The sequence below is a fragment of the Diceros bicornis genome, chromosome 25 (genome assembly GCF_020826845.1).
Source record: "Diceros bicornis minor isolate mBicDic1 chromosome 25, mDicBic1.mat.cur, whole genome shotgun sequence".
NCBI lineage: Eukaryota > Metazoa > Chordata > Mammalia > Perissodactyla > Rhinocerotidae > Diceros > Diceros bicornis.
The window spans coordinates 26,448,175-26,571,246 of record NC_080764.1 but is presented as its reverse complement, the minus strand read 5'-3'; the positions used below and the strand labels follow the sequence as shown (position 1 = coordinate 26,571,246).

The following is a 123,072-nucleotide window of genomic DNA, read 5'->3' as shown; positions in this document are numbered from 1 at the left end:
ATCACAGTTTAACCCATGGACCTCATGGGTTTAACCACTACCTGCCTTGCTTACTCCCAAATCTCACTCGTGAGCTTCAGGGCTTCCCATTGTCAATGGACAGCTCTACTTAGATACCTCAAGTTCAACACATTCAAAACTAAACTCATCCTCTACTGGATCAACACAAAAACTTCTGCAGAACACTCATGTTCAGTGAGATATACTAAGTGTTCTAAGGAAAAAGAGTTCTGTAGTCAAATAATTTTAACACTAGGTTAAACAAACTTAAATGAGATTTCTCAGAATCTTTAATATGCTAAGTTCATTTCAAATCTCCAAGAAATGGATATAATATTACATTAGGATTGCATTCAGTTGCATGAACCCAACTCAGTAGCTTAACCAGATTGAGATTTTCTTCACATGACAAGAGGTCGGGAGGTATACAGTCCAGTAGAAGTGTAGCTGCTCAAGGAAGTCATCAGGACTTCTGCGGTTTTCTTCCTTATGGTCAAAAGATGGCTGCTCCACCTCCAGGACTTGTGTCTCCATTCTAGGCAAGAGTAAGGGAAAAAGAGAGAAGGAAAAAAGATATGCCAGCTAAGTCTTAACAAGCTTTCCCAGCAGCCTTGCCCGCCTGCTTATATCTAGTTGTCCAGAACTGGGTTATGTGGCCTCTCCAGACCCTGAGGAAGTCTGGGGAGGTGACTATTTTAATTGGGCACCTTGCCACCCTTAACAAAATCAGGCTCCTATTAGAAAGAAAAGGAGGTTGAATATCGAGTGGACAACTAGCTGTGTGTGTCATCAAAAGCTAGCAATTTCACGAATGTATTTGGCTCAAGCATCTATTAACGTATTCCCTGGCTCCCCATCGTTGACAGATGGAATTCATGCTGCTTGACTTGGCACCCAGACCTTCTGCGATGTACCGTTCCTGCCACAGGCTCTCTAGCTGCACTCCCAATGAACTGCCTGCAGTCTCGTTTTTCTACTTTCTTCTCTCCTTCAGGAATGTTTGAATGAATGCAAGTTTTATTGCAAGCAGAGAAGGAATCTTCTTTAAAAATGATTAATTATCGTTAGAATACATGATATTCCTATTTTGGACAGAACTCTGTTTTTGATAATGAAAACATATAAAACCATATTAACTTTTTTAAACAATATTAAAATTTATATTAAAAAGAATCCTGAAGCAGCAGGAGATTTCTCCGTCTACGAATGACCCTATGGGAAGTTTGCTCTGTGGAAATATCATATTCTCTGGCCTCCCACCACCCAGCCGGAGAAAAGAAGGAGGTACAGATTACTATCTCTTACCCTGAAAAAAAAAAAGTCAAAACCTGCAGACCTGAGGTAATAAATAGCTAAAGCCAGTAGTTTCAAATTCTTTTCTCAATCTCACTGGTGCGGTCCTGGGTATAGTACTTTTAAATACACCAAGAGAGTCAAATATCCTTATGGTTTCCTAGTGTATACTTTTTTTTTTAGTGTACAAAAGGATATTCGATATTGAGTCCTTTATGGACTCAAAATACCCTGCAATTAGTAAATAAATGTCTTGAATATGCATATCATCCAAAAGGATAAGTAACTAGAGTCCTATATAGGAATAAAAACTCCCCTATGCAAATCTGGACGAGCTGTTCTAATCTGCTTACTCTTGATACGACATTTTTCCCTATTATAACCAATAACAATAGCTAGCATTTATTGGGGACTTAATATGTGGCAGGCCCTGTGCTAAACACTCTACATACGTTTTCACCCTCAATCCTCAGTCACCTAGGGAGAGACCTTCAATCATCATCTTCACTTTACAAATGAGAACTGAGACTCATACGGCAGAGTTGAGACCATAACCTACGCCACAGGCCTCCAAAGCCCGTGAGCAAAACCGTCATGTCCATAATAAGTCTTTGGGAAATACAGAAAAGCAGCAAGAAGGGCAAACCTGTCATCCCAAGAAACAAGTTTTCATTTTGGTATATTTCTTTCTGATTCTTATTTCTATTCATACAACTTTTGTTCCATACTTTTTTCACTTATTATTATTAAGTTATTAGAAATTCTCCCAAAATATCCATTTTCATGGCCATATACTGTTCCAGCAAATGCATACGCTTTGTTCTACTTAATGCCACACTTATTTGGACACTTGAGCTATTTTCAGATTTTTACTATTATACTTTATACTTTTATAAATATTTCTGTGAACTAAATATTTTCTTAATCTAGGATTATTTCTTTATAATCGTTAAGATGGAAATACCAAGTCAAAGGGAAGGTACATTTAAGGCCACATTGCCAAATTTCTTTTCCAAAAGGGTTGTATAAATTTGTACAACTACCACTAATATATAGTGTGTGTTTCACCTCACCCATACCACCACTGGATATTATACTTTAGAAATATAAATGTCCTCATTCAGTATGTGAAAAGTGCTATTTTTTATTTGCATTTATTTGATTGGATTATATGTAAAATTAAACATTTTTTTCTATGCTTGCTAATCAGTTTTATTTCATCCTTCTTACTAGTTTCCTAAGGTGGAAACTTAGGTTTTGATTTGAGACCTTTCTTCTTTTCTAACATATGTTTAATGCTATAAATTTCCCTCTAAGCAAATTTATTTTGCTGTGTCCCACAAATTTTGATAAGTTGTACTTTTATTTTTTTTATTTTTTTTTTTTTGTGAGGAGATCAGCCCTGAGCTAACATCCGCCAATCCTCCTCTTTTTTTTTTTTTTTTTTTGCTGAGGAAGACGGCCCTGGGCTAACATCAGTGCCCATCTTCCTCCACTTTATATGGGACGCCGCCACAGCATGGCTTACCAAGCAGTGCGTTGGTGCGCGCCCGGGATCCGAACCAGCGAACCCTGGGCTGCCGCAGCGGAGCGCGCGCACTTAACCGCTTGCGCCACCGGGCTGGCCCCGATAAGTTGTACTTTTATTTTTATTTAATATTTTTAAATTTCTCTTGCGATTTCTTCTTTGGCTTATGGGTTATTTAGAGGTATGTTGTTTAACTTCCAGATATTTGGGGATTTTCTAGCTATCTTTCTGTTATTTATTTCTAGCTTAATTCCACTGTGGTCTGAGAATGTACTTTGTATGATTTCTATTCTTTTAAGTTTAAGATGTGTTTTATGGCCCAGAATATAGTCTATCTTGGTGTATATTTCATGTGAGTTTGATAATAACATGTATTCTGCTATTGTTGGGTGGAGTACTCTATAAATGTCAACTCAGTCATATTGATTGATCTGTTCAGGTCGTTCATATCCTTATTGTTTTCATCCTTTTCAAATTATACTCACTTTTAGCAACTAGTAAACAAGACAATAGAAAAGAAAAGTAAATAAAAACCTAAATTACACTTAAAGCTTATATTGTAGAAAACAGATTTCCATGCATGCTTTCCACGCAGTTTTTAGTTTTTGTCTATTACCTCTCTCTAACAATGAAGAGGATGTATGAGAGGAAAAGCTGGGTGAGAGGGTGAACCAGAAACACAGAAGAAAATGTTGAAAGGAAACACCAATCACATCACTAGTCTGAGATTTTTCCATATTCTAAATGATAATTTCTTGCCTATTGGGAACAAAAAAGCTTATTGACCAAGGATTTTATCTTTTAGCTCTCTTCTTGAGAATTTATAATTTTTAAGGAAAAAGTAATAATATAACTCTTAAAGAGATCATCTATCATCTTGTGTTTTGAATTGACCCTATTTTCACTTGAAAATACCACAAACTCATGGTTATAGAGTTGGAAAGGTAACTATAGTACAGAAAGTTTGGCTGATTACATAGTGTTATAGTTTTAACAGCTGCTTCAAAAGCAATCAGACTATTTGGAAAAACTTTTTCATAACAAACGTGCTCTTCCTTTAAAATGTAAGCACTGAGCCAACCTAAGAAGCAAACATTGACTGCATACTTATATCGTCAGTTGTTGTAAGTATTTTAGTTATAACAATGCAAAAACGTGAAGCATAGGTTTACTTTTTAACTCCAATCCTGTTCAAAGATCACTTATTGGCCTCTGAAGGAACAGGTGGCATGTCTGTTATAGTTTAACAAGTGGCCTTTGGGTGAGGTATAGCATTCAGATGCCTCTGGATGCTTTGGATGCTCTCATGTGTGGCAGGGTGCACTTGCTAAAACATTCTCCTCTCTAGATCTGGAAACCTAGAGTCTATATCTTAGGCACTGGGCAAGTATTCCAGACTTCCCTTCTGAGTCATACATGAAAAATGCCATCTTGCAACTGAGACAGCAATTCTTTTGCAAGAAATCACATTCTTAATTTCCTAATGCTGACATAAATATTCCAGTTCTTGGTAAACAAGATAGCTTTCTGTTTGCATTATACATCTGAGAAGTCATCCTTTTGATAACAGAATTTACAGGGAATTTTTTTCTATCAGAGGAACCGTTAATTATACTAGGTTCCTCAAAGAATTCCAGATTCACTTCAGATACTAGCAACTCAATTCTATTCCACTACTCACATCTGTTGGGTTGTGATTAATTGAAATTGTATTACACTTATAGTTAATTTTAGGAATATTTACATCTTTAGGGAATTGAGTTTACAATTTTATGAACATGGTATAACTCTCCATGCATTTAGGTCCTCTTTAAGATATTTCAATAAAGTTTTACAATTTTTTTCATAAAAATCTTGCCAGTGTTTTGTTAGATTTATTCCTACACACTATTTTTGGTTATTTTTATAAATGATATCTTTTTTAAAATAATATTTTCTAAGTCTTTGTTGGTGGTGTAAGGGAATGTAATTGATTTTTTTGTATATTGATCTTATATCTAGCAACCTTACTAAATTCTTAGTTCTAATAATTTGTAGTCTTTTGGATTTTTCTGTATAAACAATTGTATCATAAGCATGTAAGTAAAGTTTCTTCTTTTCCAATCCTTATAACTTTTTTCTGTTTTTCTTTTCTAATTACACTGGCTAGAACATTTAGTACATTTTGAATAGTCACAATATTGGAGGACTGGTGATTTCCCTTATTATCTTGTGAGGTAAGCTATGTGTTTAAAAGATTTTCTTTTCTTTTTTTCTTTTTTACTCAGCACTAGGTGTTTGGTACTAAGAGAATTCAAGCTATCTAATCTGCACTATTGCTAGAGTCATATCCTAGCTTTAATCATTTCCTATATCTTTACTTCTTCTACTAGTTGAATTGCTCTTTATACATTTTCTAAGTCCATGTTTTAAGTTCACTTTTCTTATTTCCAATGGTGTATTTTTGTGAAATTGAGTGTTGATTGTGAATCAATTCTCTACCGAGAACTTGTCTTTATCTTTTCATTCAAATTTCTTCTTAATACTTGTTGATTCCAGGAAAAATTAATTAAAAAAATAAAATTATTTTTAAACACAATGAGATGACTATGAGTCTAACACTTTAGTGAAGTATTCTTTATTTCTTCCTACAATGTGTCCAATACTTCCAAACATGCAGGTTGCTTTCTTGCACAACATCAGAGGGACCATTCACATCATTGTCTCTGTGAATGGCATGTCCTGGAATTGTGCAGTGTACAACCTGCAAGGCTGATGTGGTAGCCTTGCCTGCGTATTTCACTTTTCTGTCTAATTAGGATTGTGGGATGTCTCTCAAGCAAGTAGTTATAATTTGCTACTGTCTAACTCCAAAAATTACCCTAAATGTGTTTCAAAAAGACTCTTCGGCTGCAAGCAGAAAAATATTTTGTCTGAGAGACATGTTACTATAATATAGCTTTAGCGGGCCGGCTCCGTGGCTTAGCGGTTAAGTGCATGCGCTCTGATGCTGGCGGCCCGGGTTCGGATCCCGGGCGCGCCCCAGGGCACCACCTCTCCGACCAACCCGAGGCCGAGTCCCACGTACAGCAACTGGAAGGATGTGAACCTATGACATACAACTATCTACTGGGGTAGCTTTGGGGGGAAAAAAAATGAATAAATAAATAAAATCTTTAATATAGCTTTAGTAGGGCAATCTCCTTCTTCTACCCCATATCAGTATTGATTCAGTGTTCTTTACTTTAGTATTATGTGATTAAGTAAATTGTGACTTCTGTTTATATAAACGCAATTAAGATGAGGTAAAAAAAAATGGCAAAAGTGGGGAAGAATTCCTTGAGGGAAAGATTCAACATAAAAATAATACAATTACAAATCTCATTAATAGTAATAATAATATTTGTGATGAGATAATGATAATGGTAAGGTGGTAATGATAATAATAATGATACACAGTCAGCCCTCCATATCTGCGGGTTCTGCATCCATGGATTCAACCAACTGCAGATTGAAAGGCCTACAATGGTTGTGTCTGTACTGAACATGTACAGGCTTTTTTTTCTTGTCATTATTCCCTAAAAAATACAGTATAACAACCATTTACATAGCATTTACGTTGTATTAGGTATTATAGGTAATCTAGAATGATGCAAAGTATATGGGAGGATGTGTGTAGGTTATATGCAAGTACTACGCCATTTTATATAAGGAACTTGAGCATCCATGGATTTTGGTATCTGCAGGGGGTCCTGGAACCAATTTCCCACAGATACCAAGGGACAATTGTACCCAGGAATCCTAGTTGTTTGGCTTAGTTCCAAGTTTAAGCTACACCGTGGCTTAGTTTCTGCCACAAAAAATTCTGCAAAAGAGACAGAGAGGATTACATAGCATAGCTGCTGCTTTCTCACTAAGAAACATCAGTGTTAATGACGTATGCCAACATACAGTAACACCAGATTTTCAATTGTAACTTTTGAACTCTCATCCCATGCCCGGGCAAGGTCAAAATTAATTTTATCTAATTGAAACTATAAAGTTCTCTTTAGAAAGGCAGGTCTTTGGTTATAGAATAAAAAGGGCAAAGACTCTAACAAATTCATCTTTATAGCTGCACATCTGGAGCTGTAAGTTATGTATCTATATGTATATCTATACAGATATAGGTCTATAACTTATATGTATATCTTTCCATGTATATATAGATATGTATCTACCTATTTATATATGTATCAATCTATGTATATACGTAAATACAGATTGATACATATATATGTGTGTGTATATATATATGTAGAAATGTTTCACTCACTCATTCATTTAGTATTGGATAGCACTTCACAGAGGGTAATATCACAAAGGGAATAATGTGTGCTATGTGCAAAGTAAGCACATGTAACTAGCTTGAAAATTACTGGATGGAGCCAAAAGAGGAGCATAAGTCAATCATGACCTTGATAGAAAAGGATAAAGTTTGGATGCTCTGATGTATTTGCAAATAATGATGCTAACATAAGAGCTAAACAGAGGCAAAAATAGAGACCATGGGTTATAAGAAAAAGTTATGAATAGTCAAGAGTTGGAAAGCAACTTAAATTAAAAAATAAAAGCAGTCTGCCCTGGCAAAGTATAAGGCATAGTATATTGTTATATATATATAGTTGCTACTATGAGACAGTCAGGGACAGCACTGTGATTAATTCACCTTTATATCACTGGTGCTGGCCACAGAATAAGTTCTCAATAAATATTTGTTGAAAATGGAGGAAGAATGATCAACTAGATAGCTATGTGACCTCGTTAAAAATATCCCAATTCACTAGTGTCACATGTGGTTAAAGAAAATCTGTTTCTGAGTTGTTTTTGTGGGTGTGGTCACAGCCAGCATTAGTGACACAACAGGGAAGATGGCAAACAGACTGAGAACAAGTGCTGTAAAAAGTGATCTCACTACACAGCATGGGTGGGCCTGGTGGGTCAGTTCTCACACAAGCATATTCACTCTGCACTCATATGACTTCTTAGTCGCAGATGACTGAGAGGAGGCTGACAGAAATCGAGCTGATTTCATCGTTAAACAAACAGAAAATATCAAGTAGATAATGGAAAATGTTGAATGAGGACAGGAGGAAACATTTTTAGATACTTTTATAACCTCCTGCCTCTTTCATTCCCTTTTCAGTGTCTCCGTTTTCTCCTCCCATCCCCCACCTCCTCCCACTCCTACCCTGCAGTAAGGCAGGGCTGTTTCCCTGTAGCCCATTCAAGAACACTGTCTTTGGAGGTTCAGTAGCTTGCCCAAGATCACCTAAGAAGAGACAGCCAGGATTTGAAAAATTGGAGCTCCTGGCCATTACCATTCTACTAAACTAGATTATGCAGTAGTTACATGGCCGGTAAAAAGTAAAATGCCTAAAAGTTGTTTTTTTTCCCCCTATTCTGTTATTAAGCAGCAATTATCCTTCAACTCAATCAAAGATTCCAACTTTCCTTACCAGAAAAAGCCGTCTGAAAGTTTCTAAATCATCCACCAATATAAAACAAGAAAACACCAAACATCCAGAAATCTCTAGGAATAAAGAATAAAAGTGAGAGAGGATGGGGAGCAGGTTACATCCCACTTACCCTCATTCATAAAATGGGAATAATAATAAGGATCTTATAAGGTTGCAGTAGAGTTAAATAAGGTAATTAAAACACTTAGAATAATGCTTGGCAGATAGGAAGCATTTAACAAAAGTTAATTATTATTTATCTTTTTCCTATCAGGTGCAGTGAAATTGTTTTGGTGGTTTTTTTTTTTTGCTAATTAGCATAAAGAAAATTTTTATATCAGTATGTGTCTTCAGTTCCCAGGGCCCAAGAGTGTGATTTCTAGCAAAGTACTCGTATTTTTAAAAATTCTATAGAACTTATTTGGATATTCCATGTTGTGATGGAATGCAACATACCATAAATTACTATTTTAACCAGACATTTGTATTGCTTTAACAAAAGTGATAAAAGATTATTGATCAGGCTGCAAAAGCAGAATGGAGAAATGGTTAAGATCCCAGACTCTGCCATTCTAACTGTAGGTTAGAATCTCAGATCTTCCACTCATTAGCAAAGTGACTTTGAGCAAATTATCTACCCTCTGTATGCCTCAGTCTCATCATCTGTAAATTGAGATAGTAACAGTATCTACTTCATAGATTTGTTATGATGAATAAATGTCATTACATGTAAAGTTCTAGAAACAGTGCTTTGCATATAGTATGCATTTATGTGAGTTATTTCTTTTATATTTTTTCCATATAGTTGAAAAAATATATTTTGCCAATTGATTTTTAAAAATTTATCAGTAAAATGTTCATATGGAAACATTCAAATTTCTGTAATCTAAATGCCTAAAATATATTTAATATATGGTAGGAATTCAAGCCTTTCTATCTGTCTAATTTTAATATATTGTAATTACTGCTTTAATTCTATTTTAATCCTCAGATACTTAGTTGGAAGTAGTTGCCTCTTATTGTCCCAGTCTGTTACTTTTCCCAAAACTCATGCATAGGTTTAAAGTACAATATTTATATAATTTTATAGCAAATTCCCTGACTAACAAAGCAAACTGTTAGAATATAGTAAATGTTATAAATACTTAGAATATTTTATCTTTTTATACAGACACTGCTAAACATCATAAGTCATAGGGTTTAAAGATTAAACAAAATACATGCATATATTTTTAATCTGTATGCTCAACTACTGTTTACGAAATATTGAAATTAACAACAGGCTCAAGTCAAGCAGAGAAATATGCTCGTGACTCATCACATTTTAATGCTGCTTAATTTTTAGGCTTCCTGTGTGAATTAGCTAAGAGATATAATTTAAAAAATTAATTTAAAAAATAATGACTAAAACCTTTTCTATTTCCTGCTTAATTTTCTTTTAAAGGAAATTATTAGTTTTTTAATATAACGGGCATTCTCTGTATAAAGAAAACCAGAGAATTAGAGTTCTCTTAACAAGCATATATTCTAGAACTAAGAATTTCAGATGAAGGAGCAAGTGAATAGAATAAAAGTATTTTTATAAGTTTAGAAAGGATAGGGGCCGGCCCCGTGGCTTAGCGGTTAAGTGCGCACGCTCCGCTGCTGGCGGCCTGGGTTCGGATCCCGGGCGCGCACCGACGCACCGCTTCTCTGGCCATGCTGAGGCTGCGTCCCACATACAGCAGCTAGAAGGATGTGCAGCTATGACATACAACTATCTACTGGGGCTTCTGGGGGAAAATAAATAAATAAATAAAATCTTTAAAAAAAAAAAAGAAAGGATGGGTCTATGTAGATCTAGATAGAAACAAGAAATTTCAATCAAATATTGTCTGTGTCATGTTGATAGAATACTACGTCATGTAGACAGAATTTTCTGAATCTTCCAGTCTTGTCTCAGTGTCTGGCATCATTCACGTACCTGCACACTAGGTGTAGGGTGGCATTAGGGCAGCACAACAGTGGTAACCTCCCCTTGGAATATAAGGTGAATAAAGAATATTTGCCATTTGGGTCACTCCTTGGAAAATGTCAGAGGCATAATAGAAAAAAGAACCAAAACTATAAAGACATTAAAAAATTAACTTATAAAGAAGTCAAAGTGATCGCTGTCTTATTTATAATTATGGAAAACATTACACTCATGTTACTAAGGATGTAGATAAGACTTTAAAGAAAGTCTTAAATTACAGATGTCCTCTTAGCGACCTGAATATTTTTTAACGTTATATACAAAATTTTAAAACTATACTTATTTAAAATCAATTGACAAAAATCCCCAAATTTTTGTCTTCCCTTGCTTCCATTTCATGATTTATAAGGAATTAGCTTTAGCACTCTTTTTAGAGCATGGGTTGAAAAGGCATTTTAATTTGCACCTCAGAGTAATTTTAAAACCACATCAATTATTTTTCATGTGCAGCTGTTTTTTTATCCAGAAATTATTGCTCTAGGCATTTTTACTTTACCACACATTTCAGAAGAGAAGGAATGAAGGGGAACCAGCTAATCTACAAATGTTTCACCAACATTAGATCAGACCAAAAAAAAAGTGAGGGGGAGTTATGAACCAAAAGTTCTTTAGAAATAAGAGCTGCTCATTAATAGTTTAAACACTGAATATCTAATCCACTTTATTTGCATTTAATTATCGCTAAAGAGTTGATTCTCAATTTACTTTTCCCCTTACCATTTATTCACTCAAAAAATATTTACTTATGTGCTGGGAAACATAAGTGAAGCATAAGGCTATTCTCAAGAGGCTTGCAGTCTGATTGGGAGTACAATGGTTGCACATAAAACAACGAGAGAATAATATAAAGCAATAAAATGCACTAGAGACTGGGATGCCCAAAAGAGGAGGAAAAAAAACTGGAAAGAGATGATGACAAGATTTGGATAAGCTAAAGGGGGGTGGGGGTGGGGCAGGGAAGACATTCTCCAAAGGTGTGAGTGAAGGTTTAAAGTGAATAAGAAATGTCTGGGATACACTGGGCAGGCATGTCTTATAAGAGCAGGGTACACAGAGATGAGTAGAATAATAGAATTTAGCACTGGAAGGGAGCTTAGAGGTCATTTTACTGAACATGGAAAAATCTCTTTTATGACATCTCTGGATGATAACCATTTAACATCCACTATTATGTGTTTCTTGCTTGTTTGTTTAGCAAAACACTTATTATGCTCCAGGTACTGTTCTAAAGACTATACGAACATTAACTCAGGTGTTCTCATAACAACCCTATGACAGAGGTATGATCGTCACCCCCACTTTACAGACGAGGAAATGAGGCAAGGAGAGGATGAGTAACTTGCCTCAGGTCACAGAGCTGGTGAGTGGCTGAGCAGAATCCTCAGGCAGAAGGTCTGGCGGCAGGGTTCACCCTCTGACCGGGTGTTCACCCTTCCCCAGGGTAGATGGACCTTGAAATGATAAGACATGAGGCTGAAAAACTTCTAAAATTTTTCCTACATTTCAGCATTGCTTGTGTTGTAGATTTGCCTCACGAAAATTCAGATTTCAAGCAAAAAACACCCGGAACACTAAGGATTTGAGTATAAGTGAGTTAAAATGGTCACCAAGTATAGTTACCTAGTACTTGTTTAATATTAAAACCAGCAATGTCGATGATTTTTTAAAAATTCTCTTAAAATATACAGTGACTCTAATTTGACAAATTTTGTGATTCGGTATGTAAAAATAAATGTAGTTGATCTATTCACTTGTTAAAGTCTTTAAACAACCTAGTGGCTCAGGATACTATAAAATACATAAAGACCGTGGGATCACTTCAAAGGTAGAATTTTCTCTGTGAATTTGAAGAATGTTTATAATTAAGAATTATTCTTGGCAATCTTTAAAAATCATGACACTACTTGGGGAGTGGAGACTGCAAGGACTGAGATAGGCTTCATATCCCAAAGCCAGATTCACATAATCCTAAATGTAGGATTTGCTTGCTCATTCATTCAGTCAATACTGACTGAGTTCCCTCTATGTGCCAGGCATTGTTTCAGGCACTGGGGATTCCTTGGGGAATAAAACGAACCAGATTCCTGCTCTTGTGATACTTAACATTCTTTGGGAATGAGGGGTGCAGGTGAGATTTAATCAGAAGGAGTGTAACATATTTTCTGTTTTGCCAAAATTATGCTATACTGGATTCCCATCTGCCCCCAATTACTACGATTGTGTTATCTAAGAAGGAGAAAAGACTGCAAGACCTTGAGATATGCTGCAACTCAATAAAAAGAAGATATAACGTTAGCTAGAAAGAAAGTCTGTTTTTCCAAGGAAAGCCTAAGTCAGTGGAGCCAGCTTTCAGGAGCACCCAGGTCTAATGCCATTATCTCCCAGCAGGCCTCACTGAACTTCTCCCCAAGCTGAGAAATTCTAAACTTTAAAAAGTGCTAATAATTTTTAAAGTGTCAAGAATGATGGTAAAATACTTAAATTCAGCATATGGTATTAGCATATAAAAACAAAATATTTTATCATAGAACCAGAAATTGACAGAACGATCATATGTTATTATAAGATCTTGGCTATAGAACTGGAAATACGAGTCTATTGATTAAGCTTACCATGACTCATGTAGAATGATTTCTTCCAAGGAAAATGTTAGTCATTCAATTAAGCACTTATGATAATAGCTTTTAGGAAAAGAAGTCAGAGGTTTCTAAGTTCTCAGACCCGAAAGAAGTAGTTAAATCAATAACTGAAAATTTACAGATTTTATTGGATAAATGGTTAAATATTTAGCTGTGAAAATATAAGTTTTTCTCCATAGAGTTAAAATGTGTATACTGATCATTTCCTTACGAAAACATCCTAGGGACATTGTCAATTACAAAGAAGGATCAATACTCAGGCTCTTTGCTTTAAGGAAACAGAACTCTGAATTTTTCTTTAATTGCCCAAATAAAACAGCTTCGTGGAGCCTTGTATACATCTGCTGAAGCCCATATGTTTTTCTATATCTATTAGAAAGGGTTGTGTTGGGGCCGGGCCCGTGGCTTAGCGGTTAAGTGCTCGAGCTCCGCTACTGGTGGCCCCGGTTGGGATCCCTGGCGCGCACCAACGCACCACTTGTCCGGCCATGCTGAGGCGGCCTCCCACATACAGCAACTAGAAGGATGTGCAACTATGACATACAACTATCTACGGGGGCCTTGGAGAGAAAAAGGAAAAAATAAAGGAGAAGAATTGGCAATAGATGTTAGCTCAGGGCTGGTCTTCCTCAGCAAAAAGAGGAGGATTGGCATGGATGTTAGCTCAGGGCTGATCTTCCTCACACACACACACAAAAGAAAAGGTTGTGGAATTTTTTGGTGGCCAAGTAATTAAAACCCAAGATAGATTCTGTTCTCTTAAAGCAGGTTCCGTTTTCCACATGTAATTTCACAATGGACACTATGACCGGCTAGGCCTATACACGGTCATTGCACCAAATCAGGACTCTAATATACTCTTGGTTTACTTTACCATGGCCTAGCACGTATAGTAGAGTTGCATAGTAGGAGAAAAATCAACTCTAGTACCATTTGGTACCGTTCTCATGACAAACATAATCTCGATTGAGTAAAACCATAATTTTAAAAAATTGGCCCAATTTATCTATCGTAACTATGACCTAAGTAGTTTAAATAAAAAGATTGTCATAATAAAGAAGAATCTCATTTGTCATTCAACACCTGATATTGGTAGATTGATAATGTGACTGACAGAACTGAGAGTCCCTGGAAAGAAGAGGCCTTTGGAATAAGGAAAGAATCTGGAATAAAGAAGATACAGAAATTTCAAGCTTATTTGGTTTTGAGTATCTTTACACTATATAGTAAAATTTCATTAACTTGTATTCATAAAATCAACCCATATCACCTAGTTTGGCCTAAAGATTACTTTTGAAGTATTTTTGATGCAAGAAAATCAATAATAAAATTTTAAAATAGTTCTTTCCTTTTAGGACATATAACATGAAAACAGTTGGATAAATAGGCACGAGGAGCTATTTTTAATTTGATGGAGCAATTCCTGGGATTTAGTTTGTTCCTCAGGGAAGAACAAGCTTCCAAATAAATATTTTAGCAAATAAATATATTACATTTTTTTCTTTTCTTAAATATTCTGATAAAAAATATATAAATAATTTGATTGGTATCTATAAGCCAAATATTTCCAAAGTCGATATTGCTGACATTTGGTTAATGCTTAAATTTACAGGGCTAGTTTCCATACCATTCATTCACACGATTGTTCAGCCCCCATCATGTGTGCAGCCCTCAGCTGAACATTCTGGTTATTGCCAGAGCGAAAGCAAAATTTAAGAAGCTTAAGAAAAGCACCTGGGCCGGTGCCTTTGCCTATCTCCGGCAGGATGCCAATCTGGAGCACGTGCATGAGCTTTAAGGAGGTCTGCAAATCTGCAGAAACTACAGGAAACCATTTTTGCGTGTTTATATGAAAAATTTCAGATAGTCTATGGTTTTCACGATTACCAAAAGTCCTTATCCCCCTAAAAGAATAACAATTATTCTTTTATTGATTTGAGTCCTTGTTCACTGAAGATCCAGTGAGCCAATAAACTGTGATACAACTTTGGGTTAAAAGAAATGATGTCTCCTCCCTGTTGACCACAAATTGACCTTTGAGATTAGAGTCACAACCTTTCCTGTGCAAGTCCTTCAAATACCTAGCTGCCATTTGAAAGAAAAACTGTTCCAAATGTAATTTTATACATTTTGGTGATGATAAACATTTCTTCTGTTAAAGTCTCTTGTATCCTTTGTCTGTTCAGTTGACAATATTTTTGCAACCCTATTATGTGCAGTAGATGTTGAAGAAAAAACAATGAACCAAAATAGACATGTTCCTCGCCTTCCAGAATGGATTTGTAGCAGAGAGCACTCTCATTTTTCCTCATTCTCTATATCTACTGGAGGAAGAAAATTATAAAACATACTCAAGTTCATCTGATTTCAACTAAAAAGTGCTCATATTAAGCAAAATGCATGAAGTAAAGTGACATCTAGTGTTAGTTAAGTGGCAGTGAAATATGTGTCAGGACACTGAGTAGCTTTAGTTTATTCTTTGGAAATAATGTTAAACTTGGCCTGACCAACTCTTAAAAGGATAATTTTGTTTCTTTTTTTTTTTTTTCAATTTTAGAGTAATTTTGAAATAATCTCAATTTAAATGTTAATAACATTGTTTTTATTTTCTTTAAAAAAGATTAAAATACTTAAAGCATATAGAGAAGAATAAATAACGCAATAACATTCATGTATTTATCCAACTTTGGAAAAATCTCAACATTTTGCATATGTGCTTCAGATAGTTTAAAAATAAAACATAATAGACACATTAGATGCCCTGTGAATGCTTTCCTGATTTCATTTTCATCTTTTTCTCCTCAGAAGTAACCATGATCTGGTTTATTATCTCTGTGACTATTTTAATATTTTTATTACATATTTGTGTACCTATAAAATTCATAATATTGCATTTTTTACACTTGATATAAATGATACCATACTGTATAAATCCTTCTACAACTTGCTTTTTCAGGTTCAATATTATATTTTTGAGAATTATTCATATTGGTCGTGTAGCTCTAGTCATTTATTCTAACTCCTGTGTGGTAGTAATCCACTGACTGAATTATACAACAATTCATTTATCTTACAGTTGATGGACATTTAGGTTGTTTCCAATCTCTTGCTCTTATAAACCATGCTACAGCGAACACACTTGTACATGACCCCTTGTGAACACGTTCGAGAGTTTCTCTATGCAGCATGCCTAGGAAGTATTGCTCAGGTATATACATTCAAAACACCTATAGATATTGAGAATTTGCTCTCCAAGTGGCTGTACCCATTTACACCCTCGCCAGCAGTGCAAAAGAATTTCTGTTGCTTCACAGTCTCACCAACACTTGGTATTGTCAGGCTTTTTAATTTCTGACAATCTGCTTGGTGTAAAATATTATCTCATTGTTACTCAATTTGCGTTTCTCTGATTAGTAGTAAAACTGAGCTGCCTTTTTTTTTTTGGTGAGGAAGATTGGCCCTGAGCTAACATCGGCTGCCAATCTTCCTCTATTTTGTATGTGGTACACCGCCACAGCATAGCTTGATGAGCGGTGTGTATGTCCGTGCCTGGGATTGGAACCTGTGAACCCCGGGCCGCCGAAGCAGAGTGCATGAATTTAACTACTATGCCACTGGGCGGGCCCCCAAAACTGAGCTTTTTAAAAAACATGTTTTTACCACTCAAGTTTCTTCTGTGAATTGCCTATTCCTCACTTGTGTCTATTGGACTGCTGCAATTTTCCTTACTGAATTTTTTTTTTTTTACATACTCTTTACACACTCTTGATACAAGTACTTTGTAGGTTTAATTTATTGAAATATTGTTCTCCAGCTTGGCTCTATACTATGTTCACGGGATCTTTTCATTTTAATTTATTCAGCTTTATCAAACTTTCCCTTTTTATAGCTTATTTAAGAAAGCCTTCGTTGAGTTTTTCTCTTCTTTCTTCTAAAATGTTTAAAGTTTTGACTTCCATATTTAGGCTTCTACATTGCTGCTTTTATGCATCGGGTGAGGTAAGGATTTGTTTTCTTTTTTCCTATGGATAATAATTGTTCTGGCATTATTCATTGAAGAGACCACCCTTTCCTCAATGTCCACTTTTGTCTTATCACCACAGTCACTCAAGAAATCAGTTGTGTAAAATTTCTCTTAGATATCACTACTTGTATAGCATCTTGAGTTTCCCTCCATTACATCAAGTGTGCCTTCTGACCTCCACCTGTGGGCTTATCCCTACTCACACTCTGAGCCTGGTTGCCATCCGCCTGAGAAATATCGGTCAATCTCAGGACCATTCTTCCTGATGTTCCCAGACTCTGTGTCTTTCTGGTGACTAGTTTTTTGTTGGTGTCCATATATGTGTTATTTGCACTTCTATTCTGGGTTCTGAGCTAGGGTGACCAAACATCCCAGTTTTCCTAGGACTGAAGAGTTTCACTAGTGCAGGACTTAAAAGTGGTAAAATTGGGACAGTCCTTGGCAAACCAGGACGGGATGGCTGGTCACGGTTAGTTCTTACCTCCAGTTTCAGCTTCCTCTTATGTTGACCTCTTGACTCTTCACCAGTCATATTTACATTAAATTTTTATTTGTTGAGTGCCTACTACACGTCAGATGCTGTGTGAAGCATTTTTACACACAGTATCTCATTGAACGGTTACAACAGCTCTGTATGTCTTCCTTTTTACACATGAGGAGAATTGTATTTAATTGGCAAGGATCACAAAATTAGTGACACAAAAGAATGAAACTCAAGTCTCTTGACTAAAAATATTTTATTTCTATTAATCTTGCTATCTTCCTAGCCTGAGGAAAACATAGCAGTAATTGCATACATGGGGTCTACACCTGTGCTAACTGAACTTCCGGGTGGAACCACATTATGCCTCGCCTCTTGCTGTCCAAATATTTTTGGTCTAATATGATTCCTGGTACATTTGACAGTACATGAAGTCAACTTCCTATGTTCTAAAGCACAAGTCGCAATCCCATTTGTTATGCAACAGTATGAACATCTCAAATGTCTCATTAGGATAAAAACTAAGAAGAAAGATAAACATGAATATTATCGCATGGCATGTCACACTACCACCTCAGATTGTATCCTTCCAGTCAAAATGTCACTGCATGGCATGTGGGATCTTTTCATTTTAATGCATCTACTTTATCAATCCTTCCCTTTTTATAGCTTATTTAAGAAATCCTTCATTAAATTCTTCTCCTTTACATTTTCCAAATCTCAAACGTTATTTGTAGATTATTAATACAAAATATTATTTGTGTACAGGCTGGCCTGGTGGCATAGTGGTTAAGTTCACGTGCTCCTCTTCATCGGCCCTGGCTTCATGGGTTCGGATCCCGAGTACCGACCTACACACTGTTTATCAAGCCATGCTGTGGCAGGCATCCCACATGTAAAGTGGAGGAAGATGGGCACGTATATTAGCCCAGGGCCAATGTTCCTCAGCAAAAGGAGGAGGATTGGCAACAGATGTTAGCTCAGGGCTCATCTTCCTCACACACAAAGAAATTATTTGTGTAATATTTATTCCCCAAATATTAACAGGAATTAGGTGGAGGAGAAAATGGTCCAGGGCCGGCCCCATGGCTTAGCAGTTAAGCGCGCGCTATGATGCTGGTGGCCTGGGTTCAGATCCCGGGCGCGCACCGACGCACTGCTTCTCTGGCCATGCTGAGGCCACGTCCCACGTACAGCAACTAGAAGGATGTGCAGCTATCACGTACAACTATCTACTGGGGCTTTGGGGGAAAAAAATAAATAAATAAAATGAAAAAAAAAAAAAAAGAAAATGGTCCAATTAGTTGGGAAACAGATTTCTTTATTATAGAACTTAGTTCTTTATTATAGAACTTAGTCTCTATTTTGCTAATTTGCATTGTGACTTCCCTACACAGAGATAGTGTAGTATTTTCAAAATGATTTGACCATGAAACATTTTTGTTTTGTTTCACTTTGTTTTGTTTTGTAACTTCTCACGTGCTGTGGAATACAGGGAAATGCTCTTTTCATCTGTAACAGCACAATACCCTCCAGAGGGCAGCAGATTCCCTTGGCATATGGCCAATCACCTGTTCATTGAACAGACTGATAAGGGTCCTAGAGCATGTTCTATTAGTAGTCCAGTCATAGATGTACAATTTCCAGTTTCTGTAGCAGAGATAGGCATTGAAATTCAGCTTAAGGCTGATAATAAGATGAATGTGTCGCACTGAGATATAATGCCCCAAAATAAACTGAGTCTCTGATTGATCACAGTTACATCATTGGATTATAAAGTTCAGATCCCAGATCATGTCTTTTCCTTCTTATCTTCAATCAAACAACACATATTAATCAAATGTTCCATAAGGAATAAAATGAAATAATATTAGAATTAATTCCTTTCCCAAGGAACTTACTAAGAGACTGGGGAAATATTTAGATGAGGCAGCACATTAGCTCATTGACTTTCATGCCTGGCTGCAAATCAGAATCACCTGGGGGGGCACTTTTAAACAAGAATAATGGCCAGGTCCCACCTCAGAACAATTAAATTTGAATCTCTGTGTTTGGTTTCAGGCCTGACATTAAAAAAAAAATGTTATGGGGCCAGCCCGGTGGCATAGTGGTTAAGTTCACGTGCTCTGCTTCAGTGGCCTGGGGTTCACCAGTTCAGATCCCGGGTGCAGACCTACACACCGCTCCTCAAGCCACGCTGTGGCAGAGTCCCACATACAAAACAGAGGAAGACTGGCACAAATGTTAGCTCAGGGACAATCTTCCTCAAGCAAAAAGAGGAAGATTGGTAACAGATGTTAGCACAGGGCCAATCCTTCTCACCAGAAAAAAAAAAAAAATGTTCTCAGGTGATTTAATGAGCAGCCAGGGTTGAAAACCACTGTATTAAGACGATAAAATAATGTTTTAGGTAAGTGGTTTCTGACCTTTTCAAAGAGAAGGAAAAATTTAGATGTCTTTTCCCAGGGGAAATGTTTTAAATCTAGAAGAATACAAAAAAGAAAATAGTCATTCTTACATCCTCTGTCAAAAGTTAATCTTTGTTAACCTCTTTATTTTTTCTTAGTCATCAGTTTAGCATACAACAAAATCAAACAAAAAAAAACTCCACATCTTATGGTTCCTAAACTTCAAAAAACATTTCCTAGTCTTAGGGCAAAAGACATCATTTTTTTCTGCCTCCAAAAATTCATAGTTAATGAATAGCCTTAGTTAATGAATAGCCTAGCACATTCCAAATAGATCCACTCAGCCCATGAATCTCATCTGACAAAAACGAATTCTGTTCGTTTGCTACCTGAATAGAGCTAAGAGGTTTATTTGCACAAGACTAATTGGCAAGGTGGAGGAGGAGAGAGAGAGAGATCAAGAACATATTAATGAATATATATCTTCCAATTGCAAAGAGATATGGAGCAAGCACCTGCCTAGCTGGTTGGAATGAGGAGTATAGGGTATAGTTATGGATTGGAGATTTTCTTTATGCAAAATTAACTGGTTGATGGTGGGAAGTAAATGCATGGAAATGTGTTTCATTAATGTCATGTTCTTACTGTGAGCTCAGCTGGTGTCAGTGACCTGATAGGATGGCTGTTTTTAGGGCCTCACAGGACTGGAGACCGCCTGAAGACAATCTAAAGTCTTTGAACTAAAAGATAGTCTTTGAAAATAAAGCACAGGCAGAAATATGGGCTCAGTTCCTCTGACAGCTGATAGATATTTTAAGCAAAAAATGTGATCAACCTTTTCCAAAAGGCTTTAGAAATCAAACTAAAAATGCCTAGCTAGATCTAATGAACTATGCTTGAGTGACCCAGAGGAAAATATCATTATCCCCATTTTATAGATGAAATATCTAAAATCAGAGAAGTTAAGTAATTTTCCCAGAGCTATAAGCAAATAAGAAGCAGATTGAGATTTGAAACCAGGCAGACTTCCAAGTCTGCATGCTTAACCACTACATTGTGTTGCCTCAGAACTTAGAGGAAAAAAACTCACATTGCAATACAGAAAACACATGTATGCACACATTTATATATATTACCTTTTCTAAAGCATGTATTTTAATGTTTCTAAAATTAGGATATTACCAACAATCAATGGTGTCTACAATTATGACACACACATTGATACATAAATGATATCTATAAGTATAATTTACACATAATTGATACATAAAGCAATGGTGCATCTTGACCTTGAATAAGTTACCTAATCTCTCTAAATGTAAAATGGAGATGTTAACAGTATCTCATAGAGTTATTGTGAGGATTAAACGTAATAATTCATTTAAGGGATAGCACAATGTTCAGCATATTGATAAATATCATCTACTATTATCATTATTAATTTAAAAATCGGTTAAACATCTCCATTGTGTCACACAGTGTCCCAAGATTTGGTAACAACCTTATTACCATGAAATAAGGAAAAGATTTTGCTCTCATAAAGCTTATATCCTAGTAGGAAAGGACATTATTATTGTTGTATTTACTATGTGGTCAGCACCAGGCAAGTCACCTGGCATTTAAAGATGAATGAGGTGCTTTGTCCACGCCTGAGTGGTTTACAGTGTAGTAAACTAGCTATCTAATAGTCAAAATCTAACTGTGGGAAGTCTCTTTAAAAGTAGCTTATGTCCTTAAAAGGTAATTAAAGCATTTCTACTTGGGGCCCTAGTAAAAGATTCAACGTAGGTAATCCAAAAATACTCTTTGAGTCAAATTGAACTGCATATCTCTTCTTTCTAATTTGCTGTGAGTTGGGAAACCACAAGGAGCCTTCTTCCAGAGAGTTTAAAAAAAAAAATCCAACCATAGAATCACAGGAAATTTTAAAACATCAAATGTGTAGCATCTACCTTCTAATTACACATTCAAATGTTTCACTCATCACCATATGTATTGTCCTCACATATTAACTAAGTCGTCCTTTATCACTAGAGTAATTATCTTTTATTCTCAACCGTATGCTGAGTCACCAAAAAATTCAATTTACCGCATAAGGTGAGTTAGGCCCCAATGATTAATTCTTAGTGATCTTTTACCAAACTCTAATAATCTTCGCTTTCATATAAAAAGAGAACAAGAGGAAATGAGATGGTTTAGTGGCTCGGTTTTTTAATTTCAGATGAGAACTAGAGGAATCATGGCAGCTTCATGGCTCTGACCTCGTAGCAGAAATTGGCTGAGCCAGTACAAGTTCCCTGAGTCTAACCTAGGGCCATGATCCACCTATGTAACGTTCCTGGTCTCAGTTTCTCTATTTAAAAATATTGAAGAAAGAGATTTTTTTCTTTAAGTATCTTTTGTGAATACATAAGTAATATACACATTGATTTCTGAACACTTGGAAAATATAGAAAAATATAAAAATAACCCATAATCTTATTACCCAGAGAGAGCCACTATTAACATTTTGACATATTTCTCTCTAGAGAGAGGAAAAGAGAAAGATAGGAGAGCACATATGTATACAAAGTAGGAGTGGGATGTAACCAGATGTATAGATGAAATAAAAAAAATAAGAGAATACTAGAGGGGAGGAGGGGAGGGAGGAGGGCGAAAAGGATGGTTACGAACATGTGTGTGGTGATGGATTGTAATTAGTATTTGGGTGGTGAACATGATGTAATCAATGCAGAAATAGAAGTATAATGATGTACGCCTGAAATTTATACAATGTTACAAATCAATGTTACTGCAATAAAAAAATTAAAAATAAAGAGAATACTTATTATTACTTTATGAAAATAAATTAAAACAAGATATGAATGATTCTTAGGAAAACATAAATGACATTAATTGACTCAAGAACAAACAGCAGAAAACCTGAGTAGATCTATAACTATGAAAAAAACTAAAAACATTTGCAGAAGCTTATTTCCATGAGGTAGGTATCATTACAATCCCCAGTTTACAGAATGGGAGAGCTTGACAGGCTACGTGAAGGAATTAGCAGAGCTGGGACTTGTCAATACTTGCCATGATTGCAATCATCATACTCTAAGCAGGCCAAGACCTCAACAAGAAAAAACTCATACTATGGTAGGGAAGTCATTTAACAACCAGTAACTCAGCACCTACTCTGTGCTTGGCACTGTTCTGGGTGCAGGGGATGCGAAGATGAATAAACTGTGGTCCCTGTGTTCAAGAAGCTTCTAGATGAGTCAAGACAGACAAATAATTACACAGGCTATACTGCAACATGTTAATTGCTATAACAGAGGTAGAAAAAAAGTGTTGTCAGTGCCCAGAGGAAGAAGTGATGCCATAAGAGACAGGGAAGGGCTCGTGTTGAATGTACCATTAGGGCTGGCTCTGGAAAGGTAGGCAGAGAAGGGAAAGAAAGGCACACCATGCAGAGGGAACAGCATGTGCAAAGGCAAAAATGCCACAGATAATCTACACATTGACTTCATTAAATCTCTCTTTAAAAACAATGCAAAGAGACATTATGCTGCTTTTGACAAAAGGCTATAGTTCTCAGCAGCATCCTTTCCTTCTTCCATCATGACAAAAACTGCTGTTAGTTCACATTAAAATGACAGTAATATTTGGCAGAAATCTGCTGTATTCTTCCTTAATGAGTTGTCAGAGATTCTGCTGTGCCATTTGTCTTCTAAGCAAGTTATTATGAAGGCTGTCAGTAAAGAGTAAGGATGAGGATAAGCAATATATTCACCAGTCAGCAGGGGGCTGAGAATCTGTTCATTTAGAATCAGCAGGGGGCCGTGGGAAAATGTCTATTCTTTAAGCAAGCCTATGAAGGACTACCATTCAAGAGAGGGAGTAGGTTTGTAAGAAGCTAAAAAAGTCTTCCTCTAGTTTAAACTCCGAGGAGCTTTCTGTGGGCCCTCTGCTTACAGACAGAGAATGAAAGAAAGCAGGGCAGACATTCTGATATAAGAGTGATCTTCATTTTGACTACTCACCAAAACCTAATTGAGAGACTGACAGATGAATCTGATACTATACAGAAAGTCATGTATATGGGTAATTAAGTCGATAGTCACATATGTCAAAATAATTCACACTCAGTCTGCAGTATAGGAATTTTACTCTTACTGAGGCTATTAACTATGCGTGAAATTAAGAATTAAGATTGTCTGTTTTCCCTGAGGATCTTACAGTTTGGATTAGAATAGCTAAGGAGCAAAGTTTGGAGAAAGATAGATTCTGCCTCTGTGGCTTACTCTTTATGGGACTTTGAAGAAGTTACTTAGCAACTCTAGTTAATAATACCTACTTTACAGCATTGCTGTAAGGATTAAATGAGATAATATATGTAAAGTGTTAGCACATAAATGCTCAGTAAATGGCAGTCATAACGATGCTGCTCCTGCTCGCTTAAATATGATTATTATATAGATCCAAAAACAGTCTAGACTTTTCTCCAAACATAATATGTTCCTATAGAGAGAAGAAAACTTTTAACTATAAATAATTACGGATAAATGAATTATATTATGAATAAAAATATTTTCTGCTGATAAATTTTATCTTTTGTACTGTCAACACTGCAATCTAACCTGTTGTCTATAATTGGACAGAAATAGAACCAGTTTTAGTTCCCCTTCTTAATTTATCACATTTCTAATTGCTCTACTATACTTCGAGATTCAAGATACTAGCGTTAACAGCATCACTGCAAAATCTCATTTTACAGTGTATGTTTTTTTTTTTTCCAAGAATGTGGTTTTATTTTATTTATTCATTTTTTTGTGAGGAAGATCAGCCCTGAGCTAACATCCAATGCCAATCCTTCTCTTCTTGCTGAGGAAGACTGGCCCTGGGCTAACATCTGTGCCCATATTTCTCCCCTTTATATGGGACCCCGCCACAGCATGGCCTGACAAGCGGTGTGTCCGTGTGCGCCAGGGATCGGAACCAGGACCACCAGCAGCGGAGCGCGCGCACTTAACCGCTACACCACGGGGCTGGCCCCTACAGTGTATGGTTTTAAAATAATTATATATTACTGCCTAACATTCTTAACATACATGGAAAACTGAACGATTTAATCTATAAGAAATTTAAACTGAAAAGCTATTCTGTCCTTTATTTGGGAGAATAAAGGGTCAATCTCCTGTAATTGAAACCATAGTTACGACTCAAGGGATATTTGTTATTTTAATCTTCATTTTTCCCAGTTATTAATTTAAACTATCAGAGAATAATAGTCTATTAAAGCTGAAAATGTCCTTAAGATGATCTATTTCAATGTCTTAATTTGACTAACGCAAAACTAAGACCTGGAGAGGTCAAGGGACTTAACTAAATATCAACGGTACCAAGTGTAATATTTAAAAAAATTTTTTTTTCAGAATTGCAACAACTATAAATAACAAAACCTGATAATGGCTAGAAATAAGTAATAGAACTAATTTGGTATGGAATAAACTTGACTTTTTCTATCTTAACTGGTTCTCACAGCTAAGGACAAATATCAGCAATTTGGAACATTGTGAATAACACTAAATGCCTCATTTCCACAGTCCCTTAAATAACAGCCCACATTATTTCTAAAACACATGGAAACATTCTTCAGTGCCTTAAAAGTTAAAGTGCTACTCAAAATTTCTCCTTTTAGGCACAGGATAGAAATGGATGTAGAATGATATTTGGCTTTGGGAAATTTCACACGTGTTCTGGCATACAATAAACATGTCTCTCAAATATTTGTTTATATTGTCTTGTTCGCTGTAACTACAGTATATATTAGTCAACAAGATCAAATAAAATAATATATATATTTTTTAACAGAGGATACTCTTTCTGTCTGAGAGTAACACAGAATAGCTATTTTCCAGGAAGCCAGTTGATGTCACTCTATAAAATATGTAGTAATTATGATAAAAAACTAAAATAGACTTCTTAACCTTATACTGCAACAATTTTTCACCCATACACATTCAGTCATGCATGTAAAGCTGTCATTTCCAATCTAGACCATTTCTGATTAGTCTTAGCTATTCTGTAGCAATGCCAATCAGAGTGATTATGTTATCACTGTTGTGGCAATTAAATGCTCTATTTGTTTACTCTTGAAAGGACAACTGATCTGATACGTAGTCAAGTTACAAATAGTTCTGTGTCTGATATTAATGAATGCCCATAATGCATTTTTCCAAAGTTGTTTCTTCACAGTTAAAATGACGCAACTTACAATGAAAATTCTTCCCCTTTAAGTCAGTGGATCTCAACTAGTGGCAACTTTGTCTCCCAGCGGACGTTTGGCAACGTCTAGAGACATTTTTGATTATCACACAACTCAGGGCAGGGAGGAGGGATGCTACTGGCATCTAATGGGTGGAGGCCAGGAATGCTGCCAAACATCCTACAATGTACAGGACAGACCTCCCCACCCCCAACAAGGAATTATCTGATCCAAAACATCAGTAGTTAAAAAGTTCTGGAGATGGATGACGATGATGGTTGTACAACAATGTAAGTGTACTTAATGCCAATAAACTGTACACTTAAAAATAGTTATCATGGTAAATTTTATGTTACATATATTTTATCACAATTTAAAAAAATCAATAGTGCTGAGACTGAATGCTTTAAATCATTGAGAATCCTTCTTTAGGGAAAGTACTTCAGTACTTCTAGGAAGGCCAAAAGACACTGTGCACCTGATAAAATGACATTAATAAAGCAAACAACTTTACTTTCCTCTTGTAAACCATATTTTGTTCTCTCTTGACTTGCTTCCAAATTTCTTTCATCAATTAATGAATGATTCCAAACAATAGTTTCCTCACCTACATGCATACTGCTGCAACAAAAATGAAAACAAAAACTGTAATTGGGTTTTTTTTGGCTTAGCTAGTTTGACTTAGGTTTCAGTTACATGCCACCAAAAGTCTTGACAAATATAAGAGGCAGCAAAGAAATTTGGACAAACACAGAAAGTAAGAAAACTTAGTCACATGGGCTACATGGAGAAGAACGGAAACCAAAAAAGAAAGAAGTGGCACGCTCAAAAAACACTAAAGACAGCAGTAAAAACTTATTTTCTTTTTCTAGTATTAGTCACAAAGGAAGGTAAATGCAGGTCTCCACTCAATAGTGTTCCGTTAAGCAAGTCTATCAAATACGGACTCCAGCTTCAACATATGCTTTTTCAAATCCACCTTCTCACTATTTTATATTTATGTGCCTCACCTATGTTCAAGTTGGAGCCAGTAGTAGTCACTTCACTTGTACTATTTCAGCTTCCAAAGTATTTTTATCAATAGTCCCTCTTCCCCAATGTAGTCAATGCTAATTAAAACATTTCTATGGGAAAAGCATATACCATTAATATCTCTTGCTGAAGCTGGATTAGAGAATATCAGCAAAGCCATAGCCTTTCAAAAGTTTTAATATTAATACAAATGAAAATGAAGCTCTAAAATTGGAACACAATGATTAGAATCAAAAGTTCTTTCTCACCCATAATACAGCCACATCATAAAAATAAATATCTTACACAATTTTTACTAAAATTACTCTATCTTAGTTCTGGAACAACAAATTGGAAAAAAGATACTGATAATCTGTCAAAATAAGAGTTTTAGTCATATACGTAGAGAAATCCTTGTTACAACATTGTAAGAATTTTAATTTGTAGAAGAGATGGGGAGAAGAAAATATAGGAAGATGTTTTAATGAGATTGGGTAAAGCGAAAATGTAAACAAAACAAGAAGTAGAAACTATAAAGAAAAAGATTAATGAATTGAAAACATTGAAATTAAAATTTTCTATACGGCAGAAGATACTATAAGCAAAATCGAAGGTCGGGCCACAGTCTGGGACAGCGTTTCTTGGAAGCACACAGTCAGCACTTGGGAAGCTTTAAAAAGTACTGATTCTCAGGGGCACACCCCGTGGCGTAGTAGTTAAGTTTGGCACACTCTGCTTGGGCGGCCCAGGTTCATGGGTTTGGATCCTGGGCGTGGATGTGGACCTACACCACTTGTTGGCCATGCTGTGGCAGCGACCCACATACAAAACAGAGGACGATTGGCACAGATGTTAGCTCAGGGTTAATCTTCCTCAAGAAGAAAAAAAAAGAGGAAGATTGGCAACAGATGTTAGCACTGATTCGTAGGTCTCATTCCCAGAGATTCTGATTTTAAGTGGATGAAGGTGCAGCTGGGGTGTCTAGAGTTTTTTTTTTTTAAATAAAATTTATTGAGCTGAAATTCACATAACATGAAATTCACCAAATTAAAGTGAACCATTCAGTGTCATTTAGTACATTCACGATGTTGTGCCATCACCACCTCATTTACCTTTAACCACAGTCACCTCCTGAGTGACTACAGCTTGTCATCCATTCATTCAAAACAATGCTGTCTTCTTGACCCTGTCTTTCTCTTGTTCTTTCCGATTAACACCAGCTATACCTGTCCACATCCCTGTGTCTGGCTTTGTATCCATTCACTGCATAATACACTATACGTATTTTTACATAGAAATGGGCAAGTGCCTAGAGTTTTTTTTTAAAAGCTCCCAGAGTGCTTCTAATGTATCCAAGGTTGAGAACCATTGGTCTATAAGAAGAAAGTTGCAATGTATATAACCCACACAGTGTTTTTATCCAGAATTATAAAGGATTCTTGTAAGTCAATGCGAAAAAGTCAAAGGACCAATATAAAATTGGATAAAGGATTTAAACAGGCAATTAACTAAAGAGAAAACTCAGACCAATAAACATACAAAAAGACGCTCAATTTTCTAATAGGGAAATCCAAATTAAAATGAGATGCTAATTCACACTAAGCAGACTGGCAAAATGACAAGAGTTTGGTAATGCTGTGAAGCAACGGGGACTCTCAAACAGTGCTGGTGGGAGTGTAAATTGGTACAGCCCTGTGATGGTTAATTTGATGTGTCATCTTGACTAGGTTATGGTGTCCAGTTGCTTGGCCAAACACAAGTCTAGATGTTGCTGTAAAGGTATTTTTTAAGATGTGATTAACATTTAAATCAATAGACTTTAAGTAAAGCAGATTACTCTGTGTAATGTGGGTAGGCTTCACACCCAATGAGTTCAAGGCCTTAAGAGCACAGACTGAGGTTTCTCAAAGAAGCAATTCTGCCTTAAGATTGCCCTGCCAATATTTTCAGTTTGCTGGCCTGCCCTGCAGATTTCATGCTCAAGACTGCAACATCAACTCTTACCTGAATCTCTAGCTTGCCAGATTGCCCCAGATTTTGGACTTTCCAGCCCCAACAACCTTGTGAGCCAGTTCCATAAAATCTCTCTCTGTCTCTCTCTATCTCTGTCTCTCTCTGTCTCTCTCTCCATATATGTATGATACGGTTTGCATGTGTGTGTGTGTGTGTGTGTGTGTGTGTGTGTATACAGAACCTCTTGGTTCTATTTCTCTGAAGGACCCTAACTAATACAAATCCATTTTGAAGACGGACAAGGTCTAGAAAAGTTGATGATGGGCATAGCCAATTTCAGTTCTAGGTACGTAGCCTGCAGTCCTTCTCAAAGGGGGAGTACTTGAATTTTGGTCAGGAGGTGTAAAATGGGATGGAGGAGTGGAACGTCTCCTATGTGTTAAAGAGTATGGGGTGGGTGGGGGAAGTAAAAATGTTAAAATGTGTTAAATCAGAGATAGAGTGTATTTCATGCTGCCATATGATTTTCTGCACTTGTCTGGATGTTTGAAATATTCCATAACTTATATAAAAACAATTTTAAAGCAACTTCTATTAAATATGGTGGTGATAGAAATGGCCCTGACCAGTCTGACAAACTCACTTAAACTCAAAGTGGAAAAGGCAGCGTGCTCAGCAGAGAGCAGCAATGAATGAGGAGTGGGTTTAAGGGGAAAGCAAATAACACTCAAGAGAAGCCCAAGACTTTCAGAAGTCCCTTCGTGCACAAAACTTCCTTTGATTTCAAAGATGGCGCGTTCATCATTAACTGGCAAAGGAGAGAATACACATCTGGCGGATTAACATGAGGTCCCCAGGACATCACTGGTCATGTTAACCTTCATCACTTGGTTAAGGCAGTGTTTGCCAGGTTTCTCCACTGGAAAGTTACTATTTTCTCTTTTCCTGGAAGTTATTGAGGATCACCTTGAAAGATATTATAAAATAAATGGTTAACTTGCTATAATATCAGTAGAAACCTTTGATGATTATTGCAATGGGTTTTACGAGAAGCTGAAAGAAGATAGTGTACAGCAGGGAAAAACTACACAAGGACTTACGTGGGACGGAGGCAGGAAAAAGTCAACAAGAGGTGTTGCTTAGTCCCTCTTTGTTCCCTGTTTTTTCTGCTTTGCCTTCTTGTCTTTGTCTTGAAAGTGTTTTTCTTCCTCTGCTGTTAACTGGCTCCTGCTAGGTCCAAGTGGGCAGCAACCATGCCTCTATTTGTTAATCATTGTATCCCCAGGGCCTACAACAGAGTCAGTGATAGATAGATATTCAATGAAGAAGGGAAATGAAAGGGGGAGAAGTGAGAGAAAAACAAAGGGCGAGAAGAAAAGGGAAGAGAGAAGATGAGACAAAAGAAGGAAATGACTGACCATAACAGATATCAATGTATTCTTTAATATTTATTTTGTTTCGTAATCCTAAAAGCTGCATTGATTTATATTTTCTTTCTCTCTCAAAATATTTTTCTAAAACTAGATTTTTTAAACTCGATATCTCTCTAAATTTACTTTTTTTTCTATGAATCAGTTGCCCTAAATAAATAAAAGGTCTACCCTGCCTGCTTTAACCCAAAACAATTAATTTTGAATGGTGAAATTTCTAATTCCCTAGGAGATGAATGGGCAAAACTTTTGGCTGCCCTCATAATGTGTGCTGAGTCTGATCATCATTTTCTTTAATTTGTTTATTCATTCACTCACTATTGGCAAAGTGAAACACTACTTGGGAGCCATCCGATTGAGTGAAGGGCTCAGGCCACACAATGCGGGCAGGAATCTGCAGGTGGAAGGGTCAGCAGCAGGACTGGCGTCCCATGGTCAGGTGTGTGTGGGCTTGGCATGGCTACATACTTCAAAGGTTGTGCTCCAGAAGAGCAACCTCACCTGCCCCCTCCTCGTGAGGAGAGCCTTGCATGTGAAGGAAAACTGGTCTGAGTTTGGGTGCCAGCTCCTCTGGGAGTTGTATACCAGTGCTAGGAACACCAGCTGCCCAGCACTACTAGCACTTGCAGCCCTTGTAGAGGCAAGGGAGCCAACAGGCCCAGCAAGCTTGTTGCCAAGCAACCCAGAGAGAGCCACAGGGATGGTCCAGCAGACACTCTTGTTTGTTTCACCACAGTCAGTCAACATTTATCAGTAAACAATTATTGCACTTTTATTTACCTTGCACTTTATAGCAGGATATCAAATACACGGACACAAATACCACAATAAAGGACGATCTGTAATATATACTATATGAGTAGTCCAAGTATTACTAATAGAGGAGTTTTTTACCCTTTCTCATGTTTTTGGTCTCAGATTAAATACCACTTCCTCAGAAAAGCCTTCTCTGACTTCCAGAAGGAGGCCAATTCACTAAACACACATTTGCTGAATTACTGATTATTTTTGAAATTTTCATTATATACAAGTTCCACTGCAGTCATTTTGTCACAGCTGTTTTTCTCCAAGGATTTATCAGTTCAGCTCTGTTGACTATCAATTTTGAGTGTATTTCATATTAGGAACTCCTTGAGGGTGAACTTTCCCTTAAAAAGGGTTTACTGTCTTTTCTGTTTTTGCAGACTGGAGCTTTCCCTCTACGCCTGCCACTCACTGACAGTGGAACAATTGCAGTAAAGAGTCCGAAAAACCTATTTTAGGTATTGGGCAGTTTTTGGTATATTTGTCACTTGGCAAACTGGTCTTTCGACAAATTTAGGCAAAGTAGATCTTCCTCATCTAAGTTGGTTTCAACATCCACCCCACCATTTCTCTACTACCTTGCCCAGTTCATTTCCTTTCAGCACATAGTGTTTGTAATTATCTCTTTGCTTTCTAGTATGTTTCCCCCCTCTAGATCATCCGTTCCTTTTGGAACTGTTGCATCCACAGCCTCTAGAATAATAATTGGCACATGGTGACACAATACATTTTTGTTGAATAAATGAATGAAAGTTTCAAGAAGGAAAAGATCTCTTTTGTTATATTAACTAATTTAGTCCTCCCAAACTCTAGGAGATAGAGAGTATCGTTGGCCCCACTTTACAAATGAAGAACTCAAAGTCAGAAAGTCCACAGTCACTTCCACAGTTAGGAAGTGAAAGAGTCACAATTTGAACTCACGCAGTGCCTGCTCCAGAGTCCACACGCTTAACCACTGTGCTAAACCACCTCTAGTAGAACAGAGGCGTCCATGTTACAGAAAGACTCATATGGAGATGTATAGACATATAGGAAAGAAATATACATACATAAATAGAATATTCATAGATTGATATTTTAAATAGTAATAAATCAAGAAACAGCTTAAATGTCCAATTAGGGTATAATATCTAAGTATATGATAAATATTATGTAGCCATTAAAAATATTGCTACTAAAACGTTCCTAAGAATGAGAAAATGTTTGTGCTATAATGTTAAGTAAAATATAGGATAAAAATTTTGTATATTATTCCAACTATATTAAAATACATATAAACTTATACATAGAGAAAACAAAACAAAATTTTGTTATTTGAGCTATCTCAGCATCGGAATTATAGTCAATAAATATCCCAGGATAAAGAAAGGTGATAACTAATAAAGCTTGATAACAATATCGATATATAGCAGAAAATAGAATGAATGAAAACAGATGGCTTATAAGAGGGCAGGTAAAATTATAAAAAGTAACCTGTTAGAGTAGTTTTTCCGAGTGTGGCAGAGACCACTCTGTGTTCACATTTCCTTTTCCTCCTGCGCACTGCCAGACTACATTTCCCAGCCACCACTGGAGTTAGGTGAGGTCATGTGACTGTGTTCTAGCCAATAGAATGATGTGCGCAGCATTAGGCCTGGCCCAGAGATCTCCAGTGGATGATCCTCTATGCTTTTTCCCTTTCTGACTTGATGCAGTTGTGCCAGGTGACCTTGGAAGCTATGTGTGGAGGAAGGAAACTTGGTCCCCGGTTTACCTCTTGGTGAAGAGCCACATGCTGATCAGGGATGCTTGTTTTGGACTTGACATGAGTGAAAAATAAATTTCTATTAATAAAGATATAGGGACTTATCTTTAATATATTGAGCAATGGTCTCAGAATGTAAAAGGGAGAAAAACAAGTACATGATAACTGTGTAAGACAATAAGTTAGATTACTACAGAAATACAAAAACAACTAGATATGTTCACTGCTCTCAGATATCTTACAGTGAGGTGGGGAGATTATTATACATACAAATGAAGATAATTCTCAGAGCTGCAGACAATAAGTGCCAAATTAATGGTACAGACAATAAACGCTTCTTAAGCAATCAGGATCCCCTTGCCATAGTTAAAAAAAAACTCACATAAATGGGGGCCAGTTCAGTAACAAGAGGGTTAGCTAGATTACAGATTAAAAAGAAATTGTCAGTTTCATTTTTTTTTTTTTTTTTTTTTTTTACATTTTTATTGATATTTTAATGGTTTCTAACATTGTGAGATTTTGGGTTGTACATTTTTGTTTGTCCTTCACCCCATATATGACTCCCTTCACCCCTTGTGCCCACCCCCCACCCCCACTTCCCGGGTAACCACAGTCCAGTTTTCTCTGTCCATGTGTTTGTTTATATTCCACATATGAGTGAGATCATACAGTGTTTGTCTTTCTCTTTCTGGCTTATTTCACTTAACATAATACGCTCCAGGCCCATCCATGTTGTTGCAAATGGGACGATTTTGTCTTTTTTTATGGCTGAGTAGTATTCCATTGTATATATATACCACATTTTCTTAATCCAATCGTCAGTCGAGGGACACTTAGGTTGCTTCCACTTCTTGGCTATGGTGAATAATGCTGCAATGAACATAGGGGTGCATAAGCCTCTTTGGATTGTTGATTTCAGGTGCGTTGGATAGATTCCCAGTAGTGGGATGGCTGGATCATAGGGCATCTCTATTTTTATCAGTTTCATTTTGAATTACTCTGAATAGAAATTGTTAGATCTAGTAATAGTTTCAAAAGATACATCAATAAAACACAAAGTACTTAGTAAATTTAGCAATAGATAACATTATAAGGATTCCTTTATACCACCCTACCTCTATAAAGGCAAACAATTCCAATTATAATACTCTGCTGGTTAGTTTTTTCTATTCTTCTGAGTGAGAAGGGTAGACACCCTGCTTCCTTTGTTTTCGGCTTCACTATACATATATTTTTAGAACGTCTGAATTGGTGCAAATTCTTAAAGTCCAAGTCTATCAATTCAATTACTCATTATTTATTCATTCAAGAAATTTACTATTATGTGCTAGAGAATCTATTATGCACATGCTAGGGAACGACTAGTAGTAGCAACAATTGAGTTAATGAACAAAATCTTTTTTCTCTAAAATAGAGTAGAGTTGGTGTTAAAGCAGGATAGGTGATGTAGACCCCATGTGACAGAATAACTAATGCTGGGTAAGTAAGAGATAAGATGAGGAGGAATTTTCCGGGCAGAGCCAACAGGAGAAGTTCATTTCTAGATGGAGAGATATCAGGTGTAAGTACATGGATTTGTAGAACAGCATGGTCTGTGATTCAAAGGCAGGCTTCGTGGCTGTGGGACAGAAAGGAAAGAGATGGGGCTGGAAAGAAACTTTGGCAAGGAGTTTGTTTTAGGCTGTTAGTAATGGGGAACCAACATAAGGTTGGCAAACAGCAGAGTAATATGTCCAGATCTTCATTTTGTTTTGGAGGAGTGGAGGTTGGAGATACCTCTGGCAACAGGGTAGCAGATGAAAAGGTAGAATAACAAGCTTTATTTTTAAAAATTTGATTCAATGGAAACATTTGAGGGACGAGGGAGGTGGGGAAAGATTGAATGGCACAGTAGACTCGGAGAAATTCCATGAGGTTTTGTTTTGTCTCATTTGTGTTCTGAGAACAGCGAAGTTCCCGTTTGTACAGATTAACTTCCAAGGGCCTGTGCGTCAATTAGAAATTTTACACAAAACTCACCACCGCCACCCTGTGGAAGTATGGCAAAGAACTGAACTGTGTTTATAAGTCAATATTTAATGCCAGCCATCTGGTTGAGGGGTTCCCAGCTTTTTATCCCCCAAGTCTTCATTATCTACCCTCCCCCCGCAATTGATTCTATGATTTATGAAACTAAAAAATGTCATTTGTTGACAATTTGCTTTCCATTTTTATAAATCAGATACATACGTAATGCCAATCAGAGCTTCTGATCCATAATAATCAACTAGCATTCACATTTTGAGTTGATTTCATTCTAATCAAAAGCAAAGAAGCATGAGGTTTTAATGAGTTTCATACAGTCTCCATTAGATAAATAGAGATAGATTTGTTAGTTGTTTAGTTTTTTAATAATAAAAATAGTTTGCAAAACCTCAATAATACCTGCAAAGTGATCTAAGTCTGAGGGCCTGTGTTTATAAACCATTGATCTAATCCAGTGGTTTTAAACAGAGGGCGATTGTGCCCCCCAGGGCAACTGGGTAATGTCTGGAGACATTTTTGGTTGTCACGACTTGTGGGGAGGAAGTTGCAACCAGCATGCAGTTGGTAGAGACCAGGGATGCTGCTATAATATGTGCATCCTACAATACACAGGACAGCCCCCACAAGAATGGTCTGAACCAAAATAATAGTACTGAGGTTGAAAACCTTAATCTAGTCCAATCCGTTCATTGTACAAATAAAGAAAATGAGACCCAGAGACTTAAGTGACTTTTCCTTTTATTTTAAAATTTTTAGTTTAATTTTTAATTAGGCAATACATCCAAGGATTCCAAAAATAGAACATATAAAAAGGTATACAGGACTTGAACAGACAATTCTCCAAAGAAGATATACAAGTGGCCAATAAGCATATGAAAAGATGTTCCACACCATTAGTTATTAGGGAAAGGGAAATCAAAACCACAATGAGATGGTTTATTATTATTAGGATTACTAGGATGGCTATAATTTTTTTTAAATGGAAAACAATAAGTGTTGATGAGAACGTGGAGAAATTGGAACTCGCATACATTGCTAGTGCGAATGTAAAATAGTGCAAGCACTGAAGAAAACAGTTTGGTAGTTCCTCAAAAAGATAAGCATAGAATTATCACATGACCCACCAATTCCACTCTTAGGAACATATCCAAAAGAAACGAAAACAGATACTCAAACAAATACTTGTACGTGGATGTTCATAGCAGTACTATTCACAATAGCCAAATGGTGGACACAACTTAAATGTCCATCAACAGATGCATGGATAAACCAGGTGTGGCATATATACACAATGGAATATTACTCAGCCATTGAAATGAATGAAGTACCGGGGCGGCCCCGTGGCTTAGCAGTTAAGTGCGCCCGCTCCGCTGCTGGCAGCCCGAGTTCGGATCCCGGGCGCGCACTGACACACCGCTTCTCCGGCCATGCTGAGGCCGCATCCCACATACAGCAACTAGAAGGCTGTGCAACTATGACATGCAACTGTCTACTGGGGCTTTGGGGGAAAAAAATAAATAAATAAAATGAATGAAGTACCACTATATGCTACAACGTGGATGAACCTTGAAAATATTACGCTAAGTGAAAGAAGTCAGACACAAAAGGTCACATATTGTATTATTTCATTTATATGAAACATCCAAAGTAGGTAAATCCACAGAGACAGAAAGCAGATTGGCGGTTGCCAGGGATTGGGGGTAGGAAGAAATGGGGAGTGACTGCCTAATGGGTACAGGATTTTCTTTTGAGGTGATGAAAATGTTTTGGAACTAGATAGCGGTGGTGATTGCAACAACACTGTGAATGTACTAAATGCCACTGAATTGTATACTTTAAAATGGTTAATTTTATGTTATGTGAATTTCACCTAAAAAGAAGTAAAAAAAAAGTATACAATGTGAAAACCTTATCTTTGTCTGCTTTCAGCCCAGTTCCTACCACACCCATAGGTAACCAGTGTTCTTAGTATCTTAGGAATCCTCCAGTACTTTGATGCACATACAAACAGATGTCATCCTCCTCCCTCATTTTTTTACACAGAGGTAGCACATTATATAAATTATTCTGTGCCATGCTTTCTCAGCAATTTATCTCAGAGATCTTTTGTGACATGGACACTCTTGAATATCACTCTTGAATATTTAGTAAAATGTTCCTCAATCTGGTTTGTTGATAGTTCCTGATTATTAGATTCAGATTATGTGTCTTTGGTAAGAATACCATAGAAATGCATCTTCTCATTGCATCTTCTCAAGTGGCACACTATTGAATCTGTCCCATTGCTAACGACGGTCATTTGATGATCGGATTAAGGTGGTGCCTGCCAGGCTTCCTCACTATAAAGTTATTTTTCCCCTTTGTAATTACTTAGCAATCAATCATATAACGTGCTATTAAATATAGTATAAATGTTTTCAGTGACATATGCTGCTATCTCACATACCGCCCTTTTTATATAACCTCATGCATAGGAATAAATTTTCTGTGTCAACGCAGATTTTCAGTCTCACCTGTCTCCCAGGTCCTGCCTCTGCAGTGACTGATTACTCCATGTGGTTCCAGGTTCCCACACCTGAGGCTCCTCCCACCCCACTAAGCTGTAAGGCCTGGGAGCTGATTTCCTAAGCTACGCCTAGGTGCCACGACTTTTGGTGTGGGGAGTTAACTCCGTACTGGGGGGCTTAAACTAGTAGGGGCCAGGAGATAAGACAGAACCAGCAGATAAATTCCCTCTCAGTACCTCCCTGTGACTGATGTTCTAATGCATAATATTTCGATAAAGCCTGTCCAGAGATATCCTGCATGGCCAAGCAACTGGCTGTTTCTATGAAGGAGCAGTGGCCAGTTCAATAATGTAAAACCTAGTATTTGCTTCTCATTCCTCCCCGTCTTACCTTTTTGCTTCACTTTTACTGCCCTGGAATTGTGCCTGCCAATAAAGTACTGACATTTAAATTTTTCCTCCGGGTCCATTTTATAGGGAACATGGGCTTGACACCATGGGAGGAATTTCTTTCCGATCACAGTAATAGAAACAACTGTGCTTTTCCTGAATAATTACAAAAATATATTATGGAAACTGGATCATGTAACCAATCATTACTCTTTGCTAGGACTCTATAGAGTTTAGAGATAAATGCGCAGCCCCTCAGTAGCCAGTGCATAAGGCAATATGATGTAGATGTCTGTATTCTAATGTTATATCTGGTTCTATTACTTTCCCTTCATCCTTCACTACTTCATTATTTCCTTTTGTTGTTTTTTATAGGCCACTTCAATCACTTGTAGAATAAAGCAGAAGATAAAGAATGTAGCTTAATATGAGAAAAGCATTCAACTGAAAGAGGCTATTCTGGGTCTATCTCTAACTCAGGTATGACCATACTTTCATCATCTACAAAATTAGAGGTTTAGACGAGGTATCTCTAGCGTTCTGTCCTAAGTTTAAAATTCAGTGATTCATCAATGCCGACTCAAGAACTGGAGCACACTTAGCTCCTAACCACAACACCAGGTTTCCTATGAGGTCTGATTCTCTCTCTACAATGGTAGAAAGAGTATGCGCTTTGAATCACCAAAAAGACTCGGATTCTAATCTAGGTTTAGAGGCTGTATGATTGAGGAAATTAATATATTTGGGTCTTAATTTCTTCACTAGACAAAATACCACGTCTCTCAGGTTTGAGATAATGTAAAGCTCCTACCAGACAGAGGCACTCAAATCTTGCCTCACTCCCACCCCTTTAAATCTACTCTGGCCATAACTGATTCTGACCATAATCATAGAAAAATAAAATGTTGAGATTACGGGAATAAAGAAAATGAAAGGATGGGGCGGGCCCGGTGGCGCAAGTGGTTAAGTGCGCGCACTCCACTGCGGTGGTCTGGGGTTCGCCGGTTCAGGGTTCACTGGTTCGGATCCCGGCGCGCACCGACGCACCACTTGTTAAGCCATGCTGTGGCGGCGTCCCATATAAAGCGGAGGAAGACGGGCATGGATGTTAGCCCACGGTGGTCTTCCTCAGCAAAAAGAGGAGGATTGGCAGATGTTAGCTCAGGGCCGATCTTCATCACAAAAAAAAAAAAAAAGAAAAGAAAAGGAAGAGTTCATCAATTTCAAAAGTAACTTTCTAAACTTTATCCCCCTTCATCTTGCATTTATATTTGTACTTCTATATATTTGTTTATTTGTACTCTACTCAAACACATTTTGAGGAGAGGCAGTGTAAAGGAAAAAATCTCAGGCTTTGGAGACATTTCACCTTCTACACAGCCTTCAGCAAAAATATATAACCCCTCTGAATCTGTCTCCTCATCTCGAAAATGGGGCTAATAATGCCTACCTGGAAGTGCTGTAGGATTTAAATAAGGTAAATTACATGAAATATCCTGGCATAACATGGCAGGCACTAAATATGTATTGGTTCCCTTCTTCTCAAAAAGGTTTTCAAGTTCCATGAGGGCAGAGATCACATCCATTTTATGCACCTCAGTAAATATTTCTTGGTCATTTAATCAACTACTTTTTAGATGTTTGTTTATCACTGGAAGTTTTGGGTTATATGCTGCGCAGCAGTAGAAGGCCTTACCGAAGTGTTCACCCTAATTAATAATTAGGGACCATTTCCCCAGAATGTGCTCAAAATGTAATCTATCTCATCTTCAGAAAATATAAACCCTGTTACTTCCTCCATATTAGAACCAATTATTCTGACGGGTATTCTGTTGAGCCATAGGGTAACATGGCAATATATATTTTTAAAAGCCTTTAAAATAATAATGCCTTTAACCCAGGAATTATATTTCTAAGGATTTATTGTAAAGAATCAAAGATACACTCAAAGGCTCGTGTAAAAGTATGTTCAAAGCACATTGTCTATAATGGGGGAAATGAAAACAGTAGAATGATTAATAAATTATCACATATGCATAATATAGAATAAAAAATGCATAAGACATTAAACTCCATTTTAGAAGAATAATTATATGAGAATTTGCTCAATATAAAGTGAAGAAAAGCTTAAAAACTACATGTAAAATCTTGTAAAAAAAAAAGTGCATGTGTTACAATAAATAGTACACCAAAAAAGTTGACAGTTGTTTTCTTTGATTGGTGATACTAGTGATTTTTGTTTTAGAACTTTCTATATTTTCCAAATTCTCACAAAACGTATGTATGGCATTTATAATTAGAAAAATACCAATCACCTTATGCCCACTTTATTTTCGATAAGGTAAGATTAATATTTAACATGAAGACAAAAAACGACTTTAAACACAACTATCATTACGTAGATTATGGTAATATTTTGTTTCACTTCATTGAGAAAAGAGCTAAAAAAAAAAGTCAGACTTCTAAAATATCTATTGATCTTTCAAAAGGCAGCTTTATGAAGCAGAAAAAGCCAAGAGTTTTCAGGTTGAAACCTAGCTGTGTGGCCCTGAGCAAGTTACTTGCTGACCTGTTTCCTCATCTCTAAAATGGGACCATAACCACCAAATCACAGACTGAGTAGTAAGATTTCCATTATAATAATTGTGAAGGACCCTGGCACATAGTAGGAACTCCAAGTCTGTACAAAGGCTAAATATTCACTAAACGATCCTGAACCAAGGGAAAAACCTACTGAACTTTGGGGTAAATAATCCCAACTGCTTGGCATAAACTACTCTAAAAGAAAATTACTGTGGTTGTCACTGTTCTCCTACATTTACATGGACAATATTAAAATAACAGTTAATATCTACTGAGCCCTTACAGGCCAAGCACAGTCCCAATCTCTTTCACATTAATTATTTAAACCTTACAACCCTGTGGACAGTACTAGAGTTTTTAAAGCCACGTACAACTGAGGAAACAAAAGCCTTAGGGGGTTAAGAAACTGCCCAACACCATCTCCATGAGATGGACGGACGTTCTGAACTCAGGCTGCCTCCCAAGTCTTACCCACTACTCCATATGTCTCGACACGCAACATTTAAATCTCAGTTCCAAATTCATCTCCTTAGGGCCGCAAAAGCAAAAACAAAAAACTTACTACTCTGAGCGCGCTTCTCCGAGAACTGCATTTAGCATTTCAGATCAGAGTGAGCTCAAAGTCTGTACCGGGGGGGAAAAAGAAGTGCGATTCTGACAAACAGCGTTACATCAAAAGGGTCGATTGGTGAAAGAGCAAACATCCCCACGTCCTTAATTACATATGCACATAAAACGCCTGTACCGGGTCTCCGCTGGCGATGCAAAAGGAACAGAGCGACAGGGAAACCACCACACCATATTCTAGACTCAATTTGCCCTCATTCTGTACTTGACTTTCTTCGGTGCGTTTCACCTCTCTTAGTCTGGTCTGGCTTCTCTCACTTCCTTTAAAGTGGTTGAAATGAGCATTACAGAAGAGAGAACAGTCAGGTAGACGGGGACCGTGGCAGAGGAGCCCCCAAATTATACAACCCGTGGGAAAGTGAGGAAGAAACTCGAGAGCCCCAAGTGTGTAAAAGGGGCTCTTAAAGGTGTAAAGGGACAAAGGAAACCCCCCACTGGCTTAGGGCGCGCAATTACGTCCTCTCTATAGGGTACAGAGCATCTCTCGGAAGAATCCTCGAGGCAGGTGACCAGAGGAGAAGCCCGGGCCGACCTCACTGCCTCTGCAGCCTCGCAGACACGCTCCCGGCTGAGTTCAGCCGCCTTTGGTTTCCCACAGGCCAGCGCGCCCCCGGGAAGGCCCAAAAGCGCGCCTTACTACTCGTTGCCAAGAGACACTGCCCAGCCACCTCCTCCAATCAGCACGCATCTCTTTGCGTCCAATCACAGAAGGTAGAAGAGCTGAAGTCGGAGGTGAAAGGTCACACTGCTGTTCGGCGGCCATTTCTTTTGAAGCTCCCTGGTTCGGCTATTGCCGTAGTTGCTGCAGTCACAAGGGACGGACGACAGCTGGGTCGGCGGCGAGTGGCCTGCAGCATTTGCCGGTAGTCGTGATGGTAAGGAGGAAGAGAACGCACGGAGTCGCCGGAGAGAGAGAGAGGGCGGGCGACTAGCCTCGCCGGGCCTGGTGGCTGGTTCGCGCGTTTCCCATTCATCCGCGTGAGGCGCCGCGAACCCGGTCGCCAGCCCTTTTCTCCCTGCTCCGGGGGTCTGAGGCGCGCGCTCCTGCCAATGCCTTCCCCTCCCCGGGAGTGCCCCTGTCCCCTTCCGTCTTTTCTTCGTCTGCAGCTGAGCCTGAGATATCTTTACTGCCTGGGGCCACAGGGTCGGGGTAAAGATGAAGCGGTGTTTCACGTCCCGCTTATCACACTCCAAAATCGGTGTTCTTTCCAGGATGTTGGGGCTTCCAGCCCCGCAGCCCTCAGGAACCCAGAACCCAGGCTTTGGAGCGTTCATTTGTTCGTTTAGCAAATAGTTATTGAGCGCATGCAACCTGCCAGATACTGTTCTAGGCGCTGGGAATATAAGGTGAAAAGTGCTGAAGCGGGCCCTTCTCTAGGTTAACTCAGTCGCGTGTGAAAGACAGACGTTAATCACATAATAACAGAAATATGTAATTGCAAATAGTGTTAAGTACTAAGAAGGAAGCAACAAACAGGATGCTGTGAGGGGGCGCGATGGTATATTAGAAGAGTGGTCAGGGATGGCATCCCTGGGAGGAGGGATTTAACCTGAAACCTAAATGATATGAAATAGCCGCTAAAAGAGCAGGAGGGAAGGTGTACCAAGCACGGGAAACGGGAACATAGGCCCTAAGGCCGGAAAGAAAGCTTGACCAGTTGGAGAAATTGACAGAAAGCCACAGCCGCTTGCAAGAATGGTGGTTATGAGATAGGGTCGGATAAGATCTCTTCAGCCTTATTAGGAGGGCTGGATTCTACTCCAAATGTAATTGGAAGCCATGGAAGTATTTTAAGCAGAGACATATGAGTGATACAAATAATACTTGCCGGGTGGATAATAAGTTGGAGAAAGAAGAGAGTGAAAACTGGAGACCCATTAGGAGGTTATTGCAGTAGTCTACGTGTCTTTTGAGATCACTGTGAATATGCTTATGGTAGACGGGTTTAGTAACCAGGTTTCTGGTGCTTTTCTTTCTTTGGGCTGATGGGTGAGCAGAAGAGTGAGGGAAGGAAAAAGGTGAATTCACTGGGGACACTATTGGTTTGCTGAATAAACATTAAGTGATTGCCCATATGTAGGAGGCACTAAGTCAAGTTAAGACCCAGTCCTAGTTCCTAGAATTCAAGTGAAATTTTGTCAAGTGTAATCTGCCCCCTGCTTCCTTCTGTAGCCTCATATTTGGGACTCTGACAATACTGAATTGTTTGTATATCCCTGAGATCACCTTGTTGCTTCACTCTTACCTCCTTTTGCATAGGCAGCCTCTTCTGCCTAGAGCAGCCCTTTTTCCCTCTGGGAAATACCTCTCATCCTTTTAAAATAGAGGCATTACTTATTTCAGGCAACCTTTCCTTTTCTCTTAATCCTAGATTGGTTTGGTACCTTTGTAAATAGCACATCACCTCTTACTACATTGCAGTACATATAATTGTCTATTTGTATGTGTTTTGCCCCTCCCTCTCCCACTGTGAGCTTCTTGAAGACAGGCAGTGTCATCTGCATTTCTTTCTTTCTTTTTTTTTTTTTTTTACTGCCTTTATCTTTGTTTCTTTATAGCCTGGAACATTGAGTGATGCATAGTAGGCATTCAGTGTTTCTTAAGTGAATAATGAATACTTTTATACTTTTATAAGTTTTGATGTGTTGAAGGTGAAATTGTCTTACTGGGTATTTAAATTTCTCTGATGCTCTTCAACAAATAAAAGTGAAAATTATGTAGTAAAGTGAGAGGGTGTCAAGAGTTTGCTTCATTTTGATACCTTCAAATATTGGTGATTTGGTAGAGGAGGGTAGGTAGAGGAAGCCGATCTAAGGAAAAATAATCAATTGAGTCTTTTTTTTGTTCTTTGTGCAGAGTTTGCCCCTCAATCCCAAACCTTTCCTCAATGGATTAACAGGAAAGCCAGTAATGGTGAAACTTAAGTGGGGAATGGAGTACAAAGGCTACCTGGTATCTGTAGATGGCTATATGAACATGCAGGTAAGCTAAAGAGTTATAAGATCATTAAATGGTATTTATTTTGCTTCATCTTACACCTCAAAGGTTTAGTGTGACTTAGAGGAATACAATCAATTAAATTGACAAACATAAAGCCAAATTTAGGAATAAAGTCAAGGCCAAGGAAGATGTTATAACTGTGATATACTATGTATGAAACATGGTGTTAAACCAAAATTCAGCCGCAGATTTGGCTCCTAGTGGTTAAAATAAGAAGAGCTCAGGCAATTGATTCACAGTGCCATAAGGAAAACACACTAGTTTGTGGAAAAAGTAAAACATTTCCCAGGACTTAGCTCTGAAAGAAATTTTTCAAGTGAAATTCTTTTTTTTTTTTTTTTTTTAAAGATTTTATTTATTTTATTTTTTCCCCCCAAAGCCCCAGTGGATAGTTGTATGTCGTAGCTGCACATCCTTCTAGTTGCTGTATGTAGGACTCGGCCTCAGGATGAACGGAGAAGTGGTGCCTCGATGCGCACCCGGGATCCGAACCCCGGGCCCACCAGCATCGCAGCGCGCGCACTTAACCACCAAGCCACAGGGCCGGCCCAAAGTGAAGTTCTTAAGTCTTTTAATAAATGCTTATGGCACAACATCAGAGTAATTCCATAAAAGCATTTCTTGAGGAAGAAGACAGATCAGCCAAAGGATAAACTAGCTTCTGTAATTATTTCAGCCAGGTTTTTTTCTTTTTATTGTGGTAAAATATATATAACATAAAATTTACCACTTTAGCCATTTTCAAGTGTACATCTGTCATTAAGTACATTCATATTGTTGTGCATCCATCACTATTATCCATTTCCAGGACATTTTCCATCATGCCAAAGTGGAACTCTGGACCCCTTAAACAATAATTCCCCATTCCCCTTGCCCCTTGGTGAACACTGTTCTTTCTATCTCTATTCTAGGTGGAATCCTCCAATCTTTGCCCTTTTGTGTCAGGCTTATTTCATTTAGCATGATGTTTTCAAGGTTCATCCATATTGTAGCGTATATCAGAATTTCATTCCTTTTTATGGCTGAAATAATATTGCATTGTATGCATATACTGCATTTTACTCCATTCTTCTGTTGGTAGACATTTGAATTGTTTCCACCTTTTGGCTGTTGTGAATAATGCGGTGAACATGGGTGTACAAATAGCTGTTAGAGTCTCTGCTTTCACTTCTTTTGGGTGTATATCCAGAAGTGGAATTGCTGGATCATACAGTAATTCTTTGTTTTATTTTTTGAGGAACTGCTATACTGTTTTCCACAGCAGCTGCACCATTTTACATTTCACCAGCAATGCACAAGGATTCCAATTTCTTCACATCCTCACCAACACTTGTTTTTCTGTTTTTTGATAATAGCCATCCTAATGAGTGTGAAGTGGTATCTCATTTTGATTTGCATTTCCCAAGTGATTAGTGATGTTGAGATCTTTTTATGTGCTTATTGGCCATTTATATATCTACTTTGGAGGAATGCCTGTTCATGTCCTTTGCCCATTTTAAAATTGAGGTGTTTATTTTGTTGCTTGATTGTAGTAGTTTCCAGCCAGATTTTTGAGAAAGAGTTTGAGGTATTTTCCTGAAGCGCAGGTATTTATGTGACTGATTAATGGTAGATGGATGAATTTTAAAGGTTACCTAGATAGGTGGTCAATTCAACCATGACTCCAAGTGTTCCATACAGGTAGATCTTGTAGGTAGAGTACTAACAGCAGCACTTGTAGGCAAAAAGCTGAGATTTTCCTTAATTTAAGAGTTTAACACCTGGGCTGGCCCCATGGCTTAGCAGTTAAGTGCGCGAGCTCCGCTCCTGGCGGCCTGGGGTTCGGATCCCAGGCGCGCACCTATGCACCGCTTCTCCCGCCATGCTGAGGCCACGTCCCACATACAGCAGTGCAACAATGACATAAAACTATCTACTGGGGCTTTGGGGAAAAAAAAAAGGAGGAGGATTGGCAATAGATGTTAGCTCAGGGCTGGTCTTCCTTAGCAAAAAGAGGAGGATTGGCACAGATGTTAGCTCAGGGCTGATCTTGCTCACAAAAGAAAAAAAAAAAAAAGAGTTTAACACCTGAACAGATGACATGCAGGTCCCCAGAGTTCTTACAGAGCATGGTTTTGGCCTGGAAAATCCCCAAGCAGGAATGAATCATTTACTAAGGCCATAGAAAAATCTGAAGAGTATACCCATTGTGCTGAAAATGTTCCAGGCTTAGATAGTGGTGATGGTTACACAACTTTATGAGTATACTAAAAACCACTGACTTGTACACTTTAGAAGTTAACTTTGTGCTATGGGAATTATATCTCAATAAAAGAAAGGAATAAAGAAAACCCACCGAATATTTGGTTTAAAAGTAATGTAGCTTCCTTGTGAGCCTGCCAGAGTTATGAAATGTATCTCTCTAAGTAACTAACCATATTGATGATGCTTTTGAGTTTGTTCACTCAGCAAATATTTATTGAGCGCCCATTATGTGCCTGGCACTGTGAATACACCAATGAACAAAGCAAAGTCCCTACCCTCAACGAGTTTATGTTTTAGTGGTGGGAGATGGAACTAGAATATGATATGATTTCAGGTAATGATAAATGCTATGGAGAAAAAAAAAAGCAGAAACAGGAAATAGAGTGACAAGAGTGTGCAGTGTTAGACAGGATAGCCAGGGAAAGCCTCTCTGAGGAACTAAATTTAAGCAGAGACCAGAATTGAGTGAGCAACTGAAGAGTCTCTGGGGAAAGAGCATCCCAGTTTGAGGGAACAGCAAGTGCAAAGGCTTTGTGGCAGGAATATGCTTGGTGTGTTCAAGGCACGGCAAGAAGGCCAGAGCAGAGTGAGTCGGGAAGAATGAGGGAAAGGTTGGAATGGTCGTCATAGAGGGCCCTTTTAAGTGATAGTAAGTATAAGGACTTTAGATTTTATTTAAAATGTGATAGAAGGCCTTTGGAGGATTATTGTGTAATTTAGAAACCAGTTAAATGTTGGTGAACATCTGCCAAAAATAATCACTTTTAAAAAAGAATTTACTTGGTGTTAATACATTATTTCTGAGAGCTGTTACATGCCAAACTAAGTCTCAGGAACCACATATGTTTCAGACAGAACCATATCCTCTGGGTATAGGAGGTTACTTCTGTTTTCTACAGGAGAGGGAAAAACATGCAGTAGCAGTATTAATTCATTAGCATGTTTTAAATGTCTTATCTCACATTCCCTGTAAGCCCTATTTTTCTTTCCCTTTGCCACTTGCCTAGTTAATGGAGGAAACTTACCTCTCTCCTTTCTCTCCTCTTCCTTTCTTTTGTGAGTCCTGGATAGCACTGATTATGATTTTTTAAAAATTACAAGTAAAGTTGATTACCTATATGTAGAAGGAAAGCTAAACATTTTGATGTAAAATTAGAAATAGTAGAGTTCCTTGAAATAACGATAAAGGTCACTCTTAATTGTTTAACCTCCTCTTAAGAAATTGTTTTTCTCTGTTTATTAGCACACAGTTTTTTAAAAAAATTCTTATTCAGTTACTTGGTTCAGTTGTTGACTAGTATAAAAGTATTTGGTATTTTAGCCATAGCTTTTGTACCACTGAGTTCCTCAATATGATATAACTTATTATTCCGAGAAAAGTTAATGTCTGGTTCTTTAGAACTGAATTTTTAGATAACTTTTTAATTGTAATTTATTCATAAATTGAAGACTGTCTTCCTCGACATTGTTTTAATGTCTAAGAGAAAGAAATATTACATAATTGAAAGATTTAAAAAATTATGTTGAAAGAAGCTTTATTATATATTAGTTCTGCATCCATCAATGTTAACTTTACTGAATGTTTATATGAAACCAAAAAGTACTGCAATAGTAATAGGAAGCTGATCTTCTAATTATTATAGATAAATGTGAGTTGTTGGTATAGAAAGGTCTCAGTTAATAAGTTCTCTCGCCAATATTAGGTGTGTTATACTATTTTCCTCCTGTATAATTATAATAATATATTTTCTTTTTATTTAAAGCTTGCAAACACAGAAGAATACATAGATGGAGCATTGTCTGGACATCTGGGTGAAGTTTTAATAAGGTAACAGAACAGCAGTAGTATATGTAAGGAGTTACTGGTGAGCATTAGAAATACCTGTTTAAATAAATTTTTTAGTACCTCAATTTCGGAATTACTTTTTTTAATCACTATTAATTTGACATAATATTCTACAACTAGACTTCAAGAGTCTTTGAAATTTTTAAACTTGACAAAGAAGATTTTACATTTTTTGGAGCTGTTCATCCTTAAGATTTTTCTAGTGTTGATATTAAACTTTCTAGCTCTCAGCTATAACCTTTTTCAGTGGTTTTAGTTGCAGAAGCTTGGTTTTGAATTTTAGTTGGGTCTGGTTAGCTTTAGTTGGCTGCTGTTAGAGATTTTTGTTATACTCATTTTCTAGAACTAGCTTCACACCTCCAAATTCTAGTCATTATTCTCTTTGGAAGATCAGAGCGATACCATTTTATAACAGCCACATGGTAAAAAAAATAAGTGCTGTACGCTTTTTAACAAATCAATGGTAAAACTTTTTTTAAAAAAGAGAAAGAAATGATATATTGTAAATTTAGCCGTCAATATTTCTGTAATAAAAAAATATAGTCTAGTAATAGTAATTCAGATCTTATATGGTTTATGGTTGGAACAACAAAATGAACTGTTTTTCTATTTACAGGTGTAATAATGTCCTTTATATCAGAGGTGTTGAAGAAGAGGAAGAAGATGGGGAAATGAGAGAATAGCATCTTTTGTGGGGGGTTTTTTATATATATTTCTAGACAATAAAGATCTGTTTGTTTTTCACCTTGACTTGTGAACTATTCATATTCAGATATTTACATGTAGAGCTCAAATGTTGAAACAATTGAAAGATTATTCACAGAACTAATGCTTTAAAAGCCACCCAACTTCGGTCAAGTTGGTTTTCTTTTGTCAGCCCAATAATCTATTTTTTTCTATAAGGGGAAATCATTTATATGCTTTATAAATGTCTATGAAAGTGAATTTCAGCCCTTTTCTTATAATTTAACTGAGACCTTTTAAAAGCAACTTGTTTTAAGTTACTGAGCCACTTTTGACATGTATAAAGTTAAATATTTTCTTAGAATTAATATATACTGTATTATTTTACTTAATAGTCAACAAATTACATGTTAATTCTCTATCAATGTAAGTTAAATAATGTACTTATTATAGCTAAAATTGAAACATCACCTGAAAATTAAAATGATTGTGGATATAGAGTATAACAGAAATTGTGAATTGACATTTAGGCTGAAGGCATATGATTTGTTCACTTGAGAGAATTAAGTTTTCTGAACAGAACTCCTTAAATGTGAATTAAAAACCAGTCTCACACTTATGTTCTGAGAACATAATCTAGTGGTTTTCATTTAAGTTTTAAACTCAAAACCTTTTAGATATTTTATACGTTGTTAAAATGTGTATTCCACAGTGATAAAATGTATGCTATGAACCTTCCTGCCGACTGGTTGGAAAAAAAATAGATCATTTAAAGTCTCATGTTGTCAGAGAATGCCTTTATTGCACTTTAATGGTCATTCACCATATGGTAACATCAGTAAAGTAACCTTGGATGTATCCCCAAGTGGGACAACTCAAAATATAGATATAAATGTTTAGCTGTATAGAATGATACTTAGGATATGATAATAAAAGGCTTCAACAAAAGAAAATCACTCCTATCTCCAGTGCTATAACCTTTAGAATAAGGGCCTGTTTTCTTCAAATTGGTTAGGCCAACATATGGGGCAGAATATTGCCATTACTGAAAACCAGAATCTATAAAATACGCCTAAAACATTCTGGTAATAAATGAAAATATTCAAGTGAAAAAATATTCTTCCTCTAGTGGTTTTGTTCTTGTATCCTTGACTAAATGTAGTTCATGTTTATTACCAGATGGAGGTTTTGAGCGATAGACAAGTCGTCTCCCCAGCTGAAACAAAGGAAAACATACTTAATGTTCTTCAGCATCACGATTTTCTATTGAAGTATAAGTAAAATACTAATATTAACTTGATTTTTCCAAGGAATAATATGGTTTAAAATAGTAAATAATCAGTTACAAAGGGATTGATAACCTAATGGATGTCCAGTATGCTAGGCAAAGTTAAATAACAAATTGAGCACCATAATATGCAGAAGACAGAGCAGTTAGGTTTTATGGGGAAGTGGGGAGATTTAGGTAAAGTCATAAAATAGTGTATGTTTCAGATAAGATCACCCCAGAAAAACACCATGTTTGAGGCCAACATTTCATTTCTCAGTAACTGCCATAGCTACTTTCTCCTCCATTGGTTAGAAATACTGCTTTCCTCTTCTGAGCACCAGTTGACTGGCATTTAAAAATCCTGTTAAACAAAAACTTGAGAAAACCATGTACTATCTTAAACACTAGTAATCCTCTTGGCTCTTGGCGTTGTTCCCACCAGGAGAGTCTTATTGAAACTCCTAGATTCACACCTGTTCATTCTCTCTGGGGCATATACTCAAGTATATCATACTACTCATTTTTCTCTTTTAGTCTTTTTTTCACCATTTATTTTTTGTTTCTGTTTTGCTTTTTTATCTGAATTTGTATAAATAGATAAGAGAAGTATTATATTCTATAATATAAAACAATTATATTCTGTTGGACATGAGACTTGATGGGACATCTCCATTGTCTCAAAAGGGGCACTGTCCCTATGTGAGACTGTCCCCTGCATTGCAGAATGTTTGACATTCCTGGCCCCAGGGAACTAAATAACAATAGTACTCCTCCCCATCAAAAATATGCTTAGGGGACTAGAATCCCTGAATTCCTTTTCTAGTATCAGAATTTTATTTTTTTTCCCACTGTCAGTGATCTTTGTAACCTTTGTTACTACTACTGTCTGAGAAAACTGCCAGTGATGAAGTGTCCTAACTGGGTAAGAACTTCTGTCAGAGGTCTTCATACATTGTCAACTTATCAGATCACCATTTTTTTTTTCAATTTTCTTCCAGTTTTAGTTTTCATTCTCATTTTTTAGTCTGTTAATTCAATAAGCATTTATTGAGTATCTGCTACGTGCTAGGCATTGTGGATACAAAGGTCATAAAACTCATTCCTGGTCTAAAAAGAAAGATGGATATATTAAAAAATAATCATTTCAATTTGGTGAGTTTAGTGAATAGTAGTACACGTGGAAGGATGATGAATGGTTAATTCTCCCTTGGGAGGGGAGGACAAATCAGGTCTTTATAGGAAGAGTTGGACTAGATAAGTATGGGTCCTTTTAAAGATGAAATGCTTATTTAAATAAAATAAGGTAATCGTAACTTTTTGACATAGAACATATTAATAGTTAGCATACTTAAGAACTTTTTGTCAAGTACTTTCCTCAAAAGGCTAGTTGTGAGGTCCACAATAAGCAGTCACTACGGGTTAGCTATTACTGTGGTAAGAAGCAACGTCCACATTAGCTTTGTAGATAACCATGATATTGTTTTCCTGGAATATATTTCAGACCCTAACCCAGAGGAGGGGGAATGGCATATTGAAACAAAAGGTCTCCAAACCCAGTGGGGAGTCACAGACCACATGCACTTGGTGCCTGCCCAATCCCAAACTTCTTATTGGACAGGTAATTTTGCAATATTAAGAATCTTGGCTTTTGGTCTTGATTCTGCTGCTAAATCTGAAGTGACTTTGGGTAAATCATTTCAACCTCAACTATTAATCTCATTATTTTTACAGTGTGAGGATTAGAAGACCCTTTCAGTTATATGTGATTCTCTGGGTTCACTATCTCCATTGTTGAGTGAAAGAAGCAGGGTTCATAGCTACCATTTGTAAGAAAAAGAATATATACATAAATACATAGAATATTTCCAGAAGGATGCAGATAAAACTTAACAGTGCAGTGGTTGCCTCCAGAGAGGGGAACTGAGGATGACTTACTTTTCACTGAATACTCTTGTATATTTTGAATATTTGAATAGGTAATATTCTTGTATTACCTATTTAAAAATTATTTTTAGGGCCAACCCTGGTGGCCTAGTGGTTAAGTTCTGCACGCTCTGCTTTGGCAGCCCGGGTTCGGTTCCCTGACATGGACCTACATCACTCGTCAGTGGCCATGCTGTGGCAGCAGCTCACATACAAAATAGAGGATAGATTGGCAGTGGGTGTTAGCTCAGGGCAAATCTTCCTTAGCAAAAAAACCCACAATTATTTAAAAAAATTCTCTGGTTTTATGAACCTGGAGCTAAAGAAAAAGAGGAGAGGGAAAAGGTTTCTTTTACTAAAAAGTGGGTCTAATGGAAAACTGTAGACCCAGTAATTTCAATTATTCTAAAAGTTACAAGCTGTGAACAAGAAAGATTATTTTATTAAAGTTCAACCTGGAAAAATTAGACAAATTAGGTATTTTTTTTTTTTTACACCACAGAAGCACTCACACATTAATGTGGCTGGACCTATTAATAAAACACAAACCTTTTTCTTTGGTTGTGCTACTGCTCTTTCCAGAGCAGCTTTTAGCCTTTCCTCCTGGTGTTTTTGTTTTTCTTTAATTTTCTCTTCTCGCAACCTGTCAAGAGGGAAAAACATTATTCTAACTATGAATCACAGAAAGTAAAAAAAGACCTACATCATTACTATTTGGTAATGAACTAATATTATAAGATCTCCTTTAAGGTTAAATGAAAATACTTCATCTTCACCCAAAACTATGGCTTCTGAATATTCAGGTGAAATCTCAACAACAAATCCTGTTTGTGTTAAAATGGGAAGAAATTGCATATCACCATTTTGGAAGAAGTAAATCTACCCAGCTCTTGGTCAAAAACAAGCACCTCAGCAAAGCCTTCTCATCCCTCCATTTACACTTCAGCACTTTACAGTTAATCTGTACAATGGCCACTTGAATTAATTTCCAGCTTCTTTCAAACCTTTTTATTGAAATATAACATGTGCAGAAAAGTACACAAATCACAAGTGTATATATAGTTCAATGAATTACCACAAATGTATTCTTTCTAGTTAATCTTTTTGAATGGTATCCTCAAATTAAGACCAAGAAATGCTATTTGTCTTATTCTCTTTAGGGTTGTGAAGATAAAATTAAATGAGATGACCTATGCAAACTGTCTAGTCCAGTGCCTGGTGCAGAATAGGCAGTCAATAAGTGTTAGCTATTTATGGACGTATATAATTATAAATGTAACGTATACTGAACATTTTTAATGCAAAATTAGGTGTTAGGTGCCTCCAAACCATGGGAAAAGTCACTAAAATTCTTTTTGATAAGAATTATAAATAATTGGAATTAGATTCATGTATCACTACTGAAAATAAGTTGTAATTACACTTTGATGAGAATATATTTCCTATATTGTTAGTGTTGTTAGTGTAGTCAGTCATAGATCATCTTATGAAAGGAATAATCTTTCATTTATAGTTTTTTTAAAAAATTTGCTTTATATTCAATAAAATCCTATCAGATCACCTTAATATATTCTGGACTTCATTTTCATATGGAGGAAACAGTATCCCTCATATACCAGTAATGTAGTAAGCGATAGCAAAACATCTGATGTTAATAGTTAATATTTGAGTACTATGTGTCAAGTATGCTTTAGTCTCTTACATAGATTATTTAATTCTCACAATAACCCTATGAGATAAGTACCATTATTACTACCATTTTATGTATAAAGAAACAGAATTAAGAGAGGTTATGCCACCTGCCTAAGGTCACAAAAGTTGTAAATGATGGAACCTGGACTCAACCCAGACAGGTTGGCTCTCATGTGCATGCTCTTAGCCATAGTACTAGCCTGCTCTCAACGTGTTTTTTTTGCTATAACGTGAACATTATTCCACCTATAAGCATTCTCTAGATGCCACATTATACTGGGGATATTATATTTATAACAATCGTTGCCTCAAATGTAGTATAGTCATGTGCTGCATAATGATGTTTCGGTCAATGATGGACTGCATATATGGTATTTGGTCCCATAAGATTAGTACTATATAGCCTAGGTGTGTAGTAGGCTATACCATCTAGGTTTCTATAAGTACATTCTGTGATGTTCACACAATGATGAAATCGCCTAATGATGTGTTTCTCAGAACACATCCCTGTCGTTAAGCAACACGTGACAGTATGTACATAAAATCCTTATTTAACTTGGTATGAAAATTTGTAAATCAGTGCATTCTCCTGAAAGGCCCCAAGCTAGGCAAGGATGTGGGGACGTCGGGGCTGGGAGAAATATTCCAGGGATAATAATCCTCATGAGTCTTGAGGAATAAATGAGTTAATGTGTAAATGCCATGTATGTAAGTGTTGGCAGTTATGCACCCAGGAAAACCCTCATTGCATGGCTGACTTGAAAACAATTCCTTCATAGATTGAGGCTCCCTCTAGTTTCCCAATGAAGGATTCCTAATTCTATGCTTTGGGCCCTTCACCACAAGTGCAGTTCTCCTTCCGCATGATAGCTCTTCAAAAATTTTCATATAAGTAGTGAATATTCATTCTGAAAATTGGCTTTTCCAGGCTAAAAGGACTCCTCGCCCATTCCAAACTAGGTCATTTGCCCCTGGTGCACCCTGTTTGCCAGTTCCTTTCCTTCCCAGGGCTCATTACCACTGGTAATGACACATTTATTTCATAAGAATATTTGATGTGTCTCCCACACTAAATAATAGCTCTAGAGGAGGGCCGGGGTGGGTTTGGTTCCACTGCGTCTCGATATGTTGATCCTTGCCATATAATAGAGACTTGCTTAATGTGGAATCCAAGCAAAAACAGCTACTCATCTCATTAAGTCATTCACTACACTTATAAGACATTGACTGTACTTTAGCCGCCGTTCTTTCTGTTTTATCCTCTCAATTGCCTCCACATTTTCTTTGGGAATGGATTCAATGAGATCACTCAATTCCACCAGGCGAGACTCTACTTTTACCAGTTTTTGAACTGGGTTAAGGCTGCCAACCTCACCATCTCCGATGCAGACTTTGTATACTTGATCAATTTTTTTACTAAGAGAGTCTATCAGTTTTTCCTAAGATTGAGAAGAAAAGGAGAGCAGAAAACATAACATCTCATCAGTTTTTGCTTGTTCATTCAATAAATGTAAAATTCCATTTTACTATATTATAATGAAAAGGCTTTTATATGCTACTAAATGTTTCCTTTTTTAAAATAAAAACTTTGATACAACATAGTGAGAAAATGCAGCAGTGATATTTATATCATAATTTATAGTCATAGTATTACTATAGTAACACCTTGGATTATTTTCTTTAAAAATATTTCAGTCTAGGTATGAAAAGTAATTATAGTAAGATAGACTATCTTTTTGCTTGAATGTTTTTGTGTGTCTGATTCCCTGAGCATTCAAGTAGAGGCAACATATACTTTAAATCCTTTTTTGCTACTCCAATGTATTTCCTCGCAGCACAGCATGTGAGCTCCTTTTTTTGCACTTACTACTCTAATTGCTAAAATTATAATCATCCTGTATGAGTTTTTTGCATACATGCCTTATCTCTCCTTCTAGACTAAGCATCTGGAGGGCGGGAGCTAGTTCTTTTCTTTTTTTTTTTGAGGTAACATTGGTTTATAACATAAATTTCAGGTGTACATCATTATATTTCGACTTCTGTATAGACTACAGTGTATTCACCACCAAAAGTCTAGTTGCCATCTGTCACCGTACACATGTGCCCCTTTACCCCTTTCGCCTCCCCCCACCCCCTTCCCCTCTCGTAACCACCCATCTGTTCTAGGAGCTATTTCTTATGTTTACAATTAATATCTAAAGCAGCGCCTTGTACATAACTATGCACTTAATAAATGTTTGCTGAATAAATGACTGAATGTATTCTCTCAGAAGAAAAAAAAAAGTTACAAGAAAACAGATTCCCAGGCCAGCCTACAAAAGCCTTTTGAGGAGTTTAATTTTCACTCTTTCTATTGGGAAGCTATTGCAGTATTCTAGTCTAAGCAAAGGCTTAGGCCACACCTTGCTGATCCCTGTACCTGGCCACTGCTCCGTTTTAACTGATGGTAGAGATGCTCGAGCTTGTAGGTAACGTGTGTTGGGACCATAAGAAACTTCGCATCCTCTCTCTCCATTGTGTACCCGGCATTCGCAGCTAAGAGAATCTCAATAAACTGCTGGGCAAAGTAAATCGCTTTCCAGGTAGCATCCTGCCCCCATGCCTGCTTCTGCTCAAGGAGATGAGAATCACCATAAAAGCCAAGGACAAATAACACTCAAGACAGATGTGGCTCTAGGAGCCGTGGGAAACCCCTCCTGGAATCACAGATTCCTTACAGAGCCACCAACACTTAATTATAAGTCAAGATCTGTTACCACTAGTTTACTTCCAACAGCTTGTCTCTCCTACCTCCTAATTGAACCACCTTTCTGATGGTCCTGTTTACCATATAGCCCCCCTTTTTTCTCTCTAAATTAACACTTATTGTATTTCCTATTTATATTAAAAATATGCTCCTTTTAGAAAACTTAGAGAAGTATAAAATATAGAAGGAAAAAGTAAAAGTTCTTTTGCCAGAAACCTTTTTTTCTCTCCCTTTCTAAATAACATTTATTATATTTCCTATTTATATTAGCAACACATTCCTTTTAGAAAACTTTAGAAATACAGAAAAATATAAAAGGAAAAAAAGTAAAAGTAACCCATCAAGGGGCTGAAATGTTGTACATTGGATATGAAAAAACAATATTGCTGCATTGTTAGTCAGATTTTAAAATATACATTGAACACTGGTTCTGAGAAAAAGCAACTTTAATATGAGAATGGTTAGTAGTTGATGGAAATTTCTGAAGGAGACCTCTGCAACACTTAAAGTTTTAGGGATGGTTGGGCAGTGGCCTTTCAGGATGGCTTTTTTCTCTTTTTTTGAAGTTCCCTCTGTCCAACAGGAAAAGACAGGAGAGAGATTTTCTTAAGATAACAAAGTAAGAACAGCATAAGAAATAGGATTGGGGAATGAAGTTAAAGAAAATACTCATGTATGAAAAAGAGATTGAGGGCCTGGCCCAACAGCAAAGAAAAGGGCAAAGAAAAAGAGCTCAAGGCACAGGCCTACTGATGACAGAAGCCAAGTGTAGGTCCAATCCCTGGAGCTGCCCCAGGTGGCAGGCCCAGCCCAGAGCACCTGGGAGGAGAGGCTAAGAGGGGCTGCAAGGGATGGGAGGAGCTCCTGCTGTGTGAGGTACAGTGGGGCAGGATTGTGGAAGACTGACTACTGGGATAAGAACTTCAGATGCCTTCCAACAGTGAATGGGAAATGATCTGACCAGAGTAATATTTAGGAGGGATAATTGCACCAAAACTGAATAGGGGAGGGAGGAGATGTCTAGGTGTTATTTAAAGTCCCTTCCAACTCAAGGATTCTGTAATTCTAACCCTTGTCACATTCTGCTGTGTGCTGACTGTAAACAGCTCTCCCAGTTGAACTGGATCAGCTCCCTGTTCGAAAGAACAATAAAACCAGAGATGAATACATTCTGCAAATTGAACAATGGAATAGCTTACATTCCATTTCACGTTCAGTGACAATGAACAAACAACTGCCACACAAAACACCATGGATGAGTCTAACAAACATAATGTTGAGAGAAAGAAGCCAGATAAGCCAGACATATTTTATGATTCCACTTATATAAAGTTCAAAAACATGAAGACTAATTGATGGTGAGAGAAGTCAGGATAGTGGTCTCCTGTGAGAGGTGGTGGAGACTGGAAGGGGACAGGGAGGAAGTCTCTGGGGCTGCTGATAATGGTCTCTTCCCTGATCTGGGGAGTGGTACATGGGTGTGTTCACCTTGAGGACATTTCTTGAGAGAGAGATACTAATGAATGATTTCTGCGCTTTTCAATATTATATTATAGTACTTGAATTTAACATTTTATTTTAAAAGTAAAATATTGAATCAATGAAAAATGTTTTTAGAGATTAACTACAATTAAGAGTGTGGAAGTTTTGAAAGAATAAAATATTGATTTTCTAGATATAGCTCCAAGGTAAATGATAATTTATGAATATCAAAATTAGGTGCAACTCATGAAAAGATGCTCAACATCACTAATCATCAGGGAAATGCAAATCAAAACAACACTAAGATACCACCTCACGCCCGTTAGAATGGCTATAATCACCAAGACAAAAAACAACAAATGTTGGAGAGGATGTGGAGAAACAGGAACCCTCATACACAGCTGGTGGGAATGCAAATTGGTGCAGCCTCTATGGAAAACGGTATGGAGATTCCTCAAAGAATTAAAAATAGAGATGCCCTATGATCCAGCCATCCCACTACTGGGAATCTATCCAACGCACCTGAAATCAACAATCCAAAGAGGCTTATGCACCCCTATGTTCATTGCAGCATTATTCACCATAGCCAAGAAGTGGAAGCAACCTAAGTGTCCCTCGACTGACGATTGGATTAAGAAAATGTGGTATATATATACAATGGAATACTACTCAGCCATAAAAAAAGACAAAATCGTCCCATTTGCAACAACAAGGATGGGCCTGGAGCGTATTATGTTAAGTGAAATAAGCCAGAAAGAGAAAGACAAACACTGTATGATCTCACTCATATGTGGAATATAAACAAACACATGGACAGAGAAAACTGGACTGTGGTTACCCGGGAAGTGGGGGTGGGGGGTGGGGGGTGGGCACAAGGGGTGAAGGGAGTCATATATGGGGTGAAGGACAAACAAAAATGTACAACCCAAAATCTCACAATGTTAGAAACCATTAAAATATCAATAAAAATGTAAAAAAAAAAAAAAAAAAAAAAAAAAAATTAGGTGCAACTATGTTTATTCATAAAAGATTATGTTTTGCACATTTTGAGATCGGAAAGAATGGGAGGGGGGAAGCAGGAAAATTCTTAGTAAAGAATACTTTTCCCCTCCCAATTTTCCTTTTCTGCCTCTCCTTCTCCACCCCAGCATTTCACATCTCTAGGAGACACTATGAATTACTAGCTCCATTTTCCCAGAGTGTGCAGTATATGAATGCGAAAATTACACTTGTGACCAAAATTTCATAGATAATCTTTTAAAAAGTAATTTTCAGATCAATTATACCTTCTCTGTTTAGGGATCTGGTTGCCTCAAAGTTTAAGAGTATTGAAATGCTACTTTTTTCATACCCACCCTAAACTTGGATGAAAGGGGCTTGGTGAGGGGGAAGGTAAGATAACACTGATTTTTATCTGACATTTTTCATGTCAGTTAGTTTCAGAATTATTTAAAACAGAATTGAAAGGTGAAAACAACCCAAGTGTCCATACACAGGTGAATGGTTAAATAAAATGTGGTATATAAATACAATAGAGTAGTATTCAGCCATAAAAGGAATTACATTCTGGGGCCAGCCCTGGTGGCCTAGTGGTTAAGTTCAGTGTGCTGCACTTTGGCGCCCCAAGTTTGGTTCCCGGCACAGACCTACACTGCTCTGTTAGCGGCCATGCTGTGCTGGTGGGCCACATACTAAAAAATAGAGGAACACTGGCACGGATGTTGGCTCTGGGCTAATCTTCCTCAGCAAAAAAAAAAAAAAAAAAAATCTGATAGATGCTACAACTTGGATGAACTTTGAAAATATTATGCTAAGTGAAATAAGCTAGACACAAAAAGACAACTATTGTATGATTCCGTTTATATGACTTACCTAAAATAGGCAAATTTATAGAAACAGAAAGTAGAATAGAGGTTACCAGAGGCTGGGAAGATGGGGGAATGAAGAATTATTGTTTAGTGGATACAGAGTTTCTATTTGGGATGATGAAAAAGATAGTGGTGATGGTTACACAATATTGTGAATATACTTAATGCCGCTGAATTGTACACTTAAAATGATTAAATGGTAAATTTTATGTATATTTTACCACAATAAAAAAATAGTTAAAAAACCCCAGCATTGAAGAACTGAAAGGTGGTCATCATCACACTTCTTGCTACAGCAGTGTGTGACCCTATCCCCTCCTAACTCAGGGTGCTGTCCCACCCTAGGAAATGTGTCTCTGTGAAGGAGCCATAAACAGTTGTGCTTTTTGTAACCCCAGTAGGGGAGAACAATCGTCCTCTTCTGATAGAGTTCCCTCAAGTCTACCTCCGTTTGAAAATCAAGTTCATAACCGTAAATGCGATTAGTAGTCTCACATATAAGATTTGAATTTTTCTTTCATTTGAGATTTTTATAAGGAAACCAATGTTAGCTGGAGTTTTTTGTGGGTCTAGAAACTAACCTTTCTAATTGAACATTCATTCAACAAACATTTATTGAGCACCTACTTTATAGGGACACTAAACTTAGCTAACTAGGATGGGTAAAACAGTCCCTGCCCTTGAGGGGTCTGCGTCCAGCTGGGAGAGACAAACATGTAAATAAATAAGTACACTAGTGTGTGTCATAGATGCTTTGATAAAGAATCTACCTGTGCAGGCCCAAAGAGACCAAAATCTATTACAAGCTCAGTGTTGGGCAGATATTCCATTCAGTGTTGAGTCAGTGTTTCCTCTATTAATTATTTGCTCCTCAAATTACTACCAAAATGATCACAGGTGGTGAACTACTTCATATGTACACACTTTGACTAAAAGAAATATATTTATAGGGGGGAAATCTCAACATCATACTTTGTAATAAGTAGAGCAACATTTTCAGAGAACCCCAATGCCATTTGAATGCTATCTACTACGTAAATTGACAATTACATACTCACAAGATAATTCTAAGCTGGTGTTCTGTCCCTATCATCAACCCAGGACTTGCGGTTCGCTTTAATTCCCCCATTCCAGTGCTTAGTACACAGGGAATGCAAATTATTATTATGAGCCAAAATAAAATTACCATAGGCAAAGAATGATTACCTGAGCATCTGAATTGAATTCTCCGTAACTAAATAGCCGGGACCTTAATTCCAGTTCTGCTGCCTTTTCCTCTTCTCTCACACAGTTAGCCTTCAGCATTTCCTTCTGCTCCAAAAGAAACTCTATGTTGCTATTTCTATTACAAAAGAAGAAAGAGACCCCTGTCTGTAATTTGTGGTTTAGTGAAATAAACCATCACTCAGGAGCTTCAACACCTTCCGGATCATGTGTCAACATTCTATGTCTAGCAGTCCAAATACAAATTTATATTTTAAGACATTGCTGAAGTACATGCAACTTTTCAGGTTAAAAAGAGAAAAATAAATGCACAGGTGCTGCCTTTAACTTTCATCAGGAAGCATTTTCTTCCCCTCCCCTATTTTTGTGATTCCCCCAAGTCCCCTAAATAGCAGCCGAGTTGAGGTGTCAGGAACCCAAGTTGTGGTATGACCTATTATGTCAGTGTTCTCAAACCTGGCTGATAATCAGAATATTTGGGAAGCCAAAGGGAAAAATAGAGACTCCTGACTCCCTCACCTAGAGATTCTGATATAGATCTTCTGGAGATAGATTCTGACGTAGATCCCCTTTTCCTGCCCATCCATACCCACCCCACCCCCAAAAATCATATTGTCAGGAGTGAGGGGCACTATACACTGTGAGGACTGGGAGAGAGAAGACAAGGATTAAAAGGATACAGTAGTTGTAATGAGTGGCTATAAGATTATGATTTTTAGGTTCTTAACTTCTGAACAAGTTAATTGTTCTAAAGTTCAATGTAGTTTGACCTACTACTTAAAAGATTGCCATCTTCTGGCCCAGAAAACTGTTCTGAAAAAGGTTCTACACATTTTTTAAATGGGTAGATACAAAGATCTACTCTCTGCGACTTGAAGCTATTTTCCAAAATTATAATATAAAATTTTAGAGTAGGAAGGAATTTTGTGAGTCATCAAGTCCAGCCTCCTTGCCCTGACAGAAATCTCTTTTATAATAAACCCAATATATCAATATGTACATTATAAAATGATATAATATTTAAGTCACCAAAAAAATGTTTTGCTGAAAGTCAGAGCCAAGGAAAATGCATTTATTAGCATTATCATCTAAAGCATGATTTGATTAGCCAGATGATAGGGTGAACCTACATTGAATAAAAATTAAGGCAGTAGGTGACATTTCAGTTCTTTTTAGTCTTTTAAACTGTCTTTTATTATTATTAGCTGGGAAAATATTTTGAAAGATGAAAGGAAGTAGACACTAAAACTAAAGCCAGTTGATTCTGTGTCAATGTAACTTCTACCTTTTACACTCTACAGTGTAAGCTCTTAATAAAAATCTCACCCTAAATCCAGAGAAACTGCAAGCAAGAGCCACGCGTGAATGAGTTGAACTCTGTCTCTGGTTAGAAATTGCTTAATAGAATAAATCCACTTGTTTTGAGTGACTTACATTTTATCCTGTATGAGTTTTTCTCTTTTATTTACGTCTTCAAGATTTTCATCTACGTCTTGGGAATATTGTACCAAAGTAAGATTCTGCTCTTCTAGCTCTGTGAAGACTTGAAGTAGCTCTTCTGGTTCTTTGAAATAAAGCTCTGGCTCCTGATCAATCAATAACGAAGAATGTAATTCACTTAAAAATATGCTACCTATGCACGTGTGACTTATCCAGAAAAATGCAGTGGGGTAAAGGAAGACCATTCTGATTATGAGGAAAACATGGGTGGAGAATGGCAAAGGAGCCTCTTTCCACGTGAGAGCTGGCCCTCAGGAAGAGGACATTTGGGGTGTTGGGGAGAGATGAAAGGTACCAGAGAAGAGAAAAAGGAAGATGAGGGTGAGGAAAAGAGAAGAAGGGGTGGAGCAGAAGAGGGGGCAAGGGGAGGAGAAGAGGAAAGGTGGGTCTAGGGAGAGGCAAGGGAGAAGGAACAGAAGAAAGAGAAAGACAGGAGGCTAAATGAAGGTCATTTTCTCCCCACATTTTAATTCTAAATTTTTCAAAATTTTAAGAATAAGAATCTATTACTTTAATTTAATTTTTAAAGAGATGACTTGGGTATTTGCACACCCATGTTCATCATATTTACTATAGCTAAGAGGAGGAAGCAACCTAAGTGTCCATCGATGGATGAATAGATAAAGAAAATGTGGTATATCCATACAATGGAATATTATTTAGCCTTAAAAAATAAGGAAATCCTGTCACATGATACAACATGGATGAACCTGGAGGACATTAGGCTAACTGAAATAAGCCAGTTACAAAAGGACAAATACCACGTGATTCCATTTCTACGAGGTATCTAAAGTAATGAAACTCTTAGAAAGTAGAACGGTGGTTGCCAAGGGCTAGAGGGAGGGGGGAGAAGGGAGTTGTTCAATGGGTTTCAGTTTTGCAAGGTGAAAAAGTTCTAGAGATCTGTTACACAACAGTGTGCATATAGTTAATACTACTGTACACTTAAAAATGGTTACGATGGTAAATTTTATGTTTTTCACCCCAATTAAAAAAAAGATGATTTGGGTAAGGCATGTAATAGATGGTGTTTTTAAGTGTTTTTTGTTCCTTTTGAGTTTCTGTGGTTGTATTTAGGATGTGGTTAGCTCAAAGTGAGTCTTATAGTAATAAAGCGCTGTTTTGTTGAAAGTTGATTTATCTTACAGTTCAGCTATCCCATATATCTCAAGCCCCAATAAAACCATAAGCAATCAGAAAGCGGCTATTTTTATAGGAAGACTGTAGATAATATATATTTCCTAAATTATTACCTTCTTATAGACATTTATTTTTCATAAAATGTCTGATGACAAAAATGAGCTATATATACAATTGGGGAACAGTGTCAAAATCATATTTCCTTCTGGGAAGTTGTGGAATATTTGGAATAGGAAATTTTAATTTCAAAAGAAGAAATGAGCATCTATACTTTTCACCAAACACAATATTTATGTCATGAAATATAATCTGGTTACCAGGTCATAGTCTATATCATCATCTAAAAAGAATTCCAAACTGTCTTCTGAACTGATACTTTCAGCTCGGCTGTAAAAGAAAAAAGAAAAAGAAAACGCCTGATTTCTGAACCATTTTCTATCAACAGATTTGCTTTCATTTCTAAATCGTCTTTGGAACCTAACTTATAAGATAGTTCTTTTCAATAGCCTGTTTAGCCTTTTAGGGGACTCCTGATTGCAGGAATCGATGGATTCCATGAGTATGCCAAAGAAGATCAGATTCAGTAGATCAGATTCAGTCCCAGACCAGGGTGACATATGCAAACAATTGAGACCACAAGGAAGGGCCATACCGTACAGTACCAATTATTCGAGGTGCATCTGTAAAGTAAGGCAATTTTTTTTTTAGAAACACATGACAAGCTACGTTGCCACACCTGTTTTGTCCCTTTTAATGCAATCTTCTTGAGAAACTAAACATTTGCTCTAGTGCTCAAAACAAAGCTTATAATACAATATTTGTCTTTTGAAGAGCAGATTTTTCTTTCTAAAATATCTTCCAGTCAGGTTGAGGAAATGTTGGTTGGGGGGATGGGCAATGAGGTACATCCTTAGAGAATAATTATGTGGCTTGGAGAGTGGCTCTGGAAAAATCATTTGAGGAGGATACATTGAAAATGATTGGAGGGACCGGCCTGTGGCGTAGCGGTTAAGTGCGTGCGCTCCGCTGCTGGCGGCCTGGGTTCGGATCCCGGGCGCGCACCACTGCACTGCTTCTCAGGCCATGCTGTGGCGGCGTCCCCTAGAAAGTGGAGGAAGATGGGCATGGATGTTAGCCCAGGGCCAGTCTTCCTCAGGAAAAAAAGAGGAGGATTGGCATGGATGTTAGCTCAGGGCTGATCTTCCTCACAAAAAGAAAGAAAGAAAGAAAATGATTGGAATATTAAGGAGGCAGGAACCAGGGAGAGAGTAAGGTGGCTGTTGGTGTGATATAGGTAATTAACACTTGAGGTAGAGGGTAGTGATGACGGGAAAAGTGAGTAAATGGGTGGGGGGAGGGAGGAGAATCTAGAGATACATGGAGGAATGAAGTCATGGGAACCAAGAAGACAGAGAGCCGCTGGGGCCAGAAAAGAAGAGACAAAGACGACTCCAATGTTTGTAGCCTGTGAGACTGGAGTAACGGAGCTAGCACTAATAGGAAGGAAAACAGTTTAAGGATGGGATAAGAAAAAGATTAACATTTGCTCATGTTGAGTTTGAGGGGACAAAACACCCAGCTGGAGCTAGGCTTCAAGCAATGAGAAATAAGATGTGGGAAAACAGAAAGGGCCGTAGAAGTAAATAAATACTTGGGAAACATCCCCTGAGAAAGCATTGATACTACCGCCCACCCCACTCTTCTCTTGGATTCAGTGATATAATTTTCTAATCAGTCTTCTCCCACCTCTCTGAAACTTTCGTTACCTTTTTGGTTTCGTTTTTTACACGAATGTCTTTGGTTCCTCAGCCTTCTTCCCCTCTTATTCTGCCCATTCTTGCAGGGTGATCTCATCCTCTCACAGATTCAACCACTGCTAATATACTAATGACTCCCACATCTCTCTCTTTCTCTTGAGCTCTAGACTTCAATGTCCAACTTCCAACTGGACATCAGTATCCACTTGGCTGTCCCTGGGGGAGCTAAAACTAGCACATCCAAAACCACACTCCTTATCTTCCCTTAGCGCGTTCCCAATAACATTGAATGACAATGCCGTACCCCCAGTTGCCATGCTAGAAATTTGGGAGTTATCTTTGACTATGCTCTTTTCCTCACACTTCTCCCAATCTTTATGCAAGCCTTTCAAAGCCTGTCAATGCCACTTCTCTGATGTGTCTCACAGCCTTTCCTTCTTCGTTTCCACTGCCACTATCTGATTGAGACAGTTCATTATCTCTCACCTAAATTGTGACAACAGGCTCCTAACGAGCTCCTCTACCTCGAATTTTGTCCCCTGCATTTCATTCTCTAAAATACTGATACATCCAATTTTCTATAATGCAAACTGATTGGTTCTCTGTCATACTTTTGCTTAAAACCCTCAGTGGCTCGCCTGGGCCCTAGAGACAAAGCACAGACTCCTTAGGATGACATCACTGCTTACCTGCTATGATGCAATACCTGTTTACCCCTCGAACCTCTCCCACTCTCACCCTGTGGCCCAGCCATTCTGAATAGAGCCAAGCTCTGCCACCTGTGTGCCAGGAGGCCCCTCCCTCTTCCAGAGCTTGTCCTCATTGACTCCTCCTCCTCTCATCAGACTCAGCCTAGATGCCACCTGTTCTGGAGAGTGTTTGCTGATCCTGCCCTTGCTTTCCCACTCCCTGTCCTCTCCTCTGGGTTAAGAGTCCTTCCTTCGCATGCCTGTGGCATTCTGAGTTTATCCTTCCAATGGCATTATCATACTATATTATAACTGACTAATCCCTTGTCTGTCTTCCTCACTAGATGGTAAGCTCCTTGAGGGCAGAGACTTTCTTTTATTTATTGTTGGGCCTGTAAGGCACTCAAATATTTGTTGAGTGAATGAAAGAAACTAAGAGTTGTGAACTTTCTGAGGGAGTGAATGTGATGTGTGCATCAATAGATGCAGAAAAGGCATTTGGCAAAATTCAACACTCATTTATGATAAAAAACTCTCAGAAAAACTGGAATAGAGAAGATTTCCTCAACATGATAGAGTATCAACGTCTACAAAAGTCCTAACATTTTACCTAATGGTGAAAGCTTGAATCCTCTTAAGAATGGGAATAAGGCAAGGATGTCTGCTCCCACTACTCATATGCAGCATAGGAAGTTCTACCTACTGCAGTAAAGCAAGAAAAGGAAAGAAAAGGCATACAGATCACAAAGGAAGAAATAAAACTATCCCTGTTTGCAGATGGCATGATAATCTTCATAGAAAATCCAAAGAAATCTAAAAAACCACCAAAAGAACAAAAACAAAATCCCTGGAACCAATAATGAGTTCAGCAAGGTCAGAGCAGACAAGATAAAAATACAACAATCAATTGTATCTCTATATACTAGCAAGGGACACTGAAATTAAAAATACAATATCATTTACAATTGCTCAAAAAGAAACAAGTAGAAAAGAAATACTTAGGTGTAAATTTAACAAAACTTGTGCAGGACATGTATGCTGAAAACTACGTAAGGCTGATGAAAGAAATCAGAAAAGATCTAAATAAATAGAAAGACATACTATGTTCATGGGTTGGAAGAGTTAACATAGTAAAGATGTCACTTCTCCCCAGACTGATATACAGGTTTGTATTACTTTCCTAGGGCTGCTGTAACAAAGTATCACAAATAGAGTGGCTTAAAACAACAGAAATTTATTCTCTCACTGTTCTAGAGGCTAAAAGTCCAAAATCAATGTGTCAGTAGGGCCATGCTCTCTCTGAAGTTTCCAGGGAAGAAACTGTCTTATGCCTTTCTCTTAGCTTCTTGTGTTGTCAGCCATCCTTGGCATTCCTTGGCTGCATCACTCCAATCTTGGCCTCTCTCCACACGTGGCATTTTCCCTGCATCTCTGTGTCTCTTCTCTTCTTATAAGGACACCAGTCATATTGGATTAAGGGAAATTAATGACCTTAATGACCTCATCTTAACTTGATTATATCTACAAAGATCCTATTTCCAAATAAGGTCACATTTATAGATATCATGGGTTAGGACATTAACTTATCTTTTTGGAGACGTGATTCAACACATAACCAGGTTTAACACAATTCCTATAAAACTCCAGCAAGGTTTTTTTGTAGATATAGACAAGATTAATCTAAAATTTATATGGAAAGACAAAGGAACTAGAGTAGTTAACATAATTTTGAAAAAGAGAAATAAAGTACGAAGAATCAGTCTACCTGATTTCAAGACTAATAGCTACAGTAATCAAGACCATGTGTAGGGATAGCCACATAGATCAATGGAACAGAATAGAGAATCCAGAAACCGACCTGAACAAATATGCCTAACTGATTTTTGACACAAGTTCAAAAGCAATTCAGTGCAGAAGCCATTTCAGCAAATGGTGCTGGAGCAATTGACATCCATAGGAAAAAAAAAAAAGAATCTCAATTTAAACATCACATCTTATACAAAAATTAATCCAAAATGGATCATGGACTTAGAGGTAAAACTATAAAACTTTTAGGAGAAAATATGAAAAAAAAAATCTTTGGGATCTAGAGCTAGGCAACAAGTTTTAGACTTCACATAAAAAGCATGATCCATAAAAGAAAAAACTGATCATCAAAACTTAAAATTTTCGCTCTACAAAAGACCCTGTTAAGAAGGTAAAAGGACAATCTACAGACTGGGAGAAAATATTTGCAAACCACATATCCACAAAGGACTAGTATCTAAATATATAAAGAATCCTCAAAATTCAACAGTAAAAAACAAAGACAAAAATAGACAATCCAGTTAGAAAATGAGCAAAAGATGGGAAGAGACATTTCATCAAAGAGGATATAAAGATGTAAACAAGCACATGAAAAGATGCTCAACACTATTAGCTACTAGGGAAATGCAAATTAAAAGCACAATAAGATATACACATCATCAGAATAGCTAAAAAAACAAAACAAAACAAAACAGTGAAAATACCAAATGCTAGAGGGGATGTAAAGAAACCTGATCCCTCATATATTGCTGGTGGGAATGTAAAATGGTACAGCTGCTCTGGGAAACAACTTGGCAGTTTTTTTAAAAGACTAAACATGCATCTACCATTCAATTCAGCAATTGCACTCTGGGCATTTATCCCAGAGAAATGAAAACTGTGTTCACAAATATATGTATAACAATTTTATTCATTATAGCCCCAAATTGGGCACAATCCAGATATTCTTCAAGGAGTGAATAGTTAAATTGTAGTTCATCTATACCATAGAATACCACTCAGCAATAAAAAAAGAACCAACTATTGATAGACCCAACAGCGTGGATGAATCTTCAGAGAATTAGGCTTAGTAAAACATCCAATCCCAAAAGGTTACATACTGTGTGATTCCATTTATATAACATTCTTGAAATGACAAAACTCATAGAAGTGGAGAGCAGATTAGTGGTTGCAGGGGTTAAGGGGAGGTGGAAAGAGGGAAATATGACTATAAAGGGGCAAATGAAGAATCCTTGTGGTGATGTTTTGTATTTGATTGTATCTTGACTGTATCAGTGTCAGTATCCTAGTTGTGATATTGTATTACAGTTTTGCAGGATGTTACCATTGAGGAAAACTGGGTAAAGGATACAAGGGATCTCTATTATTTCTTACAAGTGCATGTGAATCTACAATTATCTCAAAATAAAATATAATTAAAAATAAAACAAAACAGTCACTGCTAAATGCCACAGAAGTGGAGCGACCCTACGGGCCCTGGAATTCAGAGCACAGTGTCTTTGTTGACTTTTGTCATGTGTAATTGTCATGGATACTGTGGTGCTGGCCCAGATCCTTTCCTCGGGGCCTGTGTACCCATCCAGGGCATCACTATAGTTTCTTAAAGTTCCCTTGGGCTAGCCAGGGTTGAGAACTAACAATTTCTGAAATAATGAGTACAAATGAGTCAACAATCAAGTAAGAGAAGAAACAAACAAACAAAAAAATGCTTCATGGTCCTTTGCCACAATTTTGAATTACGTGGTGAAATTGCAAACACACGGTCCAGCAGAGTAGCTTAATAAACAACTGAGCAGTGGATTCTGAGAGGCAAAGACCCAAGATGCAGGGGGCAGGCAGTTCCTGCAAACAGCAGTTGCAGGCACTCATCAAAGAATGCAGGGAGGCCTGTGAGAACTGGGTCACCTCAGGAGCGCACAGAAAACAGCAACCACTACCTCCATTATCTCTTACAATGGGTGTGGATACATGGTATATACGTTGAAGAAAGCCTAAAAGAGATTTGCTAAAAAACATTCACGGTTTCCAAGAGAGTTAATCAAGTATGTACTGTACTTTGATAAGGAAGATTTCTTATTCTCTAGGATGAGAGAGGACTTCTTGTTTAGTTTTCCTGTTCAGAATGTCCAGGCGAAGTCCACGTCATTGGTGAAGGTAGAGGTGAAAAGAAATAATGTGTAATTAGAAATGAGTCCTCGTTACTTGGTGCAAGATATTTATTTTTCTACATGGATATGTCCATTACTTTATTATTATTATTATTATTATTATTAGAATGATAATCATATAAAAATGTAGCTCTTTTATTCTACTGAAATTGGGTTCCAAGTATAAGAATAAAATCAAAGGCATTGGTTTGGGGGGGGATGCATATTGTCAAAAACATGATACAACCTTTGAAGGTCACAAATCAGGGACATAAATATAAGTGAAATATAAGACATGGTTCTATTGTTATCTAATCATATATATTTCTAACCACAGATTTTTTTAAATCAAGGGAAAAAATAAAAACAATGGGACACTTTAATCATTACATCTTGTGGAGAGACCCACTATTGCCACATACAAGTCACCCGTGCACCTGTTCCCCCCACACCTACATGCACTTGTTCCCCGCACATCAATGGCTGGGCCTGATCCTCGCCTGAAACTGAGAAGTGGGCAAAATTGGTCTTGGATCTCTTCATCCACTGGCCCCCAGGTCCCCTTGCAAATCATGTTTCCTCACACCAGCACTCTTAGGACTTCCAACCACTCTCCTGCTATTCTTCTGTCTTGAAACCACACCCTCCACCTGGCAAGCTCCTTCTTATTCTTCAAAATCCAGCTCAAATGTGACCTCGACTTAAAGACTCTTCTAAATGCCTCATGCAGAGATCACATTTTTGGCTTTTGCCCCCAGAGCCCTCAATATCTATCACTAGTGTATCTCTCATCCCACTGTATTGTACTGTATGGTTCTGGGGTGTAGAACTCTGTCCGATTCATCTTTGTGTTCTCAGAGTCTTGAAAAGTGCCTGATATGTTGTATGCCTCCAATAACTATATGGTGATTGGAGGAAGGAAGGAAAGAAAGTAGATGAAGAACCAGATGAATTCCACCACTGCCATAAATTACCATCTTAGTGTTTTTGTTTTTGTGAGGAAGATCAGCCCTGAGCTGATATCTATTGCCAATCCTCCTCCTTTTTTTTCCCCCAAAGCCCCAGTAGATAGTTGTATGTCATAGTTGCACATCTTTCTAGTTGCTGTATGTGGGACGCGGCCTCAGCACGGCCGGAGAAGTGGTGCGTTGGTGTGCACCCGGGATCCGAACCCGGGCTGCCAGCAGTGGAGCGCGCGCACTTAACCACTAAGCCACGGGGCCAGCCCCACCATCTTAGTTTTTAAGCTGATACCCGAACACATATTACTAAAAAGTCTTGTTAAGGGATGTTATTTAAACTGAATGACTTCTATATTCAAGATTTCAAAGAGAAGAGAACATTGGCCCCACCACCCACTCTCTCCACCCACTTCCCCCATGCCCTGCTCCAGATCCTCTAACAGGCAAAGTGATATGTCTTAAATAATTTGGGTCCAAATTGGCCTCACAATCCAAAAGAATTCTCTTTTTCAATCAGCTGGCCAAGTGCACAGGCAAAAGACTCATATCAGGGTCGTTTTTGAGCAGGTAAATTACACCCTTGAGCTTTACCCCCACCACTAAATACATCCAATGGTTGACAGCAGGATAAAGGAGAAAAGGAGGCACCAAAGGTCAGCCTGCATGGGAGTTGCAAGCTCAAATGACTACAGGGCAGGGCAGGTTGAGATTGAAGGAGTTCTCAGAGTTGATTGTGGGCATGGGAGAGCTACCTCAGTTTTCCCTGGTTACTTCCCTGAGTCACTGGCCAATGGCAGTCACCTGGTTGCAACTGACCTGGTTTGCTGGGCTCTGGGAATGGGCCCATCCACACCAGAAGGTAGGCCTGAACCAGAGGGACGAGGAGGTCCAGCTAGGAAGGACCTGAGGGAGTATGCTAGTCAGCCAAAGGGTGACTCATGCCAGGTCCTCTGTCCCTGACTTCTCTGCCTGTTTTGTCCACTCGGCCACCTCTCTGAGTTTTGTAATGTCAGAGAGAGAGAAATGGAACTCCTAGCTCCCCAGAATTAAGGATAATATGAACACCGCCTTCTGTTTTCCAGGTTAGTTTATAGGTCCTTGATCTCCACTTGAGTTGGGCACCTTCTCTGGTTTTATTTTTGTTAAGTTGAGTCCCAAATGTCTGTTGTTACCTTGGCTACCTCTTCCCAGAGGATAGTCTTCTGAAAATGATATCTTCCTGGGCTCCTCAATACTGCCCTCTTTTTTCCTTGTATTTAGTTCTAGAAGTGGGGGGAAAAAAAAAGAGGGGGGTGAGGAAGACTTATGAGAATTTGAGCTTTGTCTCAGGGTGAAAGTAGTGTTATTGTGAAAACTTCCAGGGACAGAAATATAAGATGGGAACATTGTAACCAGCAAATGTATGATGTAGAAGCAAGGGCTGGTCTCTGGGGCAGGCAGAATGGATAAAAACTGACCTGCCGGGCTCGATGAGGTCTGTATTTCCTGCATCAGTCTGTCATAACCTTTAAAATCCCAGGGTTAGCCGTTCACTCCTCTGGACTGAGAGGCTCATTGGTTTCTGAACATCGTCTAGTTACATAAAAAGTCTAGGAGCACTGAATCTTAACGCTATTAAATGCATAAACTTCTCAGTTTTCCTTTCCATTTGTTTTTTCTCTTGTCAAACACCATGTATTGAGTTTAACCAAGTGTCAGCACTGTGCTCAATACTTGACATACATGATAATTTAATCACACTTGGCACAGTGAGAGACTCAAGGGAACTGAGCAGGGCAGCCATCCGTGGCCTGCTGGTAAATGTTTAACAACCAGCTCTCTGGGGAAAAATTCTCCCTGATTTGTAGCTTACCTATTTCTGTGGTATAAATGTTCTTACCCTGGAGTCTCAGGATCAGCTCTCAGCCCAAGACTCTGCAGATCTTCAGAACTCTCTTTCTGTGTAGCTCTCTGCTCTCCAGTGCTCTGCTCTGGGAACTCCAGCTGCATGGCTTCCCTGGACCCCCAGCTCTGTCTTTTTAATTCACGGGCATTGCTGGGCCCACCTGGACTCCCCCCACCTAAGCTGCATCCTGGAAACTCTCCCAGGCGGTATGCTGAGGCCATAATCGGGCTCACCTCATTTGCTTCCTCTCTAAGGGTTACTTTGCCTCCGTCCTTGAAGTCCAGTGTCTGAAAGCTAGTGCTTCATCTATTTTTCAGACTTTTCAGACAGGAGGGTGTCTGGTCCCTATTACCCAAAAGCTGGTAGAAGTGAAAGTCTTCCGTTTTGATTTGTGACCCCACTTTTATCACTTATGAAATTCTTATATATAATGGGATCTATTTCTGGTCCACTGAGCTGACTTCCTAACACCACTACCACACTGTTTTCATTTCTGAGACTCTGTAATAATATGTTATATAATATCTTAAAGGATTAGCAACACCCCATTCCCTCCTTACTTCAAAATAATTTATCTTTTTAGATAAACCTCAGAATCATTGTGCAAAGTTCTACCTAACCCAACATCCAACTCCCAGACAAATTTTTTTTTTTTTTTTTTTTTTTTTTTTGTGAGGAGGACCAGCCCTGAGCTAACATCCAATGCCAATCCTCCTCTTTTTGCTGAGGAAGACTGGCCCTGGGCTAACATCCATGCCCATCTTCCTCTACTTTATATGGGACGCCGCCACAGCATGGCTTAACAAGCGGTGCATCGGTGCGCACCCGGGATCCGAACCGGCGAACCCCGGGCCGCCGCAGCGGAACGTGTGCACTTAACCGCTTGCGCCACCGGGCTGGCCCCCCCAGACAAATTTTTTGTAACATTTGTATTGTAATTCCATAAAACTTATGCATTAATTTTAGGAAAATTGGCAGCTTCACAATATCAGTCTTCTTATCTAAAAACATGATATATTCCTCTCTTTGTCAAATCTCCAGGTCACACAATTAAGGTTATTGTTGCTTTCTTGGATTTAATTTCCTCGTATATTTTCTAATTAATAAAGTTAGTTTATTTAGCTTAATAAAGTATATTTGACTTTGTGTCCATTTACTCTACAGAATGCTTTAATAAAAATCAAATAGTTTTTCAGGTTTTTTGTGGGGAGGGGGAGCTTCTAGGTATGCTATCATATCATCTGCAGATAATATATTTTCTATTTCTCCACGTATATATTTTTATTGCTTTATATCTGAAATTAACCTGAGTTTCCAAATTAATAATATATAATACCAGAGATAGTGAGAATCTTTATTCAGGTTCTGGTTGAAATAGAAATTCTGATTATTTAATAAAGAAACAAACATTGAAGCAGCATATTTTAGAATTAGGCATATTCACTTAATTGAAATGAAGAATATGTGACTCACTTAATATTTTTGGAAGAGTGACATTCATATTTTCTTTACTCTTTGTCACCTGCATCCTTTTCAGTGTTTGCTGGATTTGCCAATGTTTTGGAGACAATTTCAGCAGAAAAAATCCATATTTCATGTACTCTCTAAGGAGGAATTCTGTTTTTGCTATTTCACTACTCAAAAGAAACAAAGATATGATTAGATACATCTGTGTGAAATCATGTTCATTTTTTAAAAAATGGTTTTACAAAATTCATTCTCTTGACTATGTATTTGAATAATAATTTGCTTAACAAAAAATTGGAAATATGGCCATAAAAACATGGGCATCCATAAGATATGAGATGAGAAGAAAGACTCCTGTGGGCGTGCTATTTGAATAAAACATGCCCAAGAATACGCACACGTAGAATAGACTGATGATAGTTTTACTCTACTTATTTATTTCTGAGGGAAATACTGTATTAAATTTTAGACACAAGGAGGAATCAGAAGGTAGAAAAGATGGTACTTATGTAAGGAGAAGAAAGGAAACTAACGCTCCATAAGCACCTACTCTGTAGCGGGCAATACGCAGGACACACTACAGATGCCATTTCATACCCAGTACAGCACTTTACAGTCGGTTTCATTATTCCTATCTTTTGGAAGAAGAAATAAATGACTTGCAAAGTCACGCATCTAGGAAATGGCAGAGCCAGCACACAAACCTGGGTCTGTCTGGCTCAGATGCCCAAGCTCTCGCCAACAAGACCCAGTGACTTGGACCGAAAGCCTTTCCCTAGCCTCACGTTGCTTTCCCATAATCACGTTACCAAGTGGACCTAGAAGAATGTTTCAAACAACACCGAAGGGCCTTGTGAAGGGGAGCTCCACCCTCATCTTTCGGAGCCTCCCTTATTCATATCCTTGTCAATACCCTTATCAATATTACTCCTATATCCATATCTTCAGCTTCAATACTTCTTTCGGTCCGAGTCTTCCTTAAGCCCTGGTGTGAGAACGATATTCAAGAGTCAGTAAATGCCTGGCTCATGTACCACTAGTCGAAAGATGCTGGGAGTCCCTCATTCCACCACCACTTTATTTTTAGATTGAAGTCCTCCCAGATGTGCTACAAAAAACAGGGTTAAAATGGCTAGAATTGCACAGCTTCCAAGCAAAAGCTTCAGAACAAGCTCCCTTTCTCTTCATAAACAGATTTCCAGCCCTCCCTGCAGTGGAGGACCTCCTGGGGCCATCTCAAGCCCATAAAGAGAGAAGAGGGAAATAACAGCAGGTGCTTGCATCTCTTGCTGTTACCTTTCTAGGGTGATGAGACGCATAAACAGTAAGCACATTCTCTTCAGCAAGGCTGTTTGGAGGGTTTACCTGGGCGGCCACTGTGCATAAATACAGTATGTTATGCAAACATAGAGGCTGCTACTCTAGTTCTATAAATAGAACAGAGTCTTCCGATTACATTATCGAGGGAGGGAGGGGAATTCTTCATCTTGGAGCACCTTCAACTTTAGGATCCTAAAATAGAAGAGGGTGCTGTGACCAGGATGTGTTTGAAACACACATATTGTTAGTAGCAATTGGTTTCAAAGAAACTACCATCCTGTTCATTTGCTGCATTTTAGACAAGCTGCTGTCCTCCTCCCAAAGAAGTCCAGGATGTAAGTCTAGGACTTGGTTTCAGAGGAGAGCTAACTATCAAGTCCTCAAAAAGAAAAAACATGTTTTAGCATGACTTGACACCAGGCTACAGTGTCTCCTGGATCATGCAATTACTGTCCAAAGATGATGACAGAAGGAAGCTTCCTACAGAAGCTACGATATTACAATATTTACAATAAATATCTATGATATTTAAAGTTAGATCAGTTGAGATATACTTGACCATAAAAGAAAACATCCAGGTTTGAAAAAAAAGAGTGGTGGTGGTACAATGATTTTATCCTAACTCCTGCTCCTGTAATTTTTATCATTATAGATCCTAGTTTTTAATACCAATGCTAGGTTCAGCTAAGTGTGAGCATAAATATAAAAAAACCCTGCCAGTTATAATTGTAAGACAATTGTGAAATGAATCTGAATTCCAGAGATGTTAAAATGTGGGAAGAAACGTGCCTTAGAATAAAGAAAAAGGACACGTAGAAAAAACTTATTGTTTACTCCCAAAATTGGTTTGCTTCTTTTCAACTAATTTCTTGGCTTCTATATCGACAAGTTAAAGAAACCTTTCAGCCAGAGGTCATTGTACTGTCCTGATACCCAGGCAGAGATGATCCTTGATCGACAGATTACTTATTTTAAAAATGTGGTCGTCCTATGAAATCATCGACTGATAAGAATTATTCCTACTTAGGTCTCGCTAAGCATGAATAGGTCTCAATGGGACTTGGACATTTGATAAGGAAAAGATGGTGCCCTGGCCTCACCTTTTCACTGCTTGTATCTCCATATTTGCTTTCTTTAGCTCTGCTGTCACTTGGAGTTTGTTTATAGTTTCTTGTGCTGCACTGAAAAGTAACAGAAATTTGTTAGTTTGTTTTGTGTTGTGTTCTGAGAAACTAAGAAGAAAAAAGAGGGAGGAAAAAAGCAATTTGGTCAGAGTGAGAAAACGAACATTTTAAGAGCATCTACAGATCTCTGGTCATTTTCTCGAAGGAACTCTTCAAAGGCCATTGCGTCTTCTTGAAGCTTGTTTTCTGCTTTTATGAGTTGCCTTTCCTTCGTTGCTATGTGTTCTTCAAATCTTTTAATTGTATTTCTTTTGGTTAACAGAGCATACTAGGAATATCGAAAACAGAAGTGCATTGAGAACATTATTCCACATTTCCAGCACATTTCTAGTACATTTCAACAGTCTCATAATAAAGGGAAAAAACTTGCATAGTAAGTGGTCATTTGTACTATTAGAAATAATAGTACACCAAATTTTGGAGCTATGGCCTTTATTTCATGAAGGAATTTTCTTTTGGGGATAGTTAGAAGGGAGACTAACTCCTCTCTTTCGTTTTTATGAAGAGGCTCAATATTGTTCCAAAATGGCTGTGCCCCACAAAAAGGTATATATCCCTCCAAAGAGCAGATCCACCTGGTATTACCCACAGTGTCCCTCCATTACTTTCTGGGCATTGGGAAATTGGGCTGTCTGCAGCCACAAAGCCTCCTCCAATAGGAAGGACCATGGGAGAATCAGGTTCCAAGGCTGCTATGCGCATGATGCATTCCTCCAAGCCAGCCTCAGGGCAGGGTGTTTACCCAGCCTCAAAGAGCCCTGTTTCAATCCCCAAATACAACTCTTGACTCTAGCTTCTATTTTTTTAGTACAGAATATAAGAATCCACTTGGGTTTTTAATGCCATGCATGAAAAATAAATTTTAAATAAACAAAACTGCTTACATCATAATATAAATGAATTAAAAATGTGAGATAATTTTAAAGAAACAACAACCAATAATTAGATACTCCAAGTTTATAACCAAAAAAATTTCATTCATTACTTTATTCACCAAGTATTTATTCAGTGCCTACTGTATGCCAGGACTGTTTTAAGTGGTGCTAATAGAGCCATGAACAAAATAAACAAAATTGCTTTTATGCGGTATACTTTCTAGTAGAGGGGGGAGTGGTTTAAGTGGGGAGATAAGGGGACCAGTGGGCAAGGGCAGGGGGGTACCACTGTGTTTAGCCTAGGAAAGCCTCCCCGATATGGTGAAAATTAAACAGAGACTGGAAGGAAGTAGGGAGCAAATCATGCAGCTATCTGAGGGAGGATGTTCCTCCCAGAAGGAAGAGCCTCCGTGCAAAGGCCCTGAGGCAAGAGCAAGATGGTGTGTCCCAGGAACAGCAAGGAGGCCAGTGTGGCTGGAGCAGAGTGAGCAAGGGGCAGAATGAGGTCAGAGAGAGAGAGAGAGAGCTGGGGACCAGATAAGTCACTAGAGGTCCTCAGCAGAGGAGGGACATGTGTGGAGAATAGGCTCCTACTGCTGTGTGGAGAACAGACTGACTGTAGGGAGCAAAATGGAAGCAGGAGACCAGTGTTTAGAAGTTATAGCAATAATTCATGCACGAAATATTGGTGGCATGGACTGTATACAGTGGCAGCAGTGGGGGTCATGACAAGTAGTGTGATTATGGATGTATTCAGAAAAAATGTACTTGAAAGTATATTTGGATGTGGATCATGAGGAGGAGTTGAGGATAACTCCAATATTTTTTGCCTAAGCAATTGGAGAAATGGTATTGCTGTTTACTGAGATGGGGAGCACTGCATGAGCTGCAGATTTGCAGGGCAGGGTAGAGTCTAGCAGGGGCAAAGTCTTGGAAATGTGAAGTCTGAGATGCCTATTGAGCACCTAAGTGCGGATGTTAAGATCTACAGTTGCATTTGTGAGTCTGGAGTCAGGGAAGAGAATCAGACTAGAGAAATAGGTGTGGCAGTTGTTAATATGGAAGTGGGATTTAAAGCCAGGGGCCTGGAGGAGGGCAGATAGAGCACAGGGTGAGGAGTGAGCCCTGGGGTATTCTGACCTTTGGAGATCAGGGAGAAGAGGAAGAGGAAAGAACACTGTGGAGGAGTGAGCAGCCAGCAATGGGGAGGAACCAAGAAGTAGTGGGTCCTGGAAGCCAGCGGAAGAAAGTGTTTCAGGAAAGAGGCAGTGATTAAATGGGCCAACTGCTGCCAAAGGTAAGTTAGAGGAAGACCGTGAGATGACAACTGGAATTTGGCAACAGGAAGGTCATTGGTAACCTTGACAAGAGTAGTTTTGGTGGAATGATGAGAACAAAAGCCCGATTGAAGGAGAGGATAGGAAGAACAATAGATCTGGGGCACGTAAGGGAAAAATAAAATGTCAAGGTGAAAATTTGGTAATGCTATGCAAGTAGTGTTGGGTTTGGCTAATGCAAGAAAGAAATTATTACCTCAAGCAGAAACCTGTTTCTCTGGTCATTAATAAATTCACGGACAGTCCTTTTTGTGTCTGCACCTTTAAAGAAAATTGAATAGATTAGTTCACTATTCCTCAAAGATGTCTAAAATAAGAGCTATGTAATTAAATTATTGCATGTGGTATGTATCTGACTTAAAAAAATACTATACCTTCAAATAAACTTCTTTCCTAATCACTCAAAAACTAATTAAAAATAGTAACTATGATTTATTTTGTGTCCATCATATTCCAGGAATTTTATTAGGCACTTTAAATACATCATTTCATTAAATCCTAACAATAATACCACAAAGGTACTTATTACGATCCCTATCCTGTATTTTAGGTCCTGAAGCTCAGAGATGTCAAGATGTTTGTCTAAGATCACACAGCTAACAAGTGGCAGAAGGAGCATATGACTCCTAAGCCTGTGCTAAATAAGACTGAACTGTTTTAAATCTTAACATTTTAGCCAATCTAGACATAAAACTGAAGTCCTATAAATATGTTTGAGGATAACGAACCAAATTTATGGCAGGAAAAGAAAAGATGACAGCTAGCTTGACCATCTAGCAATAGAAAAGACCAAAGTTTCCTTTCAAGTTTTCTTCATTCTGGAAAAATTATACATGGGCTGCATTTCAATAAAGTTCGCTTGGTGAAATACCAACAGAATGCCGTATAGAATAAAGTCTCTTAATAACAATGTAAATAGAAGTAATAGAAATAAAATAGTATTCCCAAATAACCAGGGAGGCTGTGCTGCACTAGGAGGCCCACAGGCTCTTGGGGTTGTATTCTGCCTCCACCTTTACCAGCTGTGGGAATGTGAGTAAATCCCTTACCCCCTCCAGGCCTCAGTTTCCTCGTCTGTAAAATGAGGATACTAATTGTGGTAGATTATATTATGTCCCCAAATATTTTCTGCCCCTCCCTGGAAGAAGATTATCTTCTCCCACCCCCATCGATATCAGGCATGGGAGTGGAAATGACCAATGTTGATTCCAAGCAGAGGTTGTTAAGAACCACCACCAATTCTTTCTCCCTCTGCCACAACTCCAGCAACGTACCAGATGAGGGCGCTGTTTCTCCAGTGCAGAACTCGATGAAAAGCACCAAGTGGAAAAGTGAATGAGAATAAACCTCCGTTGTTACTGTAAGCCACTGAAACTCCGCAGTGATTTATTACCACAGCATAAATTAGCCTAAGTGGATCATACTATTACTCTCCACCTCATAGTGGTGTTGTCAGAAGGAAATGGGGCAACATATTATAAAATACATAGTAATTTCTTAATAATTGTTAGGTATTATTATTTTAAAAATACAATTGCAATGAGTAATCACAATTTTTCAAGGTCAATAATAATAGCAATAGTGATTATTATAATCATCAATAACTAGTTCTGTGATGGTGGGTGACAGACAAACAACAAGCTTTGGAGTAAGACAGGCATTGGTTTGAATTCTGCATCCACTTAGTGACCTTAAATAAGTGAATCAACCTCACTGAGCCATTTTCATCAGATGAGGAGAGGAGGCAAAAACATCTGACAGCACTTCATTGAGAATTAAATAAAATAACACATGTGAAAGTAATAATCACCTAGTTAGCACACAGTTTTCATTGTAACATTTAAAAACACTTTTTATTATAGAAATCATCAACCTTCATAAAAGTAGAGTCATAAAATGAACCACCATGTACCTATCACCAACTTCAACATTCAACATTTTACCAATCTTGCTTCATCCATTGCCACCTCACATTTTCCTCTCACTGGAATATTTTAAAGCAAAGCCAAGCCATCGTTATCATTTCATCCGTAAATACTTTGGTATGTAACTCTATCAGATAAAAAAGTTTTAAAACATAGTCATAGTACTACTGTCATCCCAAACAAAATTAACAATTCTTTAGTATCATCTTATACCAAGTTTGGGTTCGAATTACCCCGGTTGTCTCAAAAATAACTTTTTAGAATTTAAAAAATTAAAATCTAAACAAAGATCAATTTGGTTGATATGGCTCCTAAACTTGATTTTTTTATCTATAAAACAGCCATTCTCCCTTCCCCACACACACTACCTTTTTTCCATGCCATTTTTTTGTTTAAGAAACCAGGTCTGTTTCCCTAGAGAATTTCCCACATAAAGGATCTGGCAGATTGCATCCTCATGGTGTTATTTAATATGGTCCTTGATCTCCCATATTTACCTCATTCAATTCAGGTTCAATTTACTTAAACATTTTTAATAGAACAAAAGAATAAAGATGCTTACTGTTGCTTTCATTTGGTCACTTATGATGGGTCAAATTGAAAATAAATTTCAATATCCAAAAAAATCCTATACTGTCAATTGACTAAATATTATAGCCATGCTCACCATCTCAGGCTACTTGAACATGGTCCAGCCTGGCTGAGTTGATGCAATTTTATTCTTCAACTCTAAATAGACTGGTTATAGTGGGTTTCCCATTTTGGCTCCTCTAGCTGATCAGGAAGCTCTTTTGGCCAAGAGACCATGTATGATAAAACCCTCCCCAAAGCACTAGTGTTCCTCAACACCAGAGCACCTCATCACTCCCTGGGGAGGTAAAGACCAGTCTGAGGGATCTGAGTCTACAGAGAGCTGCAACTGAGCAAAGCTATCCAAAGGTGATGCCCGTTGAGAGCAAAACCAAAGTCAGGCTTGGTGCATGAAGCTAGAAACGGCCCTTCTGTCACGTAGCCTAACTGATCTGCCTATGACAGCTGCCCATGTAACGTCTTTGATGGTGATCTAGCAGTTTGCCATTATCGCATACACAAAAATAAAATTACCTACGCTCCCGAGGAAGGGGTCTCTTCTCATTTTACTATCATGTAGGCTTGTTTTCAATCAGAATTCAGGCAGGAAGTGTAAGATTGGGGAATGGGGGTCCCACTCAAATCAACTCCTGATTGGAAATAGAGCCTGAGAGGGACTTCTTTATTTTAAATGAAAATGTCCAAATTGCTTCTCTGTTTTATCAGCTGAAACTAACAACCTGATTGCCATTGCTGACAAAGCCCAAATTGCCTTGGATAATACCCATTTTACTATTTCCTTTTTAAGAGTCTACCTGTGTCATTTACCTTTAAGAGACCAGTAACTCCATTAGCCAGCAGTGGTGATGATTAGGGTCACCTGCAAAGCCATACTTCCTAGTTATCTCAGAACTATTGGAGTGGCAAGGATTTTTGAAGTCAGCCACTTTGTGTAGAACTCTGTCTAAAACATATCACCCGTAATTTTAAATGTTCTTGATGACTTAGGGTTCACCATTCTACAGAGGAGGACTATGAGACCCAAGATTGAACCTAGATACACCCTGTCAGTGGCATAGTCACTGATACCACTATGTTGCTATCATTTGCTGCTTTTTCATACAATTATAGTGCAGAATATGCACCTCCAAGATCTTCTAAATAAGTTAACACAGCTTCCCTTTTCTACATTAATTATTGAATCCGAAGTTCTTTCCTAAGTGGTTTTCCTGTTCTCTGAAGATTTTTTTCCACAATTTGGGAAAGTGCCTGGACTTTGGGTGCCATAGAAATGTTTTTTAAGTTACCATAGCAAAACCTGGGCACTTGATGTATGTTCATTCTTCCTTCCTTCCTTTTAAATTTTTAATTAAAAAATTTGGATGAGGGCCAGCCCTGTGGTGTAGTGGTTACAGTCTTGTGCTCTGCTTCAGTGGCCTGGAGTTCAGGGATTCAGATCCCAGGCGCGGACCTACACACCACTTGTCAAGCCATGCTGTGGCAGGCGTCCCACATATAAAGTAGAGGAAGATGGGCACGGATGTTAGCCCAGGGCCAATCTTCCTCAGCAAAAAAAGAGGATCGGCAACAAATGTTAGCTCAGGGCTAATCTTCCTCACCAAAAAAAAAAAAATTTGGATGAGACTCATTCTGGGGGAAGATTTTACGACTCCATCATCCTAGCATTAATCACTTTAACTTTGTTAGCTTCAAACTGCTTTCTGTCTCATTTGTAGGCACTTCTTGATCTGATAAGTAGGAAATGCCCACGACATTTTGATTACCAGATTGCCCTCTTTCATGGAGCAATAATTCCTTTTTTTTTCTTTGAGGAAGATTGGCCCTGAGCTAACATCTGTTGCCAATCTTCCTCTTTTTTTTTAAATTTTTTCTCCCCAAAGCCCTCGGTACATAGTTGTATATCCTAGTTGTAGGTCCTTCTAGTTCTTCTGTGTGGGATGCTGCCTCAGCATGGCTCGATCAGCAGTGAGTAGGTCCACGCCAAGGATTCGAACTGGTGAACCCTTGGCTGCTGAAGCAGAACGTGTGAACTTAACCACTGCGCCACTGGGCTGGCCCCATGGAACAATAATTAATAGCTTGTAGTATTTTAACATGTGGCCTTCAAAGGTCATTAAAACCTTACTCAAAGATTATGTTTTTGCAACAACAGGCAAACATTTAATTCTATTAGCTTTCTGATTCTGGATATATGAGATCTACGGCCCTGACAATCAAGACTTCTCTTTGGAAAAAAGTTTCCATATTTCTACATCTAGAACTGAGATTAAATGGCTAGAGCCATTACCTTTAATACTATATCATTTTGGCAGTGACTTTCTTCCTTAGAGCCATGAAAATGAGAAACAGTCTATTTCTTGGAAAAGTTTTCTTATTTAAAATAGATTTTTCTCCCGATTCTCAACTCCCATTTACAAAGACCTCCCTCACTATATTATGAGACAGCATACTTCGTTTTTCTCACCTCCAGAAAAGCCCCCAAACCTGACATTAACAGTAAACATTCAAAACAACATTCTTAAACAAACAGTAACTGAGACTTACCTTCTGTTAATCTGAGAATAAGAGTGGGATCTAGCCCAAATTTTTCAAATGAGCCACCAGCTCTGTCAGAGTAGGATGTTATTTGGCCCAAGTGTGAACGACTCTTCATCCGGGATGAAAAAGTAGACTTTTCATAGACTTTCATGTTGCGGTTCATAAATTTTTCCTGCTCAAGTGGAAAAGTTTAAAAGAATTTCTAACATACCAAAATAATGTTGTCTTAAAATAGTGATCATATATAAAATATCATTTGCAACAAGTCCTTTTGTCATTACTAATGTGTTAGACAAGCAACCTTAATTTCCTGTCTTTTGAGGGCTGCGTATAGTTTTCAGTCTCTTCTTGTATGAAGCTGAGCACAAATATGAAAACATTCGACCTTTAATAAACATGTATGTCACAAACACGAGACTGGAAAATGTTGTTCTGGCTTTATTTTCACAATCTTGTCTTGCCCAAAATGCAGGTAACTTGGAAATTCCATTGATTTGAAAGGATTGGTTCTGTTGAATTGAAAACTTGAGGGGAAATGGACCTCCCCAATAGACATAAAAAAAAATCAGGATTCCGATTTCATGAATCTTTTCTCAGTTTAGTTTTGGATATTTTCAATAAAACTATAGAACACGTGCATAAAACCGTCACCTTACTGTTGAATCAGTTATTGGACATTTCTAGATATTTCCCTCATTCTAATTAGGATTTTTTAAAAAATTCTGTAATCAACCTTTACCTCTAGGAATTAGGAAAGCAAACCTCATGAAATCTGAACCATGTAATGTGAGGTATGATCATGCAAGTAGTGAGCTTAACTGCAAGACACAGCTGGAAATTTAGCCTCATCACTGATGTAGCTTCAAACCAACTAATTCTAAAATGACACGCCCTCCTCCACTTTTATTCCTTCTTCCTTCCCCCAGCCCCCTCCCCAATACACACATATACATTCTCTTATCTGTATCTGTGTGGCAAATTCTGACTTATTCTTCACAATTCAGCTCCTGTTATCTCCTCAGTAAAGCCTTTGTACACACACACGCATGCACACACTCCACCACCACCCTCTTCTCCGTCTTCTCAACAAAGATGGGCACCCCTTTCTCTACATTTCCTTTGTACGCCTCTTTTACTGTATTTCATCAACTCTAAGATGCCATTTATTGTAAGATGCACTATTGTTTTATGCACTGCCAATGCTGTATGACATCCCGTTTATGTAAGCTGGATCCCCCTTTCAGAAATGTGAAAATGTGAAAAAATGTGGGCATCAGAATCAATGAAGTAGGGCATACTGTACTCGTCACAGCAGACTGTAGTGTCTGTCATCCCCCCACAGGCGGTGATCGTTAGGTCCCTACAGGGCGGTCCTCTCGTGCGTGTTCGCACCATCTCCCAGCACAGCAAAAGTGATGGATAAGAGGATCTGATTCTAACATTAATTGAGATTGTGATATTAATAAGACCTTACCTTTTTCTTTTCTGCCATTTCATTTTCTTTGAAAAGAAAGAGATCTTTGAAAAAGATCCTATACGGACTGGTCTTTTTGATTGAGTCATCGTTTACTTTATCTGTTAAAAAAAAAAGAAAAAGAAAAATTTCTGTCATCCCTCCTCTGTTGACTGGAACAGCAAAGCTCCCACTAGCCAGAGCAGAGTAAAAGTGATGCTTGGGTCTCTGAGGAGGAGGACACAGAGGGGCAGCCTCACCTCCCCAAATGAGACAGAGATGCAAGGCCTGGATCTCAGGGGCAGAAGCCACAGCTCCTCTCTCTGTTTCCCACGGCACCCAGCATAGTGCTTAGTGCTTCACGGGGGAAGAGTCGACACTTGCTGTGTAAATAGATAAGGGGCCTTTTACAAGATAGTGGGATCATATTTTGAGATATTAGGATGTTGCTTCTTCCCACCACTACAAACATAACCACAATTACCCTTACACCACCATGTTGTCAGCAATAGACACAGCCAATACCCTTAGGGAGATCCCTAGGCCAGGCTAGAGCGTCTTAAACAGGAAAGTCAAAGATAATAACAAGTGTTGGTGCAGATGTGGAGAAATTGGACCCTCATACACTGCTGGTGGGAATGCAAATGGTGCAGCCACATTGGAAAACAGTCTGGCAGTTCCTCAAAAAGTTAAACACAGAGTTGCCATGTGACCCGGCCATTCTACTCCTAGGTATGCACCCAAGAGAAATTATGTCCACACAAAAACTTGTACATGAATGTTTATAGCAGTATCATTCATAATACTCAAAAGATGGAAACAATCCAAATATCCATCAACCGATGAATGGGTAAACAAAATGTGACACAATAGAATATTAATCAGCCATAAAAAGGAATGAGGTATGATACATACTACAACATGGATGAACTTTAGAAACATTATATTAAGTGAAAGAAGCCAGTCACAAAAGGTCACATATGATATGATTCCATTACATTCTATGAAATGTCCAGATTAGGCACATCCATGGAGACAGTAGATAGATTAGTGGTTGCTTAGGGCTGGAGGTGAGATGGGGGATAGGGGGTGATGGCTAAGGGATGCAGAGTTCCTTTTTGAGGTGATGAAAATGTTTTAAAATTGACTGTGGTGATGGCTGCTCATATCTGTGAATGTACTAAAAACCATGGACTTGTACACTTAATAAATAAGAAGCCCGGCTATAAAGAGAGAGAGAGAGAGAGAGAGAGAGAGAGAGAAAAGTCAATTGAATTTCTGAATAGACTTTTTGTTTTTATTCATAAAATCTGAAATGATAAAAAGTCTTTTCTTTTTTTCTTTCTTTCTTTCTTGCTTTCTAATGCTTGGCAGGGGGTGGTGGGTGGGAATCTTGGCTTTAAATAGCAATAGTCAAAGCCAGGAATATTGGGAGATTGGAGTTCACACCTGAAATCAGAGAAAGGGAAAGGATGTCTGAGGACACATTCCCCACCTCCAGCACCCACCTCCCCAAAAAGCTCCAAATAAGAAACTCAGTGGTTCTGGCCTGAGCCAATAGAATCACTTTGGCTCCTCCACCACTGCCGCCACCCCCACCCCCCAACCCTGCTTCGGGATTCCAACTTAATTGGTCAAGCCAGCATCAACATCAGAATATTTTGGGAGCGCCACCCCCCACCCCCCCCCCGACCCAAGTGGCTGTAAATGTATAGCCAGGGCTAGGAGTCAGTGGACCAGAGCTTAAAAGTTGGAGAAATGGCCATCTTTCCAGGGATTCAGTTGGGAAAGTGGGAGCATCTGGAATTACAGAAACCCAAGGCACATTTTTTTTGTAGGTAGTGGGTTAGGGAGAGAGAAAATGGCAGAGTGGAAGCCTGGGGTTCAACATGGAGTGTGGAGTGTTCTGATCACCTCCTGTTCATCTTGTTGGTGAAGGAAGAACCCTCTGCCCTAAATAGTACGAGATGGCTAAACACACAACACCCAACACTGGACAGATGAGATTGACAGCAGTTTATTAGTTACATACACTCACAGCCAGGGGAGAAGGACACCATGCAGGGGCCACGTCTCGACTGCACTCAGAAGCAGAGTGAACCAGCAGCGGTTGTGGGAGGGGGAAGGCAACACATTCACAGGCTCCAGCAATTAGAATATTGGGGACACATTATTCTGTCTGCCGCACTCACATAGTCTCACCCCTGTCTCAGCCTTGCCCCTTACTGTCACTCTATTTGCCCTAATTCTTCTATTCATTCATTTATTCCTTCATTTATTCAACAAATACCTATTGAGCCTCTAATATGGGCCCAGCACTGTTCTAGGCACCGATGACACACTGGTGAACAAAGCAGAGATTGAGCACCTTATATTGGTGTGGGGAGGGGTGGGGGGAGTAGTTGGTAACAGATAATCTAAAAATCAACATAATAAAGTAGTAACTTTTATAATATGCTATAAAGTTCTGTGGAAAAATATAAAGCAAGACATGAGAGGGGGAGGCTGGGGTGAGCAGTTTTAAATGGAGTGGTCAGGATGGGCCTCATTGATAAAGTGACCTTTAAAGGAATTGAAGGAATTAGCCAAGTGGATAACAGCCAGTGCAAAGGTCCTGAGGCAGGATCATGTTTGGTGTGTGTTTAAGAAAGAGAAAGGAAGCCAGGGTAGCTGGAATGGAATGAAGGAGGGGGAGGGCAGTAGAGAAGCAGATTATGTCAGGTCTTATGGACAATCTTGAGGGCTTTGGCACTTACTCTCAGCAAAATGGAGAACCACTGGAGGACTTTGAATAGAAAAGTGATGTGGTCTGACCTATTCAATACTATTGCAGTTTGGTGAGAATAGACTCAGAGTGGAGAGACAAGGATTGAAACCAGATATCAGTTAGGAGGCTATTGCAGTAACTCAGGTAAAAGGTGATGGTAGCTCAGATTAGTATGGTAAGAGTGGAGATGGTGAGAAGTAGCTGGGTTCTGGGTATGTTTTGAAAGGAGAGCCAAGAGAATTCCCCAGTGGATTGAATACAGGGTATTTTCCCTCAAGCCTGCCTGCCTGCCTTCCTTCTTTCCTTCCTTCCTTCCTTTCTCTCTCCCTTTCTCCCTTTCTCTCTTTCTCTCATTCTTTCTCTCTCTCTCTCCGTTTCTCCCTTTCTTTCTGCCTCCCTTCCTTCCTTCCTCTCTCTCTCTTTCTCTCTCTCTTTCTTTCTTCCATCTGTTCTTCATCCATTCTGTTTGTATTGTTTCTGGACAAGCTTTTATTTTTCTTAACATATTTAGAGTATTTACCAGTATTAAATATTTTTTTAGAAAGCATAACTTTTAATGTCTCCATTAAAAGATCTATCATATGGATGTATTCATCTTTGAACCCCCAGCACCTAGGCTGGCAATATAAGGGGCACTAAAAGATTTCAGAATTGAATTTACAAACTGCAGAAAATAATTTTAAGAAACATTAAAGAAGACCTAAGTAAATGGAGAAATAAGTCAAGTTCCTGGATAGAAAGACGTAATTTCATAAAGATGCCAATTCTCCACAAATGCTCAACGGCTTCATAGTAATGCAAATACACAGCCCAACAGGAGTTTTTAAAAAAATAGAACCTCATAAGTAAATTCCAAAATTTAAAAGGAAGAACAAAGAGACAAGAATAGTCACAACCCTGCTGAAGGAGAAGAGCAGGGAGGGAATATGGCCCTGCTATATGTCAGGAGTCCGTATGGAGCTACAGTAACGGGAAAGACAGAGTCACTAATGGAAGAGAATGGAAATCTCAGAAACATATCCACACATGGGGAAAAGAGAGACTGTTCAATAAGGAAGCTGGAAAAAAATTGTTACTCTCAAGGAAAAAAGACGAAATTGGATCTTCACATCACGTACAAAAATCAACTACTGATGGATAAGGACAAAACTGTCAGAAATAAACCTTTGAAACTAATAGTAGAACATATAGGTTAATATCATTTAGATTTTGGGATGGGGAAGATTTATTAAACAACACAAAAAGTATTAATTATAGAAGAAAAGATGGATAGATTTGACTATATTGAGGACTTTGTTCATTATGAGATACCATAAACAAAGTGAAAAGTTAAATTAAAACTGGGAAAAGACATCTGCACTACACACAATTGACAGAATTGGGATCTACCGTATTTACAGAAGTACAAGAGAAGTAAGAGAAGCACTAATAACCCAGGAGAAAAATTTAAGAAAGAATTAAACAAGTATCTTCCAGAAGAAGAAACACATATGGCCAATAAACATATGACAAACTGTTCAACTTCATTAGTTATCAGAGAAATGCAAATAAAAACCATAATGATATCCCAGTTCCGCCCATTTGATTGGCAAAAAATTAAGAAGTCTGATGATACCAAGTGTTAGAAAGGAGATGAGTCCACTAGATCTCTGACACATTGCTGGTACACTTGTGACTGGGCACAACTACTTTGGAAAACACTTGGATATTATCATCTGAAGTTGAATATTCACCTAGCGTAAGATTTGACAGTTCTATTCCTAGGTATATATGCAAGAGAAGTTCTCTCATATGTACCAGGAGATGGGTACAAGAATGTTTATTAGCAGCTCTGTTTTTAATAGCAACAACCTGAAACAACTCAAATACTTACAGGAGAGTCAACAAAGAAACTGTGGTACATTCACACTGTGTGATATTATACAGTGGTCACAATAAATGATCTACAGGACAGAACAATATGAACGAATCTTCATATATAGTGCTAAGCGAAAAAGTCTCAAAAGATTATAGTCAGAAGGATACTATTTTTAAAAAGTTAAAATAACTAAAGTAAAAAATATTCTCTTTAAGATTACATATAGGCAAGATAAAACTATGTAAATAAAAAGGCTAAGAACTAATCTGCATAGAATTCAGCGTGGTGGCTACCCCAGGTGAGAGAAGATAAGGGACGGGGTGTAAGGTATGTCAAGATCTTAGCTTTTTTGGGTTTTGGTGGGTTCAGAGGCTCATAGAATGTTATTAATATATAATTTTATTAATTTAAAAACAGGGTCATGGAGCTCAGGGAACTGGTCCCAAATATGCTGGTTGCTCATACCGCTTTTTATACTGTGAGTGATCAAGTCCTTTGTCTCTGACGCAAGAGTTTTGTATCTCCTGTCAGCCTCAAGGAAACTGTGGCAAGCTAACTTACTAGCTTGCAAGTAGGGGAAAATCTTAGATCCCTCACAGTTCTTGACAAAGTAATAAAACCCTTTAACGAAAAAGGAATCCTCCAATATATAATATCCTACTACTCTGCAGCTTGGTTTTTTTCAGTTAGCAATATATTTAGGAGTTCTTTTTACATCAGTACATATATATTTACCTCATCAAAAAGAAAAAAAGCTTTCTAGTATCCCATTCCTGGGATGTATCATATTTTACATAACCAATTCTATACCAATGGACATTATGGTCGATCCTAGTCTTTTGCTACTATAAGCAATGCTGCAATGAATATTCTTGTAGACATATCATTAATCACTTGTGCAAACATGCCTTAGAATAAATTGCCAACATGGCTCTGTTTAAAGGCTACTAGTCGTCTCCTCATACCCATTCTCTCTTCTTCTGTAGAAATAGAGCCCTTACTTCTAGCTTGGCACATGGGCACCCAGAGTAAAGACTACATTTCTCATCCCTTGGTGCTAGACATAGCCATGAGACTAAGTTCTAGAAGAGGGGATGTCAGGGGAAGTGGTGAGTGTAACTTCTAGGAACTGTCATAAAAGGGAGGGGCCTCTTCTTCCCTCTCCTTTGCTCCTCTTTGCTGGCAGGAGTATGGGTGTGATCACAGGTGCAGAAGCAGCCCCCGTGGATCAAGAATATAGGCCAGCAACAAGCTGGAAGAAGCCCGGGCCCCTGATGTGAGCCTCCACACGGGCCCTGGAATGCTTATGTCCAGAGGTCGTTACCTAAGAGAGAAATAAACTTCCATCATGTTTAAGCCCTTGTTGTTTTATATTTTCTGTCAGTTGCAGCCAAACATTTTAATTCTAAACACAGATAGGGCCAAACTGTCCTTCAAAGAGGATGCCTACAGAGAGCCTGTTACCTGGAACACACTCTTAGTGTTATCCAATTTTTAAATCTCTGTCAAATTTATAAGTGCAAAAAAGTTATTCTTGTATACTGATAAATACGGATTCCTTGTATGCTTGGAAAGAAGCAGGAAGGTAAGGAAGGAAAGGGCGGTGAAGGAAAGGAGGGGACAGATTTTGATAAAGTGTGGTTGTTCGCGTCCTTTATTGTGAGAAATGATTCAGTTAATTGTTTTACATCATGAAGGACTCTAGCAATCTAGCTAAATATGACAATTCAATGCCCCTCTGACTTCAAGATTTTTCTTTTCAGAATTAAAAAGTAGAAGAGAACCTTCTCAGCAGCTAGTTTATAAACTCTTTACATAGAGAGACCATGTCCGATACTTATTGTGTAACTTTTTCCTTTTCTTACTCTCCCAATCCACCATGGGGACCAACCCCACCAGGCACAAAGCAAGAACTTCTTGACTGATTTCTTCTTTACCTCCAGAAGTCAGTGATGGTGGCAAAAAATGTGATGACATGTTGTCTATGTTGTCTCCTGGTCCTGTCCAAAGAAAAGGAAACATGTTTTTAAAAATTCTGCAAACATGGCATAAAGCAGCTAAATTCGACTGCCAGTGACTCCCAGATAACCTTTAGTGCTTTTTTTGTGTGTGTGTGAGGAAGATCAGTTCTGAGCTAACATCCGTGCCAATCCTCCTCTTTTTGCTGAGGAAGATTGGCCCTGGGCTAACATCTGTGCCCATCTTCCTCCCCCTTATATGGGACGCCGCCATAGCATGGCCTGACAAGCGGCGCCTCGGTGTGCGCCCGAGATCCGAACCCGGGCCACCAACAGCGGAGCGCACGCACTTAACCGCTGCGCCACAGGGCGGCCCCGCCTTTAGTGCTTTTAAAAGCAGTGCACACACAATCTCCTTGACCAGCAGTTCCAATTCTAGAAACTCATCCCAAGAAAATAATCAGGTAAGTGAGCAAAAAGGTATGGACTACAATAATATTTATCGACATGTTATTTAATAAATAGGGAGTTGATTAAATAACTATGGTAGACCCATAAAATGGAAGGCCATGTGGCCGCTTAAAACGATGCTGTAGTCACTATTTACCTCTGTTCACTATATGAGTAAAAAACAAAATATTTCAAGAGGGTAGGAACAGTGTGGATAAAAAACACATGCCAGGGCTGGCCCCGTGGCTTAGCGGTTAAGTGCCCGCGCTCCGCTTCTGGCGGCCCGGGTTCGGATCCCGGGCGCGCACCAACGCACTGCTTCTCTGGCCGTGCTGAGGCGGCGTCCCACATACAGCAACTAGAAGGATGTGCAGCTATGACATACAACTATCTACTGGGGCTTTGGGGGGAAAAATAAATAAATAAATAAGTTAATTATTAAAAAAAAAGAAACTGATTTAAAAAAAAAAAAAATGCCAAATCAGAGAGGTGTTTGAAAAGTTGTTCACCAAACATTAATAGTGGTTATCTCTGATTTTGAGCAATCTCTCCTTTCATTTTCATCAGATTTGGGATTAGAATTAGGTGAATGAGGCACTCAGCTGCAAAATTTAAGGATGTGCGCCCAAAACTCAGTTAGGAAGATAAATAATATGTTAATGCAATTTTTTAAAAAAATTCAAAACCGGGGCCAGCTCGGTGCCATAGTGGTTAAGTTCCGCTTTGGTGGCCTGGGGTTCATAGGTTCGAATCCCAGACGTGGACCTACGCACCACTTGTCAAGCCATGCTGTGACAGTGTCTCATATAAAGTACAGGAAGATGGGCAAAAAGATGGGCACAGATGTTAGTCCAGTGCCAATCTTCCTCACACAAAATATAATAATAACAATAATTCAAAATCAACGCAGGAAAAAAAATCCATGATAAAATGTTAAATACAGACAGGATCTGACTGTGCACTTATATGACCCTGAGTGAGGGCCTCCCTTGCCAGACTCTCATACCAGCCCACAGATCTTGTCTTTATTTAAAATTTTGATATTTTGTTCACTGTGGATTTTTTGCATTAATTTATATTTTTTAAAATAATTAATTAAAATGTTTATGTTGATTACTGAGTTTTTGCCTCTCCCTTTAAATTGTGCACCCAAGGCAAGTGCCTCACTTGCCTCACCCTAATCCTTATCCTGAATTTTTATACTGTTTTGTATCATTCAAATTTCTCAATAAACTTGTGTAATTTTTACAATGAAAAAAATAACAATATTTTCATTTGGGGAAAAAAAGGATATTCGGGATTTTATAAAAATGGTGTGCCCACAACAGGAACAATGAATGGGACAAAACATCCTTTTTCAGGCTGCCCATTTAAATTTATGCCTCAGTAATCTCAAAGAGCTGTGTTTAAGAGCTAAGAGGCTCATGAGGTCTGTAGCAGGTGAATAAGAACACAGACTTTGGAGTGGACAAGCCTGTTGGTTTGGTATTTACAGATGTGTGAGCCAGTTCATTCAACATTCAAAAAATATTTATTGAGTACCTACTAATGTGCCAGGCTGGGTGCTAGAGACAGGGCAATGAAAAAAAAACAACGACAAAAAAGACAAAAACCATTGTCTTCACAGAGCCTACATTCTAATAACAGCATCTCTGAGCCTCAGGTTCCTAGTCCATAAAATGGGAATAATAGTTCCACTCTCAAGGCTTTTATGAGGATGCAACGAGGCAACGTATAAAAACAACCATCAGGGTGCCTAGAATACAGACCGAACTCAGTAAGTGGGAGATATCATGTGCTAATATTTACCAATTAGCATGTGATTTTACTTCCAATGATTATAAAAACAAAGATAAAAAAAAATTATATTGAAGTTATAAAAGACAAAAAGATTAATAAAAATCTACAACATTATTATACTTTTTCAGATTACTGAAGAGTTTTTCACAGGCATTGGGTTCATTCTGACAAATGGAAAAGAAGGGTTGGTGAAGAATTGATGACAATCTGTTGGGTTGATTTATTTGGAATCTGGAGGGCTAATGCTAAACATTTGTGAGAGATTTTCTTAAATTTACACTCTGCACTCATCTCCCCCTAAGATTCTGCTCACTTCTTTCTTGTTATACTTTTTGCTCCTTCAATCCTTCTATCTGAATTCACTCCCCTACCCATGCCCACGCCTATTCCCTTTATCCTAAAAGTCTATCTACAATAAACATCTTTATCCATGGCTTCTGGCACTCTCTCACTCATAGAAAAACTGGAAGTTCTCATCCCTCTAAGCCAACTGCTAGTAGCAGATACCTGCTCTCAGTCCATCTCTCCAGTAATTCATAGAAGATGTAATGGAATCAATAGTTTCTAGAAGTTGTCATACTTCTGTACTTTCATATGCATCAATCTCCCTATTAATTAACGAAGGGTTGCTGAAGAACATAAGAGAGAACAAGAGAGGCAGCCATTCTTAGGAACGGATTATAAAATTCTCTGAATTAAACCAATATGATATGCCAACCCAGGAAAAAAAAGACAAAGCCAGTGAATGTCTGCTGGGCTAAACAAAAATAGCATGATGACTAAACAAAAATCTCTGTACCCAAAGAGAGAGAAAATGTCGTTGGATTGCATAGCGAATGCCTGCAAATTCACATCTAAAACACATGTTTAAATCCAACTTCTGACAAATGAAAAAGACAAAGAACTCAGAAAAATCAGAGACTTAAAATGGTGGTGTGTGATTGCAAGCCATCGCTTTTAGAGGTGGCATAGGCTAGTGATTAAGAGCATAGACTCTCGTTATGTTCCTTAATCCTCACACTTCAATTTCCCCATCTTTCAAAACGAATGATAAGAACGGCACCTACCTCGTGGATTGTTAGATGAGTTAATGTTTGCCCTGCCCTTTGGGTAGCCTCAGGTGCATAGTAAATGCCACATAAGTGTAAGCCCATGGAGGAAACACTCCAAGAAGGGAAGATCCTTGGTATGTTTGAGGAACAGCAAGGGGACTAGTGGAACTTAAGCACAGTGAACAAAGGGGAGAGTGACAGTTGAGCTCAAAGAGATAGCAAGGGCCCTGGAGGTCATTTACTCCGTGAAAGGAAAATCATTAAATGAATCACTCTGACTGCTGAGCTGAGAAGAGACTATAAAAGGGGATGAGGGTCCAATAGGGAGACCTGTTAGGAGGCTACAGTCATTGGGAGGCAAGAGATAATGGGGTCTCTTGGGATAGCAGTGGAAGTGGTGAGAGGTGGTCAGATTCTAGATATATTTGGAAAATAGAGCCTACATGACTGGCTGATGGTTAGGATGTGGGGTATGAGATAAAGAGCCCAGGAAATAAAGGAAGGAGTTGCCATCAACAGAGACAGAGAAGGCTGTAGGGGAAGGGAAGATCAAGGGTTCAGTTTGGAACATGTTAAATTTGAAATGTCTAGTAGACGTCTAAGGGGACATGGGTGTAAAATACACTGTTCTTCCAAGTCAACACCATGCTTGTTGATTTAGTTCATTCTTGCATTCCTCTAATGTTATGCAATTATGCGTGGTCACTGAGTCAGGTCCTTTGATGCGTATCATTACAGGGGCAGAATGAATGACATTGTGGAAAGACCCTGGTCTTTGGGGGCAGGCAGGTTTGAGTCCTGCCTCTGACTCTTATCAGCTTTTTCCCTTAGGCCTACCCAATTACAGTCAGTGCACCTTGGGGTCTTCTTCTCTCAAGTGTGGACACTAATACCTTTCTTACAGGCTTGTGGCAATTTTCAAACACAGGTAATGTACGAAAAGTGCCTACTCACTCTATCGCTTATACAAATAATTGCTTCTACTTTCTTCAAAGCAGCTGTCCAGATCTGTCCTCTTTCTAGTCTACTCTGTCTCGTGAATAACCACCAGCACCTGACAAGAATAAGAGGGATAACTGACAACTGGCTTTCGTAAGAAAGAATTCAAGTTCTTGAAACCGGGCCATTTGAGAGGAATCTACCAGCAATATTGGTGCAAATTTGGGGAACCTGCTGCACCTTAGTGCAGATTCTTAACATTCCAAGCTTCGTGGAAGTGGAGAAAGAGGAACGGGGTTTTATAATGTCCAAACATAAAGTCCCAGACCAACTCTCAAGTTAACAATAACAATTTCCAGCAGATATTATTCGAAGCAGTTCGTGCTTGATTTTCTCTACAACTCAATGAAAATGGATTTCCAGATTCTCTCAATACGAGATAAAAAGCTTTGTTTATCTTCTGTACGCAAACGAAGATTTAGACAGATTCTCTCAAACCAAATGCCTTTCAACTTTTTCCTGCTTCCTTCCTGTCCACTTGGACAAACACTAGGGGAAAGAGCTGTGAACTGTGTCCTTGTTCTATTTTTTGTTTACCTGAGAGCCAGGACCCACTAGGTCCTCGGCCCGCTCAGTGACCTCTTGATTAGGTCAGAAGCGGAGCAGGATGATGAGGAAATTACCTTCAGTTTGACCTTTAAGGCCCTGCTGGCGTCAAGCGAGTTATTTTGTGTGGATTTTTCTGTTGACATTTCTGACTGCCGCTTTTGCAAACTGAAAAAATAACTGGAGATCAAGAGGAAGGAAGAGTAGGGAAAAGAAGCCAAGCCAATGTGAGCAGGATGATGTGAAAAGTACTTAGCACTAAGAATGCTATAGGGATGTTGGTTATTACTAAGGGAATATGTGGTATCCTTACCTCTCTATAATTATTTAACAAAGACCAAGAAGGAGAGAAGTCCACTCTTCACCTTCTTACTTCTGGAAACCTCTTGCTTGCAGGGCTTTTCAGGCAATATTATATATATGGATGTAATTGGATGCTCTCAGCTCACAGACATATATAAATCCCCATAAAAAAAGGGGCAATTTCTTTTAGACTTGCCAAGAACTTGTAAACTTTAAGCACATGGTACGTTCTGTGAAGTGAGGAGGGGATCTGGAATTATTGCCTGAAATCTAATCTTCAACTTAAGTGACCAGTAAGACAAATAGCAGGATTAAAATAAACTAATAGTAATAGTAGTAATAATAATGATAATTATTATTATTACTTATTTAGAGCTAGGCACTGGGCTAAGTGATTTACATTTCATCTTATATAAAGTTCAAACAAGTCCATAAATTAGAAACAACTATCCCCATAACACGGATGAGAAAACTGAGGCTTAGGGAAATTAAGTAAATATTCCAAGGTCAAATAGCTCATAAGTAACAGAAGCAGGATTAAGACAAGTTTTTTGAACCCCAAAGCCACCTATATTTCTATAATTTCATCCTATCCTTTATACCCATATTTGCATAAATCTGCAAACATGCCTATAATTGCACAATGTAAGATTCAAGTCTTCAGCAGAAATTTTATGATATAAAATTTTAATATTTCTCTGTGAATTAGTGACTTTATGTGTTTCTATTTTCCACTATTTCCACTTCTCTTGTATTATTTCTCTCTATATATTATAACTTTGTTTTTTTAACTGTCGCACACACACACACTCCTATTTGTGATTGTGTGTCTGAGCTGTGAGTAATCTATGGTTTTTTTTCCTTTAGGGTCTCTTACTCATAGTGTCTATTGAATTCTTTTCCAGTTTTTTTTCTTTCCTCTGTCTTTCCTACCTGACTGATCTCTCTCTTTTATGGCCATAACATGAAGCTAAAGTATATTATTATTTATCATGTTTATCTAAAGCAGTTTTTGCTTTCTGTTCTTTTATTTTTTCTTGGTGAGGAAGATTAGCCCTGAGCTAACATCTGTTGCCAATCCTCTTCTTTTTGCTGAGGAAGATTGGCTCTGCGCTAACATCCATGCCCATCTTCCTCTCCTTTATACGTGGGACGCCGCCACAGCATGGCTTGATGAGTGGTGAGTAGGTCCACGCCTGGGATCCGAGCCTGCGAACCCGGGGCCACCGAAGCAGAGCGCTGGAACTTAACCACTACGCCTCTGCCGGCCGGCCCCTGTTTTTCATTCTTCAATTGCCTTAAAATGACACTAAACTGACTTTTAAGTTTTGTGGTTTTACAGGCCTCAGCCTGCTTTCACGGTATGTTATTCTGTCCATAAAGAGTTTTCCTTTTGATTGTAGTCTTTGCTGGGCAGGGAAAGTCTCTCTTCTGTCTTTCTATGTTCCACAGGCCTAACACAGAGCTTCTAATAAAAATATATAAACAAAATAAAATAATTAAGAAACAAAATAAAACCCAGTGCTTGCCAATGTTTTCACAGCGACTGACAGACGCGAAGAGACGTGGGTGAGAATCACAGACATCTTCCTTCAAGTTGATTCTGTCTCATGCGTTGGTCACAAATTGAGGGTAGGGCCCACCAGATACAGCTGGGGTGTGGGGTGGGGGTCACCGAGCAGAAACCAGTTTTACCTCAACGAGTTTGGATCCAGGAGCCGTTCCAACCTATCCTTCACGAAGGCATTACGGGAAATGGGCGGAGGCGCCAATCGATTCCCCAGCCTCGGCTCTACCCTCCCCCGCCCGGGTGGCCCTTCATCTCGGGGACTGTCTGGCAGGGGATCCCGGAGCCGAGCTGGCCAACCGAAAGTACGCGGCACCCGCCGCTCTGCTTCGCGGCCGCGCGGACCCAGGAGCAACCCCCGCCCCCCGCCCCGCAACCCCCTCCCCCCCCAGGTTCCTTCTGCAGGGGGGCTCTCCGCGCACCAGGCTGCCGCCCGAGACCCCCGGGCAGAGGTTTCCCCTACTCGGCCCCCTCCCGGGGCTCTGTCCCAGGTTCCCGCACCTGCTCCCGGACAGAGGTTCCCCCCCCCCCTCCCGCTCCGGGCGCCCTCGCCCCTCTGGGACCTTCCGCCGGGCCACGTGATCGGCGAAGCTCCCCGGTGACCGGGCTTCAGTTTTCTTATCTGTAAAACAGGAACAATAATCTCTACTACATTTACCCAGAACGTGACAGGGCGACCGAAAAGGAGGAGATTCCACTATAGCGTTTATTACTAATCATGACTCCCGTGGTCGGCACCATTACAGTCGCTGCGAGGGTTGGGGGAGGCGCGCGTTCCTCCCAGGTTTGGGAGGGCAGCGGCTGCGAGCGCCCGCCCCCGCTCCACCCTCCGGGCCGGGGCGGCGCAGCCTGCGGCCTCGCGCCCTCCTCCGCCGTCCGCCCGCGCCCCGAGCGCGGTGGCCTGCCGGAGAGCCGCGGCGCGCAGCGACATGGGGGGCGGCCACCGCCTCCTGCTGGAGAACGCGCGGCAGGTCGTGCTGGTGTGCGCCCGCGGCGAGCGCTTCCTGGCGCGGGACGCGCTGCGCAGCCTGGCCGTGCTGGAGGGCGCCAGCCTGGTGCTGGGCACGTAAGTGGCCGCGCGCGGCGGGGCTGCCCGCGCCCCGGGCCGCGTGCTGTGGGGACCGTCAGCCAAGGCCGGGCCTGGCCCTCTTGCTCTAACTTGTGCGCTGTGGAGGGAAACCGGGTAAAAGCTTTCCCGCACCCGGAGACACTGGCAGGCCTGCCTGTGGTGACATGTTTGACTACTTCGAGTCTTCATTCCGTGAAAAAACGCGCTCAAGCTGAACCCCCCCCGCAGCCCCCCAGCCCCAAATCTTTTGAATCCGCATCTCTGTGGGTGGAGTTCTGAGCCCTGAATTTTTACAAAGCATCTCTCCCACCCCTCTTCGTCTGTACATTAAAGCTTGAGAACCACGGAAAACGTTTAGATGGTAATGGTTTGAGGTGATGGGAAATTAAGATTCAGCCACCAGAAAAAGAGGACATTTGCAGTTCTTTTTATTTAACCTTAAGAGTTTTCCGCTAGAAGTGAATAAAAGAACGGCCAAAGTTTGGGAGGGCGGCCCTACGGGATCGAATGGGGGTTGAATGGGGATTTGAATTGGAGAGCCACATGGCGCCGAGAATGCGCAAGACGAATCAGTCTCACCCGTTATCTGAGGCTTTTAAGGTTGTGTAAGAGCCCAGCTTTTAGAGACTGTGTGTATTTGTTTTTAACTAACAAAAGGATAAAAATATTTCCAGTGTTACTGCCAAAAATTTGTTAAAATCAGTTAACAGAATTGCACAGAGGTAGGAATCCAGGCTGGTTGATGGCCATGTTCTACGGAGTCCCGAGGATCCAGGCCCCTACCATCTTGCTCTGCGCGGACAGCCCCGTCTCTGTCACAGTCACCTCGTCATCCAAGGTGGCTGCTCCATCTCTCGTTATGGTGTCTACATTCCATCTAGTAGGAAATAGTAAGAAAAAGCAATACTATTGTCTAGAACTTAGTCACACGGCCACACTGGGCTGATGGGAAGACTGGGAAATGTGGTCTTGATTCTGGGCAGTCACGTGTCAAGCTACAATTTGGAATTCTAGCCCTGTGGGGAAAGGGAACGTTGATCTTGGGGAACAAGTAGTAATCTGCCATACGGGATTTTCCTTTTTGCCTTGTATGTGGCTAGAATCACTTTTCCAAAGACACCAGTTCAAGAAGGAAATACAATAAATGTTGACTGACACCAAAAGACGTCAATAACATATTTTAAATCATTAGTCAGATTTCTCACAGCATTTTCCCAAACTTTAGTAATTACTTCTTGATTTTTCTTCAGGGATGGGTTTATAAAAGCCATCGGTCCTGCTGATGCTATCCAAAAACAGTTTTCTGAAGAAACGTTTGAAGAAAGAATTGACTGCTCTGGGAAATGCATCTTGCCTGGTATTAACCTCTTTTTCAGTAAAACTTTGAAAGCAGTTTGAGTAATGTAAAGAGGAGGAGTAGCGGCTTGTTTTAAACAAGGTCTCACAATAATATTAAAATATGATAATAGCTACGATGTATTGAATTTCTACTATTGAATGTCTAGCTGCTTTACAAACATATTTTTATGTTGAATCCTTCTAACTGCCCTGTAAGGAAAGTATCATTATCTACATATTACAGATTAGAACAGTGAAGGTTAGGAATCTTACCCAAGATTGCTAAACAGGTACAGAGCAAGCTGGGAATCAGACTCATTCATTCACTCCGCGTCTTCCCACTCACACCGTGAAGAAAAACCAGCTATGTTGTCTTTAGGTTCAAAAACTGTTGAAAGAAGTTTATTAATCCATTTCCTAGGGGAGGCAAACAGGGCAAGCTGCTGTCTCTAACACCAGAATATACTCTGAATTTATGTAGAGTGTGAAACAAAGAGCTCAACTGCATATGGAAAAGGGGAAAAACGTGCCTAGACATTTCACTGAAGTTTGTTTCTATCTTTAGCGATTGACAGCAAAATCAGTTTATTAACCATTGTCTCTTACATTATCTATGTTTTATGGCTTCATGTAATCATCTGAAACAAGTTTCACAAATTTTGAGTTCTATCCAAACATAGAGGCTAGGATTTATATTTTTAAAATGTGTACTGTGTATATCTGACAGCTTCTACCTTCTGGCTCTTGGGAGTTAGGAGATAAAGTCAGAGTGAAGCCTTATGAGAAAGAGCAGAACGTAGTAGAAAGCAATCTGAAGAGGATTTCTTGGTTTTAGTCCAGTCAGATCCACTAATGAGCCATTTAATCCATAAGGGATTTTAAATATTCTGAAAGACACGCTTACTGAGTTGTGCCTGGATGAACAGAAGTTCCAAGTGATTGCTTTGTTGTTTCTCTTTATTTAAAATATATTTCTTTCTTGAAGAAAGATCTGATTTCATATTTTTCCTTCTCAAGGTTGAGGTGGGGGGATTGTGTTATTCTGTTTTCACACTCAGATTATTCCTTGGTGATATAGTTGTTGGTTTCAGTCAACTGAGAGATTTGAACTCTATTTTAAAGCTTGCTTGGTGAGCGTGGACTTCTTGGGCAAAGGGAGCTATATTTCTTTAAGGAATATTTTCATCATGTTGAGTTACCCTCCTCCATAAGAACTTTCTAGACCAGCCATGTAGTGAGGCTTCTTGTTTCCTCTCTGTTGAGTGAAACATACAGACAAATTCTTTCTCTTCTACCCCCTCCAAGATGGCTGACTGCCATCATGCTTTCCTAAGAGCCATATGGTATAGTCCTCCTGCTATCTAAGGGTTTTCTGTTTCTCAACTTTAAAAATGATTTGATTTATTGATTACAGGTTTGGTGGATGCACACACACATCCAGTATGGGCTGGGGAAAGAGTTCACGAGTTTGCAATGAAGGTAACTGCAATAAATGGTGGCAAATCAAATATAGGACAAATATAGACAAGTCTTTTTCTAAAGAGTTGATGGGCTATCTTATCATATGTCCATATGTCTTTTTAATGGATATTTTTATTGGCTTGGACTATGGAAAATAAATTATAACCAAACTAACTAGTTTATAACTGTCCCAAATCTTTATACTATGCACAGGGCTAGCAATCATTTTAAGAATAATAGTTTTCAAAAATTTTTAGCACAGAATCCTGCTTTTAGAACAGAGCTGAGTTGAGTTGCTCCCTTCTCCCATTCCAACCCACCACCCCTGGGAGCCTTTGAAGATGCCCCAGGAAACAGTTTGAAAATCACCGTTCATTGGGGTCTAACTTGGAAAAATATATTACCAATCACAAAAATAAAATGTGTTGTATTGTTCTCATTTTTCCCAGAAAAATGAGACTTATTAAGAAACATAAAATGTAGTCTATGTCAGTCATTAATTAGCCATAGTCAACCCTGAAATTCCTGGTTGGAGCCATTTTCTCATAGTTTGTTTTTAATAGATTTTATTTTTTAGAGCAGTTTTAGGTTCACAGTAAATTGAGTGGAAAGTACAAAGATTTCCCATATACCCCTCCCCCCCAGACACAAGCCTCCCCCATTATCAACATCCCCTACCAGAGTGGTACATTTGTTACAATTGATGAACCTATATTAACATATTATTATTGCCCAGAGTCCATAGTTTATATTAGAGTTCACTCTCGGTGCTGTCCATTCTGTGGATTTAGACAAATGTATAATGACATGTATCCACCATTGTAGTGGCAGAGTAGTTTCACTGCCCTGAAAATCCTCTGTACTTTGCTTTTTCATTCCTCTCTCCTCCCAGCCCCTGGTAATCACTGATCTTTTTACTGTCTCCATTTTGCCTTTTCCAGAAGTCATATAATTAGAATCATACAGTATGTAACCTTTTCAGATTGGCTTCTTTCATGCATCTAAGGTTTATCCACATCTTTTCTTTACATTGTTTTTTTTTTAAAAGAAGTGTACACCCTGGGGCCAGCCCGGTGGCGTAGTGGTTAAGTTTATGCACTTTGCTTCATGGCCCGGGGTTTGCGGGTTCGAATCCCAGGCATGGACCTATGCACTGCTTATCAAGCCATGCTGTGGCAGGCGTCCCACATATAAACTAGAGGAGAATGGGCATGCATGTTAGCCCAGGACTGATCTTCCTCAGCAAAAAGAAGAGGATTGGCAACGGACGTTAACTCAGAGCTAATCTTCCTCACTAAAAAAAAAAAAATAAATAAGGTACATCCTAACAGCTACATTGGATTATTTCAGGAAAAGAAAAAATTTCTTCAGATAGTGTGTACCTTCCTCAACAACCTACAGCTGTTTTTACGACTTTTTTTATTAAATCACAGAATTTCAGAGCCAAAAAACAATCTTAGAGAGTTGCAGTCCAATCCTTTCATTATATAGATGCAGAAGGTGAGGTCTACAGAAGGGAGGGGTGTTGACTGAGTTCGCCAGCTCCCCATGGCAGAACCCAGATGAAAACTCTGATCGGGAGAGTACTTTGTTTGCACCAGACTCCTTGCTGCCCAGAGTAAGAGGAGCCCAGGGGGATGTCAGAAAGAGCCTCTTTATTTGCTCGAGTGACAGAGGTCAAGCCCCAAAATCTAGTGGCCAAATACTGAGACATGGAAACCCCCTGGGTCTCCACAGTGGAGATCTGAATAACTGCAGGGAGGTTCCTGAATTGCCTAAGCTTTGTTTTCTCATAGGTGCTGAGGGATAGGCGGAAACTTAGCTGGTACACACTGGGGCCGACTGGGTTGTTAAAAATACTGAAATACTCCTGTGCTGGTTGGTAAATTGCCACTGCCCTGAGACCCCAAGTTCCCACCACATCTCCCATTTCTGCCACCCCAGTCCCTTCCTGGGACCCTTCCCTCCCTACCCTGGCAGAGTAGGGGCTTCCAGGACAGTGTGCCCCAGCATCCTTTCTGATTGGTTGGTGCCCATGGCATATTGATTATTAATCATTTTGAATATCATTTCTGCACGCAGGTTCTGTAGACCTGCCTGCAGCCTCCCCACATTTGCCCGGCCTCACGGTGAGCCATGTGTTCAGTTGGCAGGAGCCACGTACATGGATATTCACCAGGCTGGAGGAGGGATCAACTTCACGGTGGAGCGCACACGCCAAGCCTCGGAGGAGGAGCTGTTCAGCTCCTTCCAGCAGCGGCTGCAGTGCATGATGAGGGCTGGGACCACGCTGGTGGAGTGCAAGAGCGGATACGGCCTCAACCTGGAGACCGAGCTCAAGATGCTGCGCGTGATTGAGCGCGCCCGGCGGGAGCTGGACATCGGCATCTCGGCCACTTACTGCGGGGCTCACTCAGTGCCGAAGTAACCTCCGCCGATGAGACCGGGGCTTAACTCGGGGCATTGGAAATGAAGAAGGGGTCATGCGGAGCCTAAGTGGGGGCTGTATTCTCCAGGGGGTGGAGGTGCATCAGCTGTTTAGTTCTTGCAGGGAGACCAGTAAAAGCCTTTGGACAGGTTCCCATTCTAATGTCAGTCGTCTCACACATGGTTTTAGGAAGGCGATCCCAAACAGACCCATCAATTTGCTAGTCCCTTAGTGATGAAGGAAGAAGAGATGTTCAAAACTCTTCTGATTAACAAGAAATGCCCCCTTGTTGACCCTTTAAAATGACAGATGTTGCTTTAAATAGTTTCCATGACAGCATAAAAGCACTGTAGAGATTAAGAGTAACACCCTCTAGGAGATCGATCAAATCTTGAAGTCAAGATGACTCAGAATGGTTGTCATTTTTGTTCATCTGTTTGCTCGTTTAGCAGCAAACATTTTTGTTTTATTGTTGTAAATGTTTTTAGCTTTCCTCTTTACCTAAAGTTTTTCCTATATGGCTTTACTGTAGAGAAGTCTGTCCCTTTCTGCACCTGCATCTTATCTGTCCTGGAATTTCTAGACCTGAAGGCTCACAGTTCCAGAATTAAAAGGTCTGAAAGAAATCCAGGACTTGACAATTTGCAGGGCTCCTCCAAAGTCTGAGGCAGTTTTAAGCTTTGACGACTTAGGTATATAAATGCTACAGGCTTTCAAAAATTATTTGAAAGTTTAATAATTTATATATTTTTACATTTATTTAGTTTTGTGAACTTTGACAAATAAAATTTTAATGTTAACTTTTTGTTTACCATCTTCAGAGAAACTAAAAAAATTAACATTAAAAAATTTGTTAAAAATTTACAAAACTAATTAGTAGAAAAGAAACATAATATTTCACTGATGTTTGTTGTGTGTTTTTAGCATTTATACTTCTGAAATTATTAAAGCTTAAAACTGCACTAAGATTTTTGGGATATCCTGTCTGTAGAAAACCAATTTTTTTTAAATGGAGTATAAAGCGTATGATAGTTTTTTTCAGTAGGAAAGACAGTGTGACATGGTAGAAAAATCTCAGGCTGTGGAACGATACTAGACCTGAGTTTGAATCCAGTTTAACTACTTCCAGCTGGGTGATTTTGAGGGACTCACTTAACTTTTTTGAACATGAATTATTCATCTATAAAGCAGCGAAATAACACCCTATTCAATATGATGGTCTTGAGAATTAGAAACAACATATGTAAGTGACTGTCTCCTCGTAGTCCACCTCTCTCTACCCACCCAAATGGTTTTTGCTGAACGAGAGCCTTCTGTGTGCCAAATACAGGGATGAAGTTTTACAGAAATGTTCTCCATCTGCCAGTGAGTCTCATGTTGATCCCCAATAATAAAGCCTGAGGCTCAGAGTATGCCAAATGATGGCTAAATAATGTGTCTAAAATTATGTAGCCAGCAAGTGGTAGGGCATTGTGTCTATCTGACTTCAAAAGCCCAGCCTTTTCTAATATATAACTACCCCAGAACCATAGAGAGCATTTCAGGTCTCCTACGATCTTCTTCGCCCATGTCCCCAAATGACGAGACAGGAAGCCTTAGGCAGATGCTTCTAGAAACAGTGGGGAAGAAGAAAAAGGCAGAGTGATAGCCGGGGCCCAGGTAAGGGCCTGCAATTGGGTTATCAGGAAAGCATCCAATGTGCCCTCTAAGTGTCCTTGACAAGAAGATTCAGTTTTTCATTCAGGTGGCCTTCGTGACATTCCCAAAGGCAACACAGGTGAGCCAGAATGGATGAGCAATTTGAATCTCTGTGTACAGGGTCAGTGCATACAGAAGTCTTGTCAGTACTCTGCTATGTAGGCATGTCCCAATTGTTACGTGTCCTGAGTTATAGCTCTGATTCTTTCTCTATGTTTCTAAGGCTCGAGGTCATTTACCTACAGTTTCTCAGGTTTTCCAAGTGCCAAAAAACCCTGTCTCCAATTTTTTTAAAAAAATTTGCCCATGGTAATCTTATTTTCTTCCCTTAGAGGAAAAACTGCTACAGAAGCTGCTGATGACATCATCAATAACCACCTCCCAAAGCTGAAGGAACTTGGCAGAAATGGGGAAATACACGTGGACAATATAGATGTGTTCTGTGAGAAGGGCGTCTTTGATCTTGATTCCACCAGAAGGATTCTTCAAAGTGGGAAAGATACAGGGTTACAGATTAACTTCCATGGAGATGAACTCCACCCGATGAAGGCTGCTGAGGTATGGTTGGCCCCTGCTTTTTCTTTGTCAACACTAATGCTATGGAAAACCTAACTAGTTTGTTCAAAGGTAGGAAGGAGTAGCCTTCTTTGAACAATGTGCACATTGGTCTGGTTGAGCCTTGGAATCTCTGACCTCTGTTAGAAATTTACTTTTTTGCTGATCATTTACTTTTATTATCTGCTAGTGATATTAGTAGAAAAAGAAATACCTTTGTGATCTCATTTACTAAGTTCACAACCTATTTTGGTTGGCACACAAAGCCATACTAGCAGAGTCTGTTAATTTCAGTATGGCTTCTAGGGTCTTTCTGTGGCAGTATCCAGATGAATTTTAGTGGTGTACACCATTAATAGACACAGGATGATTTTCAAATCTATATGTCTTTCCCAGATTCATTTATTCATGCTTCCAACTAGTATTTGAGTGTCTACTGTTTGCCAGGCAATGTTCTAGGCACTGAGAATTCAGCAGTGAATAAGACGCACAAAATTCCTGCAGGCATGAGCCTAGATTTCTCTCTTCTAAGCCCTGGAGCTAAATGAACAACTGCCCTTGGGGCATAAATACAGATGTCGATACTACATATGTGTCTCAACCACAACATGTCCCATGTGATCTCTTAATATCACTTCTAAATCTTGCCCTGTGTTTCCTGCCCGAGTGAATGGCACCATTATCTATCTGTTGCCTAAGTCAAAAACCTGGACATCATTTTGACTCCTCCTTTCCCCAATGTATCACGTTTCAACCAACCAGCAAGACCTCCCAGTTCTCCTAAATATCTCTAGCTCCACTTCTCTTCACCCCACAGCCTCGTTCAAACCACCATCAGCTCTCACCTGGATTCCTGCAACAACTCTTCTCTTTGCCTCCCAGCTTGTCTCCACTTTAATCTGTTCCTTTAATCCATTCCCTCAGTGCATCTTATCTTCTCTTCATTGCTTAAAGGCTTACCATTGCTGGTAGGACAAATTCCAAATTCCATACAGGTAGGCTTACCAGGATCCAGCCCTTGCTTACCTCTCTGTCTTCCTCTCTCTCTCTTTTCCCCCTTTTTACCTCCACCACCCTCTTTACCATGAACCAGCCACAATAAACTATTTTTAGTACAGCTAGTACCCCATGCCTCGGTGCATGCTACTTCTCTAATCTGAACACTCCCCTTTGTCTGGCCAACTCTAATTCTCTTCCATGTGTCATCTTAGCTACCGCTCCTCTGGGATTCTTCCCAAACCTCCACAGGACCGGGTCATAGCTCCTCCCTGTACTTATCCCTCTGTGTTAAAAATGCCTCTGCGATCCCTACTGGGCTATAAACACACTGAGGACGGTACCCATGTTTTACACAGCCCTACCCCTGGAGGTTACCACAGTGCCTCATGTACAGATGGTCATTACTGAGTAAATATTTGTTGAATGTTTGTTGAATGAATGTGAACTGGGTGGTCAACAAGATACTTTTGTTCATAGAGAGTGACTGGTGAATTAAATCAACAGAGGTCAATACGCAGGATGAGCAAATCAAGTCTGGAAAAGTGAGGGTGATTCCAAGGTTAGAAGGAAACTCTCCCTGGGGAGCGTAGTCTGTCCTGTGGAGCATCGGACTCCCCAGAGCGCCAGTCCAAAATGCTCTTAGACCTGAGCAAGCAGCTGATGAGGGGCCAACTCTTTCCTGTCCTGATGGGGGCATTGCAGCCTCCCTGGGCCACTGTGTCAGGTCAAATATTAGTCTACTTTCCTTTCCTTGGAATGTTTAACATATCACCTTTCAGCCTGGGGCACTTGGTGTGTGTGTGAAAATTTGTCAAGCTGAGAAGAAATGAACTTTAATGCATGTTTCCATTATTGGCATAGCATTACCTCCTCTTGGTTTTCTTCTAACAATCTGGCCCAAACTTTTCATCTGGAGAGAAATCAACCTCAAGTAGATATTCTCCAATTATATATATGAGTCCACATTTTAAAGTTTTTTTTCTTAACTGATCTGTTTTCACTAAGGACAACGGCATTCCAAGATACTTTTCTTTATTGTGTTTTTAAGATGCTATAATAATTAGGTTTTATTACCAGTATTACTCAATGTTTTATTCTGATCCATAAGATTCATAAAATTTTCTTTTTTAGCAAATGTCTGAAGAATATCAGTAAGCATTTGTGTTTAAGTTCTTGAAGTAGCACACTAGCTAGTGTTCAACTGAATGTCCATCACAAACTCTTGACCCATTTTGGGGCTTGTGCTTGTGAGAGGTAGTTGGCAAGAAATCTTAATAATAGAGTGCTGTTTATTTTTGTAGGAAAAACAATTTTATGACACTTGATTGATTTGTCATTGGTGATGGTGAAACCTTTCTCTTTCTGCCAATTCTGCCTAGCTCGGGGCTGAACTGGGAGCCCAGGCAATCAGTCACCTGGAAGAAGTGAGTGATGAAGGCATCGCTGCCATGGCAACGGCCAGGTGCTCTGCTGTCCTCCTGCCCACCACGGCCTACATGCTGAGGTGAGGTCATTTCTCACTCCCGCACGAGAGCTGCAAGTACAAGCTGTGAAGACACAGACTTCCAAGATGCCTAAATATTATTTCATTGCTCTTACAAATCCCTTAAAAACGCAGATCAAGAAAAGTTAGCTCACAGAAGATGCCCGTTCTGGAATGATGTTCATAAATGAATTACCCTGAGGAAGGAGCTTAGACCCAAATTGCCTTGGAGTGGTGGGATTATTGGGGAGGGCAGGGCTTTCTTTTTCTTTTTTCCTCACTTTTGGAATTTCCCAATTAAAAAAAATCAACATGCATTACTTTTATAATTAGAAAATCATGAAATAGGCTTTATACTTTAAAAAACATGCCTAAGATGTTAGGGATATTTAGCAGTATTCAGAATGTGAATGAGCTGTTTTCTAAGAGGATGCAAGTGGGTACCATAATTCTCATAAATCTGGGGGTGGGAGGAAAGAGGAGATGTCTCAGTAGATTTTGTGAAGTCTCCCCAGGAATTTTGCTGTACGCCCTCGATGGGTTGGCTACACGTAGTCCGTCTTTTATAACTGCTGCTGCTGCAGTTCTACCCCATGTGAGACCTGAGGCTTTCTGACTCTTTCCATTGTATTACTTCTGCGACAGCCACTGAGTTTGTGGTCAAGAAGACGAGCATTCCAGAGGCAGTTTATTTTCTCTTAGAACTAGGTGCTTTTTGTGTGGTTGGGACACATGGTTTTCAGGGAGGTGATTCTGCAGTTATGGCCTTAGGACAGTGGTTCTCAACCTTGGGGCCAATTTGCCCCTCAGGGGACACTTGACAATGTCTGGAGACAATTTTGGTTGTCACAACTAGGGGGTGCTACTAGCATCTAGTGGGTGGAGGCCAGGGGTGCTGCTAAACATCCCACAGTGCACAGAGCAATCCCCTACAACAAATCGTCCAGCCCAAGATATGAATTGTGCCGAGGTTGGGAAACTCTGCCTTAGGGATTAAAAAGCCAGGCTTTGGGTAACTTTTATAAGCGAGAAGAAAGGAATATTGCAGTTCTTTCCTCAAATTGATCATAATTTTGTACAGACACATGTATAATATTATCCATTTCTCTTATGGTTACTATTCTCTTAAAGAGTAAACGTAATGTAGATTACACCCAGAAAATATCAATCAATAACTATTCTCAGTATGACCAACTGATTTTCTTGCAAATCTCAGTAGTCATCAATATAAATCATCAATCAATACCTAACCTGGTTAATTTTCTACCACCTGAGAAGTAAGTTTTTACAAAAAAAGATTTCTTTAACTCATCTTGAATCTCTTAAAATGGAGCAAAAAATCTGGGACTTGCAGTACTGAAGGGCGGTTCAGCATGAAAAGTCTAAACTTTGTCCCTATGCCAGTGGCGGCTGCCATCTGCTGTCACCACAAGATGGGTTTAGCATCCTGTTTAGACAACAGGGGCAATCAACGAGAGGGCCACACTCTCCTCTCTGGCTTCTCTGTTCCTGTATTTTTCTGATCTCTCCATCAGGAGGAACCTGCAGGGCCCCTGCTGTACCCTGAGCTCTCTTGACTCTCTTTTCCAGAATAACCATTGCCTTATGCCAGTTGGGGGCTTCCTTTAGTCATTATTTTATGCATCTTTGTGTGTAATATTTAAATTTCTTCAGGAAACATTCACTTTAGTTTTTCTGGCGCTCCCTTAATACTTTTACAGCCTCATTTTTTTTTTTTCACCTCCTTAAGTAGTTCTGGAAGAGGAGGGGAGGCCATGAGAGCGACCTGCAGGGAAATTTTAAGCTCTACCCTTTCCTCACTCTGTATCGCTGCTTCACCCACCTCCTTTCATACATTGTCCTTGTTGAGAAACGTCATTTTAAGTGGTCCTGCAAACTGTTAGTCATGGACTGGGAATGTCTCAAGGGCAAGAATCATCTCTGCACCCTAAATAATTTATTAATTCATGTATTCAACATGTATATTGAGGGCCCGCTATTTGTCAGACACTGATATAGGTACTAGACATCCAGCCACCAATAAAACAGTCTTGTCCTCAAGGAGCTTGCATTCTAATGGGGAGAGACAGACAAAGTGCAAACCGACAAATGAACATATAAAATGTCGGAGGATGCTTAGTGCCATGAAAAAAATCAAAGTGAGGCAAGAGGATAGAGAGAGTTTAGGGGGAGGGTGCCATGTTTTTAGGGTGGTCAGGGAAAACCTTTCCAATGGGGGGACATTTGAGCAGAGACCTAGAGGAAGTGAGGGAGCAAGCCATATCTAGGGGGAGGAATGAGGCTCTCTAGAAGAGTGTTCTGGACAGACGGACGGTGAGTGCAACGGTGGAAACGCACTGGGTGTGTTTGAGGAACAAGAGTGAGGCCAGAGAGCATGAGCAAGGAGGCACAGATTTTGTAGGGCTGAGTCCATGGTGCAGACAGGAAGTCCGTGGGAAGCCACTGAGCGTTTTTAAAAGCACAACGACATGATCTAACTTATTTTTCTAAAAGATCCCTCTGGGTGCAACATAGAGAATAGATTTTAGGAGGGGTGAGGGTAGAAGCAGGGAAACCAACTAGGATGGTCTTACAAATATCCTGGCAAGAAATGATGGTGACTTGGGTCCAAGGTGGTAGCAGGAGGGTATAAAAATTAGGAGGATTCTGGATATAGTTTTAAGGTGGAGCCAACAAGATTTTCTGATGGATTAGATGAAGACTGTGAGAGAAAAAGAGGAGTCAAGGATGACTCTGAGGTTTTAGTGCCTGGCACACAGTTCTCACTGATAGGATGGTTTTAAAATGACTGGCTGAGTTAATGACTGGCCAAGTTTTCTTGAGCACCATATGTAAGGTACCATACTCTTTTCATTGAGGCTACAAAGAAGTCCCTGTATTTTGGGGGGAGGAAATAGAACATGAGTGCAACGAAAACATAAGAATAAAAAATTAAAGAATTCCTTCAACAGATCTTCACTGAGCAGCTCGTAATGCCAGGCACTGTGCTGGTTCTGGAGATACAATGGTGAATAAGACACGCACAGTCCTTCATGGAACCTGCAGCCTGAGCAGATGAAACACAATAAATGAATAGACAGTAGGACCTATCGAAGTTCTGAAAAGGGCTGTCACTGCTGGCTGAGTGACCAGGGAAGTGAGCATGGGTAGGTGAGTTGGGAGCTGGGTCTGGTAGTAGGAATGCATTTCAGGGAGGGGTGGATATTCTAGGCATGGAGAATGGCAAAGTCAGAAATGTGCAACCAGAAAACCCCAGAGTTTGGAGTGCAGTGTTGGGTAGGGCAGGGATGAGAAAGAGGCCCAGAAAGAAGGTTGGGCTCTGTTTGTGAGGGCCTCGAATGCCAGACTTCAGTAGACTTTGTATAAAACATAAATAGAACCTAACTACTTTAAGCACAGCTATAAAGTTATTCTACTCTTTGCCATATTCAGTATGCCCCTGGACTATAACAGTATCATTCATTCATTCAAGCAAAAATATTAAGTAGCCAGAAAGAGGTCTAGGTCCTGGCACAAATTATAATAAAAAGAAATAGGGGCCAGCCCCGTGGCTTAGCAGTTAAGTGCACGCGCTCTGCTGCTGGCGGCCCGGGTTCGGATCCCGGGTGCGCACCGACGCACCGCTTCTCCGGCTATGCTGAGGCCACGTCCCACGTACAGCAACTAGAAGGCTGTGCAGCTATGACATACAACTATCTACTGGGGCTTTGGGGAAAAAAAAAAAAGGAGGAGGATTGGCAATAGATGTTAGCTCAGAGCGGGTCTTCCTCAGCAAAAAGAGGAGGATTAGCATGGATGTTAGCTCAGGGCTGATCTTCCTCACAAAAAAAAAAAAGAAAAAGAAATAATCTTTTCCATGATCCTTAGCCTTTGCTGGACTTTTCAGCTGTACGGGCAGGCTCAGTTGTCTAAATACTTTACAACTGGCTGAGCAAGGGCACCGACCAATCAAATTGAATGTAGGGCCAGAGATGGAGTAGGGTCTTAAAGGAGGGGGCAAGGTTACCCTCAGTAGATATATTTAACAACCCCTGGGCAGGACAGGTCCATAATGGCTGAGTACCAGTCCACTGTCGTTGTCATGGAACAACAGCAATCTAGTGGAACTGGGGCTAAAATGGAGGAGTGTGGTGTGCTGTGGGAGCCAGAGGAAGTGGGGGCCAACAGGGATGATTGGGAAGACTCCCCTGAGGAGGTCTCTCCTTTACCAAACTCTTCTCAAGCTCCTCTGAGCCCCCTCTCGACTTGGCCTCAGTCTTGGTCTATAAAACCTGCACACTCTTACCACAAATGATTTCATCCACCTCCTTTCCCCCAACACACGAGACTTGAACAAACACTAGCATAGTTTCTAACAGCTCAAGACTGCATCCCTAGGATGACCCTAGACCCCCTCTTAAAGTGCGTGTTTGAGCAATCTCAACCTGCTGGGAGAATTTACTGTTGGTTCCAGTAAAACCTGGTGATAGGTGGGTAGGCCCCTGAACTTCCTTTTATTTTTATTTTATTTTTATTTTTTTATAATTTTATTTTATTTATTTTTCCCCCAAAGCCCCAGTAGATAGTTGTATGTCATAGCTGCACATCCTTCTAGCTGCTGTATGTGGGACGCGGCCTCAGCGTGGCCGGAGAAGCGGTGCATCAGTGAGCGCCCGGGATCCGAACCCGGGCCGCCAGCAGCAGAGTGCCACACTTAACCGCTAAGCCACAGGGCCGGCCCATGAACTTCCTTTTAGAGCAGTTACTTTAAAAAGCTTGTAATTATAAATCCCTTCTCTGCTCCTTTGAGATGTAAATCTCCTCTACTCAGAACCGTCTTCTCAAGGGCCTGAGAGCCATGTCTTTGAAAGGCACCCGTTCAAGGAGATAACTCTGTCTCTTGTTCCCAGCTTGGGGGGCACTCTGTGCTAACTTACACCACTGCCTCTTGTCACAGAGATAGGTTGTTTCTCCTCCAGATAAACGCCAGTTAACAAACCCAGATCACATTGACCAACTCCATCCTGCTTTTTGAAAATTTCCATTTCCCTGACTCTGCTCAAACCCCCTCTTCTCCACCCCCCCCCACTCCCTCATCCCTTTAAAACACCCAGTGACTGCTGCACAAATCAGCGATTAGTTCAGTTCGCACTGGACTCTTTTCCCTGTTGCAATAGTTGTTACTGAATAAAATCTGTCCTCACCCCTTCAACAAGTGTCTGGCTTTGTTTATCTTTTACATAACTTTTGAGTCATGTCCTAAAGAATAAATAGTATTTTGCCAAGGAGGTCAGGGAGATGCCCAATGCAGGAAGAAGCGCTAACATTTTACATATTAGATTCTTGGGCCTTCAAGATTTTAAATGGCCTACAAAAATGTTTGAGACGCCTCTCCCCCACCCCCCCCAAAAAGAAGGGGGAGAGATATAAATAAAAAATTGCAAAATGGAAGTTAATAAAAATAGCGTTATTTTAACCTTGTTTGTTTATATTTGGGAGTCAAAAAAAGTTTGTTACATTTGAAAACAATTTTAAGTTATATTTTTCTTCCTTAGTGATGAATAAATGGCAAGCAATAGAATATATTGGAGCATATGAGGAAACCATTTGGTGTAAAACTAATTAGGCCTGAGTTTGTTTTTCCGAAAGGGACTGTCGCCTTTGAACATGCATTGTGTATCTGTTTTAAGCAATTAACATGTCCCAAAGAGAAGAATAAATGCCCTTAAGATAAGGATGCAACTTCCCCCACGTTGGCATTTCCTTAAGGATAAGCATTTCTCCTTAGGCTAGGATTTGATTGCTGCGCTCATCCTGTGACTACCCAACTTGAAACAACCAACCTGCTACCTGCCACGCCCCTTGAGACAGCAACACTGCTACCCACTGTATCTGTCAATAGCTATGCTGATAGGGCAATCTTGTGACTATTGTCATTGTGACATTACAGTCATATGTGATACATGCTCTTTGACAGTATATAACCGCTCTGTACACCCCACTTCTTTGGTGTCCCTCCTTCCTTGGGGAAGGAAGGCCCCAGGCTATATGGTCATCAAAAGTTGGCTCATAATACACTCACCCTAATTTTGATTTATAGGTTGATTATGGGTTATTTGCATCAACATTAGCAAGCATCTCTGAATATATATAAAGATTGCTGACATAAACAATCCCAAATTAAAGAAGTTAGTCATAGCCAAGTAATTTCACAAGCAGAATGATAAAAATCAGGAGTCCTGAGGTTCCGCCTGGCTCCTCCACTAATCATTTAGCCTTGAGTTTCTGTTTCTTCTTCCAGAGCATGAAGGGGTTGGACAATCTAAGTTGGCTTCCATTCTAAACATCTATTCTTTTTTTCTTCCCCTTAGGCTGAAGCAACCTCGAGCCAGGAAGATGTTAGATGAAGGAGTGATAGTTGCTCTGGGCAGCGATTTCAACCCTAATGCCTATTGCTTTTCGATGGTAATTATTTTTAATGTACCTTTCTGAGCAGAGTGTCAAACTTCTACCTAGCATATAAATAATTTAAAAATACGTCAGTAACTGTTAAAATGTATCAAAGATCTAAAAATATTTTCCTGTGAAACAAGAAAAAAGTGTAGACAGCAGTGTAATTGAATATTTCTGCGCCACATGAACGCCTCTAGCCATGGAGAGAGGAAAAGGTTCTATTTACATTATTTTTTGATTCAGCCTTGGGCATCGTGGTTTTACAATAACCTATTTTCCCTCTCGGAGAATAGCATAAACTCAAAGAAGATTTAGTAAGTAAACATGGGGATGAGCTTCATATTACACAGTAAGTGGTCTTGAAAAGTTGTAAATAAATATTAAATATACATGGGGGGGTAATGTCTACAATAAGGGAATCTTTTCTAAAGCATAAGAATCTTTACATGTAAATTTAAATTTCCTCATAGCAGTTCCACCTACACATTTAACTACCACCATTTGTTGTGCTGTGTTGAGAAATGTCCTAGGTAGCAGTTGCCATTTTGTTACGTTCCTCCAACGATTTTCTCTTCCCGCCTTAGCCAATGGTCATGCATCTGGCCTGTGTAAACATGAGAATGTCTATGTCGGAGGCCTTGGCCGCTGCCACCATCAATGCAGCTTATGCACTGGGAAAATCTCACACACATGGATCTTTGGAAGTTGGCAAACAGGGAGATCTCATTATCATCAATGCATCCAGGTGAGTGTTCTGCCAACTGAGCTATTTTATTTTATTCCGTTATAATATGTAGACTTAAGTGTCAGGCTCTGTGTAGGCTCAGAAGCTACCCAGTCTCCTCTGTCATCACCCTTTTCTAACCAGAAGGTCTCCCTACAGGTCCTACACCACAGAGTACACTAGGCTCTCCAGTCTCTTCATCCGCCTTGCGTCTTTCATAGATCTCCAGGTTTCTGCTCTGTTTACCTGGACTTTGGACTCTTGTGCCCTCTGGCCTGTGTTTTTGTTTTTCTGCTTGGCTTCTGACCTTGTGCTTGCGCTGGGTCACGCGTGTCCCAACTAGGGCTTGTCAGCCTGGGTCTGATTCATTACCTCTCTGCCTTCTCATTCCTACTGGATCCCAAAAGCCTTGCTTCAGTTTTCCTGCCCCTGGTTTCATATTACTCTCCCAGTCTACGGCCACCTGGGCCTCCAGTGTGACTGGAGTCTTATTGTTCTAAATCTTAAAGTTGTAAATCTTATGGCTCCTTAACTCTAGTGAGTTTATCACAGCCCTTGGACCTCATGTTCAACAGACGAGAGTGGCTCTATGATTCTACTCTCCATAAACCACTCTCTCTATTGAAAATAACGCTGATGTTACCATTTGTGCATTAGTTAATTAAATCAAATATTTTAAGATCAGATACTTAAATATCATTAAACAATATTTGATTTATCATAGTAATCCACCATTTTTTCCCTTTTTTTTTTTTTTTTTGTGAGGGAGATCAGCCCTGAGCTAACATCGTGCTAATCCTCCTCTTTTTTTGCTGAGGAAGACCGGCTCTGAGCTAACATCTATTGCCAATCCTCCTTTCCACCACCCCCCCAAGGCCCCAGTAGATAGTTGTATGTCATAGTTGCACATCCTTCTAGTTGCTGTATGTGGGACGTGGCCTCAGCATGGCCGGAGAAGCGGTGCGTCGGTGCGCGCCAGGGATCCGAACCCGGGCTGCCAGCAGCGGAGCGCGAGCACTTAACCGCTAAGCCACCGGGCCGGCCCAGTAATCCACCATTTTTTAAAAAGCCCAAATATCGATGACTAGGTGTAAAGAAATTTTTAGAGAATGTATTTTTAAATTAACATTTATTAGCAAAGATAATTTTGACTTGTATGCATTAAAGTGATGTTTGATTTCTTTCCAGATGGGAGCATTTGATTTACCAGTTCGGAGGCTATCACGAATTAATTGAATATGTTATAGCTAAAGGAAAAGTCATCTATAGAAAATGATAGATCTGAAAGGAAAGAGAAGATTCTTCGACTGTTTAAGTCAATACAGTTATATTAAAAGTTAAAATACCTTAGTAGTTTACCAGAATGATGTCACTTAAATATATTTCAGTGTTTCATTAATCCACTCGAAAAACCCAAGGATTAATTTATTTTAGTTTAACGTGTCCACCTGGACATATAAACAGGTAAACCAATTGTGATGGTAATCTCAGAACATTAAATTGTTTCACAAAGATTTGTTACAAATATTCTGAAGATTTGTATGATGGAGTATCACAAAAATGCCTTTGTGGGGAAAAGCAGATTGGCAATTAGGTAGACATGGCTTTGAAATTCCCATTTTGTTTCTGCTTTTCAAATACAGTTTTTAAACTATATTTAGTGAAAATAGGGGGATGGTAGGAAATCCAAATGATATGCCCCAAATTAAGCTAAAATGTAGCCTTCTGTATAAGCAAATAGTTTTTCCTTTCCCCACAGTGTCTTTCTAGATGCTCTCCAAATGCATGAGTGTCCCCTGAGGGAAGGTGTCCTTCTATTTCTAATCTCTTCTCAATCCTAACAATAGAACTTCACAGCAGAGTTCAAGACTCATCATTTTATACACGGGTACAGGGGCCTTCCTATAATGGATGCATTTTGACCAAATCCAATAATGTAATTTTTAAAAATTGTTTTTAAGTTTTTGATTCTTTGCACTACAAATGTATAAAAAAATTTATAGCTCTCAATAAATATTTGCTGTCACTATTGTTGTTGTTTATAGTCCTGGAAGTAGATCAGTAGCATTGTTTATGAGAGCTTTTTAGGAAATGAAGAAGTTACAGAAATATTCATAAAGAAAGAGTGGATGATTATATAAATAGGTGTTTCTAAAGTCATGTAAGTTTACTTGAAATCTTTTTAAATCCTTATGATCACAACCTGTGATCTATTTATCAACCTGTGTTCTATTTATGAAGAAATGATTTGACAAGTAAACATTAACTATCCAAATTGTCACCCATTTCAGGTTACCAGAGCCTGAATCAATGAGGCTTTATAGTATTCAGTATAAATCAAATCAAGATACCTCTTGTTGGGAGGTTAAGATTGCTCCTTGCTGTCACTACCGAGCAGCGTGGGGTCTCTGGAGCTCTGTCCCCCATATGCTTGGCAGGGGAATCTTGAGGGGGTGGGAGGGGCCTGTGGTTGCTGTTGGTGATGCCTCCCCTATGACCAATCACCTAGTCACTGGTGGGAGTTTAGGATGCAGGAGATATAAAGGCCAAAACGACATATTAGGTCTGTCCTGGAAGTGTATCCTCACACCTATGGAATAAGAAAGGGAAGCACATCCTCTTTTCCCTCTAGGAGACCTTCACTCTAAACAAATAGCATTCATGTCTTTTTTGAATGAAGGCAGAAGAGGATACCCACCCAGAACTGCCTTAGTCTTCCCAGGCCAGTGTCCTGTAAGCCTTGAAACATATGGGAATTTGCTAGAAATGCAGAACCTCGGCCCCACCTCAGACTGGCTGAATCCGAAGCTGCGTCTTAACAAGCCCCCAGGTGATTCGTATGCCCATTAGAGTCTGAGAAGTGCTGCCATCTAGATCCCAGCCACACCAGCGTTCACATTGTGCCTCAAAAAAGTAATTGCTTTTGCTGTTCCAGGCCTTGCAGCACTGTTCCCTCTGCCTGGAATGCTTTCTCTCTCTTCTCTATGTGGGAAATCAGAGCTAGTCACTCCCCACCCCCACCGTGCCCTCATACCTCTTAGATAGCCTTTATAGCATTGTAATCTGTCTTTCCCTTTAGATTGTGAGTCAGTAGAGGGCAGGGACCTCATCATATCCTCAGGCTCTAGTATGGTGACTGGTTCATAACAGGTGATCAGTAAATGAATTAATGAATGGCTGCACAAACATACAGCTAGTCATAGTGAAAATTACTTTTTAAAATACACTAAGCAGGCCACCCCAGAGATGCAGTGTTAAGGAAAACAGTTGTTCTGTGGATTGGAAAGAGCTCATGGATTCCTTAATATAATGTCAAAGGATGATGCTTAAGGGGGAGTAAAGTGAAAAGTAAAACCAAAGAAACAATTCCAAGGTTGGGTGGAGGGAGGGGTGCCAGTCTCAGCTTGGAAGGTGAAAGGATTTTGATGAGAGGGAAAGGCTCCAAGATGGAACATCACGAAGTGCTCAGAAGATATGTGATGCGTCCAAGAGTGGAGGGTTCAGTGGAGAGCGAGGACTACAAGATCGGGTCAGGTCAGACGTCACAGGGCTTTAAATGTCAGGCTCACTAGTTGGAACTTCATTCTTAAAGTTAGGGGAAGCCACTGGAAGTTCTTGAACAAGTGAAGACCAGGACAAGAGTGTGGTTATAGAAATATTAATCTGGGTTTAGAGTGCATAGTAGGTACTCAGATATTTGTCGTATGAGTGGACTCTGGCGGGCTGCCTTTGAACAAGTCCTTTGGTGCAGAGAGTAGGAGGTATCAGCTGCTAGAAGTGCAGGTGGAAAGCTCTAGAGATGGCACAGTGAGATGTGGCAACCCCTATTCTGTGCTCCATGTTGGACTAGATCAACGTTTCTTTTCTCAATCTTTTAAAAGTATTGGTCCCCAACCAAGAGAAAAATTAAAGTTCTCCCTGAGGAATAAGATTTTGTCCAACAGGGTTGAGGTTTGTAGGACTACAAACTATTGTAACATGTAAGTGTTTTTGCCTCTCCAAAACCACTTTTACCCCCTTGGGGGCAACATCTCCCCATTGCTGAGTTGAGGATGCATGCACTCATGCTGTGGGAGACAGACAAGACCATGGTATGCTGAAGGAAACAAATCTGGGACTTGACTTAAGGGCTTTGATTTCGTCTTGAACTCTTTAACTGTAGAGGCTGAATTCCCTCATTTCTGAAATTCTGGTTCTAAACTGGCTCTTACCTTCAGGGAATTTACAATCCAATTCGGGCAGTGAGACCAACGTTAAAGAGTAGAACCAAAGCCAGACAGTGTTAAGAGCTGGTTCTCTTAAAACAGCTCTGATGAAACAGTAATTTTTAAATTTAAATTAGTTTTGTGAGATTTCTGCCCAAAGCATGAGCATCTCGGTCTTTATAACAGTAAACAGCGGGAGGATCAAGTCAATGCCAGCCTCTTGGAGAGATTTTTTTCTGATGGGAAGTTATTCCAAAATAAGAAGGCACATGTTTTTCAAGAGGTTCTACTGAAGCTACTGCAGGCATCGGGAACCTGGCACCCAGGTGGTAGAAACCACCACTGAGCCACAGCAATCCATCCTTGTTCACGCATCCTGGAGATCTCAGAGATGTTCTGTGCTGGTAGTTTCGCTTCCCCTACTGTACCATTAGCGTGAATTCTGGCCTCTGCTTACTTCCCAACCTTCCCATCTTACTGCTACACATTGCCATTGTTTGTTTAATCCTCTGGCCCACTGTCTGGGCTATCAGCTGTGACAGCAAGGACTAGGGCCATCTTGGCCATCATTTGTTTAATGATAGAAATTGACCAAACATAGAATTGGTTTCCTGGCATAAATGTTTCAATGTCTCCTGACATTGAAATTTAGCATATGTTGCTCCTTTTTCTCCCTTCTCTCTCTGATTCCATCACTCAAAGCCCAGCTCAGTCACCTCTTCCCAGGAAGCCTCCCTGATGATCCAAAGGTGCTATTGTTATTGTGCCTTCCTCTAGGACACACTCTTGGTACAATAATTGCCATTTCATGTCTCCAACTAGATGGAAAGTCTTTGAATGCAGGACCACATGCTATGTTGATACACCACAGCCCCGGCACAGCACCTCAGAAACAGTGGCTGTGGTAGATAGTATGCTAACAGCTACAAAAATCAAAACCTGACTAAAATTGGCTTGAAAAATAAGGAGGTTTGTTAACTCACCCTTGGAAATTCACAGGAGGGAAAGTCTTCAGGACTGGTTTATCCAGCAGCTCAATAATGTCGAAGACCCAGATTCCTTCCCTCCCTCTTCTCTGTCATCCAGCGTTGGCGTCACCCCAAGGCCAGATTCCCCCCTGGGCCGGGCTGGCTGTCAACCCCCATAGGTGCTCTGTGCCTCCTCATTCAGGTCAAGCAGGATGGCGAGAAAGCCTGGCTACCATGGCTCTCAGGAGAAAAAACATTTTCTGGAAGCCTTCAGTAAAATTCTTCTCTGTCTCATTGGCCCAAATTACAACCTCAACCATTTCTTGAACTAATCACTAGGCAAAGGGAATGGGGCTCCCTTAAGACTAACGAGGCCTATGCCTTGAGCTGAAGGGAATTTCCTCCAACTCTTTTCTTAGGTTTGGTCTTTTGGTAATACAGTCATGCGCCACATAATGATGTTTCAACAATGGACTTCATATGCTATGGTGGTCCCATAAGATTAGTACCATGTAGCCTAGGTGTGCAGTAGGCTGTACTATCTAGGTTTGTGTAAGTACACCCTAGGATGTTCACACAAGGATGAAATCGCCTAACAACGCATTTCTCAGAACATATTCCCATCATTAAGTGACCCAGGACTGTATT

The 123,072-nt window shown here is 39.3% G+C and overlaps 3 protein-coding genes across 3 annotated transcripts; 2 read left to right on the top strand and 1 right to left on the bottom strand.

The window, feature by feature from the left end:
• The first annotated feature begins 41,981 nt into the window (after window positions 1-41,981).
• On the top strand, window positions 41,982-49,028 carry SNRPF (small nuclear ribonucleoprotein polypeptide F). The gene is made up of 4 exons (XM_058568618.1): window positions 41,982-42,062; window positions 44,045-44,170; window positions 48,196-48,297; window positions 48,895-49,028. Exons 1-3 carry the CDS (start codon window positions 42,060-42,062, stop codon window positions 48,262-48,264), a joined length of 198 nt encoding a protein of 65 aa, XP_058424601.1. The 5' UTR covers window positions 41,982-42,059; the 3' UTR covers window positions 48,265-48,297; window positions 48,895-49,028.
• A 968-nt stretch (window positions 49,029-49,996) lies between these two features.
• CCDC38 (coiled-coil domain containing 38) lies at window positions 49,997-92,345 on the bottom strand. The gene is made up of 16 exons (XM_058568617.1): window positions 92,306-92,345; window positions 85,765-85,865; window positions 84,297-84,462; window positions 79,433-79,497; window positions 77,129-77,292; window positions 76,941-77,021; window positions 74,527-74,687; window positions 72,341-72,430; window positions 70,115-70,172; window positions 64,125-64,194; window positions 62,602-62,753; window positions 61,150-61,285; window positions 56,267-56,455; window positions 55,081-55,286; window positions 52,705-52,798; window positions 49,997-50,178 (listed from the first exon to the last, which is right to left on the bottom strand). The coding sequence occupies exons 1-16, from the start codon at window positions 92,343-92,345 to the stop codon at window positions 50,065-50,067; spliced, it is 1,887 nt and encodes a 628-aa protein (XP_058424600.1). The 3' UTR covers window positions 49,997-50,064.
• A 7,591-nt stretch (window positions 92,346-99,936) lies between these two features.
• AMDHD1 (amidohydrolase domain containing 1) lies at window positions 99,937-119,280 on the top strand. Its single transcript, XM_058568616.1, has 9 exons — window positions 99,937-100,109; window positions 101,363-101,469; window positions 102,865-102,929; window positions 105,058-105,335; window positions 107,370-107,595; window positions 109,971-110,095; window positions 116,446-116,539; window positions 117,112-117,272; window positions 118,440-119,280. Exons 1-9 carry the CDS (start codon window positions 99,973-99,975, stop codon window positions 118,525-118,527), a joined length of 1,281 nt encoding a protein of 426 aa, XP_058424599.1. The 5' UTR covers window positions 99,937-99,972; the 3' UTR covers window positions 118,528-119,280.
• Window positions 119,281-123,072: the final 3,792 nt, after the last annotated feature.

Bases quoted from the DNA above. Each gene is read 5' to 3' on its own strand.
- CCDC38 (XM_058568617.1), bottom strand. From the start codon at position 92,345: ATGTCATCACATTTTTTGCCACCATCACTGACTTCTGGAG. The intron at 70,173-72,340 runs GTAACAACAGAC...CATTCTGAACAG, and splicing joins TCTGGGAAGAGGTAGCCAAG to GAAAACTAAACAAGAAGTCC. The intron at 62,754-64,124 runs GTAACCAGATTA...TTGATTGATCAG, and splicing joins ATGATATAGACTATGACCTG to GAGCCAGAGCTTTATTTCAA.
- AMDHD1 (XM_058568616.1), top strand. From the start codon at position 99,973: ATGGGGGGCGGCCACCGCCTCCTGCTGGAGAACGCGCGGCAGGTCGTG. The intron at 100,110-101,362 runs GTAAGTGGCCGC...ATTTTTCTTCAG, and splicing joins GCCAGCCTGGTGCTGGGCAC to GGATGGGTTTATAAAAGCCA. The intron at 110,096-116,445 runs GTGAGGTCATTT...TCTTCCCCTTAG, and splicing joins ACCACGGCCTACATGCTGAG to GCTGAAGCAACCTCGAGCCA.
- SNRPF (XM_058568618.1), top strand. The intron at 44,171-48,195 runs GTAAGCTAAAGA...TTTTATTTAAAG, and splicing joins ATGGCTATATGAACATGCAG to CTTGCAAACACAGAAGAATA.